The sequence below is a fragment of the Mesoplodon bidens genome, assembly GCF_964165515.1.
Source record: "Mesoplodon bidens genome assembly, chromosome: 6".
NCBI classification, from domain to species: domain Eukaryota; kingdom Metazoa; phylum Chordata; class Mammalia; order Artiodactyla; family Ziphiidae; genus Mesoplodon; species Mesoplodon bidens.
This window is the reverse complement of record NC_138162.1, coordinates 56089767-56233945: the sequence shown is the minus strand read 5'-3', so window position 1 is coordinate 56233945 and position 144179 is coordinate 56089767. Positions and strand designations below refer to the sequence as shown.

The 144179-nt window shown below is 39.3% G+C and overlaps 1 protein-coding gene across 6 annotated transcripts; it reads right to left on the bottom strand.

The window, feature by feature from the left end:
• Nucleotides 1-43702: 43702 nt before the first annotated feature.
• On the bottom strand, nt 43703-115896 carry ELAVL2 (ELAV like RNA binding protein 2; the record flags this gene model as incomplete). Of its 6 annotated transcripts, none has more annotated exons than XM_081237525.1 (7): nt 43703-44033; nt 44636-44674; nt 52029-52254; nt 55455-55608; nt 80649-80752; nt 112781-113024; nt 115810-115896. In XM_081237525.1, 7 exons carry the CDS (start codon nt 115879-115881, stop codon nt 43703-43705), a joined length of 1170 nt encoding a protein of 389 aa, XP_081093651.1. The 6 variants fall into 6 exon arrangements, with proteins under 6 accessions (XP_081093651.1, XP_081093652.1, XP_081093653.1 ...); XM_081237526.1 differs by having other exon boundaries at nt 43703-44030; nt 115810-115881; XM_081237527.1 differs by having other exon boundaries at nt 112781-113021; nt 115810-115881.
• Nucleotides 115897-144179: the final 28283 nt, after the last annotated feature.

Here is a 144179-nt window from a genome sequence, read left to right as displayed (position 1 = left end):
CTCTACCATATTCTTCCTGTTCATTTTGACTATTTTAGCAAAAGCATGTGTTAAATTCAATTTCTATGTATATACGTATGCATACACAGTTTTTAATTAGTTCTTTAAAAAGCAGTTCTAACAACCAAATTTATGTGGATTAGAAGTTTAATTAGGGTTCATTTTATTTAACTCTGCAATTGTAATGATAAAGAAGTCATCTGAAATCCACTGAGTGTTGAAAGAGTGTTTATCTGATTCACTTTGCTGTACATCTGAAACTAACATAACATTGTAAATCAACTATACTCCAATAAAAAATTTTTTAAAAAGAGTGCTTATAAGAGTGAAAAGTAGAAGCCTCTTAAATACCCAATTTTCCAAGAAATGAGGGGATGAGTTATATAAATTGTGGTATATCCATTCAGTGGAATTCCACACTGCCATTACAACAGTGATTAGATGTGCATTTCCTCATATGGACACAATGTGGTATTAAGTGAGAAAAGCTAGTCACAGTACAAGATGAATCTCGGGATCCCATTTTAGTTTAAATAATACATCTATGTGCATATATGGGCATTGAAAAGACTGGAAGGATATACATCAGAAAGTTAAAATTTATGTATTAAAAGAATACAGTGTTTCTCTCCTTTTGCTTCTCTGTACTTTTAAAATTTTCAACGGTGAACATGGATTCCCTCTCATTATTGAAAAGTAAGAAATATTTTAAAGATTATAGAGTGAGTAGAAGGGAGTACAAGGTGAAGCTTCTGGGATACTGGGCATGTTCTGCTCCTGATCTGGGGATCTGTAACACACAAATTTTCAATATGTAAAAACTTATCAAGCTGTATAGTTATGTGTACTTTTTGAGGTATATATATTATACTTCAATAAGACACTTAAAAAAAAATATTATAGAGCCCCAAAGGGAGAAAAAAGGCATGAATACACCATCCCTTATAGAATTTCACTCATTCAGTTGGCATTTATCAACTACCTCTCAAAGACTGGACTCCATGCTAGGTATTAGAATAAAGATACACAGAATGTACATTTACAGAGCTTGGTGGAATACACAGGCACTATAAATAAAATCACACAAATAAGTACATACTTATGTGTATCTAAGTAGTAGGATTCAATTACACGTTCCAAAATAACTAAACTAGCTTAAGCAAAAAGGAACTTCACTGGCTCATCAGAGAATCTAAAGAAGCAAGAAGCACTGAAAAGCAAACTAAGAAAAGAGGCGCATCTAGGCCAGCGGTTCTCATGGGAGATGATTCTGTCCCACCCCCAACCCCATGGCATCTGACAAAGTCTGAAGACTCTTCCGGTTGTCACACTGGGAGAATGCTAATGGCATCTAGTTGGGAGAGGCCAGGGACGGTGCTAGACATTCCACAAGGCACATGACAGGCCCCCACAACAAAGAATAACTTGGTCCAAAATGTCAATACTGCTAAGGTTGAGAAACACTGACCTTTGTTACTATACATGTGGTCTGTTGACCAGTAGCTCTCAGTGGCACCTAAAAGCAGGTCAGAAATTCAGAACTGTAATCCCAGCCCAAATTACTTAAATCAGAACCTGCACAAGATCCCAAGTGTCTCTTAAGCACACCAAGACTTGAGAAGCACTACCTACCGCTCCAGTAACAACTGGAGTCAGGCGATGCTTTCACCAGGCAAGTCTCTCCTTACATTATTTCCCTCCTCCCGCTGAGGATGAGGTTCTGTCTCACGCAGGAATCCTGGCCGCTGTTGGTTCCTGAGGCTCACACCTCCTTCCACAGGAGAGGCAATGGGTCTTTTTCTCAGATGCTGGGCTTACCAAATAATAGGTAGCTCTTGTAGCTACAAAGGAATAAGGACAGCCACCTTTATTTGACAAATAATGGCATTTCTCAAATATTGACTAAGCACCTATTATGTTCGACACTGTTCTGGCCCTGAGAATTCATCAATGAAAAGAACTTTGTCCTGACTTTGCCCTTAAGGAAAGGCTTACGTCCTACTGGGCAGAAGCAGATAAACCTGGAAACAGAGACAACACAATTACAGAATGTGATGAATGCTAAGAAGTAGGGGAAAGGAAGGAAAGAATCTGAAGGTAAAGGATGATGTGACAGAATGCCTGGAGCACCAGGATGAGTATTTGAAGTAGGATTCTCCAAATGAGGTAACATTCGAACTGAAACCTGAGGGATAAAGAGCCCGACAAGCACCCAGGGGCAGGGCATTCCATAAAGAGAGATCTGTGGTGAAAAGGTCCCAAGGATGACAAGAGCTTGGCGGGTTGAAGGATGAGGGGAGGGTTGAGGGGGAGGAAGGGGGTGCGGGTGGCAGAGAAAGGGACAGAGCTGAGGGGACAGATGAGGGAAATGTGGTCCTGGTGGTTACACTGACTGGAAGGACTGACCTCCAGGCAGGAGAGAGGGTGATGCAGACTGGGGTGGCCCTGGCTCTGGCTGCCTTGGTGTGCATCGGGCCTCCACCATTTATTAGAAGTGTGACGACCTCACAGGGTCGCAAAGATAACAATATGGGAAGACACCTTAACAGGCCCACTGCCTGTTTTGATAGGACTGTGACATTTTAAACGGTTATGTAAGTACCTGCATTATATCCTTGATTTTGCCCTTAGTCCGCAAAGCCTAAAATATTTCCCATGTGACCCTTTATAATGAAAGTTCATTATAAAGACCTGAGCCAGGTCTGCAAGTAGCAGGTGCTCAGGAGGTGAGAACCACTGCTGCCCTCTGCCATCACATGGACTAGGTGGACCCCCAGCCAGCAGTACCTGAGGCTCTTCATGCAACACCTCCCAAAATAACCATTTGCCTAATTTACAGTTAAAATGCAGACAAGTGACTTTCCAAAAACATACAATTAACTCTAATTCTTGAATTCAAATCCATATTTCTATGTCCCTAAAACCCATGGTCTTTCTATCATGTAAACTCCATAAAATTAATCTGTTCTCCGAGCCAGATATTTTGTTCCCTGCATATCTGACACATACAGACAGTTAAGATGGAACTGAATGAATCTGTATCATGTTGCTCATTGTACGTCCAAAAAAAAAAAAAAAAAAGGGTTGGGGGATAAGAAAGAGGAGGTGGTTGTTTTTGAGGGCCATACTTAAACCAATTCATTGTCCCTCTGTTTACTTTTCTCCTTTTCCCAATTTTCTATAATAAATGTTACTTTTACAATAAGGAAAAAATACTTTTTTTTATAAAGAAAGCAAGCAGATATAATCAGCCTTACCCAGAGTATCTACATTGCACTTTTTAAAGACAGCACTATTTTGACAGCCAAAAAAGACACTTAGGAATACAGCATTACAAATTCAAGATCATGTCTATGAACTTGGCTTGAAAAAAACTCTCCGCAAAAATACAACCTGCCATCTGTACAACGTATTCGAAAATGATTAGCATAGTATGAAAAAATAATGCTGGAACAGCAGAATATTTTTCTACTTTTTTAAAGAATGCTTCCTGTTCAGTATTCATTTCAGATTTCTCCAGGAGGTATAAGCAAAGGTGAGATGGAACAACAGGTCAAGAAGATAGAAACAGAAAGTAAACAAAGATGAGAAAGGAACACTAAATACTCTTTACTGAAGAGTATTTACATGGCACCGTGCTGTAAATTTCACCAAGCCTGAGCATCTTCGTCTGCATGGACCAGCATCAAGAGCTGTACGGGGAAGCCCACCTTCTCTGGCTTCAGTGTTAAGCCTGAGTCCTACTTAGACGACCTCAGCCATCGAAAGCTATAATGCCATTTCTCTGACAGCAGTACTCTCCCTCTCATGTCACTGAAAGTGAACCAGCAGAGCTTGCAGACATGGAGCCCAGAAAACTGCCCCTCAGATGACTGTGCAGAGAGCACAAGGGCAGTGTGGATGGAGTCCGCCGACGGCCTCAGGGAGCGGCCTGTGGCCCCGGGCTGGGCTTCCTCACTGACCACAGTGCAGCCTTGCAAACCCCCTCAACCCCCTGGAGCCTTAGTAAAAAGGATTAGGGCAAGACCCCACCTCCAACCAAAGAGCCATTCTATGCTTCTGTGATGGCAAATCATGAGGTCACACTCACATTTATAGAAATACACTCTGCTAATGTAAATTTTGAACATCAGTTTCAGGAAACTGCGTCCCAACCATAAATGTTCAGATATTTTCCCCCAAATGAAGAAAACTTTAAATGCATCAAATTCATACAAATGAAAGGATATTTACCACGCAGGTGCAGTACCTACCCCCAAGGAACTCAGGAATACCGCTTTTGTATCTGAAAAGCAGGCTGGGTGGGTTTTGCTTTTATCTTGACAGGGGGCACTGAAGGATCCCTGTTGAGAAGCTTCTATTTGTATAAAACTCAGCAAGAGCTGATCAAGAGAAGGACCTCTGGCCCTATATGGAGGCGGAAGCTGGATGCCTAACACACAACTTCACATCTCAAGGGGCCAGAACAACTGAATGATGCCAAAACCAATCTCTGCAGAATTTAAATTTAAAAATGAAAAGGGTTAGGTCTGAGCTACTGCCAGGCACCTTTCCTCCTTTACCTCTGACAGCTGGTCCCTCCATCCTCAAGGCAGCCAATGCCTTTTGGTCTGTTTTCCCTGGGACACTGGCCAGCTGGTCCCTTCCAAGACAGAGGAGGCTGTGTTCCTGATCCTAGATCTTTGTTCACCACCTCTATAATCTCTTCAATTTCAGAAGCTTCCTTAACTGGCAGTTGGAATAGGTCAAGGCATTAAGGCTGGTGAACAAAATGCCTCTTTAATGCTGGCTTTCTTCAGTCCACAGACAGCAAAGACAGAAAAATGCACACTTCTGACAATGCCCCTGCCAAGACGTATCTCAGGGTTAGATAAGATGGACGAATGAACACCAACATGTTTTTCCAGAGACCGCTAGCACAGGATCAGTAAACTTTCTGTAAGAGGCCAGATAATAAATAGTTTAGGTTTTGCAGGCCATGGTCTCTGTTGTAGCTACTCAGCTCTGCCGTTCTAGGGCAAAGGCATCTACAGACACTATGCAAACGTTCCCATAAGACCACTTATGGGCACCGAAATTTGAATTTCATGTAATTATTAACAGGTCACAAAATACATAGTTATATGGGGATTTTTTGACTGTGTGCAGGGTTAGCGCCCCTCACCTCCGCCTTGTTCAAGGGTCAACTGTATTCTTTGTTTGACCTTTATTTCAACCACATAAAAATGTAAAGAGCACTCTTAACTTGCAGGCCATACAAAAAGAAGTGGGCTGTAGTTGGCTGATACCTGACTGAGAATGAGACAACTGTCATATTCAGCATCCTACCCCAGAGAATGCAAAGCACAGAGCCTTGCTTCAGAGGCTTGGTCACACCCGGTTTATCCCTTTCCTTCCCCAAACTCCATTCTTCCAAATATTCCTCCAGTGGGTCCACGTGTCTCCCCACCTCCCATCACCCTGCCTCATCTTGCACAACTCATACCTTCAGAGCAGCCTCCACCCAAGCATGAAACGTGAGTGATGGGCTCGGAAAGGAGATGGGGCCAAGTCATTTCCTGTGTAATAAGCACCTTCAATAGCCCTCAAGTACTTTCAGAATAAACTCCAAACTTCTTACCAGGACCTGCATAAGCCCGTGCCATTCTCTCCAACCTCTTTTGTACTCCTCTCCTTGTCTTCGACCCTGTGTGATGTTTAAATTTTATGTGTCAACTTGACTGGGCCACAGGGTACCCGGACAGTTGGCCAAATATTTTTCTGGGTGTGTCCATGAGGGTGTTTTTAGATGAGATTAACAATTCAACCAGCAGACTGAGGAAAACAGACTGCACTCTGTATTAGGCAGGGGGCTCCAAAGAAACAGAACCAGTAAGAGACTGGCTAGCGGGATTATGAAGGCTGGGGAATCGCAAGATCTAAGTCCAGTCCAAGGGCAGAAGAATGATGTCCCAGCTCGTACCCTTTAATTTTCTCCCCCGCCAATCTGATTCAGCAAAATGCACCAAGTGAATGAGGAAATCAAATAGGTAAGTTGATTCATTCAGCAAACTTTTAAGTACCTGCCATGTGCTGGGAACTGAGGTACCTAAGACCTTCAGCAGTGCATACAGCCCAAGAGTAGGAGAGCCTTTGCCTTGAAAAGTAGAATTTGAGCACCCATTGGCTTAACATCATCTTCTACTAACAAAAATTGTTTTTTCCTTATGACTTACAGCTACCTTTGGCGGGTTCCACCCATTCAGTGCTTGCTTCCTACTCCCCACACTGGCCTGTGAGGAGATCTCAAACTTCCACAGTGTGCAGAAAGCAAAGTGAAAGTAGGACGGGTATGCACTGATTTGTTTGTGGTTGGTTAGTGATGAAGCTGATGAGCTTCTACCCGCTGTGGTCCAACTCATCCTCTGAGCCCCTCCCCTGCTTCACAAACTGCAATACAAAGAACATCTTTAAGTAGAACAATCTGATCTCAGGGCATGCTACAACTTAACTGAAGATAAAATAACCTGTCAACACTAGTTATGTGAGTTTGTCTCCCTACACCTGAGAGTCCCCCAGTGAGGCCAGATACAGTTATCTGAAACCTGCCAGCAACTCTGGGAACTGGGCCCTGGGAAATCTTCCTTTGCTAGAGCTGCTTCTATCACAGGGAAATTCAGATCCTAAAAGATCTTTGGGTCTGTGTGTGCCTGGGATAGCATCCTGCTCACCTAGTTCTTTAATGTAGAACATGGATGGGATTGGACTGTGAAATGTGTTCACTTCCTGTACAATTTTCCTTCCAAGTAAGAAGACCCCTGTACTTGCTCTACGGAAAAAGGCTTAATCCTTTCACTTTTCCAGTGTGAATTTCATGCTGCAAAGGGGCTAAGTTTTGGGAAAACGAGGCAGTTATTGTTATACCTGCCCAACTTTCTGTTCATATAGGCAAACAGGAATATCAGTGGTGATGCTTCCCCAAGATCTCTTGAAAAAGATCCTTGATTTAATTGTGACTTACATCTGGGCACTTCCCCTTTGAATTTGATTTTCTTCACAAAGCAGTACCTTGAGGTGCAAACTTCAAAACAGCAACCAGAGCAAAACTGCAGGCATTATTCTTTCCTAGCTCTAGACATTACTATGCAGGCTGTTTATTTTTCAGCTCTCTGATATAATGTTGGGGTGCTATATCTGTCATGTGACAGTAAGAAAACCAATTATGTGGGTCACACTCTAAAGTGATTAAGTGCTGGCCAGTGAAGCCGGAGCTCCTTTTGATTCACTAGAAATACATTTTCCAGCCCTGCAGTTTTACAAGGCAATGCAGTTCAGTTTGTACTGCAGTTCTTTTTATACAGTACTTCTTTATTTGACTCAAAGTACGTATTTGTGAGCTATCGCTGAAAGTCACAAAGGGAAGGAGGGCATTAATTGATCGTACATCTCCTAAAGCTTTATTTCCACAGTACACCGGTAACTGCTAGAAATGAAGGAATGTCTCAATTTGCCTGAAAACCTCCTACATGGCTTTCTAATAAGTAAGACTACAGGGTAAAAGCATTCCTCAGCATTTGACTCGTGAAGCCTCCCACAGCTGCTAAGATTAGGTTTCTAGGAAGACGTGTCCCTCTCTCTCCTCAACTGCATGAGTGAGAAATACAATGGTCTCACAGCTTGATTCCAACTATACTTTATTCCCTGAACTTACACTTTGGTTTTCTTTAGGATAGAGCTATTTAAAGTCAATTGCAGTGGTAAAATAAATAAATAAATAAATAACGGCAATGTCATGAATATTCTTGCTGAAAAATTGCTGTGCTTCGCTTAGACTTCTGAACATACTACTGGTCTACTCAAGAATGCAGGGCCACAAAAGCCGATTCATGTGACAAGAAATGTCTATCTAGCCTGACAATCAGAACAGGTTGGCATTTTCAAAAGTGTAATTTATGAAGTAGGGACTAAGAAGCCTTCGCTGATCAAACAAGTACAGGAATAAGTACAAGAAATTCAGAGTGAGATAAAAGTTAACCGGGATGCTTTTCTGCAGAATTTCTCTGAGCCTTTAATATTCAGACATGTATTCTAAATCTTAACATTTTACCACTGAATTCTTTTTCATAAAGTGCCACGTTTTGTAGGGCTAGTGTTCCATGGGACAAACTTCTGGAATCTCTGGAACTGGTCACTTAAAAGTGTTAGGAATCTTCTACTATCTTTTCTATCACACACACACTCTTCACTATTTCCCACTTTTCTATGATGATATTTTGCATAGTGCAATCTAATATGTAGTATATCACAACATAGAAAAGACAATAGGACGATGAATGTGCTTCAAAATGCTCCCTGGCATTATTACTCATATTTCCTACTTGGCTAAGATTTCCGGCAATTCTGGTATGGGTCTTTTCTCCAAAGCACACGGGGGTTTGAAGAAAGCATGAATGAACAAAATGAGGGGCTGCACAGTGTGACTGCCACATCTGTTAGCAGTGCATTTGGTAAGCTTTCTCCTGTCACTATATATATTCAGAAATAATGACAAAGAAATGTAGTTCCTCCGGGCAAATGAAATGGAGGTGCAAATGAGAATCACACCTCCAGTCTCATTTTGGTATCACTTCTTATCTGGATAAACAACACTTACTCTCACTTTCCTACTCATGGCAAGTAGCCACTGTCAACACTTGCATTAGGGATCAGTCACAACACATTACAGTTAAGTTTCACACTGCACTGCAGGAGACAGCCCGGGCCCCAGGGGAACACCAAGTTAAGCTAGGCCCATTACCAATTTTGAGGTAACTAGCATTGGCGCTGAAAAGGCCTCTGTGCCTCAGCCACATGAAGTGGTTAAAATTCTAATACTCTAAGTGGTATCTCAATATTTCTGTGTATGGTAGTTTATTATTCTCTGTGGAGGGCAGCTGTGGGTAGCTGCTTGCAAAAAGGGTGATTTTAATCACCAATCATTTTCAAGAACACAAGAGATCAGCAGTACTCAACTGTGAAAGAAAGCTGTATTATAATGGGAAACTGCCTGTGTGGATTAAAAACATAAACAGCGTTCACGTCAAGATAATTGTGTTAGAAGCCAAACTTTCAGGATATGGAGAATATCTACAGACCGTGAGCCACCCAAAAAAGTCCATGGGGAGGGGCTTCCCTGGTGGCGCAGTGGTTGGAAATCCGCCTGCCGATGCAGGGGATGTGGGTTCGTGCCCCGGTCCAGGAAGATCCCACGTGCCGCGGAGCTGCTGGGCCCGTGAGCCATGGCCACTGAGCCTGTGCGTCTGGAGCCTATGCTCCGCAGTGGGAGAGGCCACAACAGTGAGAGGCCCACATAACGCAAAAAAAAAAAAAAAAAAAAAAAAAAGTCCATGGGGAGGGATGGGGAAGAGACAACGCGTAGACTCACAACACCCAGGAATTTGCCCTGTCTATTGGATGAACTAAGGAAAACAGAGTTTTGTAACCCGAATCCTAAAACAGCCAATTTATTAGTTACTCGAGTACAGCAAGATCTACCTGTCCTAATGAACCACAGGTGAGACCTAAAAGAAAGTCTATAGAATTCACACAATCAACTCTTCTAAGAAAACATAAAGAAAAATAAACTCTTAAAAAACCTTTAAGAATCGGCAATGCTGTGTATAAATGTGAGAAATAAGCTGCTAGATGTTCTTCAAATGAAACAAATTCAGATGAGCCCATTGATCATCAGACTTACTACATTTTTAAGCATATTACTTACCTAGGGCACCTCTAAGAAGTTCCCGGAGTGTTCTTGACTTTCCAAAATGGGAGGGAGGAATCAAGGCCCTTTGTGATACAGAATCAGATTTTTCCAGATCTGGGAACGAGATTCGTTCTATAATTTAGTAGACTAAAAGGTGGGGGGGGTTGGGTGGGGATATTTTGGATATGCTTTAATCCCAAGTAGAACACAATGGGTTTATGCTGGTTGCAGATTTCTTTTCCACAAGACTCCTGTTAGTTAAGTTTCAGGTATCTGCTAGTTCTTTGAGAAGTACAGGAAAATGATTAGAATCCATCATTTGGACAAGCCTCATCATTACACCTTGGGACATCCATTAGTACAGGTGTCCTCTCTTAGTTACAAGAAATCATTATGTGAAGTGCCCCTCATAAACCAATATCCACATAGCTATTAGTAGCAGCACTCAATAATGCCAGCTGTCATGCACTGGATGCCACGCTATGTACAGGATATGCATGACCTAACTTACCCTTCACAACAAATCTGTTTTACATTGGAAGAAGTTGAGGCTCAAAGGATGAAATAAACTGCTCCAGGTAACAGAACCAATAAGTGATATGGTACAGATTCAATCCCAGAATGACCCCAGTAAGCACGCACAGACCTTCACTGAGAAACTACTAGGTACATTAGAACGAACACAGGCCTGAGTAAGTCAAGACACATGCTGTCAATGAGGTTAAAGCTTAGTGGAACCAGATGTGAGAACCAGTTACCATGAAACCCTACAACAGATTTCAGGCCAAGGCAGGAGGATGAGGGAAGGTGGCTTTTGAAGTGAAGCCTGAGAAGAGTAAAAAGTTCCCTTTTCTTACTGAAGTCCTACTCTTTCTTTCAGGCTCATCGGTGTTTGGTAAGTGGGACAAGGGCATTTAAGGTAAAGGAAAAATGTAGGGGGAAAAATACAAAAAACAATGAAGCTCACATGTTCATGAAATTGCAACTATCAAGGTTGGCTAAGATGTAAAGGCAGGAAAGGAAGTATAAGGTAAGACTGGGAAAGTAAAACTGGGCCAGCTGTGCAAATGAGATATGCTTCAGAATTATGTTGAACTCTTCCGTATCACTGCTACATTCCAACATCTATCCTTGCCTTTTCTTGCAAGCCTCTTTTTCCATTTCCATGGACACTTTCCCTTCCCTCACTTGGCCTAAAGCAAAGGCCACTTAGTCTCCTAGTCCTTTTCCATCTCTCTTGAGTTCTCCTTCACACAGAGCTCAAATTCTGTCACCACTCCTTATCTGCAAATCTGGCTTCACATAGAGCATTCACAGACCACCCCCCCAAACTTGGTCCCAAGCCTCATCTCTTGCTCCACCTCTCAACGTTCTTTTACACCTGTTCAGTTTAGGCCTCTTCCCAAGCAGCTGTAATGGCTTTGATAATAAACCATTAACTCATCTCCTCCCTTCCCAACGCTGTTTCTCCCCCATTGCTCCCCATCTCAACAAATGAGCAACTGAATACATGGCAAAATCAAGTTAGATATCTCACCATCAACCAAAACTCCTACCTTTCCCTTGCTCTGATTTTGAATATAATTTTTCAAAAAATTCTATAGCCACTAATTCCCTGACTAGTCAGATTTTAGAAATGGATACCACCATCTCTCATTTGCTTTACAGCAATGGTCTAACCAATCTCCTTGCTTCCAGTCTTATCTTCCTCCCAACGCTTCATCCATATTTTCCATAGTCATCAAATTTAATCGAATCACTCCTCTGCTTAAAACTCCTCAAGGCATCCCACTGGCCCTGTGGGGGTTAAAAAAATTTTTTTTAACTCATCTTTTTGGGGCTTCCCTGGTGGCGCAGTGGTTGAGAGTCCACCTGCTGATGCAGGGGACACGGGTTCGTGCCCTGGTCCGGGAAGATCCCACATGCCGCGGAGCGGCTGGGCCCGTGAGCCATTGCTGCTGAGCCTGCGCGTCAGGAGCCTGTGCTCCGCAACAGGAGAGGCCACAACAGTGAGAGGCCCGCGTACCGCAAAACAAACAAACAAACAAACAAAAAACTCATCTTTTTGACACGGTGTGTAAGACCTATCAAGATCTGACCCCTCTTCATATCTGCAAGCCTTGCCTCTCACCCACTGTTCTCTCCCTTGTCCCTATACTCTAGTTAACATGAACTACTGGAGAGTTCCTGAACTCACATATATTCTTTCTCATCTCTGAGCAGGCCAGGCCCTGCATACGGCATGCATCTCCCTGCTTTCTCCTTGCTCCCTAACTCCCCTCATCTTTCAGTGTCTCAGCTTGCACATTACTTCTACCAGAAAGACAGATCTATCTCTTCAAGTCTCAGTTAGGAGCTATTCTTCTCCTCCACAGCACCCTCACATTCTGCATTGCAATTGCCTTTTTGTCTTTCTCACTCATTATCTTAAGAAGCTGTGGAAGATCTCATCAAATCCCTGCAATCTCACAAATGAAAAAGTGAACTATTTTCCACAGTAAGTCAATACTACTATATTTACTGATACTTATGTATTACTCATCTTTCACAGCTCTCCCTCCAATTCTGAGGAAAATAGTATAGGAAAAAAACCTATATATTCACATGTACCATTTTTCATGACACTACTATATAAATTCCATTAACATCAATTAATGGTGCCTAGAAGCTTATAGTTCACTGGACTAAGATGGGAGAAAATACACCAGTATTCATCCCTCTGTCTCACTACAGTTCCTTACTTTCTTCATTTCTCATTCATTCTTCTCTGTTGTTTGACAGTGAATTTTCCTGGTAAAAATAAGCTCAAGTGCACGTAAGGCCTACTACGTGCATTTGAGGTTTCCATGTATCTCCAAGAACAAGATATTTAAGTGAGAAACAAGTCATTGCCCAGTTGTTCAACTTATCCAATCAAAGAAAATTAAGTCTTAAAACCAATGCTTAAATATAAATATTGCTTTTCAGTCACCTAGCAAAGAGGTTGGTACCTCTCCCTACTGCATATTCCTGATCACAAATAAAAAAGCAAACATTGCACGTGTCTAACAAGGCATTGTCTCTTTAAATTGGGCAGGAAAAGCAGAATGTTCAGATGAGCGCAATTACCATCCCTCCCCTTGGAGAATGAAGAGAAAGGAAATGATACAAAATAATGTGGGAATATTTGACTGGTATTCACATTCTAGCTTGTAAACAATTTCTAATTCATTTGCCTAGATAGTTAGCTATCAGTCTGGATGTAAAGAATTTAAGCCCAACCAAGAAACAGGAAGCATCAGTTTTGTCACAAGTGCATTTATTTTGGTGGCTCACATCTGCAGCTTTTTCCCTTCAGTGTATCCTTTCAGAGCCAAAACGGGGAAGGGAACATAGTTACTGGGCCTAAATCCATCACTGTAATTGTGATAAGCTGTACCACCCACAGCATCTTTAGAAGAAGTTATTAGTTTCCTGATGAAGAACTCCAACCCATATGGAGGCAAAATCTAGAAGCAAAGGAACAGTCTATTCGAGATGACTGACTTTATTCAGTATACCCAACGACGTCAGGACTGAGCTGGTCACACAGTTTAGAAGCAGCATATTTAAGTGGATGTGTTCAGACTGACATTCAAAAGCATCTGGTGTTCTTCTGGGAGTCCAACATCAGCACAGAATCTTCTTGGTGTCATCTTGTGTTGACGATGAAATTAATTCCAAATAATCAGAACTGTGACTAAACAGTGAACACCGTGGAAGTGGAGGGCAAAACTGCCTTAAGAAAACTGCAACTCCAGAAGCATAGATTTCACAGCATCAGCCTTGACAACTACACTGCATGAATCCAAATCCTTCAATGGAAAAATCCCCCATATATACTGAATTCTTGCAGTCTAGAACAGGGTCATAAACTATGGCCTGCAGGCCAAATCTTGCTGGCCGTTTCTTTTTGTAAATAAAGTTTTATTGGGACACGGCCATGATAACCCTTTTACGAATTATCTATGGCTGCATTTGTGCTACAAAGGAAAGGCTGAATAGCTGTGACAGAGACTGTATGGCCTGCAAAGCCATATCACCTGGCTCTCTATGGAAAAAGTTTGCTGACCCCCTGGTCTAGAGTGATGGGTCGGTCATCCACCAATCCTTGCTCTACAAAACTAGGTTCTGGATCAAAATTATTTTGTCTTCATTCTATAATTCCTCACTGAAGAACCACTAATTTGGGTTGGCCCAAAGACAGCCCAACCCTCCACTTGGAAGCACTATAGGAACAGGTCCAGGTGGCAACCCCGCAGATCTGAACAGATGCCTATTTTTCTTCTGCCCATGAGACAGATGGTCCTTAGAGAGGGAAGAAGAATTAGTCCATGAGAGAGAATTCTCTGTGCAGCACTAATTTTGGAAATGTATCCCTGGTCCATCTGGCCAAAAAGGATTCCTTAGGAGTACCTTTGCTATTTGAATTTGTTCAGCATTCAGGAGGGAAACCCTAGGTACAAGGCTAGAACCTCAGATATTTGCTCTCTGACAAAATGTCAGTAATGCATTCCAACTCTGCCCTTGAGACAAGATATCTCAAAAAATTGTAAGGTCAGAAGACGACTGTAAGGTTGAAGATAAGAACAGCTAACACTCATTTAGGGGCCCCATTTCAAAGGGTTTGTTCACTCCTCTTACAGTAAATAATCCCTCAGAGGAGGAAGATAACACCCAGATATTTGTGCCATGTGCAGAAAGTAGGAGGAGCAGTATTTACCTTCAGACCTGTTACCAGCTGCTCTCCCCTAGACACAGCAATGCTTCTCCTCTCATTAACTGCCCTAACTCGCTTCTGAGACTGACCTTGTTCTAAAGAGTTTTTCTCCCAGGGTAACAAACCATACATTTGTAAAGTTAATTAACCCAGAAAAACTGATGTTTTCCTCCATTTTGCTCCTAATTCTACTCCACAGTGTAGCATATACGTTTCTGTTTTGTCTTTAAGTGAGGAAGAGACAAAATTAAGAACTAACAAAGAAGAAACAAGAGCATTAAGGACAGTAAGTCCAAACAAATTCTTTCCATCCAGTCTCAGTTGACAGGCTTTTGAAGCCTGATGGACTTGAGTTCAAGTCCCAGTTCTACCATTTACTATTTGGATAATATCAGGGTCCTCTTCTATAAAACAAAATAATAACCAAGTTACCTGTGGAGTTATCTCTAGAAGAATTGAATGAAAATGCATATAAATCATTAACAGTGTCTGGGTCATAGTAAGTTCTTAATATGTACTTAAGTCCTTAATATATACCTAAGAACCATTACTGAGCAAAGTTCCTGCTAAGAACACAGTGGTTGTTATGAACAGAAACACAGATGGGCTAGGGAAGAAGTCACAAGGGGAAGATATCCTTCTTGACTTTCTTCTAAGCCATTCACTTGGAGACAAAGGCAAATTCTCAGTAGAAAAGATGGTTTTAAATTCTACCTCTGCTATTCCTATCATGAGCAATACTAAAGCAACTCCCACCTTTGAAGTGCTTTTGGGGACTTTCCTGGTGGTCCAGTGGTTAAGAAACCGCCTTCCAACGCAGGGGACGTGGGTTCGATCCCTGGTCAGGGAACTAAGATCCCACATGCCGCCGGGCAACTAAGCCCATGCGTCACAACTACTGAGCCCGCATGCCCTGGAGCGCGTGTGCCGCAACTAGAGAGAAGCCCACTCGTCGCAACGAAAGATCCTGAGTGCTGCAATTAAGAACCAACATATCCACAAATAAATAAATAAATATTCTTAAAAATAAAAAAGTAAAGTGCTTTTGATCCCAAAGCCCTCTGTGGGGTTACTGATGCAGCCGTCCAACACTACCTCACCCAGGTGCAACATCAAGAGGAAAGATGTCATCTCAAATAACCACGGGTCCCTGCAGATGATGCTAGGCCACATAAATTCATCAAGAAATAGTTACCTAGCCAGTATGAATTAGGCAGAATGGGTTGTGAAAGAAAGAGTTCCTTTGACAAAGAAAGTGTAAGTAGCTGTAACATTAGCAAAATACGATCACTGACCCTGATGCAGTAAATCACTTAGTCCTACAAGATTTTCTTAACAACATACTATTTGTTTACAAAATTAAACTCAGTGTTTTTCTAAAATTATCACCTTCTACATGAGATCCCCAGACATATGTACAAAACACAGGAACAGAGACAATGAACAAATAATCAACCCAGGAGCGAGGGTCAATTTTTCAAGAAAACCAGGCTGGGGATGAAAATGACAAAGGGCTTTATACATGAAAATCAATACTTGAATTGTATCTGGAAGGAAATGGGTAGCCAGGACAGACTCCAGGACACAGCTGCAATGACTTCTGGCTGCCATTAACCTCACAGAGCTCATCTCTGAGGGAACTCCCTGAAAGCAAAGGGAGATGATCCTTCTCCTCTCACCAGATGCTTCTCTTTTTCCAAGCTCCCCCGGGTTTGGGTTACATCTGAGCTCACTTTCACCCATGTTGGAAGCTAATTACAAAGAATCCAGAAATGTGGGAATGAACTGGGAATACTGTAGGCTGCTTTAACAAACCTCATCACCATCTGCTGAAATATTAAGATGCTTGTTTTCAAAGTTGGCTGCCAGGGAAGGAGGAGGTCATGGCACTGACAGTGGGGGAGTTCTCTTTAATAATTACTTTTTACTTCTCTTTCCTCTATACAAGTGGGCACTGAGCCAAAGGTGAACAGTCCAGAGATGAAAGACTGTCTCTGCTTACCTTCTTCTCCTGCTCCAGGCACCAGCAAGACAGAACCCAGAGAGCCTTGGTCATCGAAGGAGGAGAGATCCAGTCAAAAGACTGCCGTGTTTGTGTATTTCAGTGAACAACAGCTATTTGGGAAAATATATAGGGATGTTATTAAAATCCATTTCTCTTCTACAACTGGTTGGCAGAGAGACAGTTAAAGTGCACATATACTTAAGAAAGACACCATATGATTTTATCCTGGTATGATAATCCTTCAGTAGTCTGCAACTCTTGGGATTTGGGGCCCCCTTTGTATGCTACATGTTTCTTTCTAAAAACAGAACAGGAGAAAAAAGCCTCAGGTTTGTTGACAAAGATCAGGCCAACAGAGTTCCAAGGGGCTTAGGGAAAGGAAGGGAAAGCCTTGTATAATTTACTATCACTGTTATAAGGCCCCAACACAATCAGTCACATCAGTGGTCAAGAAATGGACAATGATAATCTTGGGATTTTGTAAACTCTCAGAAAAGGGAAGTATATTCCTATGATCCCCCACTTTGAGTGATGATAATAATAATAACAACAAACAACAATAATAGTAACGGAAGAAGCTAACATCTTTTGAGCACATACCATGTACCAGACACTATGTTAGGGGAGGCATCTGTTATATATTAATTCTTCCAACATTCTGAGGCAGGTACTGTTATCTCATTGTACCAGGGAAGAAAACTGATGCTTACAGGGGGTAAGCATCCAGGAACTCATCAGCTAGGAATGGGTGGAGCTGGCACTGAAGCCAAGCTGTCTGACTGCGCTCATAACTACTGCACTACTGTGTCCGTGGACAGGCCTCACATAGCCCAGCTTAAATAAGGAAGTGTCATCATAAGGGTATACTGGTACTGAGGAAGACAGAAATCTTACAAGAATCCAATGCCATGCTTTGGGGAGCCTAAGTAACTAGAGGGACTGCAGGCAGCCCAAGTTCAAGAGTCTTCCCTACGAAGAGTAACCCCTGCCATGATTATTGGGATTCAGGTACTCTGCCTGCCTGCTTCTCTGTTTTCAACTAACTTGTTTCCACTCTGTAACTAACCCAAGTCACTCACTGGCTAGCCTACAACCTGGCTGTCCTTGAGTCAGGTGCCAGAGGTCTGATTACTGGAGGCCAGTTACAGAAGCCTGGGGCGCAGGGGCTGAAGAGGACCATAACTTCAGCACGAGTTACAGGAGAGGCAGACAACCATGGAAGGGGCCGTGAGCACGAGCCCCATGCTGCTTCCATCGTATACAGAAAGCAACTCTGCACCCTCATTTGGATCCTGCCTCATATTTTTTGGCATTTACAGAGATTATTTATAGCCAAAGGGGCACAAAGGATAAATTCTCAGTCCCAGTAGTCTATGTGTAGTGACTATACAGTTAAAACAGCATGTACATGAAGTTTTCTACTAATCAGTGCAAGAAGTACCAATGAAGACAGACTGGTAACTTATGAAAGGTCTTCCTCCCCTTCTTCCCTTTGTTTGTTTCAATGTCCTGTTTATCAGAATTAAAAGGTGCATGGGGGGCTTCCCTGGTGGCGCAGTGGTTAAGAATCTGCCTGCCAATGCAAGGGACACGGGTTCGAGCCCTGGCCCGGGAAGATCCCACATGCCGTGGAGCAACTAAGCCCGTGTGCCACAACTACTGAGCCTGCACTCTATAGCCCGTGAGCCGCAACTACTAAGCCCATGCACCACAACTACTGAGTCCGCGCTCTAGAGCCCGCAAGCCACAACTACTGAGCCCACGTGCCACAACTACTGAAGCCTGCGTGCCTAGAGCCCATGCTCCACAACAAGAGAAGCCACCGCAGTGAGAAGCCCATGCACCGCGACGAAGAGTAACCCCTGCTCACCACAACTAGAGAAAGCTGGCGCGCAGCAACGACAATCCAACACAGCCAAAAATAAAAACAAACAAATAAATTAAAAAAAAAAAAAAGGTGCATGGGTTCTGACTTCCACTTACCAGGAGGCTGGTCATTTTTCATCATTACGTAGAGGGGTGGCTCTGGGTTTAGCTCGACCATCTGTCGTCCCTCACAAGCCTGAGGGATTCACAGCATGACCAGGAGAGTCTGCCAAGCCTCGCAAGCAGGCTCTCGGGGCTGTCACGTTCTAAGCCTGGGCTGACCAGACAGAAAGAACAGACCCCCACACATGACTAGATAGAGCCAGACACGCGGGCCTGACTGGTCAGAACAAACACAAAGTAACCCTGCAGGAATTAGAAACCCACCCCTGCCACATTCCCGACCAAAGTCCCAAGTGTTCACACTGGACACTACCTTCTAACTCCAAATGTCTCTTGAGAAGCAAAAGGCTAAAAATGTTCTCATGGTAAGTAAAACCTCCTTTTATGCAAATAACAAGTAATGATGTGAACATTAAGCTGCAACAGAAGCCTAAAGATGAATAAACTTTTATAGTAGTGTGATCAATCCACTGGATAGAATATTTTTAAAGGGCACCAGCACATTTAAAAACTTTTTTCCTAAGAAAATTAAGCTCTGCAGACATGGGTATTAAATATGATTAGATTAGACCCCAACTATTAACACATTTCATCCAGCTGGCCGTGGGCAGCACACAGCTTCCTGCTAGAATCAATTTATAAAGGATGCTGTGGTGGGGAAGGCATGGATGGAAAGGTGTTTTTTTAAAAGCCTTTTTTAGGAAATGTTACAATCCTGAGATACTCTTGCTTAACAACTCCTCCAGCCTCTTTGAAATACACTTTTAGCAAAGAGGGAGGGCAGGCATGAGAAAGCTCCTGAGGTTTGGAGTCAACATAAAGATCTGATCAGAGCCTCTGCCACTTCCTAGCTTTGTTCAATTCAGGAAGTCCTTCAACCTGAGTTTCAGATCCTTAACTACCCCCACTCCCTCCTACCTGTACATGAGCACATTAGCACCTGTCCTGTCTATATCACAAGATTTTGAGGATCAAATTAAAATATATATTTAAAACTCTGAAATCCTGAGGTAGACATTAGATTTTTTTTCCCCATGAATGCATAGACTCAAATCTCTCTTACCTAGCTTTCAACAAAGTAAGGCACATGTTGACAACAGGCTCCAGAGTCCATGTGCAAAACTGAATTTAAATCTCAGCTCTGCATATAAATCTTGGGAATTGATTTAAGCCTCTGTTTCCTCAGCTGTAAGAACATACAACTTGCTTTACAGAATTGTGAGGGGCCTCACACTGTGCTAGGCTAACAGAAGCCACTCCAGGAAACCCTGGTTTTCTTCTTCTAATCCCATGAGCTCTTCCATATAAAACTTCTGGACTTATCAGCTTTGTGATACCATAATATCTCAGGACATATGATATATATCTCATATATATGACATAGTATAGTAAGTACATATACATGCCATGCCCAAAATGAATGCTAAACGCTTTTTTTTCTAGGACATATTTTCTAGAAAATATGCATCCAACTTTTTCAACTCTTATACTGTTTCAAAAGCAAAAAAAAAAAAAAAGCTGAAACAAAAGAAATTTACAGGGCGAGCAGCTTTTAAAATCCGGACATCTGTCATGTAGTAATTTCCCCCTCTTAATAGTTACTTTATGTATGAATAAGTTACTTAGTATAATTAAAGGAGTTAGTTAAAAATTAAGGGCAAATGAATAAAACATCACATACCTAAAGCTTTACCTGCAAACTTAAAAGAAGCAGAGTTTGCTGAATATCTCACCCACCACCAGTAGTAAAGCAACCTTTTTCCTTTAAGACATATCAAATACTTAATGCTAACCACTGAAAATAAACAATGGTTTAAACGTTGCAGAAAAAAAGTCCTCAAGAAAAACGTACTTTTGGGGTGTGTATGAATTTTCCAGTGCCTCTACTGTTTTAAAATTTCATAATACAGGGCTTCCCTGGTGGCGCAGTGGTTGAGAGTCCGCCTGCCGATGCAGGGGACACGGGTTCATGCCCTGGTCCAGGATGATCCCACATGCCGTGGAGCAACTGGGCCCATGAGCCTGTGTGTCCGGAGCCTGTGCTCCGCAACGGGAGAGGCCACAACAGTGAGAGGCCCGCATACCACAAAAAAAAAAAAAAAAAAAAAAAAAAAAAAAAAAAAATTTCATAATACAAACAAGAGTACACTTGAACACCAAGAGTTTATATTCAATACCTTGTAATAATAATGGAAAAGAATCTGTAAAAGAATATATAAATATATATGTATAACAATCATTTTGCTGTATACCAGAAACTAACACAACATTGTAAACCAATTATACTTCAATTAAAAAAAAAATCCAATATCTACTTCCCTGCAGACTTAGCAGTCATACAAGGTTGGGGGAGTTCAGTACTTCCTGGCCGCTTGGATCAACAGAATTGTTTGCAATCCTCAAAGGTACCCATGCTCTCAATGGATAAACACATAAAAAAATGCCTTAAGTCAAAGTCATAGGTAGCCAACCCTCATCTGTACAAGAACTGCCCTAAATCAATACAAAAGGGGAGGCAGGATGGTCATGTCGGCTACTAAGTTCTGATCTGTGTTTGCTATACTTGGCAAGGGAAGCAATCAGAATTCTTAGAAGGTAGTGGGATCTTAGAAAAGCTGAAAAGTGCAATTTTTCCTTTTTGATGGATAAAGAGGGCAATGCTTCTGGTCAACCCATTAAATGGTTTACTGGAACTTGTTCAGACATTATTCTCCTGTTCTATTTACCTCTCTCTATATATATAGATTTTCCCTTCTCCTAGTGACCACAGAACAGTTTTCCATCGACCTTAGTCCGCTGCAAGGTAACTTTTCAATAAATAAATGTGGAATTGGTGTGGACTCCATCTTCGGCCCTTGGTAAAAGTTCCCAGAATTGGTTGCACAGGATCTTAAGGTCATTGAGTTCAACGACCCAAATTATACTTGGAACATCCCAGCACCAGGGGCCATCCAACCAATGCTGCAACATGTCCAAAGACAGGACAACTCCCAGTGCATAGTCCCCAGACCTACCAAGTTAATCTGTGGGCTCAGGAATCTGTGTTTTAACAAGCTCTCCCAGGTCAATCTTAAGCATGCTCAAATTGGAGAAACCGATTTAGAGCACTTCATCTTAAACTTTAATAGTTTAATATGCATATGGATGAACCCAGGAATTCTGCTAAAATGCAGATTATAGTGGAATAAGCTGGGGGTTGCAGATACACTGAGTCTGCATTTCTAACCGGTTCCCAGATGCTGTTAATACTGCTGATCCATGGACCATACCTAGAAGAGCGAGGTCTTAGAGAGCAGAATCCAATACTCTTATTCTGTGTACCGTAATAATTTATTAGCCGTCAAATCTGGGAACCAGGATTGCTAATAAATTGCATGATGCTGAGTGGGGAGAGGTAATAATGGTAGGTAAGAGGACAACTCCCTGAAAGGTTGTGCATTTTATTTTAGAAAAGCCCATACCTTCCACTTGTATGCACTTCCGTCTAGACAGTGAGTGCTACTGCCAAATGTGTTTCCAGGTACCATTTCATATGATACTGCTCAGTTTCTAAATCACAGCCTGGTACCCGAGGGGCTGCAGTTCTAATTATACAGAGACTGTACATCAGTCAAGTCACCTGCTTCTCCTTTATCGGACTTTCTCACCTGTCAAATGAAGGCATTTACAACTAATCCACAGACTTATATTCGCCTTACAGGGACAATAACATGCATGACCAATAGGAAACAGTAAAAACAGAAATAGCCACAACTGCTACTGAGATAAAAAGCAGTAAGATAACTGAGTATCTTACCACTGAAAATAACACATGCTCTCTTGTCTCTGAAGTCAGAAAAATAAAGATTTAATTTAAACTAGGTTCCATTAAAGCTTGCAAGATTTCTGATACCTTGGAGGTGCATGTACCACAAGACACAAAGGGAGTAATCTGAGTTCCAGCCCCAAAATGTATCCCCCTGACCACACTTTAATTACTAAATACATCATTTATCATTAACTTACCTGGAAATGGAGAACTGTCTTTTCCATTTTACTGAGCAATGATGAAAGAAGCTAAAATGTTTTTATTCCATCAGAGGTCTCTCCAAGCCTCAGGTTGTCCTATCTGTAAAATGGGAATATTATTACGTACTTCGCAGCATCATCAGGAGAAGTAACAACAGCCCATGTGAAATGAACAGTCTTATGACTGGGTCAATAGAAGAAAGCCATTATGACAAGAACAGTTTTATATGATGAGAGTCTCACACTGCGTCAGAGACATGTCTGCCCAAATATACCTTAGAACTCCACACTGTATGTTATGGACTGAATGTCTGTGTCCCCACCAAAATTCATATACTAAAATCTAATCTCTTGGGATTAACAGATGCAAACCATTACATACTGGATGGATAAACAACAAGATGCTACTGTAGAGCACAGGGAACTATATTCAATATCCTATGACAAACCATAATGGAAAAGAATATGAAAAAGAACATATACATATAAAACTGAGTCACTTTGCTGTTCAGAAGAAATTAACACAACACTGTAAAACAACTATACTTTGGAGGACCTTCAAGATGGCAGAGGAGTAGGACGGGGAGATCACCTTCCTCCCCAAAAATACATCAGAGATACATCTACATGTGGAACAACTCCTACAGAATACCTACTGAACACTGGCAGAAGACCTCGGACTTCCCAAAAGGCAAGAAACTCCCCACGTACCTGAGCAGGGCAAAAGAAAAAAGAAAAAAGAGACAAAAGAATAGGAACGGGACCTGCACCTCTGGGAGGGAGCTGTGAAGGAGGAAAAGTTTCCACACACTAGAAGCCCCTTCACTGGTGGAGACGGGGAGTGGGCAGGGGGGAAGCTTCAGAGCCACGGAGGAGAGCGCAGCAAAAGGGGTGCGGAGGGCAAAGCGGAGAGATTCCTGCACAGAGGATCGGTGCCGACCAGCACTCACCAGCCTGAGAGGCTTGTCTGCTCACCCGCCGGGACGGGTGGGGGCTGGGAGCTGAGGCTCGGGCTTCGGTTGGATCGCAGGGAGAAGACTCGGGCTGGCTGCGTGAACACAGCCTGAAGGGGGCTACTGCGCCACAGCTAGCCGGGAGGGAGTCCGGGAAAAAGTATGGACCTGCCTAAGAGGCAAGAGATCATTATTTTGGGGAGTGCGAGGAGAGGGGATTCAGAGCACCGCCTAAACGGGCTCCAGAGATGGCTGTGAGCCGCGGCTATCAGTGCGGACCCCAGAGATGGGCATGAGACGATAAGGCTGTTGCTGCCACCACCAAGAAGCCTGTGTGCAAGCACAGGTCACTATCCACACCTCCCCTCCCGGGAGCCTGTGCCGCCCGCCACTGCCAGGGTCCCGTGATTCAGGGACAACTTACCTGGGAGAACACATGGCGCGCCTCAGGCTGTTGCAACGTCACGCCAGCCTCTGACACCACAGGCTCACCCTGCATTCCGTACCCCTCCCTCCCCCCACCCTGAGTGAGCCAGAGCCCCGAATCAGCTGCTCCTTTAACCCTGTCCTGTCTGAGCACGAACAGACACCCTCAGGCGACCTACATGCAGAGGCGGGGCCAAATCCAAAGGTGAACCCCGAGAGCTCTGTGAACAAAGAAGAGAAAGGGAAATCTCCCCAGCAGCCTCAGAAGCAGCGGATTAAATCTCCACAATCAACTCGATATCCCTGCATCTGTGGAACACCTGAATAGAAAACAAATCATCCCAAATTGAGGAGATGGACTTTGGGAGTAATGATATATGTATTTTTTCCCTTTTTCTCTTTTTGTGAGTGTGTATGTGCATGCCTCTTTGTATGATTCTGTCTGTATAGCTTTGCTTTTACCATCTGTCCTAGGGTTTTGTCTGCCTGTTTGTTTTTTTTTAATACAGTTTTTAGCACTTGTTATCATTTGTGGGTTTGTTTTTTCATTTGGTTGCTCTCTTCTTCCTTTCTTTTTTTATTACTTTTTAAATTTTTTATTTTTAATAATATTTTTTATTTTAGTAACTTTATTATTTTCCTCCTTCCTTCCTCCCTCCCTCCCTCATTTCCTTCCTTATTTTTTTCTCCCTTTTCTTCTAAACCGTGTGGCTGACAGGGTCTTGGTGCTCCAGCTGAGTGTCAGAGCTGAGCCTCTGAGGTAGGAGAGCCGAGTTCAGGACGTTGATCCACCGGAGAAATCCAGGCCTCACGTGATATCAAACGGCGAAAGCTCTCCCAGAGATCTCCATCTCAATGCTAAGACCCAGCTCCCCTCAATGACCAGTAAGCTACAGTGCTGGACACGCTATACCAAACAACTAGCAAGATAGGAACGCAACCCCACCCATTAGCAGACAGCCTGCCTAAAAACATAATAAGGTCACAGACACCCCAAAACACACCACCGGACATGGTCCTGCCCACCATAAACACAAGATCCAGCCTCATCCACCAGAACACAGGCACTAGTCCCCTCCACCAGGAAGCCTACACAACCCACTGAACCAACCTTACCCACTGGGGGCAGACACCAAAAATAACGGGAATTACGAACCAGCAGACTGAGAAAAGGAAACCCCAAACACAGTAAGTCAAGCAAAATGAGAAGACAGAGAAATACACAGCAGATGAAGGAGCAAGGTAAAAACCCACCAGACCAAACAAATGAAGAGGAAATAGGCAGGCTACCTGCAAAAGAATTCAGAATAATGATAGTAAAGATGATCCAAAATCTTGGAAAAAGAATAGAGAAAATACATGACACGTTTAACAAGGACCTCAAAGAACTAAAGAGCAAACAAACAATGATGAACAACACAATAAATGAAATTAAAAATTCTCTAGAAGGAATCAATAGCAGAATAACTGAGGTAGAAGAACGGATAAGTGACCTGGAAGATAAAATAGTAGAAATAACTACCACAGAGCAGAATAAAGAAAAAAGAATGAAAAGAATTGAGGACAGTCTCAGAGACCTCTGGGACAACATTAAATGCACCAACATTCGAATTATAGGGGTCCCAGAAGAAGAGAAAAAATAAGGGATTGAGAAAATATTTGAAGAGATTATAGTTGAAAACTTCCGTAATATGGGAAAGGAAATAGTTAATCAAGTCCAGGAAGCACAGAGAGTCCCATACAGGATAAAACCTAGGAGAAGCATGCCACGACACATATTTATCAAACTATCAAAAATTAAACACAAAGAAAAAATATTAAAAGCAGCAAAGGAAAAGCAACAAATAACATACAAGGGAATCCCCATAAGGTTAGCAGCTGATCTTTCAGCAGAAACTATACAGGCCAGAAGGGAGAGGCATGACATATTTAAAGTGATGAAAGGGAAAAACCTACAAGCAAGATTACTCTACCCAGCAAGGATCTGACTCAGATTCGATGGAGAAATTTAAACCTTTACAGACAAGCAAAAGCTAAGAGAATTCAGCACCACCAAACCAGCTTTACAACAAATGCTAAAGGAACTTCTCTAGGCAGGAAACACAAGAGAAGGAAAAGACCTACAATAACAAACCTAAAACAATTAAGAAAATGATAACAGAACATACATATCGGTAACTTCCTTAAATGTAAATGGATTAAATGCTCCCACCAAAAGACATAAAGTGGCTGAATGGATACAAAAACAAGACCCATATGTATGCTGTCTACAAGAAACCCACTTCAGACCTAGGGACATATACAAACTGAAAGTGAGGGGATGGAAAAAGATATTCCATGCAAATGGAAATCAAAAGAAAGCTGGAGTAGCAATTCTCATATCAGACAAGATAGACTTTAAAATAAAGACTATTACAACAGACAAAGAAGGAGACTACATAATGATCAAGGGATCAATCCAAGAGGAAGATACAACAATTGTAACTCTTTATGCACCCAACATAGGTGCACCTCCATACATAAGGCAAATGCTAACAGCCATAAAAGGGGAAACTGATAGTAACACAATAATAGTAGGGGACTTTTAACAATGGACAGATCATCCAAAATGAAAATAAATAAGGAAACACAAGCTTTAAATGATACATTAAACAAGATGGACTTAATTGATATTTATACGACATTCCATCCAAACACAACAGAATACACTTTCTTCTCAAGTGCTCATGGAACATTCTCCAGGATAGATCATATCTTGGGTCACAAATCAAGCCTTGGTAAATTTCAGAAAATTGAAATCGTATCAAGTGTCTTTTCCTACCACAATGCTATGAGACTAGATATCAATTACAGGAAAGAAAACTGTAAAAAATACAAACACATGGAGGCTAAACAATACGCTACTAAATAACCAAGAGATCACTGAAGAAATCAAAGAGGAAATCATAAAATACCTAGAAAGAAATGACAATGAAAACAGGAAGGCCCAAAACATATGGGGGGCAGCAAAAGCAGTTTAAGAGGGAAGTTTAAGGCAATACAATCCTACCTCAAGAAACAAGAAACGTCCTAAATAAACAACCTAACCTTACACCTAAAGCAATTTAGAGAACAAAAAAACCCCCAAAGTTAGCAGAAGGAAAGAAATCATAAAGATCAGATCAAAAATAAATGAAAAATGAAGGAAATGATAGCAAAGATCAATAAAACTAAAAGTTGGTTCTCTGAGACGATAAACAAAATTGATAAACCATTAGCCAGACTCATCAAGAAAAAAAGGGAGAAGACTCAAATCAACAGAATTAGAAATGAAAAAGGAGAAGTAACAACTGACACCACAGAAATACAAAGGATCATGAGAGATTACTACAAGCAACTATATGCCAATAAAATGGACAACCTGGAAGAAATGGACAATTCTTAGAAAAGCACAATCTTCCAAGACTGAACCAGGAAGAAATAGAAAATATAAACAGACCAATAACAAGCACTGAAATTGAAACCGTGATCAAAAATATTCCAGGGCTTCCCTGGTAGCGCAGTGGTTGAGAGTCCGCCTGCCAATGCAGAGGACGCGGGTTCGTGCCCCAGTCCAGGAAGATCCCACATGCTGCAGAGCGGCTAGGCCCCATGAGCCATGGCCGCTGAGCCTGCACATCCAGAGCCTGTGCCCCGCAAAAGGAGAGGCCACACAGTGAGCAGCCGTCGTACCGCAGAAAAAAAAAAAAATTCCAACAAACAAAAGCCCACGACCAGATGGTTTCACAAAATTCTGTCATTCAGACAAGAGCTAACACCTATCGTTCTCAGACTCTTCCAAAATATAGCAGAGGGAGGAACACTCCCAAACTCATTGTATTAGGCCACAATCAATCACCCAAATACCAAAACCAGACACAAATGTCACACAAAAAGAAAACTACAGGCCAATAACACTGATGAACATAGATGCAAAAATCCTCAACAAAATACTAGCAAACAGGATCCAACAGCACATTAAAAAGATCATACACCATGAACAAGTGGGGTCTATCCCAGGCATGCAAAGTTTCTTCAATAAACGCAAATCAACCAATGTGATAAACCATATTAACAAATTGAAGGAGAAAAACCATATGATCATCTCAAGAGATGCAGAAAAAGCTTTTGACAAAATTCAACACCCATTTATGATTAAAAACTCTCCAGAAAGTAGGCATAAAGGGAACTTACCTTAACATAATAAAGGCCATATATGACCAACACAGAGCCAACATCATTATCAATGGTGAAAAACTGAAACCATTTCTATTAAGATCAGCAACAAGACAAGGTTGCCCACTCTCACCACTATTATTCAACTTAGTTTTGGAAGTTTTAGCCACAGCAATCAGAGATGAAAAAGAAATAAAAGGAATCCAAATTGGAAAAGAAGAAGTAAAACTGTTACTGTTTGCATATGACATGATACTCTACATAGAGAATCCTAAAGATGCTACCAGAAAACTACTAGAGCTGATCAATGAATTTGGTAAAGTAGCAGGCTACATAATTAATGCACAAAAATCTCTTGCATTCCTATACACTAATGATGAAAAATATGAAAGTGAAATTAAGGAAACACTCCCATTTACCATTGCAACAAAAAGAATAAAATAACTAGGAATAAACCTACCTAAAGAGACAAAAGACCTGTATGCAGAAAACTGTAAGACAGTGATGAAAGAAATTAAAGATGATACAAATAGATGGAGAGATGTACTATGTTCTTGGATTGGAAGAATCAACATTGTGAAAATGACTATACTACCCAAAGCAATCTGCAGATTCAATGCAATCCCTATCAAACTACCAATGGCATTTTTCACAGAACTAGAACAAAAAATTTCACAATTTGTATGGAAAAACAAAAGACCCCGAATAGCCAAAGCAATCTTGAGAAAGAAAAATGGAGCTGGAGGAATCAGCTGAACTCCCTGACTTCAGATTGCACTACAAAGCTACAGTAATCAAGACAGTATGGTACTGGCACAAAAACAGAAATATAGATCAGTGGAATGGGATAGAAAGCCAAGAGATAAACCCACACACATATGGTCACCTTATCTTTGACAAAGGAGGCAAGAATATACAATGCAGGGCTTCCCTGGTGGTGCAGTGGTTGAGAGTCCGCCTGCTGATGCAGGGGACACGGGTTTGTGCCCTGGTCCGGGAAGATCCCACGTGCCGTGGAGCGGCTGGGCCCATGAGCCATGGCCGCTGAGCCTGCGCATCTGGAGCCTGTGCTCCGCAACGGGAGAGGCCACAACAGTGAGAGGCCCATGTACCGCAAAAAAAAAAAAAGAATATACAATGGAGAAAGACAGCCTCTTCAATAGGTGGTGCTGGGAAAACTGGACAGCTACATGTAAAAGAATAAAATTAGAACACTCCATAACACCATACACAAAAATAAACTCAAAATGGATTAAAGACCTAAATGTAAGGCCAGACACCATCAAACTCTTAGAGGACAACATAGGCAGAACACCTTATGACATACATCACAGCAAGATCCTTTTTAACCAACCTCCTAGAGAAATGGAAATAAAAACAAAAATAAACAAATGGGACCTAATGAAACTTCAAAACTTTTGCACAGCAAAGGAAACCATAAACAAGACAAAAAAACAACCCTCAGAATGGGAGAAAATATTTGCAAATGAAGCAACTGACAAAGGATTAATGTCCAAAATATACAAGCAGCTCATGCAGCTTCATATCCAAAAAACAAACAACCCAATCCAAAAATGGGCAGAAGACCTAAACAGACATTTCTCCAAAGAACATATACAGATTGCCAACAAACACATGAAAGGATGCTCAACATCATTAATCATTAGAGAAATGCAAATCAAAACTACAATGAGGTATTACCTCACACCAGTCAGAATAGCCATCATCAAAAAATCTACAAACAATAAATGTTGGAGAGGGTGTGGAGAAAAGGGAACCCTCTTGCACTGTTGGTAGGAATGTAAAGTGATACAGCCACTATGGAGAACAGTATGGAGGTTCCTCAAAAAACGAAAAATAGAACTACCATACGACCCAGCAATCCCACTACTGGGCATATACCCTGAGAAAACCGTAATTCAAACAGAGTCATGTACCACAATGTTCACTGCAGTTCTATTTACAATAACCAGGACATGGAATCAACCTAAGTGTCCATCAACAGATGAATGGATAAAGAAGATGTGGCACATATATACAATGGAATATTACTCAGCCATAAAAAGAAACAAAATTGAGTTATTTGTAGTGAGGTGGATGGACCTAGAGTCTGTCATACAGAGTGAAGTAAGTCAAAATACCATATTCTAACACATATATATGGAATCTAAGGAAAACAAAAAAGGTTCTGAAGAACCTAGGGGCAGGACAGGAATAAAGATGCAGGAGTAGAGAATGGACTTGAGGACACGGGGAGGGGGAGGAGGAAGGGTAAGCTGGGACGAAGTGAAAGAGTGGCATGGCCTTATATACACTACCAAATGTAAAACAGCTAGTGGGAAGCAGCTGCATAGTACAGGGAGATCAGCTCGGTGCTTTGTGACCATCTAGAGGGGTGGGATAGGGAGGGAGGGAGGGTGGCGCAAGAGGGAAGCGATATGGGGATATATGTATACATATAGCTGATTCACTTTGTTATACAGCAGAATCTAGCACAGCACCGTAAAGCAGTTATACTCCAATAAAGACGTTTAAAAAAAAAAACTATACTTCATAAAATTAGAAAAAAAAAAAAGGCACACTGCGAAAAAAAAAAAATGTAGTCTCCAATGTGATGTTATTTGGATGTGGAGCCTCTGGGAGGTAACTGGGTTGTGAGGGCAGACTCATGAATGGGATGAGGGTCTTATACGAAGAGGTCAGAGAGCTGATGCACTCTCTTTCTACCCTGTGCGGTCACAATGAGAAGTTGGCAGTTTGCAACCTGGAGGAGGACCCTCACCAGAACCCTACCATACTGGCCCCCTGATCTCAGACATACAACTATGGGAAATAAATTTCTGTTGTTTATAAGCCTCCAGTCTATGGGAATCTGTTACAGCAGCCTGAACTAACACACTGTACTTAACATCCTGATATTCTTGTATGACTTTCACTAAGTACTTCGATTTGGTCAAGAAATGGCATTAGTCAAGCTATAAACTCTAAGCAGAGGATATTCTATCACTCAGAGTAAATCTGAAAAGGATAGTTACTTTCTGGCTATTAACACCATAATATCTTCATTAAAAAAAATGAAAGAGCTATGAAATCTTTTATTTAAAAATGTACACCAAACACCGGGCTCACCCGAGTCTCCTGAGCAATAGAATCGAAGACATTTCAACTTTTGTTTACATTTCTGTCTCATACCCTATTCAGACATAGGACCAGCTTAAACATTGTCCAAGACTAAAGAAATTAACTGTTCATATCCCTAATATTACACTTAGAAGACTTTTTTACCCGAAGAGAATAGAAACCAGAATGTATAGCATAAATCCCTGGGTGTATAGACTTGCACTTTCTCCTGGAGCACAGTAATTCCTTTTCTATACTTTTCCTGGAGTCATCATTTTACAATTTGGTATACTGTCAACCCTGACTCATCGGCAAAACAAGCAAGCAACCTAAAACGTTCAAGAAACATGGAACAGCATCAGCACTAATTTCCCAATGGAGAAAATAAATGTAAGGATACACTAGGTCTCACACCAGCCCTAATTTTGAGTAGGTAGCAGCTCCTCAAACTTCGTTCTTCCATTTTATGTATTCTACAACCCTCTGAGCACTCATGATGTATGTGCAAGGGACCATGGTACACATAAGGGGAAAGAAACACCAAGATGAATCACAGAAAGATCCTACCCTAAGGAATTTCCCAGTCTAGAAAGTGAGCTAAAACACAAACAAACCTATCTTTATATTATAAACTACACACACAACAACAACAAACATCTGGAACTCTTTTCCAAGAGTAGATGTATTTGTAGCAGTAAAACCAAACTAGCTCATGTTAGGGTAAAATCAAGTATTTCCACCACGGTCGCCCACTGTTAACCACTAGAGCAGACTGTGTCGTTAAGACCACAGCTCTCGAGTCAGACAGTGAGCTGCAGCTCCAGTTCAACAGCCGATTAGCTAAAGTCCTTGGACAAGTTTCTCAACTTCTTTAAGTCTCATTTTATTCCTCTGTAAAGTAGAGATTATTAGAGTACCTCTCTCATGATATTAAGATTGAGATACTGCAAATAGAGTGCTTATTAGCATGTTGTTTGACCCAAATTATCACTCAGCTTTCTAGGTGAAAAGTGGGGTAGGAATAGATAACCACAGGCTTCCTGGAAACTGAAGAGAATACAACAGAGAAGGAAGAGGAAACAGGAAACAGGCAGAGTAGGAACACTTCGAACTCCTATACTCTTGATAGCTCATTTCAATATACACTAGACCAGTATGTCTGTACCTTGGCTGAAAAGCCCCCTCTATTTTGGAGCCTATCTGGGACTCGCTCTAGAGCCCCTGAATCAGAATCTGAGGTGAGCTTCAAGCATCTATATTAGTAAGCCTCAAAGCTGAGTATCATGCATACCTAAGTCTGAGAATGACTGTGGAAGACAAAATATTTTGTGTTTCAGTATTTGTTTTAGTCATAATTCAGCTAAGATCTGATGCTTTACTTTGAGGCTAACAGAGCTTCCAGGCTTCAAAATTTCAGGATCACTGTCCAAAGTTCTATCCAGAAGTCTTCCTAACAGGGTTCTTGCTGATCCATCAGCACCTCACCCCAGGCTTCCATTCACTGTGATGGAAAGGAGAGCATCACACAGAGATGCCCTCACTCTTCCATTCAGATGTTCTGGCCAACCCATCTATCCTCTTGTTTCCACATCCTTCTCATCTCACTTACCTGCATCACCAGTGAATCCTTAACTAATTTATCCAAGATGATGTTGCCACATTGCTTTCAAATATATTTATAGTCAACTCTGAGCATTAAAAAACTTTGTCTAATAGACATATGTCAATTCTAATGTTTGTGGTGTCCTAGTAGATACTGCCTAGGTTTCCAAAAGATTTTAAAACATTAATTATTTTTAAAAGTTTGAGGGAGCAAGAAAGCCATCAATAATTCATATTATTATAATTATTTTAATCTTCAAGAAGGGAAGAGAAAAGAAAGTCTTGCATTTTGCTTGAAATTTTTGTGTGTTCAATTCAAATCATGATACTTCAGGAGACTATAGTATCATTTAAAATATGAGAGAGGGCCTCCCTGGTGGCGCAGTGGTTGAGAGTCCGCCTGCCGATGCAGGGGATGCGGGTTCGTGCCCTGGTCTGGGAGGATCCCATGTGCCGCGGAGCGGCTGGGCCCGTGAGCCATGGCCGCTGGGCCTGCGCGTCCGGAGCCTGTGCTCCGCAACGGGAGAGGCCACAACGGTGAGAGGCCCGCATACCGCAAAAAGAAAAAAAAAAAAAATATGAGAGAGATAAAATATTTACAGAAAATTTTCATTAAAATTACTAAATTAATTTTTAATTTACCAGTGCTCATACCTCTTCAATTATATGAAAATTTTTATTGGAAGGGGGCATGATTAAAGAAGAACTACCCACCTGACTTAGTAATAGATCCAAGCTGGCTGATCAAGCAACTGCCATCTGGTCAATCAACTGCCATTTGAAAGGCTGTTCTAAAAATACCTTCATATAAGTACCTAAATCTCATCAAAATGTAATGACTTCTAATTTAATTTATGTTAGCTAGCAGGAAACAAACTTTCACTGCACATTTTAGATTCCTACTTGTAATATGATTACCAAACCTCTCCAAGATTCCCAAATAATTTCCCTTAAAGAAAGACAAAGTAACATATCCTGATTCTATACCACTTTACTGAGTTGTCAGTCTAGCCTTGTACATTAGAGCAATCTCTAGCAGCCTTTCAAGTAAAGCTAAGTCCGTCCACCTGCTTTTGCTCAATACACTAGCAGTGAAATATACAAAACATGTTATTTACACAAAGTAAATGGCCGCAGTACAGAAAACCAAGCAGGTGGTTGGCTATCCACCAACTGTGAGACTATTTACTCTTCCGTAAAATAGGGACAACACAGAATTCCCTGCCTCACAGGTTACTGTGATATTCAAATTAGAAAAGCATACTGCGAACCTTAAAGCAGTATGACTATTAAATATGTACACACATAAATACTTTTCTATCAAAACTATATTCGAAGGCAAAAGTACAGACACTATAAAAATAGTGAAACAATCCTTTCATTTGAGTTTCTGTTTCTGAAGTGTCAGGCATTCAACTGGAGCCAAGATTTTCTAAGAAGCCAGTCTTTCCTAAAGATGTAAGTCACTGGGCACCAGATTGTATCCATGAATCTCCTTCTCACATTTGCACAGGCAGATTATCCCACAAAAGCCTTAACAAGTTAAGAGCAACAAACAAGGAGTAAACACCCAAGGACAAATTCCTGAGAAAACGCAGTGTTTTGGGCATAGTGTTTGGGGACAAGCCATACCCAGGTTTGCATGGTAAAGATACAGAGAAAAGGAATAGGACAGGTTCCTTCCACACACAGCAGCCACTGCCACCCCGGCTTCTACGAAGCTAGTGGTTTAGGTGACTCTGATCAACACAGCAGGCTCAGGATCCCATTGTACATTCGACTTGGCTCGGGATCACCCAACTGAATTTGCTAACACAGTGACTCCAGAAGAATCACCCATTAAAAACAATCCAAATACAGACTCTAAATGTGCAGAAAGCCTTTTGTGATCTCCGCTGGAGCTTAGAGTATCTAACAGCTGCAACTGTGACTGTTCTAGCTAATTGCTCTCAGCAACAAAAATAAACAATCACTCCAGGAAGAAGACTGTAACCCGCCAAATATTAATGAATTTTTTAACAGTCAGAAATCTCAAATCTTGGTTTAAAAGCCTTGCTACTGGTAAAAATAAAAAGTCTCAAAGAACAAACATAGGGTTGAGGAGGCCCAGAAAGAAAAGTCCTTATTTTGTATTTAATCCTCCCCCGTCCCCTTCCTCCCCCCCAAAAAAAGAAAAAAAGGAAAGTGCCTTGTGTCTGGAAGAATTTAAGCAATCTGAGTTAAAATTTATTTTAACTCATAACTTTTTAACATATGGGGGAAAAGAGTCGCACTGATTGGAGCTATTTTTAAAGTGCAGCTCTACTGTAAAAATAGACATTTACTCATAAGGATGCTTGAATAGAGAACAAGCCCAATCTACGTCTCATTGTTAAGAAAGGGGTGAAAAAAGACTGTCGTATTTTCTGGAGAGCCGTTTATGGTCCGCCTGTGATGTCACAGCAGCATCCAGGTGCACTCTAACAAGCGTCTTTCAGTCTCCTCCATCCTTTTACAAGTACTCTCCTACCATCAGCTTTTTCTCCCAGAACATGCAATAAGGAGCCAGTATTTACACAGACCCTCGCTGGAAAGAAGATCACGGCAATCAGAGACCCATGGAAAGAGGAAAATTTACTCACCCACACTTGGGTTCATCGTCCTCCTCTCCTCAGAGCCCCTATTCAGGAAGGGAGCATTTCCTTTTTCTAAGGAAAGAAAGGAGAGAAGCAGTTGAGTTATCAGTATGGTAGGGTATCTGCGTGTCCCCTGTCCAGACGGAGAAGAAGTAGCTTCACACTTCTCCCTTCCCATTCAGGCCCCTGATGCTTAGCTGAAGTCTGCAACCAAACTGCCCACCTTAGAGAGTGGCAAGTAGACATTTAGGCACATCCCCACGCTGAGACTTGGAGATATTGCCGCAGTTTCTATACTTCAATTGGTCTTCAGTCTTTATTAAAACCTGGAGGAATGGAGTTGTAATGGGAAACCATGTAGAATTCCTGATTTCTATACCTCCCTGACATGTAAGCAGCAATCAATACAAACAAAACTAAATAACAGCTTTCATGTGCCTTATCTTAAACCAAAATCAAAATGCATTATTTTACGTCTGTTAAAAAATTTCTCCATACACTCATGAACAAAATCAAAAGGAAGGAAAACAGTTTTATCAAGAAAAAAACAAATTTGAATGTTTAAAATCTTTATGAAGAAGGTGAGATATATAATCACAGCTTCAAGCAAAAAAGTGTCAGAGGAAAAAAGGTATCTTTTTCAGGAAAGGATTGAGTAATTTTTGACTTCTTACTTTTTGTACTGTATAAATTTTCTACAGTGACCATATTTTTACTGCTTAAAATTATCCACAAGGATGTAAATTATACTGAGTGTACCACAATAAAATACTACATGCACTTACCTATATTCAATTTCTAGATACCCTACATATCCTGCAGGAATCAAGAAATCTCATCCCTCAAAAGGACACAGTTTATGAAAGTTAATTCAGTGTGTGTTTTGGTACTTGAATGATAGCAAAGGGTAGAATTCCAAGAGTTAGGAGAACTGGGTTCAAGTGCCAGGTCTCGTGTTAGCAAAAGAAACTTGGAGAACCTTAACTTCTCTGGGCCTGACTCACATCTGAAGAATTAAGGTGCTAAAAGATGCCTGAGGTGTCTTCCAGCTCAAAGCCAGAGCGAAAATAGACACAAATTAAATCTTCAGCCCTGAAACAGCAAAGCAACTGGTATAGAGTAGATGCTTAATATACATTTAATGAAAGAGTTAACAGAAGGGAAGTTTTCAAAAAATAATGTATTTAAAAGAGAGCTTCCCAACCTGTGTGCCATGGCATGCTGCCTTATCATAGAAGGATTATGGGTGTGTAGAGATATTGATCTCCTCAGGACTGGAGCCAAGAGCATGAAAAAGTTTGAGAAGCACAACTTAATACTACCATCACACCAAAAAACAAATCATCTGTATTAGGATAAGTTCAGATAAACTTCTAAGAAGTTCTCACCACCCTTCACTTAGAAAACACAGAATGTCTGCCTTATCATTTGGTACTCAGGCCATTTAATCCTAAAACAGAAAACACGAGGAGCAATTTACTTGAAGAAGCAAAGAGGCTTTCCTTACGTTATGTACAGGTGCAAAACAGGTACTTCTTAAAGAGTAACTCCTGAAAAGCAGAATCCTCTCAACATATACTTGAATTCAAATGGAGAACACACAGCAGCAACCATTCTCAAGAGATGAAATTCTGCTAAACATTTAAGTAATATGGTAACAACTGCAATTTCTGCTTCCACATATACAGCAATAGCTACTTATCCTTTTGGATAAGTACTCAGGGATTTTTTGGTGTGAGAATCTGCATTATTTCTTGTAATTATTACTACTTGCAACTTCACAAAAGCTACGTTTTGATAAAGGAAAAGACCTAGAACATGCCTGTAAACATATAAGGGTTTACTCTCAACACGCTGCTCAACATGGTACTTCCGGGTCTGAGAACTAAAAGCTGTGCATCTTCTGGATGTCTGACCCCCTGCATTTGTGCATTGCAGCCTCCCTCCCCCCATTCTCACCGCAGCTGCCACACCTTTGTCACAATCCAGCCCAATCCAGAGAACAAAGCTACCTCGCCAGCTGTGCTTCATTCCACAGGGTGGGTCACCCTGAAGATGGCTGCCAGTTTCTTCACATCTGCAAGGAGGTCCACAGTAGGGTTGGCTGCTTCCGAAACTGGACAAGGAGGATTCTCGGAAGGAGTGCACAATGAAAATCAGAGTTAGAGATAGCACTGGGCTATAGACAATCTGTAGGTCAAAGGGCCCTTCAGGACAAACAAAAGCCTTCCCCTGAAGGGCTATTTAAAGGGGCTGCCTTTCCTGTGGTTCTTCACTGAAATGCAAGGTATGGCTATTAACCGAGCTTCCCAAACAACAACAGAAAGGTAAAAAGCTGTCAAACTAAAACCTCATCTTGGAAATATCTGAGAAATATTTCAATTTTATAACTTTCCCCTCACCTTCCATGCAGGTGATACCTGAGTGATAGGTAAGAAAAGTATGAAATGTAAATCCAACATTTAAGAGTAAACCAGGTACCATGGCACTAGAAGTAGCATAACCACTAAAGAAGGATCACTTTGTCATCTTAAATTATTGAGTTTGAAAAGTATACATTGTGAGAAAGAGATTGATCCACTATTCTCTTACTAGGGAGATCTAGTTTCATGTGGTCTTTTTGCATACACTGAACAACATGCTCCAAATATCAATGACTTCTTATAAAAGAAGTCAATGTCCTTACCAGCAAGTTCTCTGCAACTCCAAAAATCACATATAATCTATCATAGCAAACACTTCTAGTGTTACAATAGAAATGGGCAAGGTAACAAGAACAAAATTTCAATGTTTAGATACTTTGTATTTCATTATGGACTCAATTTTCTGACTAATCTGAGATTTAACTAGTCACGAACACAAAAATGTTTAATGAGCTCATAGGTCTGTACTGAATATGACTTAATAGCCCAGAAACTGTTACAAGTAGACAGAAGCTTACCTACATGTCTTTGATCAGTGTTCTCTTGGTGGATTCCCTCCCCCAATCTCTTTTAAATCCCACCTACCCTTAGTGATGCAGCTCAACTGCTACCACTTTTGTGTGGCTGCCCATTCCCACCCCACCAACTATCCTCAGCCAATACACACACACGCAGACATGTATGAGTCACTCCCATCTTCCTTTTCTTTTTAATGTACTCTATTCACAGCATTCTTGTCTTTCTTTGTACTGTATAGTTACTTGTGGATGTGGACAAATCTTCTGGAGGATAAGACAGGCTATGTTAAGGAGAGGCATATGGCTTCCAAAGAGGGGTTCATGTTTGACTGCTATAAGGTATTTGAAAATGTAACATCCATGAGTATTTCTGGGGGTTAGTATCTATTACATCTTAATCTACATCTTTAGTTTTTTAAGCTAAAAGTAGTATTAATAATGAGTTTGAGACCCTAAGATTGTGACATGCTTTCATCCAAAGAATAAAGCTAGTCAGCATACTTTTAATATTCAGGATATTTTACCATGAGTGCTTTGCAAATTGTAACTCCATATATTATATGTTTAGAGAGAGCAAGACCATCCAGCCAATTCCTCCATCAACCTAACTATTCACACAGGCAATGTCTTTACTGTGTATGATAACGTTTATTTTGCTTCAGAAAGGATATGGACAACTTAATGAACAGGAGAGCATCTCAAGATTGACTAAACTAAATGATACTGATGTCAGATTGAAAATTACACAAATGTGGGACTTCCCTGGCAGTCCAGAGGTTAAGACTCCACACTTCCACTGGAGGGGGCGCGGGTTCAATCCCTGGTCAGGGGAACTAAGATCCCACATGCCCGAGGGGCGCAGTCAAAAATAAATAAATAAATAAAATTACACAAATGAGCTAATAATCAATCCAAGAAAGGAAAAGCAGAATCTATAAGAAGAACAGAGCAGGTTCACTCTTATGAGTTGTAAAGGGGTTTGTAACAACTACAGCAAGTTCGCTGGACACCTGCTTCCAGGTGGCATGGCAGGGTGGCTTGTCTGTTCTCACTTCTAAGTAACAGTTTCCAAGAAGGTAAGAGCCACATCTTGCTCATTTTTACAGACCCAGGACACAGCATAGATAACCAATAAACCTGTGCTGAATAACCAAAAAATACTTCTGTTTATTTCTATGAACCAGAACACTGGAAAGGTTCATTTCAGTAACCCCATGTCAACAGGCTACCTGTATTAATGTGTAGATGTTTTAGTCCTCCCAACTTGAAGGGAATTGAGCCCACTTTTGAAAATTTTCAGAGAAAGAATACAAACAACAGTAGAGAAAAAAATGAACCACTTGCTGAAATAACTGAGGCTATAAATGCTCTTCAAATAATAATCAATTCTGTTATGATTCTAGCAATATTTTTGTTTTCTTCCAGTTTGAGGATCCAATATGGTAATACAGGCATAAAGGATCAAAACCACTGCCTCTTTTTTTTTTTTTGTATTTTCTACCTACAAGGTATACACATACTGTTCTGGAAGTATATTAAAATGTCAACATACTTCTTACTAAAGTATATATGCATTTTCTTATTTCTAGGTACCCCTTTGAGTGGGAAATTATAAGTTTCCACTACATTTTTTTGATCATCGCATAAAATAAGGCTAGGGCACTTGCAATCTGTTTATTTTTTAAAAACATTAAGGTTAAATTGCTAACACCTTTCCTCAAATCAGATTATAATAATGTAAAATGATGTTAAGATTCAAAATTTATACTGGCTAATCTAACACTGAATTGTGATAACCTGGATGATTTGCAAGCATAAGGTGAGAAGGAATTCTGAGGAAAAAAACTTTTTTCCTCAAGCACACCAATAGTGTCGCAAACCTTTACTGAGAATTTTCCCCTTATCTGTTCAAATATAAAAGAACTGCTGACATGCAAACCAGTCAAAATACTGATAAGCATACAAGAGGAGAGAGGTGAGGGGAGGATGTTCCAAAATCACAAAATTAGAGTATTGAATTCCTATAATAAAAAAAAGGAGCATGGAGGTTTGAGATTAATTGCATGTTGGAAGAAAAGGAATTGTCTTGTCACTCAGCTGAGCTCTTGACTACTAAACTGTGAATTCAGGACAATTACTTTTAGAATGGCTTTTTACCAAAAAAGCTGACAGACACAATCAAATTAAAAGAAGCCATTTAGTATACTTTGCTTAAAAAAAAAAAAGAAAAAAAGCACTTCATTATCGTATCAAGTTTTCTTAAGTTCTACAGAAGTAGAACCTTTGTATAAAAGATGAGCAAGAAATATTTTCCTTCCTCCACAGATGTTAAGGATGCTTACCAGGGTTGAATATATATGTGAAACACAGCGTTGGCAGAGTTCAGGATTTGTACACGTGTACTACATACATCAACCCTAACCTAATGGAAACTGAGTTTCTGATTTTAGAGAAGAGTCTCTTGATAATCTGGCATTGGCAACAAAAGTTACACTCAACAACAGTTGATTCTATGGGTGAATTAAATCTTGCCAGTGGCAGCAGAGTAAGTTACCTTCCTTCTATTTGGTTTTTCTTTAGCTCAAGTAAATGTGTGAGGACAATTTCCATTTGTTTAAAAAAAAAAGAGTTAATGGTTATTCAATCAGAGGTATAGAATGATGTCATCATCCAATTACCCAAACTGTACAACTAGCCGATGAAAGCACGTATCCCTATAAAAATTACCCATCAGGTTAATGTTCGAAAGCTAAGTTATCAGAAGGTGTCATTCAAAAAAATTTTTTTGCACATTCTACTTCAATTAACATGCCTTTTGGAATACTTTAGATAACACTGCTTTCAACTAAAGCTCTGAGGGAACCTCTTAACTCAAGAGAGCAAGCTTATTAGACTGAGCACAGGAGCCCCCAAAAATGTATAAAGACCTACTCACCACACTGTTCTTTCCCTTCAACTTTGTTTATTGATGTACTGAACATGAAAAAGTACAAAGAATCCAAACACAAAAGAAAACATGTACAGCCTCTTAAATACTCAACAGAATATATTTTCTATTCCAACAGATGTGAATTAAGTCATACTGTACAACTTCAAATAAATACCAGCCTTACATTTTATTAAGTGCTCTGATAAACACTGTAAAGTGAAGCACAATTTGCATGCCCTCTCATCAATGCCTTGGTTTGCTACAGTAGTATAGGAAAGAAGCATGTAGCTGCTGTTTTCCCGTGAGGGAAACCTTATTTTTTTTTTTAAGTATATACATGTATTTTGTTTTTTAGTTTTTTTTTTTTTAATGCAGGTTAACTCTGACAATCTAAATGCACCTAAGGATATGAGAAAGTGCTAAGCCAATTGATTTCTGAATAGCATTGAGTGGGTCAGCATGAAAACTCGCTTATTCACTTTAGCACGCGCCTCACAGTATATGTACTGTACTATACTGAAAATTTTTATAACTACAATTTTAAATAATAAAAATAAAACTCAACGCAACCGCAAAGATAATGTACAACTATGTTATGCATAGCACATTGCCTGTTCTAAGGGGAAGCATGTGAGCATCTCAGTTTATACAAAAAGCAGGACGTAACTATATAGTTCTCAGTGCATCCTGATGAAGGCATTTTTGCCTTCAGCTTTTTTGAAAATTTATTATAAGCTAGATGCTAATCAGAAAATATTTTGTATTTTTTAAAATTTCTTTCATACATGGTAAAGACTTATTTTATTATTTCCCCAAATAGTGGTTTAAGCATCATACAAAGTTAAATTTCAATAGCATACAGATATTTATGATTTTTGTATGAAAAATGTAAGGAAATTTGTTCAAAACCTATGGTTATACTCATTTTTTTTTTACCACAAACATATTTATAAACGAAAATGTAGCATCACCATAAACAGCTGAAGCTAGACTATCTACAGACAAAATTAGCAACAAATCTGATGCACTGTAAATTCAAGTCCTCAGGACAACAAAAGTGATTAAGCAAGACCTCAAGTAACAATGTTAATGCCATTTACAAAGGAAAAAACTGATACAAAAACATTCAAAACCTGAACATCACTTGGCATGTAAGGAAAAAAAAAATCAAATTAGCTGAAAGGTTCATAACACAAGGTCTTATTTACATTACACAAAGCTCAGGTGTTAGCCTTGAACATAACTTTCAAAATGCCTTCAAATATATCCAACTCAGATCACTTTTGCCGATCTGCTGCAGTACAAATCATGTGCAACATCTTTTTTCCTTAAGACAAAACAATTCTTCAAACAATACTGCAAGTACATCACTAAACACCATGAGCTCTATCTGAAGGGATTTCTTTAGGAAGAACAGATTTTTTTTTCCCCCATCTCGTGGTAATTTAAACTTCTTGCCTGCTCTTATATATTCTTTTGTAAATTTTTTTTATTTGTTTCAAAATCACAAATCAATGTGAGCCACCTATCACATAATAACCAGGATGATCAGACGCTCCACTGGTGATTACAAAAACGAAACCAGCAGTGTTTCCCCCATTGATTCTACTCCTTTCATACAAAGATCTCAAAAGTATTTTCTACATCATAAATCTTTCTAAATTTTCCAACCGCTGCAAATTTCCTGGTAAATTTTAAAAGCTCACTAGGTGTCATATGAAGAGATTTCTCAAAGTATTCAAGTCAAAATATTTGTTCCAGGACCAGTAAAAAGTTTCTCCAAATTTTCTTTTTTATAAAAATAGATGCTTTTTTTAAACCCACATCAAAGAGGCTCTTATCTCTTTGGCAAGGTACTGCTTTACGAAAAGTTCTCCAGTATTCTTACAATAAGCGTTTATAATGTAGCCCCCCTTCCCCAACCCAAATCATAATTACAAAATAAATACTGTTTTTAACTTCATAAATAAAAATGTAAACTTCAAAATACTTTTCTCAGACATAACAGCAATGCTTTAAATGTAAACCAAACACAAAGCTAATCAGAAAAAGGAAAAAAAGGGGGGGGGGGGAAGACACAACCAACTAAAGAATTACAACACAAAGCCTCAATATTTACTCACAGGTTCAAGGCAGTTATGTAAAAAAAAAAAAGAAATGTCTTCCCTTAGCTGAAACACTTTAAAAGGTCCACCTTCTTCAAAGAAGGCAATAGAATGCAATGTGACAGGTAAAAACCCTGTACCTCTTGTCCATATTCAAACATAAAAGATATTTAAGAAGTTTTAATTCAAATACTAGCAATAAAAAATCTCACATATTTCTTAGGATGCTAAGTAGTCGTTTTATCCCCACCTCAACACTGACTTACAAAGACATTTACTAATGTATAAAGTTTCTCTTAACTTGCCTTTGTTGTATAGTTTTCATATATAAATGGACTGAGGACAAGAGCTCATTAGGCTTTGTGCGTTTTGTTTGTCTTAAAGGAGACCTGCAGTACTCTGTCTCCCAGACGGTATCCATTGAGGCTAGCTATCGCCATGGCAGCCTCATCATAGTTTGTCATAGTCACAAATCCAAAACCTTTGCATTTATTGGTGTTAAAGTCACGGATGACCTTCACGTTGGTGACAGCTCCAAAAGGCCCAAACATTTGCCACAGGATGCTCTCATCTGCGTCAGGAGCCAGGTTGTACACAAAAATACACCACCCTGTTCCTGGGTGCCCAGGGATATTAATTCCAGCCAAACTGGTCATTCCATCAATGGTCATTGGAGAAAACCTACTAAACAAAATAGGAGAAACACACACACACATGCGCACACACACGCACACACACGCACGCACACACACGCACAAATAGAAACAGAGGTTGGTTACAGCAGTGGACTTAATTCTTTCCCCTTTCCCATCCCAAGAGTTTCGGTAACTCCCCTCCCCACAACAGATACATACAACTATTTGAAGTTTCAACCAAAGTCGGTGTGTGGCTTGCAGTGGCATGCTATAGTATCATGGTATTAATAAGTTATGAAATGGCCACATATACTGTATTGAAAAATATTACTCACAATAGCAAAGAAATAAATTTGGAACTGGCTTCATGAACTTAAGCAGGATTGGGGGCAAGAAGGACCAACACAGACAGAAACATGCTATAACGTCGCAATGCAAGAGAAAACAAATAATGGGGTTTTTAAAGGCCAGGTGGCATCCAGTGGTATGACAATATTCCTTGAGTCAACCGTGCTTCAAAAACAGCTTCTCACTAGGTTGTACATGCAAAAGAAAACCCAACACAAACTTATGAAGGGTGTCACTCCCCAAATCAAAGAAACTAGTCAATTATGGGAAGGGATTATGATTATCATGAACCTCTATCATTACCTCTTTACTCCATAAGCCATATTGAGCAGATTGTCCAACCTGCAAAACACACATTTAGCAAACTTCAGTTTTTAATTTTTCCCCTTGATGTCCAAGAAAGCTGGGCTCGTTACTGCCATCTTCCAAGGGGATGTTTGTATATTAATTGTATGTGAAGTCTCAAAACAGTGGGTCTTCTTACATTTCTGAGAGGATGGTACCCACTGCCATAAAACAGTAGCTCTTCCAATGGATGCAGTTTATCTCTACAAGGGTCAGCGAAATCATTGGTGGTCATCTGAGGAAACCCTTTCAAGAGGAAATGTGGAGGCTCTGGAATACTTAACATTTGGGTTCTCACCTTTTGCAGGCAAGTTCTAAGCACTCCACATGCACCTACATGTCCTTATATTATTTTTAATTTTCAGAGCGATTAGTTCCTGAGTATCATAAGGCACTCAGATTAAGGGACTTGCTCAAGGCCAAAGAGTTAGTAAATGGTGGCATCGGTATTCAAATTCTGCAGTTTACACAGAATTCCATAAATTTCCCTTCAACCCCCCGAATACAAAGGACTTTCATTTCTTAAAATCAAAGTGGTGTTAGTATAGGTACAAAGAACCTTATAGACAACCTCAGCTAAACCTCCCATTGCTCAATGTATTCAGCTGAGGTCCACAGAACCTAAGACGACAGACTCACTGAGCAACAAAGCAAGGACTTCAGACTGCAGTCTGATGCTTATTTTGATTGTTCTACAAGAAGTATAGTCCCACTACTCAAGGTGTAAGAAGCAGGTAGATAGAAACAAACTTAAGTGAGCTTCTCTTAACAATTTCTTTTTTATGAAGTAGATGGCGGTGGGTGGGTACTCTTTAAAACTCTCTACCCTTTTCCTGTTTCAAAAATTAAATTGATGTTTTAAGCACTTGATTCTTCTAGCTTTATCAGTTTCAAAGAGACCATTCCGATGTTCCACATTTGTGCAATGAGTGCCAATCAATGATGTGTGTTTAGAGGAGGGAGGCATAACTGAATACCTCAACTGCCACAATGTTCAACACTAAGACCCTGGGTCAGAGGAACATTATTTTCTTTAACAGCCATGAACAGTTAAGGGTTTTTTTGTTTGTTTGTTTTTTGTTGTTTGTTTGTTTGTTTGCAGTACACAGGCCTCTCACTGTTGTGGCCTCTCCTGTTGTGGAGCACAGGCTCCGGACGTGCAGGCTCAGCGGCCATGGCTCACGGGCCCAGCCGCTCCACGGCATGTGGAATCTTCCTGGACCGGGCACGAACCCGTGTCTCCTGCATCGGCAGGCAGACTCTCAACCACTGCGCCACCAGGGAAGTCCCAAACGGTTAAGTCTGAAAAATGTTTCAACCTTATTGTCTAACCTGTGGCCTCAAGTGAGGCTAGAGCACACATGAGAAAGCAACTCCTCCTAGTTTTATAAAAGCCCCAAGACACCTCCTTCTGGTCTTTCAGAATTGGACAAAGAATCTTCACAGGTTCCTATTCCCAATTACCTCTGCACATCTGTGTGTTTCGTAAAATTGAAAAGAACCGAGCTGATTGTAATGCAAAGTACTACAAAAAAAAAAAAAAAGGAACAAATCACAGTGACAAAGGAGCCTCATCTGTGTGTGGTGTGTGCCTTGTCCCTCTACCCTCTCAGGAGCAGGGACAAGTTCATTACTCATTGTACCACTAATCATGGAGCACAGACGGATTGGGTCACTACAAGTTTACAATTAGCATCTGTTGACTGAATCAAAGCATTGAGGTTACTAACATTACCCTTAACTACTTAATCCAGAGTAAGAACTATCAGGAGGGCAGGCTGGGGAGCCTGTTTGCACATGCAAGGGAGAGAGCACATATATGGGAAAAGTACACAGGTGGGAGGAGGATTTTGTTTTGTGCAGAGGTAATGAGTATAGTCAAAGATGCCATACCCTTATACTCCAAAGTAGAGGCCACAAATACCAGAAATAAGGATGCAAACAAATTAGTATCATCAACAATAAAGTAATCTGATACAGATAATTTCATAGAATTGCTGAATGATCAATACAGAATGCATTTGGCATATGACACCAGTAGAACAGAATAGCATATTGAGGTCTGCTTCCAAAGTACTCAAAGGCTCAGATGCAGAAACACCAAAACAGAGTCACATCATCTCTGCCCATTAATTGTGCAGACTCTATCACCACCAGCTTAGGACACTAACCAAAAGTCCAGAGACAGAATCTCCTAAGCAAGTTTTCAGTATTTTCTAAGTAGGGTAGAAACCAAAACTGCCCCAGAAGTGGATTACATGTGTTAAAAGGAGAGATATCTCATTTCTCACTCTCCACCCCAGGATTCTCCAGGCAGGAGGCCTAGGACTTTTATACTAGGATCTCTGAGGACCCTCTCAATGAGCCTCATATTTGCCCTACCTGTGAAATCCTGTGTGATACCATGATCCTGCCCATTGGTATCTTCACTCAATATTCACTTTAGAAAAAATTCAGTCCTATGGAATTCAAGCCAAGTTATCTGCCTCTCCCTCTCCCTCTTTGCTCTCCTTGCCCCTCCCTCCTCTCCCATCAACAAGGAGGAACATGGCACCTAAGAAACAGGACCCCAGGCAACACTGAAAACCCCCGCCGGCCACAGCTGGACCTAGCAGTTTACCCTGCTCTCAGTGCCACACACCCACAGGAGCTGGGAGAAGGCAGTGTGTGCTCCACTAGGGCACCATGTACCCCAAGCCTTGTAGAAGTTGGAAAACTGTCACTTAGGCAGTTAGCTCAGACACAAGGACCACTATTACTCTCCAGAATTACACATTTTTTCTGGGTCTGTCCAGAGTTCAGGGACAGCCATCTTTTGCATGTGATCATTTAATGACAGAAGCCAATTTTTAACTGAGACCAAGTTAATAGCCTCCAGAATGACCTAGGAGGGGTGTGTGTGACGATATACAGCTGTATGGCAAATAAATATTAAAGTGTCCAATAAAAATTTTTTCTAATTTAAAAATAAAGTATTCTTTACTCATATTGAATAAATGCACTGCATCCAAAGCCCTCACTCAGTCCCCATGCATCACACAGTTTCCTGAGGGAAGACTGAGCAGTCCTCAAAGGGAAAGTGACACAGTCACCTGTTCTTTAGCATGGGCATAATCCACTTTACAAATAACACGTTAAGTGGATTTGAAGGATTAGATTGGAAAACCTAGATTTAATTAAAACAACCCTCAGAGAAGAGGTAGTTTTAAAAAGATTCCTGCAAACAACAAATCATCATCACCATCATCAGAGGGAGGATGACACCAGTAAGGAAAGCCCAAGTAAATAAGAAAAGGGAGAGTTGATTCCCTCTCCTACTCCTAGTACACGCTACACTATGAGGTTAAACAAAATAATCTAACATGTCTCACATGAACTCAGACAAGAAATTCCAAATTATCAAGATCATAATTTTATGACTCTTGCTTTAAAGGTATATTATTTACTAAGATATTATGTAAGTGAAAAATGAGCCAGTTAGCATGATTAGCAAAACACTGATATATTGTTTATTTCATCCTTATTTTTGTTTTCTGTGTATGATTAGGGTTTATGAATTAATGAATATAATAGCACAAGCCCCCATGTGCATATAGTTTATGACTACATGCCTAGTTTCTGATTATAAGTGGGCAATATTTTGAATAGAATATTCCCATTTCAAAGCTAGATGCTTATAAGTAGAGAGTGAAAAGAAGGTACCTGCCCAGTTTCCAAGAAATTTAGCTGACAGACTATGGGAGGGCCTACACGCAGGTAGAAGGGGAGATGTCAGTCAAAGTGAGAAATAAAAATATACAGAGAGATTACTAATGGGTAAGAAAATAAAACTCTGAACTCTACAAATAATGGTTCTCAAAACCTCACTAAAGATCACCGACCAAGATCTGCTTTGAAGTTAACCCACAACAAGATCATCAACTCATCTCCTTATCTAATTCCTCTAAACAGAGGAAAAAAATTATTCGGGAGGATTGATACCAGTTTCTTCCCAAAGTAAATTGTGATCGTGCAACCAGTACATGCCTTAAATGAAACTCAAGTGCTGATTTAAAAGGCTCCTTTAAAAATGCATAAAGGCTTATTATAGAAGCAGGCACACAAGCCATTAGACTAGACCACATTTAATAAAATTAAGGCTGCTCCACAAGAAGAGAGATGAAAAAAATTTGGCTGTAAGTTTAATTCAGATACCATGTCCCAAGAACATACTTAGGGGCTTGAATTACACTATCCATCCAAATAAACAAGGCCGGTCTTATTTTGAAAACTGTAGTCAATTAAATAAGCATATTAGTGCTCATGTTAAAATAATTCTCTTTCTAATTATTCATATGGGTTGACTGAGCCATAAACCTCACAAGTCCACTTTTAAACTTAACTCTTATTACATGGATTTTAATTTTTTTAACCTTAAAAGATAAGGTACATTTCATAAATATTAAAAACATCCTTGGCTATTAATATTTATAACTTGTATTCGCCAATCTCTCTCAACTCCCGAGGCACTATGACAACATAAAAACACACAGTGCAAAATTTTTTAAGTGTCCGCAGGAAGGTGACAAACTCAAGGCTGAGAGCATTAGAACACAGATACTAGAGACAAAAGATCTAGGTAATGACCTAGGCCTGAACTACAGAAGAGCAAAATACCAACAAAGCAAGCCAGTCCTTCAATTCAAGAGTCTTTCTGAGATGAAAGAAGATTCAACCTTAATTCAATAAAATAAGGGGGAAAAAATCAAGGTAATGACAGACCAGGTTCAAAGATATTAAAGAAAAGCAACCAAACACACAACAGGCTAAACTTAAAATCTAGGAATAAAGGTTCTCAATTTCTTGTAACACTGAATCTAAACCAAACACCTTCATTGAGCTCAAAGACTAGTTCATAATTTACTATCTGAAGATGGATTATGAGAAGTGGGGTGACGGAGACAAGAGTTAAGAATCTGAAAGTACAATAAACTTCTTCCCCATTTTCTGAAACCAAGTTTCCCTTAAAACAGACAACTCTTATTCCCTTTTTCCAAAATTTCTTTTTATAGGAGATAAGGAAAGGAAGAATCGCTAAGTTAATTACATACGGAACTAAAAGATAAAAGCACAGAATGGGCAGAAGATAATTTTTTAAATATTAAATCTGATCATCAGAACATCCTGTAAAGCTTTACCCAATTAAAAAAAAAAGCATGCAGGGAGGGGGCTAGATGAAGTTGAGAGCAGATAAAATAGCTATCAACAACCTAGTATTTGAGTCACCTACATGCCTTGCCATTTCAATAATCAGGCATTCTCCTGGAGATCCTATCATTTCAGTCCTCTTGCTCAATCTTTCTCAGAATTCAATCTTGATTTTAAGAGCACAGTTTTACTCAATAACTACCATAAAACAAAAACCAGAGGTTAAATTGGGAAACACCAAAAATAACAATTTAAACTAATACAGCTTTCTACTAACATCAAACATCTTGTGTTTTCACAGTATTAAAATCAACCAGTAAGTTTCAAAGAACTTTCCTCTACCTAAGCTCAAAATTCTTTTCTAGGCTCCAAAGAGCTCTGAAGTTAACTGGATAGGCTGCCTAGGAAACGCCTCTAAAATTCCTTCATGCATGTCTGTGCTAAATTTGCAAAAAAATATTACTCACTTAAGATGCCACACAGGAAACCTACAGGCAGAGCTAAGAAATGGCTTTGTGAAATTTCTTTCTCCGCAATGGCAAGCAGCAAGCAGCCCCATGCATGTCTTCCTCCAGCCCAATCACCAACCACCACAGTCAAAAGTAGCAGTGTTTCCTTTCTACCAATGCTTTTTTTAAACCTTACAAAGTTAAAGCAGAGAGTGAAGTGAACACAAGGCTTAGTCAACTGGGTACCAAGTCAAACAGTTCCAAATGGAGCCTCTGACAGTAAACCCTCTTCTCCCAAGGCAAAAGCCACCCTAAGTAGGAAATGAACACGGTGTTTATGGAAAATCTTTCTCATACCTCAGGTGACATAATTTTTTTTAAAGGAGATATTTTACTAATTTTATCTTTACTCTCTTCAGCACTCTAAAACACCTGAATCAAAAAATGCACATGATTTAAGCTAGAAAACATATAACTCTTTATTAAGCTAAATTTGTGATTATATTTTTGGTAATTAACTATTCTGCTCCAGCAAGGAAATAAAATTGATATTCACTGGTGATAAAAAACAAAACAAAAAAATACTAGCATGGAGGTTACACGGCATTATGGCTGCAGTATACCATATGGCCAAAGAGGATATTAAAAATGTTACGGAAAATAAAAAATGTTTATGTCTCTGTGTTTTGTTTAACATCTAAAAGTCACCATTCTTCTCACATGCAGATTAGGGATTTTTTTTAAGTGACTTAATGACTTAATCTGGTTGTTGCCCCAGTATTAGAATAAAATTTGAAAAATTAGAATATTTATACCCGTCTATGAGATAGAATATCCTCTTTGGGCTAAAAATGCATGGTCATTCTATGGACTATACAGAGGTTAGAAAACTACCACCCACGGGCCAAATCCAGACTGCCATCTGTTTCTCTACAGCCCAGGAGCTAAGAATGGTTTTTACATTTTTAAAGAGTTGTTTAAAAAAAAAAAAAAAGACATGCATCAGAGACCATGACCCACAAAGCCTAGAATATTTACTATCTGGGCCTTTACAGGGGTTTGCCAACCTCTAAACTGCAAGGAATAAAAATTTAAAAAGGGAAGAAGAACCTATTTATAAAAACGTAATGTCATCACATAAGTTAGGTACCCTTAGTGGTGCACATATTATAAAACAAAGTAACTGAAAGAGCTTGACCTAAAAATTAAAACTCAAGAATAAGATCTTATCAAGAAAAAAACTAAAAAGGGGAATTTGAAAGCACTGGAAACAGTTAAGACCCCAGCATTCTGCAGGTCAGGGTTTCTCAACCTCAGTACTACTGCTGTTTGGGGCCAGATAATCTGTTGTTGTTGGGGGCTATAACTGTACATGCAAGGTGATGAGTAGCATCCCTGGCCTCTCCCACTAGATGCTAGTGGCACGCCCCACTCAAGCTGTGCCCACATAAACGTCTCCAGACACTGTCAATGCCCCCAGAGGGGCAAAACTACTCCTGGCTGAGAACCACTGCTGTAGGTTATTGTCCTTTTGTCCCCACCCTGGATATTTGCAACAGACACTATTCCCCAAGTAGGTTTTCTCTGTGCCCATAAGAAAAAGAAAGAAAACAACAATAATAGCAAACCAGAGACCCTGTCGGTAAAAGTACTGGACAGTGAACCTGAGAGTTCTGAGTTGAGTAGCTGGGCATTAAGAACCAGACCAGACTTACCTAAAACGCTGTGCCTGCTGAGCTAGTGGTCCTGGATACCTTCTGTTTGGAGACTGGTACAGCTGGGAAAGGATGGCCTGATTTGTTTTTTGGCTTGGATTATTAGCAAACTTTACAGTGATTGGCTCTGTGGCACCAGGAGGTTTCTGGCCATTTAGGCCTTTGATAGCTTCTTCTGCCTCAATCCGCTTGTCAAATCGAATAAACCCTACACCCCTTGATATGCCTATGGTAGATGTGGGTAAGGATTTGGGAAAGAGGGAGTGGAAGGAGACAGGAGGGAGAGAAGAAAGGATAAATTAATTTTTCCTTCTCAAGAACATGTTTTCACCCACATATAACATCTGCCACAAAATCACATGAGGAGAAAAGTTTTACCTTGACTTAGTAGCAATTCAGTATAGCATTACAATTTTGTATTTTTTTAAATACATGAAATGCATTAAATTAAATTAACGCATTTTAAAGTCCATTACCACATGCTACCAATAAGCCAAGAAGAAGAAGAAAGCACACAAGCATATCCATGTTTCCTTTCCCCACCTTCTTCTCTCCCTCTCATGCACTCACACTCTTTAATAAAGTCAACAGTATGCCTGACTTGTACTTTTCAAATTATGCTACTGGACAAACAGTTCAGAAATGATGGGCACAGTAGCTCTTTTTCTTGTAACAAGGAGAACAGAAACAGACATTTGCTAAAAATGCTAAAAAGCTATGCTAAAAATATATGCACAGTGGTAGAAAAATATATTTCAGCTACATTTTTAAACAATATAATTCTACTTAATCATATTATATAGGAAACCGACCCTTTAAGAAAAATGTCTGAAGAGGCTTTTCTGGTTCCCTGAAGTTCCCCCACTGTTTTTAACTGGCTGTTCTTTATTAGAGAAATAACATTACATGGAGAAAAAGAGGTGAAAGAGGAGGTAGAGTTTAAAAATAAATAAGATAGAAGTAAAGCCTCAAAGCTTTCTTTCTTTGGCAGCATTTACTTCTGACTACAGAATGTCATTCCCTGGCTCCCGCTCTCCCCACCCTAAGAGACAAGAATGGAGGAAGGCAGAGGGATGGCCAAATACCTGTCCAGCTTTTGAGAAATGGTAGCAGGAAACCCAACTCATTCCATTTAATTAGCTTAACAGGCTATTTGGGGTGGCCATAGCTGGCCATCATGAGAGCAGTAGTTGTAGGGAAAGACTTTCTTGGCAAGCAAATTGGTAGTAGCAGTACCAGCTTGAGACTAGCAGTGAGAAAAGCCTAGATGATTCAGAGTATGTCACTGAAGAAAAGACTGAGAGGTTATTAAGAAAGATAGGCTAAGAAAATGCACTAGACCATTATGATTTATAGGAACTTTAAAAAAGAATAAAGGTCTGCTTGCTTTACAATTAATACTGTGTAAGCTGAATGGCTTAGAATTTTACTCTAAGGTAGATGAGGCATTTTTTCCATATACACTTACCTCAGACAGCCCCTATCACTTCACCTTTCCTATTTAAGCTATACCTGCTGCACATTATTACCACCTGATGGCTGAATAACAAAATTGCAGGATTTTTCATTTTAGGTAAAGTGGATAATTTCACTCTGTAAGTCTTAAGTATAAAGATGAAATGGTGAAATGACAGCAAATCTATCCTTTCAGTTATCTATTAAGAATGAATAACCCCTAGGACTTGACTTAAGGAAAGCATTAGATAAGCAACGAAATGGCCTCTATATAGGATGAGTCATCTAAACCTATGGTCCTCAAACCTGAGCATGCATCACTATAACCCAAAGGGCTTGGTAAAATGCCCACTCTGAGAGTTTTATTCATTAGGTTTGGGTGGAGCCCAAGACTGCATTTCTAAGGAGGTTCCAGGAGGATGCTGATGCTCCAGGTGCAGAATCACACATGAGAACCACTGACTAAACCAAGAGGTGGCGAGATAAATCCACCTGTGAGCCTACATACTCAGGATGGACTTGCAGTTAAGAGATGGGCTTTCTGTATCACAGGTGAAAGAAATCTACTTTTGATTCATAAGTCCTCACTGAGAATGAATGAATGAAAAAGCATGAATAATATGAACAAAATATCAGGCCATTTTTGTTGCTCTAAACAAATATATCTAGATTGCTAGGCCTGGATTTCTATTTGACCCCATTAGCAGTCTGTGTTGTACAACACACTGTGATAGAATGTATGATAATTACAAAATGCAGCTAAGAAGAAAAGACCACATTTTTATATACCCTCACTGGACTAAATTTTCTCCATACAGCAAAACCTACAGGCCATTCTCCCAAGTATGTGAATGATGGTAGATATCACTTTACTCAGAACTCAGAAGTATGGTATTCAGACTCTGTAAGAGGTTAACTAACAGCACAGAGGGGCATAACATAAGCTGCTTCTGATCAAATTCAGATCAACTAAATTGATCGTCACTTGAAGAATTTAAAACTTGGCCTGATTTTACTCTGTGGTCCATTGTTTCTTTAAAAAGAAAAAAAATCACACATTGTAATGTACAACTATCTCCACTGGTACAATAATTATGAGAGAGAGAGAGATGGGAAAGGAGAGAGAGAAAATAGGGAGAGTGAAGGAGGGGAGAAAGAAGAAACACACAGAAAAAAGAAAAACCTAACTACTTGAGTATATGGCACTATAGGTTATTTTTTCCCCTCCTTATCATGTTTCCCTAATTTCATTATGTTTTAAAAAGAATATTGTTTTTACAATAGAAAAATGCCGGTGCCTTATTTTTAAGATCCATAGTCAAATCTATATTGCTAGTTTTTCTTTAACTAAAATCTTTAGCAGAAGAGCTAGCTCCCTTACATACAAAATTTTTAATAAACATATTAGTCTTCTTATTTTGGATTGGTTAAAAGTAATACAAGGGATAAAATAAATTTTTAACATTCAAAATTTTAAACTCTTACACATGCCTATACAACACAGCATGGACCTGAAAAATAGCCTTAACAGCAATTACCAGTGTAGATGTAGTGTAATCTACTCCTGGAGAATCAGCTGCATTAAACTATGTTTTTCACAAAAATAAGATTGTTTACTAGTACTTTATAAGGAGGATGGGAGCTTTTTTCATGCAGCAGCTTGGAAATGAAGATTAATTTGTAATAATTATTTGTAATAACTTACCTGTAATAATTATACTTATAAATTTATTATAAGCCACAAAACATACTCCAAACCTGCACCTTTGCGGAGGAAATGACTCAAGCTTGCTCACTACACTCCACAATCTATTCTTATCCATGCATATCTATGAACAGTCCCAGCAGAAAACTGCATTTTCTGGCCCACATATACCTTTGATGTGTTCCAGAGGTAAGACTTCTGTATGGGAAGGCAAAATATTTCAGTCGGAGAGCAGAAAAGATTGTCCAGAGCAGCTGCCTACTTACCAGTGACCTGGTCAACCAGAATACGAGAAGTAATAATGCGTCCGTATTGTGAAAAAAGTTGTTCCAACTCCTTCTGTGTCATTGTTTTCGGAAGTCCACTGACGTACAAATTTGCATCTCTGATAGAAGCTGAACTTGGGCGAGCATAGGAAACCTGGAAAAGAGCAATGAAACGTATATGCACACTCAGTGACCTCCCTTTCAAAACCCAAAAACTGCCTCAAGTTAGTTAGCAGCTTTTGCATTAGAAGTACACAACAAGCACTGAAGTTCAAGCAAGTCCAGAGTGAACTGTTTCATTTCTGGAGAAATTCTCGACAAATGAGAAACGCCATTCCCTTGCATGGAGAGAAGACAGTATTTACCCCTAGCTTTGTAAGTGTTCAAAACAGACCAATAGTGCACATAGCACAGTACGACTCATGGTAGTAAGTTATCCTTGAGGGGGGAAATCCCCCTAAACTAGGGATTTAGGCTCAATCAGAAGACCAAGCTTAAAGATTCTAAATTCACCTGACACATCTGTGTGAACTTTTTTTGCGCTTCTCCCATCTCAGGGGTTGGGGGTGATGGTATAAAGTTTCTGAAGAATTTATTATAAGTACATCCTTTTGATTTATTCGAAAATAGCTATCGCCCTTAAACTGCAAGAAGTTGAAGTATGAATGAACTGTACCTGCCCTTATCCTTTGCCTACTGTCTTCTTGTCCACATATCTCTTTAATCTTGATTTTCAAAAGGTCTTAAGTCCGTCTATTGGTTTATTGACTTTACCTGCCATTTTAGGTACCCTTTCAAAAAGCTTCCCATCTTTGAGATATAGTGTCCAAACTTCTACCAGGATGGAAGAGACAACAAGTCCATGTGTATTTATCATCAACACTCTTTACATGAACTCCAGGAGGAAAGGAGCTGTATCTGTCTCTCTTATCACTGTATCTTAGCACATCACACATGCTAGAATATCTGCTGAGTTAAGCCAGGATAGTACCCCATTGATGCCGTAGGTCCACAACAGTTTGCAAGGCACACAGCATTCAAGGAGAGTTCATCAAGTCATCTAGATCTTGCCCAAACTGTGACCGATAGCTCTGTGCCTATAACCTATCTCTGCCAATTTTAAGTTAGCGCTGAGTCTCATGTGCTATTTTGACCTCATTTCCTTTAGTTTAACTGTAAGCTCTTCTGGACTGACTACTAGGACAGGAACTTCACAGTATACCCCATCTGCCAGACCATTCATAAAAATGGCCAATGAGTCTACTCCTGGGCTTGATTTGGTGGAGTACCATGATAGGATAACTTCTGCCTGTTCATTGTAGCCATTAGTATCCACCTTTAATCTGGCTCACTGCTTACTGCAGAACAAAATTAAAAAATACCTTTTCAATTTAAACAGTTTTTGATATTTGGTATGAAACACCAAATATTTTCTCCATGATTTCAATTATGTCCACAGTTCTCTGTTTATCACTATTTTTTCCTTTCCAGAAAAAAAAGACAGGTTTTATAAAGGTCTTGCTCTCTTTCACCCCAATCCCCATAGTGTTAACATTTAATACTCTTGCCCTTTATTCAACAAGTTTGCTCAATAACAAGTGAAACTACACCTGCTGTTCCAAAAGCTGTATTTGGAAGTCACATTAGCACTGTCTTATACTACAGACACAGGTAATTTGGAATAGTGGTGGAGAAAAGATAGATAACTATTCACATACTACTCCTTTTTTCTTTATGCCTAAATACTTAAGAACAATGAAGATTGGGGAACTTAAATATAAGTGAAAATTAAGAAATGAAAGAAATTTCCAAGTGCTCAAAATAATTCAAATGGAGTCTAATCTTGGGACTGCTAAAAACTGATAAAAACAAAGCAAATTAACTATATGTGCATTCAGTGACGTGAATACATGAACACCCAATTTCTTTTCTAAAATACAATCCTTCATTACCTGGTTAAGCTAAAAATCCCACCACTCAGACACCCTTAGAATCTAGGACTCTAAGGCTTTATTTCAGTGGCAGGGAGCTCTCACCAAGTCAGCTGTTAGTCTGCTCCAGATTGTGTGACTGAAGTGTTCCCCTTATAAAGAGCCACTCCCCATGGGCAACAGAATAGGCATCTACACATGCTCAGAGTTAGGAGGTTTACTTCCAATGACTGATGAAGCAAGCAGCCTCAACACAAGCTCAAACAAAGGTGACACCTCTCTAACCAATATGCCTGGGCTCAAAACCAGGTTTAATTCATTAAGGGCTCTTGAATTTGAACAAATTTTACCTTCTTTGGTTAATAGGAATAATAAAATAATCTCTAATCCACCTAAATTGCTATTAGCACAGAGCCTAAAGACCTAGGTGACTACACTATATTTACCTCTACATGCATCTGAGAATGTAGGTAAAGACCTCGACCATTACAGTTGAGAGTAACCTGAGTCCCTTACTGTGTTCCAGAATAATTTACTCACGCAGTGACATTCACTGCTTTGTGCATTTCAGAGGAGTGTGGGTGGAGTGTTTTAAAAGTTATCCTAAAATATATTTAGGAAAACGGGTTTATATTTAGTGCTTATGTAAAAGCCTTGAAAACATACTTGGGTCAGTTATGTTATCTGCATTTTTTTTTTTCTTTCAGTGTCTGGTCTTCAATTCACATTGCTTCTTTAATTCCCAACCTGTATTGACTATATTTTCTTATTTTCTGTATTCTCGATGCTCTGGCATTTGTGGCCTTGATCCTGGAGAGACTGCCCCTCCCAGGAATAGCTAAATCTAGAGATAGTAAATGACTCCCTGGTGAGGTACCTTTGATACACAAACCAGTCAATCCAGAGACCACACCCCTAACTCCTTTATCAAATCCTCACATCAAGCCAATATTCCTCCTGCTCTAAATCAGCTTGGGGCCAGGTACCTTACAATCAGAGACCAACCCTATAGACCAGAGCCCTCCAAAACTATTCAAACTACCCAACACTCAGTGTACCTGTCCTGCCTTGTCCTTAGCTTTCCACTAGGACCCAACAAAAGCTCTGAGCCATGCTCTGCCCTCTCCCCTCTGCCTCCTAGCCATCCCTGTTGCTTGCCCATGTGGCCCTGCATGGAACGTTGTGCCTCCTGTTTCTAGAGATCTGTTAAGTATAAACTTCTTCCTTCATAACAATCATTTATGTGTCTGTATGTAAGGTAAGACACCTGATTAAAACAAATCCCAGGTACATTTTTAGAACATAGCTACATTAAAAGGGCTCCAAGAACCAATAACAAACCTTCTCAAAATATTGTTTTTCAGTAACTTTGTCAAAGAACTGGTTCCTATCACCAGAGGCAGACTGGGTGATTGACTGTATAGAAGCTCATGGTGGTAACAATATTTCCATTTAACCTACACTTAGGGGCTTATGGGACTTCACCATTTGCAAAGCATTTTCAGATACAGTATTTTGTTTGTGCCTCACCACAACCCTGTGAGGGCACACATTAGTATTTTATAGCTGGGGAAACAGATATAGACAAGGTAAGTAAAATTCCTAAGGTTATACACAAGTGTTGAACTCTGGCTTAAAATTCTGATCTTCTGAACCCATGTCCTTGTCTCCTTGTGCGGTTTTCATGCCAGAATACCACATTACAGTAACTAGCTCGTCAGTGCACTTGTTCTGAGAGTTTGAAAAATTAAATTAATCTTGATTGTTTCTTAAACACACACACACACACAGTGAAACTGAGGAGGGAAGACAGTAGAATAGGATGGCACCAACAATTACGGTTAAGTCAAGTTATTTTATTTTCCCATTAATATTATTTTAAAGAAACTTTTCCCAAGAAACAATGAGTGGCCACTAATTGCAATTAACTGGAAAAACTACACATCATAATAAGAATTCTGAAATTAGTTTTATTACTTTCTAAGTTTTAGAATTCCATTAAATGAGCATCGTACCACCACTCCCCCTTGCCCACTTCCAGGAAATAAAGATGAAGGAAGGGCAACTTCTCTCCTCCCAGATCAATGTGCTATGTCTCCCCTCTATACGTTTATTGTTTCTTGGGATTAAAGCAGCCACCCCTCTCCTCTCTATCAAGGATATCACTGTCAGCAACATCCTCCCTTCCAGGAAACAGAAAGTATTTCTTCCTCTTCTTCTACCTCAACGGATTATAAACAGAAAACATACTTAGACCAAAGTAGGCAGAAGACTTGCAATGGGATATGGACTTGTATTTTACTCTGGAGATTCAAATCAGTTTCCAGACCAAATTTTCTATCTGGCAATTATCAGCAATTCTTGACTCTGATTTTTCTGTGGGTCTGGAGCTCAAACTGGTGCCTGGCTTTAATACTTACCTAGAGAACCACTCTTGGGCTACCTGAAACCTCAAAGTGTTAAGTCTATCTTTGTGGTTCTTCAAGACTAAAATAAAACCCCGTGGAGAAGACCCAAGACATGGTTTTGTTCTATGGCAACTTCTTTATCAGAAATACTTCAATAAAATTGAGTTATTTGTAGTGAGGTGGATGGACCCAGGGTTTGTCATACTGAGTGAAGTAAGTCAGAAAGAGAAAAACAAATACCGTTTGCTAACACATATATATGGAATCTAAAAAAAAATAAATGGTTCTAATGAACCTAGGGGCTGGACAGGAATAAAGATGCAGACGTAGAGAATAGGCTTGAGGACAGGGGGAGGGGGAAGGGTAATCTAGGACGAAGTGAGAGAGTGGCACTGACATATACACACTACCAAATGTAAAATAAGATAGCTAGCAGGAAGCAGCTACATAGCACAGGGAGATCAGCTAGATGCTTTGTGACCACCTAGAGGGGTGGGATAGGGAGGGTGGGAGGGAGACGCAAGAGGGAGGGGATATGGGAATATGTCTACATATAGCTGATTCACTTTGTTATACAGCAGAGACAAACAGATCATTGTAAAGCAATTATACCCCAATAAAGATGTTAAAAAAAAAAAAAAAGAAATACTTCGATACAATGAACCTCCAGCATATGTTCCAGTGGGGTCAAAATAGCTTCTTCTTTCACCAAGTGCGAGCTGTTCTCCAATCTACATTCACTGGATTAATAGATAGGTTTGGATTTTACATTTTCACTGCCATTTAAACAGGTAAATATTCAATGCCTGAGGAGCAAGGTTATGAAATATCAAAACTACTAAGTGAAGGATCTAATTTAAGAGGCAGCCAGAGAGTCTGCAATTTAAATATTTAAAGATGATACAGAAAGTACAACACTGAACACCAATCTACTCCAAAGATAGCAATTTAAAACTCAGGTTTATTCTGGAATTCCTTACAACCCTACAAGTGATATAATAAACAAAGACAAGCAGGGCTGAGATTACTTGAAGGGAAAAAGATGGGAGACAATCAGAAGTACCAGACAAATAAATGCTCTAGCCAATGGCTTCTCAAACTGTTCTTCACAAATGAGATCAGACTGGACAAAACGGAGATAAAAACAGAGTAATCAAAGTAATTAGGTCTTGAAAATGGAATAGTTTGAGACACAGTATGTTCCTTGCAATTAAAACCTCATTTCTTCATCAGCAACTAAAACTAATTATACATTAAACATTCAAGGACAAGTAACACATATACTAAGAATGGGCTATCAAAACACAAGTTAATCAAAATACACAGAACTAAAAGAAATGAAAATATCTTATGGAAAGAATTGGTACTTTATTACATGTACATAGTAAAGTTTAAAATCCCTGCATATCCCTTTATCAGCAGTCCATCTAAATGCTTTTGTCCAAAAATACAACTGCTCTCAATTCTCTCTGCTTCATCAATGATCAGTGACAGTGGACATTAATACCAACAGATTAAAGTGATAAGGACTATAAATGAACAAAGCAATCTCTTCTTTATTAAACTAAGGACATCTGAAAAATCTCCCACTGGCAAGATCACCATTGAACAACTTCTATCACTTGTCAATTACTGACCCAGGACTACAAACATTAAACCTGAAAATTAGATACTTGCCACTTCAGACTTTTTTTTTGAAAAGCTCCATTCAATCTCTTCAGCTGAAAGAAGTGGACAAGGTCATAGTTATGCCTATTTAAACTGAGAGTTAATTGCTGCTCATATCAAAAAACGGAGTCTTGATGGGACTGAGGAAAATGATACTATCGCTAAATAAAAATTAGCTCCAGCTCTGGCAGGCAGTAGCAAAGGTCTTGTGAAAGCATCAAGGCTTTACAGGCAGGGAGCTATATTGGACCCTCCAAGAGAGCTCAGAAACACACAGAAAGATGTGACCTCTAACCACAATTCAGGCCACAGACCTCAAAACCCACCAAAAGGAAGCAATGTCCTTTGATCTACTTCTAAACGCAAAACCCTATCAGGAACAGGTCTCAAACACACACCAAGACATACACATATCCGTCCAAGATTAGGTTTTGTACAGGACAAGCATGTTTCACAGAGGGTTGCAAATGAGTAAACTTGAGAGAACAAAGCATACAGAAATAAGTCCATAAGAAATTAAAGATTCCCTCTAGCAAAGGTGCTGGAGATAAAAGGAATAATCACACCTAACAAGAAGACTTAGTAAAGGTATTGTAGATTAGAGCAGTTGCCTTTAAGAGGTATTCCAAGAATACAGAATACTGCATCCATGGAAAACACACACAGAACCTCAAATTTTACTGAGACTGGGTTGGTTGAATGCTTTCAGTCTATATAAAGATTGTTTTGATTCAAACAAGAAGTTCAGAGATATCACAAAATACATTTGATTGGGTTATTCTCTGCTTAAAACCTCTCAGGGACTCCCTAATGCTTTAAGATTAATTTCAAGTTTCTTAGTCCATTATACTCAGGGTACTGACTAGCTTCTCTATATAAACACATACAACCTTCCGTAGTTCCCAGAGCTTCCTGCTCTCACTTCCCTGTGTTAGTGTAAGCTGCTCTTTCCAGTCATCTAAATTTTCATCACTTGAGACTCTGCATGGGCATCACCTAGTTTCTAAAGTCAACTCTCATCCATCCTCTCCACTCTAGTCTGAGCTGGGTACCCCTTACCTGTGCCCACACTGCATTATATGCCTTGTTCTCTTAAATACTGAGGAAACCAAGATGTACTCATCTGTTACTGTGTCTTGTGACTGGCTTAACTGCTTGAAATATGAAACCTTGTCTTTATCCTCTTTGTTCACCCTAGTACCTACCAAACATATATTGTAATGAGGATGATTTATCATCACACACTTATTGAGGAGACTTTATTTTTGAAATCTTGTCTAGAAAGTTAGGAGAGGCCACAATCTGCTAATATACCAAAAATCCTATGTGATGGTACTTTCTGAATATACTTGACTGTAGATTCCACTAAACATTAAAAAAAAAATGAAGTCTCATTTTGTAAACTGGGGATTCAAATCTCAAGAGGCAATGAAATCTTAAACACAGTTATATGCTGCAGGGGTGGGGGTATCGTAATTTTGGAGCAAAAATACAGATATCATTCAGTCCAAACTCTTTGTATTTAGAAAAAAGGGGAAACTTCATACTTGTCCAAAGACACAGAGCAAAAGAGTTGGGTGTAGAATACCAGAGTCTTGACTCTTTGTCAACGGGTTTTCCATTACACCACTGGCTGCAACATACAGTCTGAAATCATGCAAATTTCTAGAGAAATGATCAGACATTTATAAGGAGATACTAGACAAGATATGCAAGAAGGAAAGAACCTTAATTTTGCTAAATGTTTTCTTATACATAAGGAAATCTGAAATACATCAAATGAGTTTTTCCCTTAGGACAGTTACTGTATCTCTCCTACTAGTAGTGCCTGAGAATTATTCAGGAGAATTATTTATGAGATATTTGAGAAAAATCTAATAGGGGTGAGGGGAGTTGAAGAGAAAAAAATAAATCAAACTAAGAATCCTGAGACTGGGACTTCCCTGGCAGTCCAGTGGTTAAGAATCCGCACTTTCACAGCAGGGGGCGTGGATTCAATCCCTGGTCAGGGAACTAAGATCTCATGCAGTGCACTTCATGGCCACATCCTGAGGCTAACACGCTTTACCTTCTTTTTTAAAAGAATCACGTACCATTTAAGATAAAGGGAAAACAGCAACTGGATGTTTTACACCAGAGAGACTTTCCCAGTTTCACATCATTTCCAAGTTTTAGTGCAACATCATTAAATAAAATTCAAGGCAGGTGATTCTTATATCCAACTTAAAGATGAAGCTAAGAATAAGTAACGTCATAAGAATAAGTGATCATATATGACACTGTTAAAAACAATACTAAAACTAAAGAGCCACAGGAAAACAAAAGTATGCTGGTTGTGAAATCTGTATGACACAACTAATCATAAATGGAGGACTTGACAGATTAAATTTCCCTTTTCACACATCTTAAACACCCTCTGAAAAATTACCTTAAGCAGAGTTTATTAAATGTTACCCAAAACAGTTTCATCCATGTGCATCAATTAAATGAGGGTCCAAATAGGTTGTCATGACAGGCATCTTTATTTTTTATTAAACTATCATAGTTGGCAGGTATCTGTCCTTTTATTGTTGCTTCTGCTTTGGCTGTAGTACACAGTTGGTTCAGCAAGGACTCTCATGCTGGTAAAAGCAAACAGGAAGTCCATGGTAAAGATATTCTTGAAATGCAACTTGGAGAGCCCACAAATTCCTCAAGATCTTTGCACGCAAAGAATTTACCAAAAAATAAAACACAAGTAGAGCAATGGTAGTGGATATGACATCTGAATGCGGGTGCGTGGTTAAATCATATCCACTACTGCAGTGGTGGTGGATTAGTCATTCCAAGGTCTAAGCAGGAATCTGTCAGTTAAAATGTTCCGTATTCCATTTCCAATCCCATACCTTCACTTAGCTCATTAAAATTTTAGAAAGTGATTACAGTAAAGTGGCATGGAAAAAAAAATAGATGGGAGTTTCAGCTGTAACCACCAAAGAATCCATTCCTGCTTTGTCTATATTAAGTTGTTTTCAATAGTGGTTAAGAAAGCAGATTCCCTTACTTTTAATATCGAAAATGAGAAATGAGCCTGTTTCTTTGGCCACATAATCTTTAGAAACGTCAAGTAACATGAATAATGAATAGGCTGGAATTGAGGCAAACACGAGTTAGTTTAGTACTAGGTCAAAAAGCTTATGGCAAAAGAGAATGCACTATTACTGGTGAAATTTGGGCCACAAGAGATCATATTTTGAACTAGTGGCCTGAACCTGGTGCTTGTACTAGAACTCTCCAAAGTTACAAAGGAGTAAGATCATAGGGCATGGAGTCTCACAGAGCTAAGTTCAGGTCTTGGCTTTGACACTTACCAGTTATATAACTTGGGAATAATTTCCTTAGGTCCTTTGAAGCGTGTATTTCTTTATTTGTAATTTGATGTTAATGACAGTCCTTACCTCACAGTGACTTTACAATGATTAAACAGAATGATAAAACTAAGAGCATAGAGCTGGAGAACAATAATAATGTTTTCATCATAATATAATGATTTCACATACATAAAATCATGTAACAATACAGATGATGATAGCTCCTAGTATTTATTAAGTGCTTACCATGTGCCAGGTACTGTCCTGGGTATGTTACATTTATTAATTCAATTGATCCTCATAACCAGGGTATTAATTGGTTATTATTATCAGAGGCCCCAATTTATGGAAGAAAAAAACTCAAATATTACCAGTATCTCTGAGATTTGGCACAAGGAAGACGTATGTACTTTAACAGAAAAACGGTTCAAAGATTAAGTAAAGCTTCTTCCAAATCTATTGCAGTTATTATCAAAATTCTCATTACAATAAAGTTTGTAATTACAATATTACAAAACAAGTATTTTTTAAGAGAACAGCAGATGAGTAGGTTGGAAAGCCTGAAGCCTGGCTGAAACAAAGCATGATGGAAAGGCCATCTTAGAAACAAAGCATGATGGAAAGACCATCCTACTGTCATACAGAGGGTCAACATCCAACATCTTTTTTTTTTTTGGCTGCACCGTGATGCTTGTGGGATCTTAGTTCCCCGACCGGAGGGATCGAACCCAGGCCCTCGGCAGTGAAAGTGTGGAGTCCTAACCACTGGACTGCCGGGAAATTCTCATCCAGCATATTTAAATGCACTGATAAGAAAAGCCAACTTAATTTCTCCAAAGAAACTGCCACATATCAAATCCTCCTACTTCTTCACTGCCTCTCAGAGGTCTCTTAGAGCTTAATGTGAAATGCAGAATGAGAAACAGGATACTTTTTTGGTAGACAGTAGTAGACACAATAAATGGACTTCATGAAATACAGCCTAACATCAAGTTAGATTAGGGTTACGTGAATGTTTCTGAATATGGGATGGTTACAAGAGTCACCAAGAAACCAGGGCCTAATGACTCAATGTGAATTCACACTATGAAAAAACACTAAGACTCCTACACTAGCAGGGAGAATTGTAAATTTTTCATTTTAGACACTTTCACTAAATATACTATGAGGACGTTAGAGAGATTTAGAGAAGGGAAATTTCAGTACTTAGGACTCAATACCCAGATGTGCTTGGGCTTCTCCAACACTACCAGAGCAGCAGACTGCCTCAGAGCCTCCCTGCTGCCCCCAAGTAACTGGGAGCACTGCAATTCACTTACAACGCTTTTACAGTATTAGGCTTTAAGCTCCTAGAGGGTTGAAACTTATTCTTATACGTACAGTCATCCCTCAGTATCCAAAGAGCCCCTGTGGGTACCAAAATCCACAGATGCTCAAGGTCCTCATATAAAACAGCGTAGTACAACAAATAGAGTCAGCCCTCCATATCCGCAGATGTGAACCCGAGGGCTGACTATATGTGTGTATGTATGGATAGCCCCATCTACCAAGTAAGCACTCCAATACCTGCTGAGTAAATCTATTCCACGGCCTCCTGCAGGGGCTATTTCTGAAGTACCTCTCAGACAAGATGACTAGAAGGTGTGATGCTTGTCCAAACAATCTGGCTTTTTGTGCTTCATTGGAAACAATACAAGTTAAATTGGCTTATAGAAAAATAGCCGTACTCACCCAATTCTTAGAAAGCTATTCTGCAGTAAAAGCTCTTAAGGGTTCTTTCAAGATTCTGAAACTTGATCAGATGCAATCTCCAACAAAAACCATACTATCAGGATACCTGTCACAAATTTACCCCCCAAAATAAACTTAAAATATAATTTATGTAGTATTTGAGCATCTAGCGTGTCTAAGGCACTGTCAACAGATTAAACAGCTGAGTTAGAAAGTTAAACCTAAAGAAGGGACTACATGCTACATGTGATATAAGTAAACTGGAGCTGTTTAAGAATAAAAGCTAATTAGTTTTTTTTTTTTACTGGTTGGTAACATGTGGAAAAAGAAGAAGGTTCTCAACAGGCCAATTTTGGTAGGTTACACATTCTAGGACTTTCACATACTCCATCTAAGGTTTGAGAGAGAAAGAATATACAGGAGAGACACAGATGATAGACAACAACACAGGCTCATGTGCATTATGTAGAAAATCTCACGTAAAAAAATAACAGCTAAATCTTCATTTATTGTAGAAAAGAAAAAAAAGCTGGTAAGTCCCTTATACACACATCATTTGACCGTATCTTCACTGAATCCTAACACCTAACAGGAAGCCACAGTTTCACTTTTAATTTCACTTAAATTGTGAATTTTCCCATCTTTGCGTATATAGAGCAGGTCTCCCACTCTTTCTTGTGAACAATAAATAGAAACTTCCTCATTCAGAAATTACAGACAAAAACATAAGTTTTCTGTGAGGTGCTCTGAAGATGAAGATGCCTGCCCTCAGAGAGCAGACCACCGAATAGGAGAGAAAGGTAACGTGCAGCGAAAAATAAGTGCTTTGTTGGCCAAATAAAACTTGGTAAGTAATGATGGTGGTATAAGGCAGTATAGGCAGGGATGACCCAAGCAAGGCAGGAGGTAAGAATCAGACTTGCATCTTCAAGGGTAAAGAACCCAGATGTGACAGGATAAAAATTTCTATAGGACAATGACAACACTGGAATAGTAATGGTAGACCCTAAATGTCAAGGTGAAGCTTTTATAAGCAGGGGAGTAACAGGTTACAGAAATGTATATGTGTTTGTCATATACATATACAATACTGAGATAGTTTTTCCATCATAAGCTAGGTGAGGAGAATAGTCAAAAATCAGTGTGGCAATTTAAAAAAAAGTTAATTTGAATACCATCCACAATAAGTTTCCTTTTGTTCTATAACTAGAAGAAAAAAACTGCTTCACTGCAATGTTACCTCAGATATCCGAGTCTTCTTTGACCTACTTATACATACTGTAATGAAATTATAATGATTCTATCTCTGTGTGTACACTAAATACTCCACAGAGAAATTTCTTCTTGGTACCATCTGTAAATATCTTAAATGAGTCTCAAAGGTCACAGTGGATCTTTTCAAAACAAGGCAGATATGTCTATGAACAAATGAATTAATCTGCCCCACATTCATTCCTATAGTTCCTCTTATAAATTAGGTCTCCACTTAAAAAGGATAAATGTAAAATATGGGGCTAGGATGGATCAAATTTTTCTACCAATCATTTTTGTAGAAGGTTATTACTTGATACAACAAGCACACTTACAGTTTTTAGATGCAAGTGTCCTCCAAAAAAGTACATGTCACATAAAGGCCTCTGTGTCTTTGGATGAGACATTCCTTCATGTACAATATCTTTCTTCTTTCTCTCCCTGATAAATCCTATTTTGTAAAACCCTATCATCTCTGAAACCATTACAGAGGCCTCTCAACAGCTGGTGACATATCCTTTTCCATTGCACTCTGCATTCACTTACCATACATCCAAATAATGGTCACATAAAGCAAGTGCTGTCTCCCCTGCTACACAATGACATCAAGGACAAGACTACACCTTGTCACATTTTAGCACTGTTCCAACATTTTAGCAAAGCTGACTGGTACATACTAACCACTCAAAATGCCTCCAGAATTAATTAATTACTCACAGGTATTCCCTATCCAAGATTCTATAACCATGATTGTACAGTCTTACAACAATTTGCAATTAATTATTTTTTAATATTATGGTTGATATCTTTGCCTTTGGGGTGGGGGAGAAGGAGGGGAGAAAGCACATGTATAATGAACATAATAACTTTTAAAGCACATGATCTTCCCTACAAACTTGGGGACTGACCACTGGTCTTGTTATAGTTCCATATAATGTAATAAGGCTGTAATAGGATGAGACTCTTTTACTAAACCTTTAATGTATGTTAAAAAATTATTCCTCAAACTTCTGAAGGAAAATTTCTAACAATCTTCCTTTTTTAAACAAAGGATAAGATAGTTTATTTCAACAATCCCCCTTCAAACACCTGTTAGAAATATAAACAGTCTGCAACCCATACCTGTATTACAAGTATACTACAATAGCCAAGATTTATTGTTTTAGGGCTTGTTTTGACCCATTTGCCAGGGATCTGGTGTGTGTGTATATGCACTTATACTCTCAAAAAAAAAAAATTAGGAAACCAAAATCTCTTTCAAGGGTAGACTGTCTTTGGTAAATAAGCCTTGATCATCATAAGCTATACATCGATTAAAAAAAAAAAAAGAGGCAGTAACAGAAAACATTTTGGATTAGCTATGGCATTTCTTACCTCTCAAATAGGCCTAGATGGAGATTTGTGTAACAGATACATATGTGTGTGTGTGTGTGTGTATAACATACAATAAAAGGATAATAGAAATGTTATTAAAAGCCTTCCCCAGAGCCAAAGAAAGTTTTACCTACATATATTTTGTAGACCTGACCTAAGTTATACAACTATGAAAAATGTGTTCAATAGATAATTTAAAAGGAATAACCCCTGAAATATTACTGAATGTTTTATAACTTCAAACCTACCAAGGTATTTTTCTCTCAACATGATTAGACATTAGAGAATAATCATGGGGAAAGCTTTTTTTTTTTTTTTTTTTAATGTGGTACGCGGGCCTCTCACTGTCGTGGCCTCTCCCGTTGCGGAGCACAGGCTCCGGACGCGCAGGCTCAGTGGCCAAGGCTCACGGGACCAGCCGCTCCGCGGCATGCGGGATCCTCCTGGTCCGGGGCACAAACCCGTGTCCCCTGCATCGGCAGGCGGACTCTCAACCACTGCGCCACCAGGGAAGCCCCGGGGAAAGCTTTTTTAAATGAGCTGATTTGCGGGACTAATAGTCTCATTCAAAGACAATCTCTGATTCTCCAAATATCTATTAGACACCTGAGCTATATATTCCCCCAAACAGCTTTAACAGAAAGTAATTATTGTACTCCTAAAGCCTTTTGTATGACAGTTGTGAAGATTTTACAAGAGAGAGGGTTTTTAAGGAAAACACCAACAACCTTAACTGTACACAAAGAAGAGACTGTATCATTCATTGCCATTCATAGAACTCCTCCAGAAATGTAAAGAGGGGCAGCAAGGAGGAGATAACCACCTTTACCTTTGTTGCAAGACAAAGTGTTCCCCTGCTTCAGATGACCTCACTTTACCTTGAGAATCCAGTTCTACGGTATTTAATTACACTGTTGGGAGCACAGAATGGTCTGGCACCATGCCCTTTCCCTGGGTCTCACTGATTGATAGCATCAATAACATTCACTAGCTGTAATTAAACCGCCAAATAGTATCCCCTTTGACACTTGGCAGATCAATGTTCTTTAATACTCAAAGAACAAAGTACAAAGGTGAAAGAGGTGTTTTTAGCCCTCACCTTCACAGTTCATTTGACTTTGTGCTTCAGAGTAGTTTGCAGACAATGCATATTTCACAATTCCCCCAAGAACACTGGTTAATGAAGAAGAACACTAAGGAAAATCCTGCAAGTTGGTGACAAGTACTTATTAACCCATTTTTGCAAATCTGAGCAGAACAGAGACATACTAAGCCTTTGGGCAACAGTATGCACACACTGCTTTCCCACAGCTTTGGGACAAAATACAGTTTATAGGTCAAAAGGTTTATAAATTAAGATAGCATACAGTAAATTTTTTTTCTTTAAATATTTTCAAGATGCTATGTGGAAGAGTCCTTTATGATAAGAGCAAATTCCCATTTATTCAGACCCTGACTAGAAAGTTCAAATATCCAGATACTAGGGAGGGTGGGTCAGGAGTATTGCTAGGAGTTTATAAAAACGAGACAAACTTTTATTGTATTGTAAAAGCAACCTCCATAATCTAAGGATTCACAACCATCTTAGATCATAAAATTCAAGTCCTAAACTCTATACTATGAAATACCCATTGTAAATGAATGAGCCCCAGAAGAACCATGCGGCAAATTCCCCACTCTCAGAATCAAACATTAAATGATGTTTATGTACTTGTAATGCTAGAAGTATTTAATGACATTCAAATGCTCTGAAAATGAGCATGCGCATCTGTGTGTATGAGAGACAGAGAGAATGAATGTGTGTGAGAGAAAGGGTAAGTATGGCATTATATTCATTAAAATTACACCTGTTAATCACAAGCATTCCAGATAGCTTATGAGAGGACCCACAAATGAAAATCTTACTTACATATATCAATAGATTTGTTTTGAAACAAGCACCAGAGACCTATCCAAGTGTAAACTATTAAGGTCCACTAAACAATGGTTCTCAGGTCAGGCCACCACCGGCCAAGAATCACCTGTGGTGCTTGTTAAACTACAATTTCCTTGGTCTCACTCTGTAGATAATCATATTCAGTTAAGTCTTGACTGGGGTCCAGAAATCTGCATTTTATCAACCAGACCACTCCAGTGATTCTGATGAACATTAAAGTTTTAGCAGTCTCTTATGTTGAGGGATTTTAAATAGGTAAAATTCTCAAACTCTGGGGTGTGTTTGGTTTCCTGGAGAGCTCATAAAAATTACAGATGTCAAGCCCTTCTCTTCACCATCCACCAGTGTTGGTTTCTGAATAAGACAAACTCCCAGGTAGCTTGAATGTATATGTGACTATAAATCACCAACAAATACAAAAATGCAAAAGTAAAACAAAGCCCATAAAACCCATCCAAAGGTATTTCTAAGAACCGGACCTGCTGCAAGTGGCTCAGCTGGGTTGGGGAGACCATCAGTATAGCCATTCTCTGCAAAAGGCTGCTGTGCTTGATTCTATGAGGTCAGAGCCTCTCTCAATGACTCTGGAATCTTTCTAGGAAGGTGAACAGGGTCGTTTGGGTAAAGCAAGCAGAAGTGGTCAAATTTCTGAAGAGTCATTTAACAAAATTTGTGGAAACTAAAGCATTTTCTGAATTATAAGTTTCCAGGGCCAGGCAGGCACTCTGCTTGCCCTTCCTTCGGCTCACCTGTGGGTCATTTCAAGACTCATTAGCAAGCCCAGAACCTATGCAGGAAGGATTAAACTTCTCATTCCCCCGGGAGGAGGTAACCTGGTACTAATGACCCAAAAGAAAGCCTATTAGCATGATTTATTTTTTTCAAAATCTACTTCTCTATAACACAAGGTAACTAGAGCCATTTTTAAAATATCCAACAAAACTGAACCAAAGAATTAAACATTGTGACTACTTTCTTCAGAGTAAAAGTAGCTTTTTAATTCCTCCCCAACTAGACTTCTAAAATACCACTGTAACATAGAAAATGCAGACTGAAAAACAATGGAATATTCTTGATATTCTGTCTCTGAAAACAACAGGTCAACACAAGTATTTTCTACCTCTAGATGTCAAGCCAAACGTTTCACTGGAACTATGTAACTTGGGACCATCTCTACCATTTTATAAATGAGCGAATTAGGCCAACAGAGCAAGAGCAGAACACGAACCCAGGACTTGTGACTCCACGTCCTAATGCAGCATTCAGAGGAGTTCTTCAAAGGTGGGGTGGGAGGGACAGGGGTAAGTAACCGATTTCCTGTATTGTTTTCAAAATATAGCCGCCTCTCTTGCTTGCTCATAAACAGCATGCCAAGAAACTTCCCGAAGCAAAAGCTCCACCAGGAATTGTGATGTAGTACTTACAGCTGAGAACTGATGCTAAAGGCAATTATAGGAAAACCTGGCAGAGGTGGGAATGAAAGAAAATGGACTACACATACTTTTGTAAAGAGCCCACACAAATTTAAAGAGAGACAAATGCACTTTTCTGTGATTTTTAAATTAGCATCTAGGACTCAAAGGAACCTACCAGAAAAACATTCTTGAAGAATGAGTGGTTTCCTATAAAACAGAGATTCAAAAAGTTACTATAATGTTTCTTTTACTGTCCAATTACCATTGAAATACTTAAATCGATGTTAACTCACCTATCTTCTAAATAGGACCTCCAGATACCAGTTTTCTTCTCAAACCAGAGGTTTGGCTGTCTCACGTGCTCAGCCTGGAAGAGTTTTTCTACCACCAAGCACAGCTCCACTCCCTCGCACCTAACAGAGGCATGGTTCAGAAAATCCCAGGACGCTAAAAGCCCCAAATCAAGGTCCTCAAGAGAATATTCAGTTTGTTTATAGTGTATGGACACTTGAACATCAATAATGTGAAACAGAAAGAAAACCATAAAAGGTGCCGGCATCAGCCAATGTGGCCTATTTCTGGTCCTAGCAGTACTATTATTAGCTATATCGTTTTTTAACAAGTCCCTTAACCTGAGCTTCCTTTCACTGGCCAAAGGGAGTATTTGGCTACAAGAGACTATTGTTTTGGCATGAATCCAGACAAGCAAAAGGATAAAAGTCCTATGAAAATACTACACAAAGCAGATACAACAAGGAATTAAGAGACTTTTTCAGAAGGTAGCACACGTATCTTAACCTCTCCAGCTAGCTCTGGAAGAACAGACTGAAGCCACCAAACTGACCCAGTACTACCTCTCCTGAGTTATATGTGAACAACAAGTCCTACCCTACCCTTAAAGAACACTAGAAAAGTTAAGCAGACAAGTGCTAACAGTGCCTTGCAGAAACGCCTTTGCTGATGTACGTTTATGAAACAGGCAGGCAATGTAGGGCCATGCTTGGGTAATAAAGTGATCTTTAAAATCCCTCCTAAGGAAGATGGGTTAGTTCAGCTGCTAAGACTCTCCCACCACCACCCTCCATGGCTCACAAGCAGGGATGGACAGGAAGTAAGCTAGGACACTGCCCCCAGGAACCCTCCTCCTCACCCTTCCCTCTGTACAGTCTCAGCCTCTGCTCCAACAACTGTGGAAAAGTATCTGCAGAAAAGCTGTTCAGAGAATGCCAAGTTATTGCCCTCTGGGAACTTTCAAATGTCTAATTCCCAATATGGACAAAGCTTGTAAGGAGCAGAAGTAACACAACAGGCCTGAAGTCAGAACAAACAAATTCTGAACCCTGCTAGGTCCCTGAGATAAGTAAAAATCTCTGGGGCTTTTTATGTTTTAAAAAATCAAAGCTGAAAATAAATCATTCCACAAAACACATGATGTGCATTACACAAATAACACATTACTCAAAAAAACCTGTTATTCCTCATTTCATATAAGGACTATGTAAACTGGACTCAATATAGATACAAGAATTTTATTTAAATGCACTGAAGAGTTTCTGATAATCAGATATGGCAATACACTTAAAATTTGGCACATGGCTCTAGTAAGTTCCAGACCATGGGTTAAAAATGAAGTTAGAAAAACATGCACTCAGTCTGTATTTTTTAAAAGGCAAAGAAATCATTTACTCAAAGTTTCCATTTTTGCCTCCACATTTTCAACTTTTTTGTCTCTCCACAGAGATCTGACCAGCAAAATAACAATTTAGGATAACGTCTCAAAAGTTGCCAGTTAATCTAAGGCCTGTCCTTCAGATTATTACTTTCAAAATTTCCAAATCTGGTCAAGGTAAAAGGTGAATGATGATCTGTACTCAAGTGTTGAACTGATGGGTACTTTATAGAAGATGCTTTATAAATTTGTGAAGCCCACACTTCTACGAGCATCTACGCTTTGTACATTCAAGGGAAATATCAACTACATAAGCCACAAGAACACTAGGGTGGCTTGAGATGCTCAGAGAAATGTGGAGTTAAATGCAAAGCAGATCTTCCCCTCCTAATAAACACTCAAGTCCAATTCCATCACTACTCTGCTCAAAACTCTTTGGTGGTTCTCCCTCACATACAGTATAAAACCACACGTACCATACCTTTTCGGATCCCTAACTGCTCTCAGGGTCATTTCTGCATCACTCCCCCACCCAGCTTTCTCCTCTAGCTAATCTATGTGATTTCCCTAACACCCGCTTTCAAACTTCCGACAGAAGAATGAACTCTCAGCTTTCTTACTATTATAAAACCCACACCCCAGAATGGTGCTGCAGATATTTTAAACAGAGCACCCACCAAGAGGCAAGCCTGTAGCCAAGCTTCACTCTCCCACTCCTGCTTCCATGCTCTTTCTTCCCTACAGTGGGGAGCGGATTTATGCAGTATCTACAAGATATTTCCTCATGTTCAGAACATTTATAAATGAACAACTTAAATGATGAATAAAAACCAACCCCATCCCAGATAATCCTGAACCAAAAAGAAGGTTGAGCCAGAAAAGTGTTTGCAGTATGAATTTTACCATGGCTGCTACACATTCAACAGTGGTAAAGGGAAACAGTTAAAATTGTTACCTCCTCAGGACAGGGTGCTGCATTTCATTCTAAATGCATTCTCAACTAAACCATTCTATATAATAACCATGAGTTCATTAAAAACAGTTACACCTTTTCTTAATATGCAATTTGGCAGACTATGGAAAGTTAAGAGAGTCAGGTAATAAACATACTCAGTAATAAGGTAATTCATTAATTTTAAAGATTTTACAGATATAGATAAAAACTTAAATGGTTAAAAGATAAGTCCAAGATTACGGAGCCAGTTAAATCACTTAAGCAATGCCAGGGAGGGTAAGATTTCAGAAATGTAGTTCTATATTCCTCCTAGATTAAGGATATAGTTCATGCTAAACAGCAAAAGAGTCTGCAAACATGACATTTACTAACTGAGAAAAGGATAAGCTAGTTAGGAAATGGTATAAATTTAACAAAAAATTAAAAGCAATATAGTAGCTTAGAACAAAGGTTTATTAAGCTTTACTTAATTGCTCTCTAATAAACTGAACACTTTAAGGAATAGATATTACTATTTGTAATTAATATTCCAATTTTTTATAACCGTTTTTCCATACAGACTGAAATGGCAATTTAATTAATTTAATATGAGAAATTCCAAATTAATGTACGTCAATTAATAATTTTTAAGCCAAGGTAAGATTTAATCTGACTTACATCTGAATGATTAAGAAAAATCGATTTAATCAAAACCAAATTTAGGCAGTTTTTCTATGCTGGTAGCATTTCTAGACGGGGTTTCTTCTGTTGCAAGACAGAAGACATGGATTTCTAGGGGTAGTACCTAGCAATAATGCTGAAAAGTGCTCTATTCCTTGAGATAATAGCTCCTACTACTTTCAGATGAAGCAAGCCCACTTTGTGGAATAAAGCTTCCTAGGCCCGTTATAGAAGGGGGAGGAGTTGGAAGAGATGCTGGGAGTCAAGATATCCATTTTACTATGTATGTGATATTCTCTTATTCACAGTACTTGATGTGGGGGGAAAGTCTAAGTATTTTCAGAAATGAATGCTTTTACTCTGCTAATTATGAATTTAAGACTGATGCCATTAACCTAGGCAAAAAAAAAAAATACATTTTCCTTTAGGAGTGGAAAGAATTGTGCCTATACTCCCTTTTTACTACCCGCCCTAATATCAAAAGTTAAAAACATCTTGTAATATCCACTTTATTTACCAGCTGATTATTAGGGACAATGCGGGTAGGCTTAACCCATCATGACTGTCTCCTGTGCAGTTCAAGGATGGTGTGATGTCACCAGCAATGTAAGCTGCTGGGACATTAACCCAACCAGGAAAAAAAAGTGATCCTTTAGAGAATCGTCATCTTGAACCTTTAACCTATGAATGCTGCTATTCATAATAAATAAACCTCTCTCTAACATAAGGTGAACATATTAAGTTTTTCTAATTTCTAAGCCACACCTTTTAAAAAGTGAAAACTGCATGAACTGCTTTTTACTCCGAATACTAAACTAGCATTCAGCATGCTCAAAAAAAAAGCATGGTTAATATTCCAGTTAAGTGAATTATCCAGAAAAAGATTATCAAGGTAAAAGATGAAGACAAACAAAACTTTGCATGCAAAAATACCAAGTGTTTAGAGAAACCATCTATTCAAAAAAACATACATTTTGGTAGGTCCTAAGTGCTAGGTCTTAGACTCACTGTCACAAATTACCTAGGAAGCATATTAAAAACAGATTCCTGCATCTCACCTCTGAACACTGACTGAGTAGGTCTGAAGTGGGTCCCAGAGCCTATACTTCTAAGTCACTCTCCTTGTGATTTTGATGCAACCAAGTTTGGGAATAACTGCTTTAGGATTTCACAGTGCCTGAGGGACTTTGCTTTACTCACTGCAGAAATACTGAATATTTGTCATTTATTCAACATACCATCCATCTATTGCACAAAACCCTACTGGGCTAATGCTACTAGGAAGCCCCAGGAGAAACTGCTAAATAAACCACCTTTCACAGCACCTGATTCACTGTTTTAATATTCCAATCTATAAAATGCAATAAATGCTAGGTGGCCTGGAAGACATAAGAGAAACCTGAACTCAAGGGTGCACAAACACTTGTACACTTGTACATAATGTATACATGAATTAATCTACTGCAGCTTTCTAACGGAAAGCATGGTGTCACGGCAAGAGTTTTAGTGTAGATATCAAAAGACAAGGATTTGAGTCACAGCTCTGTCTTCAACTGCCTGGTCTAAGCTAAACTCTATGACCACTACCTAGGTCTCAACTCTTTTACTGGGGGCAGAGGTTAGTGCTTACGTCTAAATCATATATGGGTCCCTTAGACCCCAAAACTTCTGTGATTCCTCATGGGTAAAGAGAACATATTTCAAAGAAGGGGGGAACCCAACACGAGTTAGAACAACCCAGGAAGGCAGCAGCTGAAGAAAGAACTTCAGACAGGCTCTAAAAGATGAGATGGTTGTTGTTAAACTGAGTGAGAGGGACTTCCCTGGTGGTGCAGTGGTTAAGAATCCACCTACCAATGCAGGGGACATGGGTTTGAGCCCTGGTCTGGGAAGATTCCACATGCCGCAGAACAACTAAGCCTGTGCGCCACAACTACTGAGCCTGCACTCTAGAGCCTACGAGCCACAACCACTGAGCCCATGCACCACAACTACTGAAGCTTACGTGCCTAGAGCCTGTGCTCCGCAACAAGAGAAGCCACTGCAATGAGAAGCCCGCCAGCAACAAAGAGTAGCCCCCACTCACCGCAACTTGCGAACGCCTGTGCACAGCAATGAAGACCCAATGCAGCCAAAAATAAATAAATAAATTTATTTATTTATTTTAAAAAATAAATAAAAAATAAACTGAGTGAGAAAGAGTATGCCAGGAAGTGGGAGCTGTACGAGCATATAAGCAGAGGCTGGGAATAAGATCTGCTTGCAAGAGAAAAGCCAGTCTGACTACCATAGAGAACAGTAATAACACTGGGTCACTCCAAAGTTAAGCCAAATCATATGGTAAAACAGTAGGGGAATATGAGAGAATTTTGAGTGAGAAGCAATATGAGGAAAGTGGTGTTTTTTGATGGCCCCCACCAGGACCGACTGGAGAAAGGAAAAAGAGACTAATTTACAGAATAGGGACCGGAAAGGCTTAAATACAACTTCCAAAGGGTACTTAGAGCAGTGAACACTAGGAAAAACCTGGCTCAGATGTTGTATAAGAACACAAGACACATCTAACTGAAAATAAGGGGGAAAAAAACACACACATTGAAAGAACAAATAGACAAAAATGGTGCTATGTAGTTTTGGAAAATGGTCTGCTTTGCCTCAGAGAAATGTGGGCCAAACTGAGGACACCAGCTGTTATCTGGTATCTTTGCAGGAACTGAATGGGGGTGGGGAAAGAAGTAGCCTGCTGCTTACCCACCACCTCCACCCCCATCTCAGAAAATCCAAAGAAAAGTAGCAGATGCCACATGTGGTGTAAAAGCCACAAGGCATTACTGTCCTTTCTTCCACGTATTCTGCCTGAGCAGCTGGGCCCTGAAGAGAAGGCCGGGTGATGGACAGTGAGGAAGCAGCTGTCACCAATGGTCTCTTGGCAGGCCATGGGTATTTCTTCTATGGAGACCTGTTTCCCCTGCATTTCTACCTTCTCTGGACCTTACTGCAAAAGAACTGATTTAGAGCAAAAGAACTGACTCAGTAGAATGAAATGAGGGTGGTACTTCTGGAATGGAGAAAAGGGTATGTCAATACAACCATCTATTCCATTTTCTTCTTAACCACAACTCAGGACCTCAAAACTACGCTAAATTAGCAGCAATCCTGAAGTCAATTTAAGTTGGGAGCCTCACAAAAATCTGCAGTAGGATACAGCATTCACAAAACAATCTGAAGGTAACTGGACATTGGATGTCTTCTTTTTAAGAACACTTGATCATTACACTTAACAGTACTATTAAAAGGTTAATCTCTGTGACACAAACAGAGAGCATGCAGAGAAGTGTGGACAATTAGAAAAAATTGTCCAGATTGAAAAACCAAGGTCAAAATAAACAAGTGTTTGCAATCTTAGAACGTATTAGAAATCTAATAATCAGACGTTTTGTACGTAGGACATTTTCTTGACCAAGAAACATGTAGAATCTCGGACATCTTACATCCAAGTATATTTGGGGGCCACTGCATACAGTTTCCTTTAGATGAGACAGTGGTGGGAGGCATTTTTTCTCTGGGCCAAAAAATATAAAGAACAAGATGTCAAAACTACCCAGGGCTAGTGAATTACCTTAACTGACAACTCTGAGAGAAGCAACTTTTAAGCACAAAGATGACACTGCATTTCCAGATACCTGAGAAAGTGAGCAGAAATCTTCTAGACACGTCTCTAAGCAAGATGGATACCACAGTCAGCTGTGACTAACTTCCCCTTACCACTCCAGACGATGGTCTGAGCTGAGTTCTTAAATCAAGGGTGGAAAATAGGTTCCAACTTGAGTCAATTGACAGAGGTTGTCTGGAACACTATTTTGAAAAAATCCTTGGGAGCCTCATCCAGACGCAGTGAGAAAGTCTGCCATGATTGGCAATGTCTGCACTGGGCAGGAGAGGGAAAATTGATGGCACATGTACTAAGCATCTGCCAGAGGCAACGTCCCTTTCATATTCTAAAGGAAAAGAAATCTACACAGCAAACTGGATTAACTTCTTATCCAGAGAGAATTTACATCAGAATTTCAAAAATTCAAAAAAGGAGGAAAAACATCCATAAAATTATTTACCATTTGTCTTGAAAAGAAAACTGTAACAGAAAAAATAACCTTTGTAGCATGTACACTCTCCTAGTCAGTCTCCTCAAAGTAAACTGAACCTGCCAGAACAGAGTCAATCTACAGCTCAAGGACATGTTTTTCTATGACCCAAGAACTAAGAATGATTTTTACATTTTTTAATGATTGGGACAAAATTAAAAGACTATTTTGTGACACATGAAGATTACATGAAATTCAAGTTTCAGTGCTCATAAATATAGTTTTATAGGATCACAGCCACATCTACTCGTTCATGTGGAGGCTGTATCTTCTTTCAAGCTATGAGGGCAAAATTGAGAAGTTGTGACAGAGACTGCAGGGCCGGCAAAGTTTAACATATTTACTACCTGGCCCTTCACAGAACAAGAATGCCAACCCCTGTGCTAGAAGAAAAGGTATAAGGTTTCTTCAAGTTATAGGCAAGTAATTCTCTATCAAAGAAGGAAATTTAATTCAGTAAGTTTCATAAAGTATTTATCTGAGAAAGTTACTGCTCTGACCCTTTGTTAACACATAAGTAATTACATGTAGTACTCATGAATAAAGTTTCCCTCATCATGCAACAAACCAAAAAAGTCTGCTATGCCTCCCAGAGAAGTGTCCATATGGGCACAAAATGAATAAAGGAAAGAACTACAAGTAGACCTTAATTCTTTTAACCTCTGTTCTGCAAGTAGATATTAAAAAAAAAAACATAAACTTACTTTTATTGTTTTGGTTTGAAGTCTCAATCCATTCAGGGTGTTGATAGCTTTCTCTGCATCCTTAGGGTCAATGTAGTTCACAAAGCCATATCCCAAGCTCTGCCCTAATGAAAGGGAAAGGAAAAAAAGCATACGTTAGCTCTACACCACTGATGACAGACATCCACTTTCATTCTGGCATATGGTATTGTCATTAACGCCAGCACATTCTCTCAATAGAAAAAAAGTCTACATTAATTCTTCTAGAAATATACATGTGGCCTTTTTTCATCTCCTGTCTATTACAGTTGCAAGTTTAAACATCAGTTAGAACTCAGCAAGCTGTGCTGTTTAAAAAACACACATATCCAAAGTGTTCCATCATACATGCCCTGCCTGAGCCAGAGCGCCCAGCAGCAAGGCAACATTGAGCTTCGGAAACTGTGGGTGCAAGTCTCCGCTGAGCTGCTGTGTGGGCTTCATGGGCACGACTTTTTCAGCTTCTGTTTCCTTACCCATAAAATTGGAAAGCGAAAAGCATCAACCAAGAATCTGTGAGTGTTCTGTACACATTACCCTGACAAATTTACAGCCTTTACCAAGTACAATTATTTCAGATTCTAAAACGGTGGAGAATCGTGAGTATGTGTGTGTGTACATGTAATATATGTGTGTATATGCATAAATACATTAATTTTAGAGGAGCTTATTCAAATAAACTGAATCCAATTTTCTAAAAGGGGTCTGAAGACCTAGCTAAGGAATACAGGGAAATATGAACACAAAGATTTACACTTGAGGACATCCAAGCCCATGAGAACATGTGGAAAAGAAAGAAAAGCATAAACAGAGATAAAAAACAGAATAATTTTGGAGTAAGAGTTGCTTCCAAATGAGTCTGTTGTTGCTTTTATCCATCATCTGAGCCCTCTCGCCCCTGGCTCACTGATGTGTCCCGACTCCATAGGAAGTAATAAGAGATCGGAATCAATGGAACGCACAGACAAGTAAAGCCAATCTTAAAGGTCTCCATTTTTCAACTAAGGGAAAGTTTCTCAGTTTGAAAAGGCGAGAAACACTATATGGGTGGTGACAAAAATGGACATTAAAAAGATTTAGTCTACTAAAAGTCAAACCAAACCAATTGAGGGTTTCCTGGAAGATTCCCAGTAAAGGTCCAAATACTTCTTATTAATTACCATTTTTGGATCAATTTCATAGCAAAAAAAAGGGGGGGATTTTTTTTTTCTTTTAAGCAGCACCTTTGGTCCAAGTGGTTATGAATACAGATATTTAGAATAGGCTAACCAGAGTGGCCAATGTGGTTCTTTATAAGTATACAAAAAGAGAGAGAGAGAGAGAAGGCTAAACACAATGCCTAATAACCATGAAAACTTGGGATTGTATTTTGGGGACCACAATCATTTTGAGGGGATAATCATTGCTAGCTTATACCCTTTTATCAAATTATATTTTTTTCTGTTTTTAAAAAAGGGGGTTAGGAGAGAGCTAAAACTAATTCATTTCATTTTTTTTCTCACACTACTCATATAGATTGTGTTTTACTCGAGGCTCTGTTTTTTAAAAGTTGCATGTGAAACCATTGCATTTTTAAGCATTCAGTTTTTTCCTAATTTGACATTTATCATGTGTCTATTGCATGCATAGTGCCCTCTTATGAAATGTGTTGCAGTTCTGTTGTCACTGAGCAGGATTCAAATAGGCTGAACATTAAAAAATCTGCTCAAAGAAGCTGTTTATGATGAAAAGAATACAGGCTTTGGAGATAAACACACAGAAGTTCTAATCCTGGCTCTGCTGTTTACCAGCTGTGTGACTTTGAAGAAACTACTTAACCTCTCTGAGTCATTAACTTTCTTATTTCTAGAATGAGGATAATTCCTACCCAGTGAGGTTGCTAAGGCAGTGATGAGAACATTCACTGTTGATGGAGGTAGACCACTCCAGTCAAAAAATAAAGTGAGGAAAAATAACATATATCTACTACATGTTAAGGAGTTTACATGTATTCATTTAAAATTAAACCAGAAAGGTGTTACCAATATAACAGGGGAAGGAAAGGCAAAGTGAACACTGGGTGGTTTTGTCACACTGCTATCCTATAACAAAATTAATCAAATTATCAATTGTACTAGCATTGAGTCCATTTCTCCTACCTACCCTCTCCACCACCCTCACACCTGTATTTTGGCAGCTTCTAATCAAAGTCCTTTCTTAATCTTGGTACACACCGGAATCATCTACAGAGCTTAAAAAACAAAAACAAGAACAAAAACAAAAACTGATGCCTGAGTCCCTTTCCTCAAGTTTTTCTTTTTTAATTGGTCTATTATGAAGCATTGATACTAGGTTTTTTAAAGCCTGGTGACTCTAACACATGCAGCCAAGGCTGAGAATCACAGTTTTAATAGTGAGAGATACTCTGAGGCAGCAAATAAGGCTTCTGGGAGCTCTTAGAGGGGCCAGATGCTGATGGTCTGGGCATGCGAAGTGACTCTGCAAGGAACACTACCATTTTACAGATGCATTTTTTAAAAACCAGTAGATGTCTTTCTTCCAAAATCTTCAAGTTATCCATCACTTCAGAGAAACGAGTTTACTGTCTACCGAGGTCACTCTCTAGCAGAGCAGTGCCTGCTGGAGTTGGGTCACTGGGTAAAGTAAAAAATCCTAACCTGCTTAGCTGTCTCTCGCCCTGTCCTCTGAGCTCTTACTCCTAGCACACTGTAGGCACTCAAGAAGTTTGCTAAATGCACGAATGAGAAGTGCAGTGGTGTTATTAATTTAACCAAAGGTATTATCATCAATGTCACCATCAGATGGTCTAGCCATTGAATGAATGGGTCTTTGACCTGACCCCCTCAAGCAGCCACGGCTAGTTTTAATGAGGAGTCAACCAAATTTCAACTATTGGAAATTGAGTAAAATCAGTATTTATCCTCAGATGAGCTCTCTGCCACAAAGTTTCTAATTTGCTTAGTGGTAGTATTAGGAAGAGCAACACCTGCCAATTAGTATTTAAGGTAAGCAAAATGTTATTACTACCCTAAGTAAAATAATATGAAAGGAGATATTTGCTGCTAAACGGCTGCATTCCCAAATCCACTGTAGTAGATGCATTAACATGTTGGCATTGGAACTACAAGGGAGTTAGTAACTTCACAGATTTTCATTTTAAAGTGAGTTAATCAAGTCGGCAAATATGTGTTGGATGCTTAAAATACATAGAGGCATCACAAATGATACAAAGATAGGCAAGACTCTCCCCATTCTCATCTTTAAGCTGTGTGGTGTTTTAGTGTTTAATTTTAGCCTCACACTGATCTTGTGAGATACTCATATTCTTCCCCTGTAAGGAAGAAATGGTATCTGAAGCTGGGCAAGGTCAATCAGCTTCCTTAAAGGAAAAAACAGGCAGCAAGTAGTGGTCAGGTCTTGAATCCAGGACTCTGAAATGCTATGTTCTTCTCCCCTCAATTCACAACTAGTTTATATCTGAACCTGGGTCACCTTCAGTATGCCTGAAATATAATGTAACCACACATTTCCTAACAGAGCTCTACCACAAAAACTTGTTTTGAGGCAGTTGCCTACTGTCTCAAATTCCAGTACTTCTTGTGCAAATATCAATTTCAGTATATATGAATTCCTATGCTGTTATTCATTCCTATGACAATGTAAAGGCACCTTATTTATACAGTGCCTGTTTCAGGTTATTATGAGTACAGATTTTTAAAAAATAGAAGCAGTAGCAAGTCAAACATCAAGAAAAAATATTTAGCCTGGACCCACTTTTTCCCACTTTTGTATGCATCAGCTAGTAACAGTCATAAATTACCAAGGAAGGCTTGGAAACCAAGCATCATTTAACCATATCCTCCAAATCTATTTTTCACGTCATTCTGAAGTTAGAATGTGCATATTGACAATCTCAAAACCAAGAATCACTTCTTTAAAAAACCTATAAAGCTCTACATTTAAATTCCAAGTATAACAATTATGGAAACCAACATGATCAAAAGAAACTTCTGAACAAAATGACAAAGCTAAGGCTCACCCAAAAAAGCCTTCAAGACAAATAAATTCTGTCTTTAGAAGCCAAAAAATTCCTCTGGTAGCTGAACATCAAGAATAAGGTCAATGCCACTCGTCCCCAGATATCCTCACAAGCTACTCGTGGTCCCATGCTCTTAGGGATTTTGGAAGCATTAATCTAAGTCTTGGTGCTAATAGTCACAGCTGGGATTCTAAAACTTCACTGTGGAGGAAGCTACCTCTACAGTCATAGGACTAAGACCTTCAAAAGCAGGTACTGAAAGCTCCAGGTCAATACCGCACTTCCGCGCATGGTATTCTGTAAACGGTGTCTGTGTGAATGTCTTCTGTTTTGCACCCTTCTTTTTAATCTAAATATATGCCACAGAGAAGGATCACTTCTTCACAAGAAGACAGAACAATTACTTATAAACTGTTCCTTGGCGTAAGGAAAACAGTTATAAACAGGCTGCTTAAAGCCATGGTCAAGTGATCTAAAGCACAGAGCTGAAACACTCCAAGGCCTCTGAATGGGACTGAGGCACACTGAGAGCTGCGTGGGGGTCAGAGCAGGAGGAGAATCTGTTTAGTGACAAAAGTGCTAGTGGGAAACACAGTAAACTCCAATTTATCCCAAATGGTGCATAATTCAAAGCAGCAGCCGTTCCCTTGCCACCTACATTGCTTTTAATAGCATACTTTAATTACAAATTTAATTGCATATTTTAATTAAAAATACACAATCTTCCGGACCCATTTAATTCAAAGGTCACTTTATTTAGTCTTTTCTATTTCACATGACTACCAATATCTACTACTAAATATCAAATTACTCCCTCAGGTTTAAAGGTAAAAGCAATAGATCACCACAATTCTTGACTACAAACCTGGTACATAAATTTAATTTTATCCAACCAATATTAAGTGAGACCCTTCTCAACGTGGAATTGTGGAAAATAAAATTCTGTATTTAAAAGTCATCCTAGGGCTTCCCTGGTGGCGCAGTGGTTTAGAATCTGCCTGCCAATGCAGGGGACACGGGTTTGAGCCCTGGTCCAGGAAGATCCCACATGCCGCAGAGCAACTAAGCCCGTGCACCAAAACTACTGAGCCTGCGTTCTAGACCCAGCGAGTCACAACTACTGAAGCCCACACGCCTAGAGCCTGTGCTCTGCAACAAGAGAAGCCACCGCAATGAGAAGCCCGCGCACCACAGTGAAGAGTAGCCCCCGCTCACCGCAACTAGAGAAAGCCCACGCGCAGCAACGAAGACCCAACGCAGCCAAAAATAGATAAATAAAATAAATTTTAAAAAAGTCATCCTACATATTTCTCACCAACATTCAGCATTCATTTGTTCAATGATTATAGAAAATCTACTTTTTGCTAATCCCTGAGGATAAGCAAAGAGACAAAAAATTCCTCTTCATAAAACTTACATTCTGGTAGAAGGAAACAAAAGAACAAGCTCTACAGTATATATTACAAGAGACTAAGGGCTAAGGAGAAAAAAAGCAGAGAGAGGAGAGTTTGGAGTGCAGGGTCAGGGCTGCTGACCTAAATATAGTGGTGAGAGCAGGCCCCACCCTGAAGATAAAATTTGATCCAACACTTCAAGGAAGTAGCTCATAGTTTACTACGGAAGCTGTGCAAGCAGATTCATTTCAGTGCAAGTTCTACCATAGGGGTATCACATCCCGTCTGTTCTACCAGCGAAATCTGCCCCCACCCCCATCCCCAGCCCCTCGGCATTAGCACAGGTCCTCATGTATTATTCTAATTTGGATTATTGCTACAATATCCTAACCCATCATCCCTTCCCTAGACTCCTGTTAACTCCAAAACCAGTCATTCTCAACTGTAATGTTGTCTGGGTTATCTTTCTAGAAGAAAATTCCAAGCACACTCTGGTTTCCAAGGTCACCATCAGCTTCTTGCTTACTTCTACTACTCCTATATGGACGTATACCCTGAAACGCATAATCAGTTCCCTGTGCCTGGAATACACATCTCCAACTGACCAGCCCTGACAAATCCTTTAGGACTTTCTCTGAGACCATTTCCTGCCACAATTTGTCCCACTCCCAATGCACACTGTTCAGTGCCCCTCCCTAGTCCTTCCACAGCCTTTACATTATACACCTTTATCTTAATACGTATGGGTATTGAGTCAATTTGGATGTTGCCTCCCTTAGACTGTTGAGCAAGGGCAAGCTGAGCATAGTTCCTGATATAAAAGACCCTAGCATAGATTATTAACATGCTCATTGAAACAATGAATGAACGAACAAGCTAATAAAAAGAGAATGAACAAACGAAGAAACAGCCATCTGCCTTCCAGGAACTTACGGTTTAGAAGAGAGATGCCCTTATAAACATGCTCCCCATGTCCCTACATCATACCAGATGGTTACAGAACAAAAGGAGACAAGATGCTCAAATGTTACAGTATTCTGTCTTTATAAGGGAGTGATGTAAGATACATTTTTTCAAACAGTTCATGTAAAATTTTTCATATGAAAATTTTCTACGAATACCATTTAAATAAAATCTCAATTTAAAAAAATAATGTCACCTAGAGTAATTTGATAGATTTACATAAATCTGTTTCACAAATCTGTAAGTATAAATTATGGGATGTCAGCATATAATTTTGTTGAAAGTGCTTTTTCACTAATATAATTAAGTCTGCCGAGACTATTCATGTACAAGTCAAATAAAATGCAGAGTGAATTCTGTAAAAACCTAGTAGTTGAACCAACAATAAAAGGTGACTATGCTGATTGATGTGTATCTATTATTTTATTTAGAGCATTAGTAATGCTTTATGAAATAAAAAGGACAAAAGCAGCATGACTCTTTTCTAAATCCCCCAGTAAGCAGAAACAGGTCACTATGGTTCTCTCTGACAAGCAAGACTATTTGCAAGCTGAGGTTTAATAATGTAACACTTAACAACAACAACAACAAAGCAAATTGGGAAGATACACTGTCTCTAAACGTGGTCCCTATATAAAACTGCATCCCTTAACAAAAAAAGCAAATAATTTGATTTAGGAAAACAAGTTTTCACTCCAAGGGGGTACAATTTTGTTTTTAAAGACAGACACACTCCTTTCCCTCATTCTAACACCATTCTTCCCTCCTCCCCCAAACACAAAATGAAGTTGCAAATGTGCTGTGTTTCTTCAGATGGACTTTCTGTTCTTGGGCACTGGTTTTGTGTGTCTGTTCAGACAGGCTGTGCACTGCAGCTCTGGCACCACAACAACATGCACCAGACTTTACAAAGGAGCTTTCTCAACATCTCAGATCTGATGTGTAACAAAACCATGCGGGTACCACACATCAGGGGAAAGCTTTGAGAGAATCTTAGAAGAACAGGGGGATGTAATCTTCTCCAGTCTCTCCAAATTTTAATTCCTGACTTAGCCTGAGTCTCCTCAGATGCCAGATGCAGGAGGTCCTTCCATTTAAATATTCAACTAACTCAGGTCAAATTAAACAGGTCCTCCTCACCGCCCTCTCATGGGAAAGATCAAATTGTGAGGCAGAGAACTGGTGAGATACTATTACTATAGACCAAGCCTGACTCCCTTGAAAGCTCGGAGCATTTTTACCAGCTTCCCAAAGGATATTACCAGGGATTATCACCAGGATGGAGAATTCAACCTAGACACTCACATAATACAGAAAACAGATGGCTCACTAGAAGACTCATTTTCTACCCAACTGCTAATAAAGCTGGCCTGAAACTAAAGAGCCCAATATTTTAAAATGGTTTTCAGGACTTTACAGATATATTGAGATAACAAAGAAGTTTAAATCGTAACTTTTCTGATGAAATCCAAGTTGTAAATAGTCATCACTTGGTAAATATTACCTAAGTAGTCTAATTCGAGAGGGAGCAGTTAATGACCTCAAGCACCGGAGCATCTTCCTACTGAGTTAATTTTAATGGCCATATCTGTCCTCCGATTATACAACTGGTAGAGCTCCATTTTCCTATAGTTTCAGTCCCAGTAATTATGAATCTGCTGGCAATGCAGCATGACCTTGCTTAAGTTGGCAAAAGTGTGGGTTCTTAATACATCACCATTTCAGACATTAAGAACTCCCACACAATTCAGTCTTAGGCTTCTGAGAACAGCATATTAAATCCTCTAAATTCTCAAATAGTGCATATGGGTACTAAGATATCTTGCATCGGAGACCAGGAAGATTAGGAAAAATGATCTTTATTTAAAGTGGGAAAATAAACTAGTTCTTCTAGTACACCCATCTTAGGAGAAGACTTTAACTTGGACCAGGTTCTCTAGCTTGAGAAAAGGTGAATAAGAGATTACAGCATCTCAACACCACTGTTAAAAACAAACAAACAAAAAACAAAAAACCAGTTCTCATTACTCTCTGATTTAGGTAGTTGCTCTAAAAGAAAACTCAGCAGGCCTACCTTCAAACACTGGAGCTATCCCCATGGTGAGAGCAAAAGCCAGAAAACTGTTAGTTGGCCAGAAAGTCAGACCTTACCGTTCAAAATAAGTTAGGATATTAACATACCCTGAGCTAGGGCAAAATCAACTCTCAGTTAAAGATCTGAGTCTGCTACAATAGTCTCACTTCTTTGTTTCTTATAATTAACTCTATACAGATTTCCCCTGCCACACACACACAAAATGGGGCTTGTGTGGAATTCCTTGGCAGTCCAGTGGTTAAGACTCTCTGCACTTTCACTGCTGAGAGTGCAGATTCAATCCCTGGCTGGGGAACTAAGATCCCGCAAGCTGCAGGGCACGGCCAAAAGTACCCCAAAAAACAGAAAGGGGCTTGTGTTATCTGCTTTATTTTGTGCTTACTTAAAAAGCAGTAGAGTTGTTCAAATAAATATCATTTGAGATGAAGGCCAGGGAACTATACTCCTCAAAATATTACTGTGGTAAAGAGGGAAACCAGTTAACAACTGCAGTAGTAAAAAGGGCATCTACTGTTGCTTGCACTACCAGCTGGTGTCAATCTACACACACACGGAAATCGGTAAGCAGTCCATCAAAAAGCAGTACAGCTTCTTAATGTGCTTCTCTCTTTGTAAGAGATTTTTTTAATTTAGATATTGCAAGAAAAAAAAAAAGTAAAGGCCCTAAACACTATAATTAGCCCAGTGCCCTTTCTGAGCTGTATAAGAGAGTTTTGCCAACCACTGTGGTGTGGTGTTTTGTCCACAAGAATGGGAAACATTAGTCAGACCATGCAAATCCCACCAGGTCCACATGATTTAAAAAAATTGTTACAGAGGGCAAGTTTTCTTCTTGAACACATAATGGTTTTTTTTTTTAAAGTCTCTCACTCGCCCCAAAGTTAAAGGTTCACCAGCCAAAACCTTCCAATAGGAAAAGCTCGGTAAGTCTGGGAGAGACGTCTGTTCCCACTGCCCCATAAATGCTTTTATCTAGCTTTCTGGAAGCAAACAGTACCACTACCTAATTACTGACTGCTATCAAGCATCTTATGAGTCTTATATTACATACAGCCAACATATTTAATTCTCACAACAAAGCTCTCTGTAACCCATTTTACAGTAAAAATATGGAGGTCCTGAGACATTAACTAACTTGCTCAAAAGGCACAGAGGTAGCTGGTAAGTGGTAGAGTAGTTTCCGAAACCGTAACTGACTTATCCAAACTCGGTCTTTTCAGCATACATTTCACTGCCTTTGGCCAAGCTTGGGAATTATTTTGAGGCAGAGTCCTGTGCGTCCGAAGTACACAACTTTTCAACCAGGATATTCATAATCTCCAAATACACCTGCATTGTTTTTCTTGTTGTTTGTCATGTAACTGATTGACTGGAACTTCACCATTCTTTCTCAATCCATCAAGACACTATGTATTAAAAGAAAAAACCATGAAAAGGTTTATCACCCCACAGGTACACAAACCACTTCAACCCTCAAAAACAAATCCATCACTACAAAACACACAGATTAGAGATCTCTGCATTATAAAAATATTCATTTAAAACAGGACTTGCTTTACATACTCCTTTTCCAGAAACTCAGAAAGCAATTCTTATGGCTAAAGCCAAATGTGTTTGCTACTGCCAAAATCGTCTCCCACACAAGACACTTCCCTCATCAGCAGATTGCACTGAAATGCTTTCACACGCATAGCATGGCTTTCTAGCTGTAGAAGAGCAGGTGGGATCAGTACCACATGGTCTCTGCCCTCTAAGATCTTAGCTCAAAAATTTAAAGCAAGACAATAACCAAGAGAGATGCAGGTACTTATTGAACACAGAACACCTATATTTAATCACTGGCATTTCAAGCTTAACCAGGATGAACTTGAAGAGAAGGCTTTAGTTGGTTCAAACAGAGGAGGTGAAATTTAGGAGATTCTTGTCAGAGAAACTGTGGAAACAGGCATATGGAGAAGAGCTAATTGGTGGAGAAGTACAGAGGAGTTGGTTAGACCAAAGGCACACTGAACAACAAGTAGTCTGTGCAGAGGTAAGAAGCAGACCCTCCATCTTGAGAACACGGGCACCCCACGTAAAGGCTTGTAGTGGTCATAGTGTAGGATGCACCAAGCAGGAAGTGACGATGAAACACATGAGAGAAACCTGCGGAGGTTAACTTTGGCGGCTTGAACAATCACTAAGGAGATGCTGATCTAGCATCAAGGAGACTCCTGGGGAAGAAGCCGTGACAACCCAGAAAGGGGATCTGACCCCAAATCCCTTCCAATAAAGTCCCCAGAGATCTCTAAAAGGACAAAAATGAGAGGATGAAAACCCATCATATCTTTCACAAGTCCCTACAAATCGCCCCAATCCTAAATCGCTGGACAAATCCCAGCCCAAACCTTCTATTCCTAATTCTCCTATTCCACAAAAACTTTTGTTCATGCTACAGTTCTCTGAGCCCCTGCCAAGTACACTCGTATCTGAAAATGAGCCTGATTAACTCAATCCAAGTGGACTTTTCCCCCAAAACTGAACTTTCGGAACAAGTACTCTTTTCCTTCAGAGGGCCTTCCAGATTTAGGGCCAGGATTGGAATCGAGAGCAACCCCTCAAACCCCAGGAGGGTCTGTATTTCCTTGGCACTATAACATCTCACCTTCGTAAGAGTAACAAGACACAAGGAACCTTTAGAACCTTATGTTAATACCCTGACATGAATACAGAACCACCCACACAATGACCTCTCAAATATTTATTCACTATGAATCTAACAGGGTGTAGATAACCCCCAGCCAACAAAGAGCAGCACTCAAGCGGCACTCAAGATGACTGCCCCCAGGGAAGGCTTATGATTTCTGAGATCTCTTTTACAAACCTATAAAAACATATGTACCTGAATGCTCCCCAACTCCCAGTTAAGCTGCTATTATGAGTGAAAGTGTTCATAACCACCCTAAGTGGGCACGAAGTGTTAACAAATCTCACTTTGACATTTTGTGTAGCAATCACGAAGTTATACACGACTTCTGAATTCACACACATATCTAAGGCCTTTACATATAATATGATAATACCAAGTCAAAAAATAAAGGGGGGGGGGGGCTTCCCTGGTGGCGCAGTGGTTGAGAGTCCGCCTGCCGATGCAGGGGACACGGGTTCGTGCCCCGGTCCTGGAAGATCCCACATGCCACGGAGCGGCTGGGCCCATGAGCCATGGCCGCTGAGCCTGCGCATCCGGAGCCTGTGCTCCGCAACCGGAGAGGCCACAACAGTGAGAGGCCCGCGTACCACAAAAAAAATAAATAAATAAATAAAGAGGGGGAGGGAGGAAGGCCAGGTCATTTAAGGAGGAAACACTGGATAGCACTGTATCATCAAGAAAAGAAAGTTTCAAATAAAGTAAAAAGCATATATCATTTCACCTTCTTATCTGCATCACTGATAAAGTATCCTCCATACAGGTAACAAGGCTTCCATCTGGGGACAACTCTCCGCTTTAGTTCATTTTATTTTAAAAAGACAGACCAGAATGAAATTACTGATATTTTTAGCAACAACAAAGGAAGTAAAATTCCAGAGGAATCCATTGTCCCCAATCTACACAAAGATTTAGGTATAAATAACATAAGATTTTCCTTCTCTCTGTACAGGACATTTTGTTTAGTCTATATTTAATAAAGAAAGGCAGTTACATTTCCAAGACGATGTGAGGAGCAGGGTTTTTTTCCTCCCCCTCAATTTAAAATAGTCACACAAAAGCACTGATTTTTATACTTAGGAGAAATCCCCAAACAGACCAATTGTGTTTTGGCAGGTTAGGGTATAAATGCTGACTATAAAGGAAACCTATTTAAATACTGCAGATACAGCTTCAAGGACCTCAAAAAAGCCGTCTCTGAAGCAGTAAAGAGGAAAGAATCCCAATGGAACAAAATCTATAGAGGAAGCTGAGCAGGACACAGTAAAAGTGGTAAAGGCTGCAAGTCAGGTGGGAGCCATGGCTACAATTAAGTCAAAGAGGTGCCCTGACAAAAATAAATATCCACTTTGTTTCTTGCTAAGGGACAGCTATGTTACAGCAAACCACTCTGAGACCCCAGTGCAATTTCTCCACCAATTAACAGATGGCTTCTAAACAGAAATACAAAAGGGGCTAGCTCTTGCAACTGCCACATTCACATCACACAGAAGCATCTCTTCCACAATCACCTAGCTTAAAAGTTGAAAGAATTAGGTCCTGTAATACTCTAAATTAAAAATTCACAAAAACACAAGGACAAAAAAGCAAATGCTTAAAAGATTTGGCCTAGACAATCATTCAGCACACAAAGGTGATGCAGCACTGTCCACATCAGCATCACAGCAAAAGCACCATCACATGGAACTAGAGAGGTGTGTCTTTTACCACTGACTAAAAGTATATTAAAAATGAAATACTCACATCATATAGTCCACAACTTAGTATACTTGATCACTGCTGCTAACTCCTGGATACACTATCCCTGTGAGACAGGAAAAACCTAAACACGAAAATAATCTTTTTAACTTATTACCATTTTATTGTCTCATGTACCCACGAATCTATCTACAAGCAGGGTGCAGGTAAAAAATTTTATTCAAGAAGAGCATCTCAACTAATTCAACTTAGGAACTTTTAAAATGTTTTCTTTCATCTGCTATTACTAAAGTTACTGGACTACTTGCTTATTCTCATATCTGAGGTTCACTCTTGGGGAAAGTGCTGTGTTTTTATGGCACCAGATTAGTATTAAGGACCCTCTGGATGTGGGAAAGTAACTTCTACAGACAGAGCTTCTAGGTTTATGGGGCCATATTACATAATTCTACAAACACATTTCAAGATTAGGGCAAAGACAGGTAACAAAAGAGCTCTCATTCATACTAATTCATCTTTTTGCCACCAAGTGTCCCCTAAAAAAAAGGGGTCAAGGAGTTTATGGCCTCCTGCTAAGTCTAAGACCTAGATCCATTAAATGATACCTCATCAGTGACAAAATCTACCTTGCTCTTGTCAAGTAAGTTTCACAAATAATTTCAGACCTGTGCATTAGAATCCGTCACATTAAAGAGCATCCTACTCAGGAGAATGCTATACACAACACTAGGTATTCGACTACAAGTACATCACTCAAATAAAGATTTCACTAAACATTAGTCTTTAGTTCATTCTAGTATGCAATAACCTTTAGTGTGAGGAGTTTTCCTATTTTGTTGCTGACAATTGCTTACTTGCTATTTTATAAAGCAACAGAACACTAAATAGTTATATATTACAAACTAATCTCCTTTATTTGGGGAAAAACTTGAAAACCTTATGTATGCTGCCAGATCACTTACTAGTTAAGTCCTATTCCCAAATATAATATAATGCTTATTCTAGTTCTCTTAATAAACACTAACATTATTAAGGTATTCCATATATACCTAAATTACCAATCTTACTTTCCTCAAGGAAGAATATTTCCTAGCAAGAAACCACACACATATATACTCTGAATTGCATTTCGTTATCCCAAAAGCCTTCTGTACTTTATTTGGGTTCTTGATCCTCTGCTCCTCCCTAAAAAACATACACCTAAAACTAAAGGAAGTAAAACTTGTATTATGGTTTAAAAAGCTTTATCATCTTACAGTTGTGACTTGTGTATGTGTAAAAACCTCAGACATCTCTGAGATTTAGTTAAGATTCAGATAAAGATTGACTGGTTCTAAACAGCATTCTTTTGAAGCAAGGAAGAGGGGCAAATTATTTTTCATAAGCCTCCAGAATATGAAAGATTACATTAAACATATAATTTAAAAATTCAATTAAGTATTCTATGCTACTTGGCCATCTTAATTATAGTCCTTCCACTCTTAAAACATGGGAATTAACCCATAATTTCTTCTCTTTCCTAGCAATTCAAGACTTCTGGTTGAATATCCAGAAAAAAAAACCTAAAGGTTAACCATAGTGGTAACTATATTAGTTACCAAATTTCGTCAAATAATTGTCCTTGGTCAAATTTTAAATCTTACCATAAGATATAATTACTTCCCAATCTTGACTGCTGCCTAAGCCTTTGATTCCATCATTCCCTACAAAGCTAAGGTGCTCCTTCATTATAATTTTCTATCACTTTCATCTAGGATAAAAAAAAAAAAAAGTGAAGCAAAATTTCTAAGGAAATTCAAATCAAGTGACCAGGAGCTAGGTGAGATTTTTACAATCCCCACAGGATTTTGTTTTCTGAATGCAGAATCTACAGCCTAATTAAGGTGTTATTCAAAGATTTTCTGTATCATTTCCTAAAACCTGGTAATATCTTGGCCAGGCCATCCTTCTTCCCACCCCCATGCTGTGTTTTTACTTAAAGTTACTTGAACAGAAATCCCATTCTAATCGTCTAAAGCTTACATAAATATCTTAACAGGTTGCATGGTAAGAACATAAAATTGATCATATTTCAAATAAAGTTAAGATTCTGCATCAATGATTAGAAATAAAAATACTAAAAATAAAGATAAAACTAGAATTTGTTATTTTCAAAAGAACTGAAGACTGTTCAAAAAAAATTGATACTGATGATGTATACCACTGACTCTATGGAACACAGAAATTTAATGCCTCTAAGCATACCTATGTCCTCACATGGCTAGAAACCAAGGGGTTTTAATTAAATGATGACTAAGTAAGCAGAGGGAATAAACGAAGGTTAATCACAAGCAAACTTGTTTTTCTACAAGGTATATGCCTCTCATCAGCTGCTATAAACAGCAGGAGCCACCAAACATTACTGACCTCTGAAGATTAACCAGCTGAGTGACCACAGAGAATGCCATTACTACTGGTGATCTCACTCAAGGAGGAAAGTAGTGACCACAAAACATAATGAAATGGGGGAGAAGTCACAAGATGTTATTTAGGACAGAATATCAATTATCTTCATTGCAGCTATGACTTTTGCATAATTATATCCGAACTTCGGTTTCCTCCACCAATGACAATGTGAATCAAATATGAATCAACTCTTTGAAAGATAGAGCCAAGTGACTTTATAAAATACACATACGTATATACCTCGCAAAACAGAGACAGACATCTTTACCAATAGCTTTTGTTTTCCTCAAAGCTAAAAGTCTCAGGGCAAGTAGGCAGTCAGCTTGGGCAGTTCATCTATTATAGCTACGACAAATTTAACAGGTTCAAAGGAGGGAAAACTGTGACCCTACAGACACTGGGGAAATGGTCAGGATGCGAACCCTGGAGGGTTACTGGCAATAAAGAGTACCATACAAAAAGGGGTAATTGTTTTGTTAGAAGTGAAAGATAGTCCTTAAACAACAACCCTCAGACTCCATCAGAGGTAAGAGCTGTTCCAAACAAACCAAAATAAAAATAAAAATCACAACACCTTTATCCCTACGAAGCAGTAATATGTCTGAGTATGTGATGACTCTAGACTGCAGCTTAACTTCTTCCATATCATAGATGCTTTAGAGAATCTAGTTGAACATACATGGTATGTTAAAGAACTAAAAGTTCAGGTTAGAATGATATAGGTGTGAAAGGTATCCAACTAACTGGAAATATGACCTGAGCCAAAAAAGGGCTCAATCTCCCATTTCGATTCAAATAACTTCCTAATGGAAAACTTTCTGGTCTGAACAAGATGTTATCTAGAAAGTGAGGCCTGGAACCTGCACCTTCTTTGACAGCCCTGTGTGGAAAGACCAGGTGAGTTCAAAACAGGGACTGCTAAGCAATTTCAAAAGTTACTTTCTTATGGGTCAATGTGATGTCAACCGAAAAAAAAAAAAAAAAAGAAATCAGTAAGCTTAATTTTGGGTGTGTAGAAAAGTAAACTGTGACACACAGAGACAGAAATATGAATTAAGCAAGAATTGTTTCACTAGAGTTCTATATTATAAGTTACATAAACTGACTCTAGCTAACTAGCAAAAGGGAATTTATTGGAAGAGGCACAGAAATTTTCAGAATCAACAGGGCTTGGGAACCAGGCTCCAGTGGGCTAAGTAGTGAAAAGAACAGCCATCATCTCAGATCTAAAACACACAGTCTGATGAGATGGGTCACCATCACCATTTCATCCTTCCATCACTTCCTTGAGGTCTTGGGAGAAAATACCTAATTGATTTTACTTGGGTCCCATACTGGCCCCTTGTCTATACTAAGGCAAGGACAGAGAGAACCTGTCTCTTGGCTTCTGGAACTATACTCCCACCAACTGTACACCACTGAAGAGAATACCTCAACATGGAATGGTCTTATGAAATCAGAGAGACAATCTTCTCTTGCATCCATGAAGGGTCTTACAAATTTCTCCATACAAACTGAAAAGAAATACCTCTCTTATTTCTGATCAAATAAAAGACTGCTTCAAAGATTGACCATCAAATGGAATAATCAACAAATCACTAGTGGACCAGACCATCCCCTGCATATAGAAAGCATTGCTTCTAACTCCTAGCTCAAAAACAAAAGAAAGTCACCAGTTTAGAACATTCTGCATCCCCCTCTGCAAACTATGACCAGTTCCCTCCACCTCTACCACACCTTAAAAATAAGGTGCAAAAAATGTAAGAAATTACATTATCAGAGTATGTTGTGACTCAGGATCTCTTTAACAGATAGTCACTACCCTAAATCAAGTACCCAACACTGGCTGATATTCTTCAGCATGCCAAGATTCTTAGTTAGACAAAGGCTGCTAACCTGAGTCACTTTCACCACTAATACCTGTCAAGAACTTACAGCTCCAGAGGAACATCTTCCCTATCCCAATAAGAGGTCTTTGGTAACTCGCCACAAAGAACGCAGCTCGGAGAACTCTGCATGAAGCCTGAATTAAGACCTTAAACTATAAAAAGTATTAACTTTTTAAAATTATTTTATTAAAGCCTCTACCGGGAGAGCCTTTCTGCTAAGTCTCAACTCATGGAATTGCTCTTGTCAATAGCCAGCACTGAAAATAAATACAGTCACTTAGCATGGAATGATGTTCCTGTAGCCAGCAGGCATCTGGCAGATGCCAACAGAGAAGGCAGGAAGCTAAGATATGAGACCGAAAATTTTAAAGGAAGACTGCTCTACTCAGTAGCATAGAATCTGAAATAATGTAAAGGCAGAAACAGGCCACCACCTGCCTCTAAATTCAACCTACATTAGCATCTGTCTCCCAAAGTTGCTGCAGGAAGATGCTTAAAGCTTTCTTTACTACAGTAATTGTTCCTGTGGTCTAAAAAGGAATGTCCCTGGCTGGGGTTTTGTTTTTTGTTTGTTCGTTTTTTTTTTTTTTTTTTTTGGTTGGTTGGTTAATTGGTTTTTTTGGTGGGGTTTTTTTTTTTTTTAGGGGAGGTGGGATTGGGTGGGGTGGGGTGGGTAGAAGGAGTGCTGGGGAAGGAAGAAAAATGGAAGGAAAAGCTAAAACTATAGAAGAGAATTTCTATTTTTCCCTCTTTGGCTCCTTCTACTGAGCAACAGCTTTCTGCCAAGATTTCCTTCAGGTTCTCAGTGGAGGAGAGGACGAAGTGAGATAAAGAGAAAGAAGTCTGGAGCCATCGCCCTGTGTCCCAGGACACCCCACAGGCGGTCATCCCTGGATGCTGTGACTCTCTGGGAGAAGAGGAAGTAGAAAAAAAGTGTGAAGGCAGAGAAAACTGCTGGAGAGCAAAGCTGCTTTAGTTCTTTTCTGAATCTACCGCGTGTGCCACTGCCTCTTCTTCCAGGTGGCCTGCCATTATGCCATGGAGATTGCAGGCAACTTCCAAAAGAAGAAAACAAGACTGAACCAGGCTGGACCACTGCAAAGGGGCGAGATGAAATCCCTGCAAGTAGTGAGCAATCTGATTAAATACTGCACAAATTCACTGTTTTACCTGGATATTCCTTTTATGGGGAAACTGGCAAGAACTAAGTTTGAAAACAAAGAAATTATTTCAAAGGGAGGGGTTGATTCCTAAAGGCAAGTTGAAATGAAATAAAATACACAGAAAAGCCCATGGTCCAAAGAAAGAAATTTAGTATCTCCTAAAACAGTTACTATATATACAATACATATGTTATAAATATTATATATATACTTTTTTAAAGTATTTTAGAATTATATGTGTGTGTGTGTGTGTATGTATGTGTGTGTGTATATATATATATATATATATATATATATATATATATATATATATATATATATAAAATTTACTTTTAAAGTACTTTGGTAGGGCTTCCCTGGTGGCACAGTGGTTAAGAATCCGCCTGTCAATGCAGGGGACACGGGTTTGAGCACCGGTCCTGGAAGATCCCACATGCCGCGGAGCAACTAAGCTCGTGTGCCACAACTACTGAGCCTGTGCTCTAGAGCCCACAAGCCACAACTACTGAGCCCACGTGCTGCAACCACTGAAGCCCATGCACCCTAGAGCCCGTGCTCCGCAACAAGAGAAGCCACTGCAATGAGAAGGCCATGCACTGCAACGAAGAGTAGCTCCTGCTCGCCACAACTGGAGAGAGCCTGGGCACAGCAACGAAGACCCAACACAGCCAAAAATAAGTAAACAAAATAAATAAATTTATAAAAAATAAATAAATAAAGTACTTTGGTATAACAAATACTGTACAATTTCACTTTTTACTTATATGAGGTACCCAGAATAGGCAAATTTATAGAGATAAAAAGTACAATGGTGGTTGCCAATGGCTTGGGGGAAACAGGGTGGGGAGTTACTGTTTAATGGGTACAGAGTTTCTGTTTGGCATGATGAACTGGTTCTACAAATAGTGGTGATAGTTGCACAACACTGTGAATATACTTAATGCCATGGAGCTATACACTTAAAATGGTTAAAATGGTAAACTTTATGTTATATATATATATATTTTACCACAATTAAATTTTTTTTTAATTTGTCATGAATCAGTGTGATGTTATTTATGTGCCAGTAGCTTTAATTCTAGGAGTGGTCATCTAACACACTATCCTGAATGCACACACAGTCCAGGAATAATTAACTAGCAAAACACAAGTAAGGGCCAACCTCCAAAAGTGACTAGTTAACAAGACTATCTACTATCCATATCTAAATCAACAACCATTTCTCTGCTAATTAGTATAATGAATGTCAAAATGGGTTTTTGTTCCTTAAGCTACTTATTGTTAATTAGTGTAATGAGAGTTAGAAATGGGGTCTCATTGGTAAAATCAAAGGTATTCAAGATATGCAGATGTGCTAAAGTAGTTTAGAGACACTACCCACCCCTGTATAAACAGGACACAAGAATCCAAGGTGGCTTTAACTTGTACCCTTATGGATAGGACCCCTAAATATGAAATGGTCCTGGGTTCAGCCTTTGTTCAGAAGGATTTCTTTTTGCATGATGCAAACAGAGGGCACAGATCCCCACCTCTGGAATGCTGTCAGCCTCAAGTGAACATTTCATAGAAGGTGTGTTCGAAGCACCTAAAAAGGAACAGAGAACTGGGACTTCATTAAGCTTGCAAAGTAACTATATCAGTCACTTAGGGCCAGCTTGCTAGATGTCTGTACATGTGGCAGAATTTGGTTGAGAAACAGCTAAGCCTCACTCCTCCCTCTTTGATGTTTACTTTCACCTACCCCAAATCACCTAAGAACTGTATACACTAAATTAAGTTCATTTGCAATATCTCACCACCACCACCACCCTCAAAAAAGGTGGGAGAGACTCTTTAAAGTCTGCTGTCCAGCTCTAGAAACCAGGAAAGAATATTAGATGCCCTCCTTACATGATGGCTATGTCCACATATGTTGTTTTCCATAAACACTCAGAGAACTAAAATCTCAAAAAAAAAATCAAGGAACCCTAAGCTCAGAAGATTCCATATTCTGATTTTTAATAGCTCATTAGGTCTGGTTTTAATGTTCCCAAATATGGAATTGGGGAATATAATGCAGTGAACAACCTTATCATGCCTTTTTGGAAAGGCTTCCAATTTCCAGCACTTACAAAAGGAAATGTATTGATAAAAAAACACAGTAACAAATCAGTTTTGACAATTCTGTATTTTAACCTGATTACAACATGAATGAAGGGAATTTACCCCTGAAATAAAGGCCCAGAAATACCAAGACTATAAGGGTCTAAAAACAACCCTGGTTAATATCTTGAGGTTAAATGTTAGATCCCAAATCATTCTGCTTGAAAAGGTAATATGTTGTCTGCACGATACATGTCAGAATCCCTAAGCACTATGCTTAAGAAGAACTAACTTAGCAGTTATGTTCACAAGAGAAAAGTCACAGAATTCTAGGGCTAGATATGATTTCAGATCATTTAGCAAAGTGCCTTTATTTTATAGAAGAGATATCAATTGATTTGACACACCATAACCAGCCTATTTAGATACATTTTAAAGTGGACTAAAAGCAACTATAATTTATTTTAGTGGTATGAAAAAAGTTCTCAGAGAAAAGTATCAGGGTTAGGAAGAAGGATTCAGAACATAGTATCTTGGAGGCCAGTGTTCATGACCCTGTGACTCCTTAAGATTGGATTTAAAGCATCAAAAGGTGAAGAAATAAAGTTGCTCCCTCAGGCTCCAGTGACCTTGAATACAATGAAATGATTCTGGCTTACCTGTTTACATGCAGATATGGCTCCTTTAAACCTTACTTTAAAGGGAGAATCTGACTTTCTCAGGATAAATCCCGAAGGTCAAACAGGTTGTGAAGAGTCAAGGGCATCACCACATCTACTCTACAAGGTAACATAACCAGATCTATTGCCTCAAATGAAAAAAATGCAAATTCTAGTTGAGTTGGAGTGGGGATTGGGGATGGATACAAGACTTGTGAGCCATATACACTCCCCCTTCAAAATCAAAGCATTATGTAGAAAACAGAGTTCCAACAAAAAGTACAATGATGAGAAAAGAACTCATTAAGAGCTAAAAATAAACTCTAATTCACAATATGCATAAGGATTTAACAAAAAAAGGAAAACAAGATGTAAAATTGCATCTGCTAAGTTAACCATGCCCTCATGGAAATCGCCAACCCCCCCTTACACAAACTAGAATCTGTAAAATCTGTGATGACTGAATAAAGCAATGCTTTAAATGCTTTCAATGAATATTTCAACAGAAAGAAAACAAAGGGATAGCAATTTTTTTTCTAAGTCCTCTGATCTGCTAACACTACAGGAATACTGGGCTTCTTAACATCCACACACACGATCTCTATTTCTCTCCTTGAAAACCTTACTTTATGAAATTAGAATATTTAGTGCTGGTATTTACAATTTATATTAAAGGGGTATTAATCTTAAGGAAGAAGCAAGCTGTCAGTGACAGTGAAAACAAGCCTCAGTTAGTTTTCATCTATCTGATACCTCATGGCTCAATTTAACAACTTGCGGACCTTCCAGATCAGTAACACTCCGCTGGGGAAGCTTGGCTTAGAGTACGTCCATATTTTAAGTCAAGCTAATTCATTCTGAATAACATTCACACAATACCACACAGAGCAATAACTCCATACTCCAGTGCTCTAGTTCAGAGAGGCTGGTGTAATATCATTAATCATCTTTCTGGGCTCACAAGTCCTGCCTTGTATTTCCTAGTCCCACTTTGTCTCACCCCTAGAAAATCAATTTTGTTCGTCAAATCACCTAGAAAGCAAAGAACAGGAAATTAGCTTTGCAAACTTCCCACATCATGAGAAAATCTAAGAATTCTAAGACAACAGATTTATCTGGAGATTTTTTTCAAAAATCAGTTTACCCAAAGAAAAAAACATCTGCAACTGCCTTCTAACCAAATGAATATTAACTGGGAAGAAGGGGCTGGGGAGAGAGAGAGTACCCCAACGTGCTAGGCACTTTATGGACGAAAACTCAAGTTGGGAGTCAAATAGCTCATATAAAGTAAGTGCCTAGGCTGGGATTTTAACTTACGTGTAATGCGTTCTTTCTAGGCTAAAACCTCTAAGAGTAGTGCTCATGAGCCCACCTCCCTAGCAGGGGAGTTGAAGATAGCAGGCATTTTGTTTCAATGTTAATCCCAAGAACTTGATGCCAAGCTAAGCTAATAACATAATAACAACCCTAGTGTACATAGGGGTTTGGTAAATACTATTAACCCTGAATTCAAAGTCCATTTCACATGGAAAGATGGGAAGAAACGCTTATGAACACAATTTAAACTGAATATTGTCTTCTTCTTCTTCTTCTTCTTAAATGGTCAGACAGTCTCCTGGGCCGCAAGAGGTAGAGATGGTTGTCTCCCCTCCTCCCACTCAGCCCCACCCAGAGGCTCTAGGCTTCAGGGAACCCTGTGCAACTTTTGCTCTTTGAATTCCAAAGAAATGAACTTCTTCAGCACAGGCATAGCACGCTATAAGTGGATGACAGGCTCATCTGAAAGACAGGAAAGGCCTCCTGGTTCTTCTGGTTGAACACACTTACCCTGTGCTCTGGCTCAGGGTAGGGCTGGGCCAGCCAAGGGAGGCTGTGTCTAAGACCCTCTGGGATGGGCAGGGGTCCTCCAACAGGGAGGACAGCAGATCTTAGACCGTGGCCTCTGCCATCACCCCTCAATTACCTATGGTGATGTATGATGTAAGAGACTACTGAGTAGTTAGATCACAAGAAATATAGTTTTAAATGAGGCTCCATTTCTTCACAATACTTGGAAGAGCTGCCAATGCTGCTTTACAGCTTGAAGTCTCTCAAAAAATGTATGACAGATACCATAACCAACAAAAGGGATATCCAATGGTGTCAAAAACTGACATTCTGATGCTTTAAGAAGCAAAACCAGATACATTAAGAAGTAAAACATGCTAGGGAATTCCCTGGCAGTCCAGTGATTAGGACTTGATGCTTTCACTGCCACGGCCCGGGTTCAATCCCTGAGTCAGGGAACTAAGATCCCGCAAGCTGCGTGGCACGGCCAAAAAATAAGTAAATTAATTAATTAAATTAAAAAAAAAGAAGTAAAACATGCTAAATGAGTCACTGTATAGGCCTGACAGATCAAAAGACACTCACAAGTAAAATGACAGAAAATATTTTTTAAAGTTAGTGTTTTTAGCTGGAAAGGACACTCTGATGGTTTCCCCAGCTCTCAAAATTCAGTAGCAGCAGTGGACTTGAAAGTCAAGTAACTTAGAACAAGCTCAAAAGAAGGTGGCAAATTCTGAAGCACAGATTTAGTTTCAATGATCAACTATTCTGTTCAAGTAATATTTAAAAGGAAATGTTCCAATAGGTGCAAAAGAAAAACACTTTGCTCTACTCATAATTTAGAAAGTTAAGAAAGCAAAGGCTGGTGCTAAGGTAGTATAACAGACAAGGCAGTAAAATAGAGTAAAATCCACCAAAAGAAAAGCAGATTGATAAATCAATTGCATACCTGAGAAACAGAATTTTAGCATTCTATAGATTTTAAAAAGAAGAAGGATTCCTGGATCAGAATTTGTTCTTTATGTTCTTCCATTTAGTTCATCTTTTTTCTCATCTACATTTTTCCATCATTATGATGACAGCCACTAAGTAATAAATTGAAAATGGTTTCTATTCTATACCACCTGATGTATAGATGTATGTATGTATGTATGTATACTTTTTCTGATGTAAAAGTAAACAAAAACCAGAAGAAACACTGTGGAAAGGTCTGGAATAGCAAAGAGCACACACGCATTCATATCTTGCTAAATTTCACGGGGTGAATACTTACGAAAGAACTTCAACTGTATTCTGTTTTCTATGAATTTGCATACATTAACAAAGTTTATGTTTTGTATCAAACTAATAACGCAATAAGGTCAAGGGCACTAAAACACTATGCTCCTAATCTATTGGCAAAACAGGTATGGTCATCCTAGAAGTCCCAGTGACAACAAGAGCCAAAAAAGCACAGAATCAAAACTCCTAAACTTCATTTAACCAACAGGTTCAACCTCATTTTCACAGTAAATATTCTTCAAAAGCTGCTGAAGAACTGTGTGACCTGCTCTTGAGAGTTACAATACTTTTCTTCATTTCCTTCTAATGGAATAAAACAAATTAATACAAAGATCACCATCAAGAAATCAGAGAAACAAAAATCCAGATGATTTACAAATTAATCAGGAATGGTTCTCTTTCAAGCTTTTCCATATCCTCACAATAGATGTTTTTCTTCCCAGAAACTAGTCATTTAAGGTTTCATTACCACAGGCTATCAGAAGAAGAAACTTTTCTGTCTAAGTCTGCTAACTGAGAGTTAAACTTATTTCATGGTGAAGAGAGTCAGAATATGCCTTGCCACCCCTCAAATATGCCAGTTATAAGCATTAAGGAATATTCTGAGTTAAAGGCAATTAAGAATCAACAGAGGGGCTTCCCTGGTGGCGCAGTGGTTGAGAGTCCGCCTGCCGGTGCAGGGGACGCGGGTTCGTGCCCCGGTCTGGGAGGATCCCGCATGCCGTGGAGCGGCTGGGCCCGTGAGCCATGGCTGCTGAGCCTGCGCATCCGGAGCCTGTGCTCTGCAAGGGGAGAGGCCACAGCAGTGAGAGGCCCGCCTACCGCAAAAAAAAAAAAAAAAAAAAAAAAAAAAAAAGAATCAACAGATACAGGAAGAGTACTCTTCTCTGCCCTACCCTTTTCTGCCTAAAAGCAGGTTATAAATTTCCCTTGTGAAGGTGTTCCCCTCTCTTATACTGGGAAGAGGAGAGCAACTCTTACCACTGGGGATGGAGAGTCAGCACCAAGATGAATCTGCATAGATAAACCTTGCTAAAATAGCTCTCATCTTCCATTAGTTCCCCCTATATATTTTCTTGGTCACTCCCCTACAATTTACCCACCCTCAGAACCCAAACCCCCTTTGCTTCTTTGTTAAAATGGTATATAAGCCCCAGAGTCTAACAACTTCTTTGCTTCACTTTTTTTCTGTGAACTCCAAGGCATGTGAAATATTACTAAAAACTGTGCTGCCTCTTCTCTTGTGAATCCCTTTTTCCCCCAGTTTCACTGAGATACAATGGACATATAACATTGTATAACCTATCTTTTGTTAGGTTCAGTAATTGGGGGCTTGCAAATTAAACTAAGAGGGTGGAGGAAAGTTTTTCCTCCCTGACAATGATTTTTTTTTCAAAAGAAAAAAAAAAAAAACCCGTACTTGGTTTCTTAAATCTTATAAACTTCTAATTTCATCATCCTGAAATCCTTCATCTAAATTAATCAAGACTGACACTTTGAAAATTGTTCTATAAAACACCCAAGTTAGGTCTGAGTGGAGAAAAATAAACCTGAAAGAATAAATTTTAAAGTTTTTCCCTGAAGCTTTATAAAAACCAGTAACATCAAGTAGTAACATCAAATTTTTGAAATGACTGATTAGTCATGACGTCTGGAAGAAACAAGAGTACATGGAAAAATAATATGGTTTAAAGATATATTGATAAATAGACAAATAGTTTCTTCAATACCACAAAAAAGTAAATTTCATCTCATATTATATAAATTTCATTTTATATAAATTTAGCCACTAAAATCTAAAGACAGCCAATTCAAATGTATATTCCACAGTTAATACTCTAGGCATCAAGGCATTTACCCTGTGCTGCCAAGTTACCTTGTTTTGTGAATACCTGGGCATACACCCAGCCTTTCTGCCAAATTTCTAATTAAATAGCACCCAGAGTCAGCAAAATGAGGTATTTATTAAGCTACCACCACCCACCTACCCACCCACCCAACCACCCAGATCTTTTCAAGTACCTGTCTGCAAGAATCAGAATTATTAATCTCTTGATACTATGGATACCTACAACTAACAGCTGACCTTAAGACTGTAACTGATGCACACAACCACATTTTCAAATTAGTGTTCATCACAGCCTTGGGCTCACTGTGACTGACTGACTTCATCACAGTAAATAAATGCTATTAAATTTGAAGGTATGCATTAGACTTATAAAATACCACTTATCTGTTTCAATCCTGAGGAGCTAAGAGTATATTTGTTAAAAAGAGGAGGGGAAAATATCATGCCATCAAAATAAAGTTTGAAAATCACATTATCCTCATAAAATAAACCAGCATTAAAATTAACTTTGAAGTTCTCAGGAAGCAACAGGGATGTAAGTTAAGAACCCTCACATTTTATATGAGATTTTTACCCCATGGGCTCTCAGGAAGGAGGGGGAAAAAAAAAAAAGAGGTCTGTGTTACCATCCAAGGCACTGCCTGTCCACAGATAATCTACATCTGCAAAGCCCCTCCCCTCCTCTGGGCCCCTGTAATTTGTATTTTTATATGTTTGTTTTGGCCTTTGTTTTTCCGTTTTGTCTGAAAGCTTCTAATTGGCAGCTTATGGGGTCAGCATAGGACCCACCTCAAGCAATTCCTAGGGTAAGAATGAAGCTATCACATCAAAATTAAAAAGAGCAACACTCATTACCTGAGGTCTTCAACTATAATTCTCTTATCTCCTCTTTTTGAAGGAAAAGTAACAGCTACAGAACAAGCTATCCTGGAGTTGTGAAAACTAATTACACACTTACAGACACATACGTGCGTACGTACATACCTACATACGCACACACTCTTTTAGGGACAGGTCAGGCATTCAGTAAAGACACAGCCCAGTGACTTTTACATTTCTAGTCCTGACCCCCAGGAGATCAAAAGCTGGGGAGGGAACAGCATCTGAAACTTAGTTTGCCATACAATTAGGCACTGCAGTTACACCCACCTGTCCCACCCACCTCCAGCCAGAATTCAGATAAACCTGGAAATCCCTGGTTCTATCTCCCTGCAAAATGTTCAGGAAAAGAAGTCAGTAACTCCCAGGTAATTGGCACATTCCAGGCCCTACCTACAGAGACTGATTCCATAGGAAGATCTGGGCAGGGCCCAGGAACTTGCATTTCTGACAGTCATCCCAAGCGATTCCAATGCAGGTACTCTACTGACCATAAAGACTATGATTCCCCAAACTGCTCACTTGCCCATCAAATCACCTAGGGAGCTTTCCTGACAACAGATTCCCAGGGCCTCTTAAATCTTTATTATTTTTTTTTATTTTTTATAAGATGTTGGGGGTAGGAGCTTATTAATTTATTTACTTATTTATTTTTGCTGTGTTGGGTCTTCATTTCTGTGCAAGGGCTTTCTCTAGTTGTGGCAAGTGGGGGCCACTCTTCATTGCGGTGCGCGGGCCTCTCACTATCGCAGCCTCTCCCGTTGCGGAACACAGGCTCCAGACGCGCAGGCTCAGTAGTTGTGGCTCACGGGCCCAGTTGCTCCGCGGCATGTGGGATCCTCCCAGACCAGGGCTCGAACCCGTGTCCCCTGCATTAGCAGGCAGATTCTCAACCACTGCGCCACCAGGGAAGCCCTGAAATCTTTATTTTTTAAAACTCCCTCAGGTAAGGATGTGCAGCCAGACTTGGGAACCACAGGGCTAGACTATCTGAACTGACAACCATAGATTTAAAGTTTCTAGAGAAGCATGGATGCTCTCATTAGTTTTACGTATCCCTCACTCCTTGACCCTCAAAAATCTTCCACTCTCCTCCTGTGGAAGACTCACCACTCACCAGAAGATGCTCCTTCGTCACCCCTGTACAAGTTATATGTCTCACTAGAAATTCATCAGCTGGTCCTGTGCTTAGTTTTTAAAGAGTGAGTTCTGGCCCTCCAACAAAGGCAAGGAGGAAACATGCTAGGGAAGAATGAGAAAACCAGAATTAGGGTCCCTGCTCTGCCATTGAATAGATGTGTAGTCTTGGACTCGACACGTCAACAAAGCTGGGCCTCTCCTCACCTGTCAGTGAGGGAGTTGGCTAAGGTCACCTCAAGGGTTTTTCTGACTCTCAACACTCTATTATTCATTCCCTGCTTCATAAAATCCATTTCACTCCTGCAGCATCAGCAGGTGTCAAGAACTCTGAAGTGCATTTGAGAGCTCAAAGGGACAGACCGACATCAGCTAAGCTGTACAAACAGCATTAGCTTCTCATAATTAATGCCTACAGATAGGAAACAGGGTGAAGCATAAAGCTGGCATAAGCCCAAAGTGAGACCCTGATGAACAACATAATAAACAGAATTTCGACTAGAGAGAAGATAATTGTATTTGAAACTGAACACATTTCTTAACGTATTTCCCTAATCCTCATTCTATCAAAATAGTGACATTAATTCGCTAACACTGACACAATCTAAAAATGATATACTCTCTTTTAGGACTTAGGAAAGAGGCACATACTTTCCTAACTAGGTATTTTGTGCCTGAAATACAGTTTCTTAATTTTAGCATTATTTAAGTAAGGAAAGACTTAAGAAAAGTGAAAAGGAGGGATTTAAATTTTCTTCCCACAGAATGATCCCAGTTTTCTTACAACCCAATCAATTAATGCTCCCGCTCCTACAAAATCAGATACCAGGAGCTGGCCTGGTAGCTCCCCAGGAGGTAGAATAAGTTGGATAATTAGAGAGGGACTGAGAAACTCTGCCCTGATCCTAAAAACATATACTGAAAAACTGCTCAAGATGACTAACGCTAAACGCCACAGGGCAGGCAGGGTCCAAATCCCCACAGATTCTTTCAAAACCTTTTTAGAGATATGTTAATAGTAGCTTCTTCAGAAGACATGCCCACTTTGCCAAGTGCAACAATTCAAAACCCAGTTTTAGAAATCTATGTACTAGACTATTTTGTTCAATACAAGTATTTACTAAGAAACTCGGAATAACAAAAAAAAATCTAAGGTAATTTTATGTTTGAAGCTAAACAATTCAGACCCGTCTAAATACAGATTTAACACATACCAAGAATAAGACGTTAGTGGGCCAACTCAAAACAGGGTTACTAGAAGAGGTCCTTAGTATTCCGATTTAACTACTCAACTTCTTAATTTATAGTTCATTATCATGGATGTTCATTTTATGAAACATGCTCATATTTTATTGACGTGAACAGGTTTTATGGAAGAATTACAGATTTTCTGATAACCAGTTAACAAATGACTTCCAAAGCAACAGGTTCGATGGAAATCTATTGTCAAGGAGGTATTTCCACACACCCGCCCCCCCCATGAGTTCTGTGATTAAATAAGACTGGGGAACTGTAAATCAAACTGGTTTCTTTACTGCAGGATTTTAATATAGTTTTTATTATGTTAATGATCTGCAATATGGTTCTTAAAAACTACGGAGTACAGATTTTTCTCAAACTTGTCTGTCAGTGGAACAGTTATTATTTTTTTTTTTTCTTTTTTTTTTTTCTTTTTGCGGTATGCGGGCCTCTCACTGTTGTGGCCTCTCCCGTTGCGGAGCACAGGCTCCGGACGCGCAGGCCCAGAGGCCATGGCTCACGGGCCCAGCCGCTCCGCGGCATATGGGATCCTCCCAGACCGGGGCACGAACTCGTATCCCCTGCATCGGCAGGCGGACTCTCAACCACTGCGCCACCAGGGAGGCCCTGGAACAGTTATTTTGAGGAATATTTATGACTAAATCTCATGGAACTAAGCTTAGAAAAAACATCTTTTGACCTTGGTGCTCACTGTTCATTTTCTTGGGTACTCAGCTTATGAGAGATTTTAAACAGAAATTTCACTATGGTGGAAACCTCCATTATCCAGCTCTCCCTGAAAAGGCAATTGGGTGAGGGAGTGAAAGAAATGGACAACAAATGTTAACACACTTTGCCAGTATCTAAGTATCTAATCAGGCACTCTTTCAGATTACCCATGCGCTGTGGTTCTAGTACTACCATCCTCCACGTAAAGCCAGAGAAGCAAAGGGTCTGAAGATACAGAAGTCAAATTTATCCAATTTTGCCGCATAATAGCTCTAGTAAAAGGTTTACAGAAGAGTAAGATAATTCAAGACTGACCAGAGGTAAGAGATGAAAATCTGTGCGATGTTTCCTGTGGAAAATGCCTAATACAAAGGATGTATGATTGGTTTACTGTTTTCATCTACCATAACAAAAAATGCGACCTTTATGCCAGTTCAAGCAACATTTTTTTAAATAATAAGAATAACTACTAAGCAATCAAACCAGAAATCTCATAATTTATGTCAAAACCTTCAAACCATTTATCACATTTATGTCAAAGAGACTGCAAAATTCACATATAAAAGGATGCTGTTTTACTAAAAACATAAAATAAAATTCAGTACCAGGACAGACACATGTAATAAAAAGCCTTTGTTCTCTACCTTTCCCAACTTTTCAAAAACTGTTTCTTTAATAAATTTCACATATAAATCTTACATATGCTGCTCACACTGATTTTGGAAAAAGAAATTGAAAAATCTCATCCATTCAATTATCAATATTCAAAAACAAAAAAGAAACCTTCCTGATAATCATGATGAACATCTAAGTAACATAACTAGTTACAATATAATTATGTATGGATTGATGACAACCAGGTTTTACTTAGTTTTTACTTGGTTTACTTGATTTTAATGAATAAATTCTCTCTGTGAACCTCAATCTGTATCTCAAGTAAATACGACTATGAGGCCAAGCCCAGGTGACAGCTCTAAGTCACCCTGGAGACAATAAGCCCTGCTGTCTTGATAAAAGAACAGCTAAAGGTACCGTCTCAGAAAAAGTCAGAATTGGCCTCAGAAATTAGCTAGGGACCCCTTCCTCTGCCTTCTACCTCATTTTACCAAGGGAAACCTAAAGCTGAAGCCAAGGGTTGACGTGACCAACGTCATATGACCAGTCAAAGTTCAGACTCCTGGTCCAACTCCTCAAACTGCCTTTAAGTATCCTTTCCTCATCTGAAATATTTAGCTTAATATTTTGGTTATAAGCCATTTATTACACACCATCACTCAAATTTAACAGTAACATGAAAAAGCTAGAGTCTGTCTATACTTCATTCATTTTCAGTGTTTAAAAACAACTCCCGCAGGAAGCATTAACCCTTCTCTGCCAAGAACACTCTTCTTAATTAGGTTTTGTCTTACTCTAAAAATTTAGTCAAATCTTACAAAATACTAAGGAGATTTTCCACCACCCAATATTCAAAATATACCATCATTAAAGGCCAAATACTCATCTTTTCATTCTTTATAAGAGGAGCACCCATACACCACTTTTTTCCAGAAGCTAAGATCTTACCAAACTCAAATTGTATCAGTACAAATATTTACGTACTGACAATGTCAATATTACCATTTACTTGGTCATACAAAAGGAGGACTATAGAGACTTAAGAAAAAGGACATTTTAAGAGGTTTCTTCCTCTCCTAAAAAACAATTCTCCTTGTATTTCACTGTTGAAATGCTAAATCATGTAAGCTCAAAGATCTCAAAACTAAAGGTTAACATGACACTTGCTGCTCCAGACACACACACACCTTTAAAGCATTTTTCAAAGATGTTATTGTATAGTTCAGATTATAAAAAAGTCTAGTTATTATATTATTTTATGCTTTAAAAGGAAAACTTAAAACTCTCTAAAACTAAGTTTCATACTGTTGATGTAGCCAGGAACAGAGAGAAAATCTAGATGTGTAAAACTCTACCACTGAATGATTTACAAGCAGTAAACTTATTTTCCCATACCTTAAAACACAATCCTTTACATGTGAGGAACCTTACATAAAACTGCATACCTGTTATTTTGTCCCTTACAAGCTTACAGGACTCTATCTCACCGATGCTCCCAAAAAGACTCTTTAGTTCCTCCTGTGTCATATTCTGAGGAAGATAGTTGACTATTAAGTTGGTCTTGCTGTCCTCTGTGTTCCCGGAGTCCACTGGTGACGAGCAGTTGTTGTTTATGGTGGTCGGACCGTTGGCTGTGTTATTGCAAGTTGGCCCATTAGACAGTTGTGTTTCCATGGCAGCAATTACCTGCTAAAAACAGAAGATAAGAAATATCAGAATTCATATTTCACACACAAACTATTAGAGATTCCATCGAAGAATTTAAACACTTGTCACTAAACACAAGTCGTTCTGCTGAAATTACAACAAAGCTTCAAAAAATGCAACACCTATGCTAATTCTTACTTCATATTAAGCTATTTGATTTAAGATCACAATTGTACTTTTCATATACATATTCCATACATGCACATAGCACAATTTAAATCTTTAACATTCTCTAGAACCGCATTCTGGGTCTACTCACATACCCTTACTCACCTGCTGTGTGTCTACAGACTTGAGGAAATTTAGTACCAAAGAGCATAGAATTAAACCCTGACTAAAAATACCAGAAAATAAAAGTGCTTAACATGCTGCCAAAAACAAGCCCCCAAAAATGGTCTACCTAACTTTGCAGAGATATTCAGTTAGCCTAGAAGTTCAAATATTCTAAAACTAACACATCCATTAACTTAAAATCAAGGAGCAAGAGTACTTTAAAAAAATATAAATTTGTCAACATGTACTGTTTTGGTTACATATTGAAAATGTTTTTAATTGACAATATCTTATACCTCTATCGTTGGTAAGAAATAAGAAAATAGCAAATGTTATATGTTAGGGTGTCAAAAGGGTTTGTAGGGTAACTTGGGGGATAAACTGAGTACTTAGTGTACCTTGTAGAATCTAACAAGCCATTCTTGTCAACCTTGGCAGCTAAAGATCACCAACAAGGTAGCTGACCTACAGCATCAAAATAAAATCCCCAAACAATTCAAAATGGTATTTTGCCTTGACTCTGACTTTAAAGGAAAAATAAAAATTAAAAAATCCCTATCCAGTCCACCAAAACAACAATGTAAATATATCAACTTTTGCAAACAGACGAGCCCAAGGAATTTTCATTTGAGCATGTAAGCCTGTTGAAAATGCAAGTGATAAGGTATCTATAAACTCCAGATACAGAATAAATAGTAGAGTTAGGGGAAATGGCCTCAAACTGTTCAGGCTACTCTAAAAATCACTTAGTATAAGCAAATTTGGATCTAGTTCCCTAAAAACCAATCCTATGCTCTTTGAGCAAAAGAGTTACAAACCACAGCCCCAAATTCTCTAAAACCATCCTCCAATAGCTATCTACTTTGGACAGCCAAGCTTGTAGGGGAATCCAAAAAATCAAAGCATCACTGAAAGGATTATCCTTCATATTTCATCCACCTCTCAGCTCCACAAAGAATTACTTCTCAAAATTGACAATTTTGAATAGATGGGATGCTAGTTTTAGGGAAGTTTTAACATATAAAAGGCAAAGAATTTGAGGTAAAATAAAAAAAGCAAAGTAGAGGCAAAGACTGTTACAAGAAAAGAGAAAAAAAGTCTTTTAAAAAGCATATTGCCTAAAAAAAAGTAAAAGGGCACAACCATGGATAAGCAATAGGAAGAAATCTCTACTGCCAAGAGACATTTATAAAAGAAGCCAGCATAGGACAGATTGAGACTGGTCAGACTGGACAAGAATCAGTGTTATCAGGATAAAAAACAGGAGACAAAAATCCAGGCTATCTATGAAATACCAAACCACCTATAACCCTTCCATAACTTCATTTCCTTTTCAAAGAAATGGGTTGTTTACTCTGCAAACTGCAAGCTACCTCTCTTGAGCAAGTACTTTCAGAGAATACTTTGGGGGGGGGGGTAAAGGAAAATAAAGGAACCTTTGGAAATCTATATTAAAAAAAAACGGAAACAATTCAAGATATGCATTTTATTATAATTAACAAATTTATCTGAAACTGAGAAAGGAGGTTTCAGATTTCCTAATAAACCGTAACTGTTTCACTTTATAGAATATTAGCCATGGGTCACTCTTTCCACAGCAAAATGCCTGTGGGATTAACCTCTGCCCAGCAATTAGGAAAACAATGAGCTACAAGATGAGAGTGGCCAAGGCCAATTAAAACAAATCACTATTCAAACCTTAGGGTATATGTGGAGACTATATGAGACCCAAATAAGAGATTCGGACTAAAGCTCACTGGGATGGCATTTGAAATATATAAGCGTTCATTGACAGAAATTAGCAGGATTTAGCAAGGACAACAAACACTCCTCACTTAATTGCACATTTATTTCCATGTTCAGGTGGCAAGAATGAGCTCCTAAGCCAACATTCAAGTGAACAGCTGCAGTAGGCTGTGTGCGCTGAAAATTACAGCATCTCTCAGCTATAGGACCATCTGCTCAGAATAAAATGATACTAATGTGCTATATTTTACAAATAATGCATATTCCATTGATAGGCTCAACACAACTGTTCACAGAATGCAAACTCTTTCAACAGTTACTGGGCAAATAATTTTCAGCCAGATTTACAATTTCGACATTTTTTTTAAACATCAGGAATTATAAATAACTTCAAAATTTAGTAACCAAAAAAATACATAGTAAACAGAATGTAAAGAATTACGGTAACTTAGTATTCAGACCATACCAAAACTTTTTTTTTTTAAAAAAAAGCTTGTCACTCTTTTGAGGCTGTACTAAATCCTAAATAAGATAATAAAAAGTTACATACAAAAGCAGGTTCTGATGCTACATGTACCACTGAAATTGCCATGTGCTTTACATCCTAATGATGGCCATACCACAATAGGTTAAATGTAAGAATAATTAGTACGCCAAATGAAAAGTTCAAGTGTTTGGTATGGCCTCAGCACTCCTGCAACATGCTAAAAAAAAGTAGCCTACAGAATTTAAGAAAAATCCCACAGACCCCGGTCCAAGGCTCTGCTGCCCACGAACCACTTCTAAGCAGAGAAGCCACATCACACAGTCTGACTGCCATGTTAGTTTGGAGTTGCCGTCTGCAATATGGACACAAAAAGTACCGTATGTTAGATGAGCAAGATAATGCAACAAATCAGTTTGTACAAAATTTACAGTGATTGTATTGATATTCCCAGCACGTCCATGCAGTGTGGCTTAATTGAATTTGAGGCAATTCCAATCTAATCTTTCCAAATTCATTTTAACATGTAGTTTTCTTGCACAAATTAAGCATTTTTAATTAAGAGCCTGATTTTAAAACAGTATTAACTAGTTACCTTGGCATCTATCCTAAAGAACTACCTTAAACCACATCTTAAAAAGAATTTTTTTAAATAATAAAATGAAGCAAAACGCTGCATGCTGTCCTATCTCTTAAGGAGGTGGGAGAAGGGAGGAAATGTGAATGAAATTATATTTAGAGTGAGAAAAGGCAGTCATTAGTGAATGCTTTGCATAAAAGCACTCTTTCCCCAAAATATCAGAAGGGCATTAAGAGAAGCTATATTTGCCCACACTGTCACATTATACTATAAATAAATGATCCTTAATCCTGGGACTTAAAATTAAAAGTGAATCAAAACCCTGTGAGATTTTTCTGCCACTATAGTCAAAGGATCTCTAACATGTTAGTGTTGCTGAGAATTGTTCACATATACTAAGAGGCAGTAAACCAGCATCTTTCAATTGAAATAATTGGACCAATAAATAGGATCGTTTGAAGCAATGTTTATATAGGATGTCAGCTTTGTCCCTGAACGAAATCAAGTGAACATTTTTTAATATGTAAATTGTAAACCCAGCACAATTTGAAATGAGTGTTGCTGTGAGGCCTCCAATATAGTTAATGGGCCATTTACCACTTATTACAACTTGCCCAAATACTAAACAGAGCCACAATACTGGCACAAAAGCCAAAGTTTACATTTTAGCCATACATGCAGATGCTTTAAATGGTCAACATAATATTCAGAAAAACTCGGTCTGTGAAAATAAATGAGTAACAAAGGAGGGCTGAAAATGTCTTTTACGTGCATATTTATGATTATAAAAATTTCATCCTTAGAGTTAAACCTGGCTGTATGTTATTTACTCTTGATGCAAGTGCGATGAAATTTGTAACATGTGACAACAGATTCCATTTTCTGGCATCTATCTAAAGGGTTTAACATACTCTTTATGGGATGCCATGAAAATGTTTTACTCTTCTTCCCTTCTCCCACTGTTACCAGGGAATTCAGTCTGATTCTATGTCCTTTATTTAAAAAAAAAAAAAAAAAAAAAAAACACAGTTGAACTGAACCTGTGAAAAAGTAAAGTGCTTTCATAGCCATGAAGTATTTTGACAAGAACCTAACTGTGGTTAGACTACATGGGTAGAACAGTTAGGAGGACCACACCTAACAGGTTAAACCAAGCTTAAATTTATGTCCTCCATACCCTCAGGAGTTAATATCTAAACATTCTTCACTACGTAAAACCATAGATTCGAATTTAATGGCCTCATCCCTTCCATTCCACACGAAGCGGACGCTAATGAGCTAATCTATTGACACCCCTCTTTCTGAAAGCCCCAGGGATGCGAACAATCACTTTATTGCACCAACTAGCTAGGAAGGCTGTGTATGGAAAATGATTCTACTGCACTTTTGCATTTCAAGCACCCCAGACAGTTTCTCTGCTTGAGGCAGACACATACCTTTATGGGAAGTTATAAATAAGTTGCTCACATGGCCCTTACCTTTATGCTGGCCAACAATTCAGTTACTAAAAATGTAAAGCTACTTCCCCTTCACTTAAGGACAGGCAATTCTGCTCTACTCAATCTACCACAGACAACCAGGCTGTGCACTATTTATAGATTCTACTGGCTCTGAAACTCTTTGGAAGGAAAATAAAAGGCCATATTCCAGCAACAAAGAACCATTAATTTTAAAGCTTAAAAAAAATAATGTCTCAATATATGTTCGCCTCTCAATTTAGACATCAATTGTGTCAACTGAGACTACTTTTTCTCGTTATTCTCCATGAAATAATTTATGAAAAGACACTTGAGCACAGATCAGTCTAGAATATTCTAAACTTTCCCTGGGTTCCGAGAGATAATAATGAGGTGCTAGTTTGGTGGCAGCATGGATTTTGAAGGGAGTGGAGGACAGGCGAGGAAGTGGCCTTTATGTTTTCACTCATAGTTTACTTCCAAATTTCTATAAAGACTTTTTAAATGGAATTCTTTTCCTTTTTTACTTAAATGGCCCTCTATGTACTTTCATATCTTAAGTTTCTTACAATAATGGATTTTAGGAAACCAGTGCTATTGCTTGACTGCTTATAGCTGGGACTAACAGTTTCCTGGTCACATGCAGAGAAAAAGAAAAGTCTCTATTTTCCAAACTTCCTAATAAAAAATTCTGAAAACTAAAGTAATCAGCTTCTTGCCTATTTTCAAACCTCCTTCAGACAGCCACCAAACAAGACAGATGGCTAATCAAAAACATACTAAATATAGTCTGAGAATTCTCATTAAGTACACTGTCTGCAAGGGGAAAAAAAGGTTTCCAAGACCTAGAATCCACCTGATTCAGGGATTAGATCTCTGGTTTAAAGTCACAGCAGGACTGCTGAAAGGGTCACTGCACATACCCTGAGGCCTGCCTATCTGCACCAGCCTGTCCACTGTGACGTATACCATCCTGATCTGGGCCCTCATCTCTTACCTGGACCACCAAATTACAGCCTCCCAAAAGGTCCCTCCATCATCCTAATCCCCACTTAACACTCTTCCCAGATAGATTTTCCTCAACTCTCAATAGCTCTCTGCTGCCTATCAAATAAAGTACAAACTACTTATATTATTAAGAGTATAAACATCTGAGATCCTCTACAACTGCTTTTACCAGCCCACTTATTCAAGCATCTGAAAATCTGAACTGCTCCTTGTCCTTCATACAGTCACAGTGCATTGAAAACCATACATTCTTCTGGCTTTGCTCATGCAGTTCCAGCTGCCTGGAAGGCCCTCAGTCATACCTATCCCACTTCCATTTCAGGGGTTTGTACAGACTAAGCATTCAAAAACAGATGTAAGGACAAGAGTAGTTCCTTTTTTAAAAAACTGGAGCATGAAAGGGCAATCACCTTTCTAAATAACATGCAAACTTGGTAGCTTGTTCTTCTATCTCACTTCAAGTACTTCAAACCATCGATAATTATGAAAGCATATTTTCATTTTTTGGAACACTCCATCAGCCACCCTTACCCACTGAAATCCAAATTATTGTTCAATGGCACGACAAAGGAAACTATCTTTTGAGTGATCAGTTGTGGAATGTTATTTCAAGAGCCCATTATGACCATCTGCCCACGACAAAAAAGCCGGAAGCCAAGACAAATCCAAAAACAGGGTAACCCTCTGGCCAGCAGGGTTATGGAGCTGTGGCATCTGGAATCTGGGTCTAACTTGAAGAAAACAGCAGAAGTACAGGTAAATGTGAAAAAATTAAATTTTAACTCAAAGTTATTTAAAAACACATCATAATTAAGCTATGGATCTCAAATGGTTTTAATTTGATAGAAACTAGAAAATGTAATAAGCAAACACAAAAGGTAACATCTCTAAAAAGAATCATAGCTAGGGGAAAGGGCAAGCATCTCTCACACTCAAAAGGTCTGGCCTGGATAAAGTGACCTTGGTCTGGATACTTATTTACAGCTAGAGGGTTCTCAATGCCTCGAGCAACACAGAACCAGGGCAGAATCAGTATAGTGCAAAGCCTTCCCTCAGATGACATCAAACCTCTCTAAAGGCCAAGTCACAAGATGAAAGGAAGCAATTTGTCTTAAAGTTTAAGAGCAGAACCCACTGAGATAAAGACAGCAGCCTTGGCCAAAAGGCATCTTCCCTTGAGGAACTCAAGGCAAGTAGCTAAAGCTCTCAAAATACTCAGTGAAGTGAGTAATGAGAGCTCACAAATGAGAGCTGGGTAAGCAGCAGGTGGGGTCATCTGTCTAGCAGACACCATTCCCACAGAATGTTTTATCTTTCCCATTCAAATCACTAAAGTGGCATTTTCAGGATACATTTTGGCTTTACTGAATTAAAACAACAGAAGAGTCAACCAAGCACTCATGGGGCTGATATGTCAGCTCTAAGAATAAGCCATTAGTTTGTTTTCTTTAAGCCTCTTCACTTTGCTTTGTCATTCCTAAAGTAATAAATGTTTGTGGCTTTAAACTTCAAGAGAGCTCCTCAATCCTGGAATCCCTGTCAACTCCCCACCCTACCCCCATACCATTTTAGCTGCCTCACCAGTTCCAAGGATTCCTCAGCCTTGTCAAGCTCAGATTTTTGGCCTTGGGGCTAACAAGGGTCCAAGAGCTGCCAGAGACACTGCACCAAACAGCTGCAGAAGTCACAGGGAGAATGTTCTCTGGCAGTGAATGCTAACATTTCTCTGTCTCTTAGCCCTTTATGGCTCCTACAGACAAACTGCAGTCTTTCTGACGCCAGTCTTTCTGAGGTTTTGTAGTTCTAGAGCTGGCAGAATTAAAAGCTTTGCAGTTAGAGAGTAAAACAAGTGAGTTTAGGGGGTCGGTCCCAAGTCCTTTCCTTCATTCTAGGTCTGTATCTGGCTTCTATGCTGGGCAACAGGAAAAACAAAGATCCAGTGAAGAAGACTGGCTTAATCTTCACACTCTGTTCACTCATCCATTCATCCACCAAACATCTGTTCACAACTCCCATGAACTAAGGACTGTCCTAGGTACTTGATACAGCAATGAAGAAATATCCTGGAGTGTACATCTGCAATAGGAGGTGTACACATGTATAAAACAGTGCATTAGCTAGAAATAAGTGTGCTTTGGAATAAAGGAAAATGTAGAGCAGAGTAAGAGTGCTGAAAATGTGGAGATGGAGGATGGATACTTTCCAGTATTAAACAGCAGTTCTCACTGAGAAGGTGAGCTTTCGGCCAAGATTTAAAGGACAGTTAAGCCAGCCCTTGTGGTAGGCAGAAAAACGTCTCACCTTAGATACCCACATCCTAAACTCTGAAATCTGTGAACATGTTACATTACATGACAAGGGAATTAAGATACAGATGGAATTAAGGTTGCTCATCAGATGACCCTGAGATGGGAAGATTATCCTGGATTATCCAGGTGGGCTCAGTGTAATCAGAAGAGTCCACATAAATGGAAGAGGGAGGCTGGAGAGTCAGTGTCAGAGTGGTACAACCTGAAAAAGACTCAACCCACAGTCACCAGCTTTGAAGATGGAAGGGAGCCATCAACCAAAGAATGTGGGCAGCCTCCAGAAGCTGAAAAATGCAAGGAAACAGATTCTCCCCTAGCATCTCCAGAAGGAATGCAGCCCTGCCAATACCTTGATGACAGCCCAGGAGACCCACATCAGGGGACTCTGCCCTTCAGAACTGTAAGATAATAAATCTGTGTTGTTTTAAGCACCAAGTTCATGGTTATTTGTTACAGATTTAAAAGTAAATAAATACATCCCCATAGGGATATCTAGAAGAGAAGCATTCCAGGCAGAGACCAGCTAGGGTGAAGCTAGGAGGAGGCCAGAGGGAGATGAGTCTAAGAGGTATAAGGCCAGACCACATAGGATCTTGGAGGTGCAGGGGAGGAAAAAGTTTTCTTCAACACTCTTAGGGTTCTGGCTGGGTCTGCAAATTAAACTGACAAACTAACAGGAGAAAAGCATACAAATTTTATCGAATGTTTACATGTATATGGGAATCTTCACAAGAGAATGAAGATCCAAAGAAGTGATCTGAGCAGGAAGTTTATACCTTTTAGATAAATAAACAATAAAGTTGTGAAGAACTGACAAGACTAAGGGGTTTGGGCTGGGGGTCATAAGTGATAAGGATTAAACTAAAAAGATAAGGGTTAGTTTAACAAGGTTTGCTCATATACAGATTTCCAGGCCCCAAATCCCTGTACGGGTGATTAGAATGTTTTCCTTCCTCCTGGTACAGGGAGGGTACCTTCCACGTGGGGATTTTATTACCTGTTTCAGGGAAGAAGAGAGAGGGAGACGGTCAGAATAACCTTTCTGCTTCTGCAGTTTTCTCAAACTTCTTCAGCTTAAGATATTCAATACGCCAAGGTACCATACTTTGGGGTAGTGTGTCCTAAACCCCATCAGAGGTCACCATAAAAAGAAAGGAAACCACAGAAAGGTTTTGAGCAAAAACAGCAGCACGTGGCTATTGTGAAAATAAACTGGATATGGTTGTGTGGAAGAACTAAGCAACTGTGGAAACAAGAAGACCAATCAAGAAATAATTGCAGTAACCAAGATGTAGAATGACAATGACCCCGATCAGGGTGAGAAGTGGACTTAGGCAGGAGGAAACATATTACTTACTATAGTACTTACTATAATGACATCAGTAAACTATTTAAATTCATTATCAAGAAACTGGTTTAGATTCTAACTGCTCACATTCAAACAAACCAATTCATTTATTACTTTCTGGGCACTAGAAATACATGACGATTAAGAAAGGGATTAAACTTCTATAGAAAGTTGTGTCTTATTTTGGGGGTGGGGGGGATCTCCTTAAGGAAACCCAACATATGAAAATCTGAGTGTATAATATGAAATCAAGAGTTATTCACTTTATCTATGGATTCTTTAAAGAATTAAGCAAGTGATTCATTTAATAGAAAATGCAAAATTTTTTAAAAATCAGAATAACTTAAAAGATGAAACTACTTACTAAGAGTATAGCATGTCAGAAATTGGCTTATAACCTATGACAGCCCCTTAAAGCTGTCAGAATTTAAAATAAAAAGAAATCTCAAAGTTCACCCCAATAGGTGAAAGACAAAGTAGATGAAGATAACGAGAATAAGTTACATTTTTGTGAAATGTAATTAAACTTTAAAATCTATATTCTTCAACAGGGTCATTTATACACCTCCACCATAGTCAAGGTTAAGCCAGGGGTTAACTCAATCATGGTTACAGGCTAGAATACACTACCATCTAGTGATGAATCATTCCAACCTCAGTGGGCGTTATTAATTGCCATGCCATTATTTGGCTGTAGAACCTAAAATAGGTTATGAGCATAATAAGAATAAAATCAACTACTCCCACAGTTTTGTAGCAGAGTTCTTGTTTGGTATAGGCAGATAAATTTGAATTGCTAAATTAAGACAGTTAACATAGTAATCAACATAGAAATTGGATTAACTTCACATTCTTCTACAAAAATCACAGCTAACAGGAACCCCCTCAGGGTAGTACCAATTGTGAAAGGCTGATTGGAAATCCTCAAATTAATCCCACTAGTTGAGTGTTTTCATTAGGTAGGTTAAAAACATAGCTCCTCTGTAGGATACAGACAGTAGAATACTGTCATATTTGAGCTCCAAAACAGCAAGTATGCCTAGTCTTAAAGGGAGTATAAAAGACAAGGAAGTAAATTTTTGGTCACGAATATTGTTTTTTTTTTTTTTAACTCAGAAGTGTTATAAAGGGCCACAATACTCCATCTGGCCACTAAGGTTATTTTACTCTTAACTGTCATCACACAGAAAACTAAAAACTATAGTTAGTGTTTAACCCCAAGTAGTTTATACCAAAATAAAGTGAACAAAATAAAATGTCAACAGAAGAAGGGATATTTCCTTAATAATGCTGAGGGGCTACAAATATTTCTACTGAACTTCAAAGAAACTGAAATTAAGAGGTGCTACCCTAGGACATATAAAATCTTGTAGTTCATTAACGCATTGTGGAGCATAGAACAAGGGGTTCTCCCACATCCACGGTAGGACTATGAGAGTGTAAACCTTGATCAAAACAGAGGGCCAGCTCCTTTCCTCTCTGAAATGTGGAACATTTCACTGGTATTCACCTATGAAATGTATTTTTCTTTTCAGTTGATGTTTAAAGTCCTGAGACTCCCAAAAGATAACTACCTTTGATTTAGAAACACGACTACGAATTATTTAGTACAGAAAGTTGGAGCATCTTAAAAAACATGATTCACACTAAGAAAGATACTTTATTTCCTTTGGTCCATCTCTTCCCCTCCTCCCCAAAAGATGGCTTTCTTTAAAAGCTACATGGCAGCTAGAAAAAACAAGCTACATACATCTGTGACTTCTTATAGTAATTAAGCTTATGGTTATTTACTACATTTCAAGAGGGGGCAAGGATTGGCAATCAAAGTGTTATTTTAACTTCTAGTGATTCGAATTGGGGGAGGGGGCCTAAAGGAGAGAATCACAAGGAAATTTCTGGTTAATCTGCTGCCTAGAAATGTGTATAAGAGTTAATGTTTATATATACACTACTAGGTACAAAATAGATAACTAATGAGAACCTACTGCATAGCATAGGGAATTCTACTCAATGATCTATATGACCTAATGATTTAGTGACCTACGTGGGAAGGTAATCTAAAAAGTGTATATATGTATACGTATAGCTGATTCACTTTCCTGTACAGCAGAAACTAACACAACATTGTAAAGCAACTATACTCCAATAAAAATTAATTTAAAAAAAAAGAAAAAGATTCTCAGCATATGGATTCACCCCTTTCCAGGGATCAGCATTCTAAAGTGTTGGGAAGTATGCATTTTAAGACACAGAAAACAAGACTCTTAAAGTTCTTTTCACATGGCCATGGTGCATACTTGTGTTACCTTCACAAAATAAATGAACCTAACTCAAGTGATACTTTTCATTACAAAAAAAAAAAAAAAAAGAAAGGAAAACTAAGAAAAAAATAAGAGTTAACGTTTAAAAAAGAAAAAGAAAGAAAGAAAATTAATGTGATACACTACAGATGAGGGTAAGGTCTTTCTTAGCCTCAGACCTTGCCTGCTTATATCCATAGTGGGCACACACACCCAATCCCAGATCTTGGATACCTCTCTAACAGGAAAAAAGGAGTTAAGGTGCTTGGGTTCCCTGCCAATGACTGTCACTTCAACTTCTTTCAGACTTCCCACTTTGCAAATTACCTTCTTATCACTAAGGTAAAGCATATTTTAAGTAAACAGTTAAGGATCTCTGAAAGTGCATTGAGGCAAGTTCCCCCATTGTATAAATGAACAATGAAGCAAGGGTGTGAGCATATATATGTATACAGAACCTATTTGTGTACGTACATGTATAGTTCCAAAAGTTGAGGAGAAGCAATCTCTATGTCCCATAGGTTGAAGTTGGGAAAGGGGGCACGTGTAACCACAGGCTATATATATATATATATATATATATTTTTTTTTTTTTTTTTTTTTTTTTTTTGGCGGTACGCGGGCCTCTCACTGTTGTAGCCTCTCCCGTTGCGGAGCACAGGCTCCAGAACCGCAGGCTCAGCAGCCATGGCTCACGGGCCCAGCCGCTCTGCGGCATGTGGGATCTTCCCGGACCGGGGCACAAACCCGTGTCCCCTGCATCAGCAGGCGGACTCTCAACCACTGCACCACCAGGGAAGCCCAAGGCTATATTTTAACAAGGAAAAAACCCCACACATCTAGCCTTTGAATTATTTCCACTCTGGTAAGAGGGAGAGGGGGTAAAGGGGCCTGTTCTCTATAAAGGCTTCAATTATTTGCATATAATTTAGACAGATATGTCAAAGCACTTTACAAATTCTGAAGTGCTATTATCATTATTGCTGGGCAAAGGAAGATGCACCTTAAAGTGCTGGCATAGAGAACTTGCTCATCTGTCTTTTAGGTTAAGGCATAGTTGTTTTGTTTTGTTTTGTTTCCATGTCTCAATAGGCAACAGGGTGCAGAGCTGTGTTGGGAGCTTCTTAACTTAAAAAGGGAACACTGGACAGAAGGTGAAGTGTGCAGACTGACCAATCATGACTGTCAACTCGTGTGTAGGGCCCCTGAAGCACACGCTATGTTAAACTACATTTAGCACATGGTCACAAATGGTGACTAAGGAGGATTAGAATTTTTACTTAAAATGCTGCAATTTTCGACCCCTGACCTCCAAATACTATATTTAAGTACAAAGGATGCCAATAGCCTAAATGTTCCACATCGGAATTACAGCCTTGTCTATTTTAATTTACCTTACTTTAAAGAGTAAAACCCCCCACCCAACGCACAGAAGAGTACACATGACTTCCATCCTCCCCAGCTCAATCTTCTCATCATCAGCTGCTCAGCCTCTTGGAATTTTAGTATTTAAGATTAGAAACTGCTACCTCACTGTTCCTTTTGCTGAGAACTCCAAGGATGACAAAAGCATCTTCTATTTAAATTCAGATTTATTATTTACAGTACAAGGCAGAAAAAGAATGCAGAAGTCTCAGCCATGATTGTAGCCTAGATCGATAATCTGCACACTAAGATGTACTGCATAGTGTCACAGTTTCTACAATTCACAAATCAGGGCAACGATCCATATACATCCACACACAACTGTATGGCCTCCTACCATCTTTCTCCTATCATGATTTTCAAAATGACCTGAATTTAAACATTTTCTAAGACTGCACTAATGTTGGTTTTAAGATCATGTTTAATTAAAATAAAAATAAATAAGGCATCCTCCTGAACTCTCCAAAAGATCTGGGTATCTTTTGCTACAGGAAAGATGATCTGACTGCCTCTTGTAGTAGAATTTAATGAATCCTATGACTGAAAGAGAGTAGGGAAAAGTGAGGAAGGAAAAGTAGCATTCCTTGATTCCTTATTCTGGGCAAGGCCTGAAGCTACATATTTTACAGACAAAATCCCATTTAATCACCTTGTGCACTATGAGCTATATACATTAGCTTCCATTTACAAATGAGGATTTCAAAACTTCAAGAGTCTATACAGTTATTAAATAGAGAAACTGGGATTTGTAACCAGTGCTGAGACTCCATCTGAAGCCTCCTACCTGATCTCTGCTTCCAGGCTTGTCCCTTCTCCAATCCATCCTTCATTCCACTGCTACAGTGATCTACCTAAAAGCAGTCAGCATCCCAGGACCATTTCTCTTTTTCAGGCCTTCACTGACCTCACATTGCATACAGAGTAACATCTCAGCCTGCAGTGAGGCATCATCGGACTTGACCTGGTTCCCACCTCCCCCTCCACGGGCATGCCCACCGCTCCATGCCCACCCCTCAACGTTGCACATATGAGGCTCTAACAATCTCCCAGCGGTTCCTCCCACACCCAGGCTGCTTGCCACTGTTACTCACGGTCTTTTCTCCACCCGCAAGAGCCTCACTACCTTTCTTCTCCTGGTAATGGAAACATCCTCAGCACATGAAAAGGAGGCACAACGCCTCCAGGAAGCCTTCTGTGAACCGCTGAGTTGAGCCAGACACTCCTCCTCTGTGCTCCTATTAGCCCACACTCACCTTTGTCTCTTCAGCAATAAATGTGTACAGAGATCCATAAAAGAAAGAGCATCAATGCCGTGAAGTGCAACTCAAGGTGACAAGTAAAAAAAAAAAAAAAAATCCCATTTATTTATGGGATTTTTCACGTGGTTTTATATTCCCTGCCACGCAAGAAACCTTCCATTGCAACTGTATATACCTGGGGGAGCCAAAGTCACCACAGGTTGTTAATGAAGGGGAAGAAAGGCAGACGTATAGTATGCTGTCATTCCCCACCACTAACATATGCACACATCCCTTTCCAGACACACCTTTCCAGATACACCTACTAATTCTTATATTTTGAGCTCAAGCGTTAAGTTGAATCGGCTTAAAAAAAAAAAAAAATCCTAGCTACAAGCCTTTGTTTAAAACAACACAAGCCTCAGGAAGGAAGAGAGGAGAATATAGGAGTGGTCCATTGTCATCACATCACAGTTTAAAAAAGCAAACTTCACCACCAATGTGAAAAACCAAGACCACTTGGGGAGTTAACACCTCTCTTCCAGCCCAGCCAAGGTCTCAGGAAGCTGGGAGTACAGAAGAAACCACCAAGGAGAGAGAAGCAACATCCCTGATTCACTGGATATGACAGGCATACTGTGCAAGATGCTAAGAAAACAAGGGTATACAAAACAGACTCACATTCCACCTCTCAGGGAGCTTCTCTGGAACACACCTGTACCCAGAGAAGTCAAAGGCTCCCAAAGAAGTCTTTAAGAACACAAAGCCAGGAATAATAATCCCTCTGGACAACCTATGCTAAATATTGAGCTGTCGAAGAAAAAGATAAAAGGGCAAAGTCACTGCTGCCATGGAAACTACCACTGCTAACTTAAACATCTGAGCCTGAACATATATTTGAGCAGAAATGAAGCATCTTGCTTCCCAATGTTTAAAATGCTAGAGGGTAACAGGAGATTGTACACAGCTTTCCCATTTCAACATTAAACTGGATTTCTGCATTATGAAAATTTGAAATTACAAACAATCACAAGCTGAAAAGTTTTCCTGATTTAGGACTGCTAGGAGTTTCTTGGTACCCACTTCCTGCTATACTTTTATCCCATATAAAGAGCAAGTTTCTTTAAAAGAATTATCTCAGTACAGTAGATTTAACACAAATTGCTTGGCAGTAAATGCACTGTATTTTACCACTGACAAGACTTTCAGAAAATACCTACTATGTAACAAGTAACATACTAGTCCAGAGCAGTTATGACTCCAATCTCTTTCAGATCAACCTAAAAGGAAAGAAATTTTTACCATCATCTACTACTTTAATCTCAGATAGATTAAAAAAAACAACAAAAAAAGAGAGATCCTCAAGCCATCCTTGAGCCTATGGCCCAAGACCCAAATTTTTCACTCTTTCTGTAAAGAGAGTGGAAATCTACTCGAGTACACTCTAAGACATATTTTAAAGAGTTTCTTGATTTGATTTTGATTGCCAATCTCTGCTTGAGAATCATCAATATAAGGGAAGTAGAATGGTTTAAAAATGTGATTTTCTATACCCTTAGCCCTGCTCAAGCATGCTTTTTAAAGCCATCTTGTCTCAGGCTAAAACCCAAGATTCACAACAAAGGTCAGGGGACTGCAGGCCTTGGAAGTAAGTTGAGGAAACAGGATACTATTCTTCATTCTGTATTTCAAGAAGAGCAAGAACAGAGGAAGGGAATCATTGAGGTAGAAGCAGGAGTAGTAAATTAAGACTGGACAAAACTTTCACTGCATTGGAACACTCATTAGAGTGAATTTCACTGCCATCAGATCAAGAAAGAACCATCACTATGCATCACTGGCCAAGACAAAGCAGTATTTCACCAAAGTAACTTCTTGTTCTAATTGAAAATGACCCATATCTTGACTTGCTGAGACTAAAAACGATTGGTTTCCTACATTTAAGAACTGACCAAAATGCAAACAAATGAATCCTCTTATTTATCTGTCAAGGTTGGCTACACATTAACTAAGACCTACTCAACATGGCCAACAGAAATGACAACAGCCAGGTGGCCACTTCTGACATTCTTCGTGGTATACAGTTCATCATATACCAATGGCATGGTGAATAATACCCAACAGTGGCTCTGACCAGAAGGAAGAAAATCTGGGGTAGGGAGTCAGAAGTCTTTCTAATTAAGGTATAACGCATTCAAGTAAATGGCTAAGTCAGATGATCAGAGTAAATAACACCAAGAATAAAGACAACAATGGACTTCACTTAATTCATGCACAAAGTCATTAAGAGGTTACAGGATCACATCTAAAAGAAGTAAGGAGTGGTGCCAAAAATATAGTCATTAGTAACCACATATGATCATGCATATGCCTCTTGGAGGAAAGCCAAGAGATAGAAGGAAACAAGCAGTCAGGCAATGAATGCTCAAGATCTTAAGGCCAGAGTCACAACTGGATGCCAGAGGGGGTATTTATTCTGCAAATATGTGTTATTTGGTGTATTCCATGTCCTTTTTTTTTTTAACTAGTAGTGTTCAACATATAAAATTTTACCAATTTAGCGATTTCACATTTATTAAAAAAAATTCCCAGCTTCTCTTTAAAAAAATAAACAAAAAGATTGGCAACAGAGGCCATATTCCCCCAGAGCTATGAGCCAGCAGGCTGCCCTTCAAATGGAGCATGTTCTCTGCTGTTCTCCCAGTACCAGCTTTTCTCTTCGGCCTGACTGTCCTAGTCCCTGCAAGGGCTGGATCTCAAGTAAAACATCACAGCCTAAAGATCAAACATGCTGAAGGGTGCACAACTTTTCTACTATGGTGATGGAAAGTTTCAGAAGACTAGAATATTGGCAAGTGGGTGGGGGAATAGAAAAGACAAGAATGCCTAGTGTAAAATGTGTGAAAATGTCACTGTACTGTAGGTACAGTACAGAGATACACTAAGGATGGCCTGGAGTGGAGTGACTTAATCTTAACTACTTTTGACATACCAAGTTCATCTAAACTCAAGTTCTTTAATTTTAGAGCTAATTATCTATGAACTATTCCAAGGACTAAGCATAATAAAGAAGCAAAAAAAGGCATCGGGACTTCCCTGGCAGTCCAGTGGTTAGGACTCCATACTTCCAAATACAAGGGGTGCGGGTTCGACCCCTGGTTGGACAACTAAGATCCCGCATGCCACACGGCGTGGCCAAAAACAAACAAACAAAAAGTATCAATTCTGTGTTACTATACATCCTAATAACACTCGTGGCCAAAAACAAACAAAAAGTATCAATTCTGTGTTACTATACATCCAAATAAGTCTTCCACATACATTCAAAGCACTGTTAAAAGGAGATCTATTTTGGCATGTTATACTACTCTGGATTAGGACTAACTAAAAGCTATCTTGTCCATACAGAATTAAGTATATCCTGTCCCTTCCAGAGACTGAGGAGAAAGCTAACTCAGACCTAATTAAATATTTTGAGACCATAAAGAAGGGAAGGGACATATTAAGTGCTTTATCCCCAGGATTTGGGGCAGGCGGCAAGTAATCCATATACAAAAAGATAAAAATTACCTTGCATTATACCAGAAGCCCTTGAATTAATATAAACAAATTTCAAGGTCATCATCTCTAAACACTGTCTCATGACATACCACGAATTATATTTGGAGATAGAATAGAGGGTAAGTAGGGACAGAACAGAGGCGTAAAGAGGTCTTACTTCGCACTTTCCCTGCTGCCTTCAGTGTACCCAAATAGATTCCCATGAAAACCTACTTCAAACCTGCAGAGTGGGCAGGCAGTGGGACAAAGGTGATCCCTGAGCCTGCGAAAGCCCTGCCTAAAGACTGGCTGCTTTCCAGTGGGGTGAATGCCCCGGTTGGGAGGTGGTTAAAGGAATGAACCACTAGAGGGCAGGCTGAATGTATTCTTCCATGGCCCCAAAGCTGCCATTTTGTTTCCACTGTAAGTCTTCAAAGAACTGCAAAACTGTCCCTAGGTCCATTTGGCAACATCACAGAAACTGCAATTTGTTTAAAATCCTAAAATAATTAACTCACCATTCTTTCCAATTCTCCAGAAATAAAGAATTCTCTAGAAATAGAGGTCTGAACAAAGCAGAAGATACCACCACCCAATGCCAAATAATGGTCTCCCCCGAGGATCTCCTGAACTGTCTCAGCACTGAAAGTTTAAGTAATTTCAGAGACTAAGAGAAAATTATAGTTTTCACCTCTTCTGGTTAACTAAAAGCCACAGCTAAAAAATAAAAAGCCAGGGGAACTAAAAGATTGAGGGTTTTATAGGGCACATTAAATTATGCTTTATCAACTGCCAATCTTTAGGCTGCAGAGTATTACTTTAATGCTATTGATTTCCCCCCACCCCAAAATCCATGGTAACTTTCCTTAAAAACAAAACTCCTCATGAACTTCGAGTCCAATCTTTATAATAAGGTCAAGGGGCATGAGTTCCTAAATGTGCAGGATATACTGCCCACTGTGCTAAACCTCGGATGTAACCTAGGTCAATTCTCCCTTCTTCCAGGGCTGTATTATAAAACATGAACTGGGAACAGACCAACACTTGGCATTAAATTTTTTTTATTTGTTTACTAATCCAGTATGAGATTCCAAAACAAGAAAGTAGTCAAACAATAGAGAACTTACTGAACAGAATCTGAAATTCTCAGGTTTAAACACTGTCAATTATTTACATTCTCCCCTTGACGCCTGGTTGTTATAAACTCTTAAGGTATGCTTTCAGCCTAATAAACCTGGGGAAATGGTTTTCCACATACTAAATACCTCCAACTTGACAAAAGTTTTTAAGCACTGACTCCTTATGGGTTTTGTATAATCACTTTCTCATTATATTTTTGGTCAGTTTACTATAACCTTATAAAAGCTAAACTCTAGAATATGTGAATTTCAGATAAGAGGTACACCTCTTAGCTCACATTAACTATGTTGGCCCATGTCAAGATTCTTATTATATTCTTCATTAAGGGCCAAGGTTACAGAAATGAGTGCACTGGATCAGTCTGTACTCAAATCAAAATTATCATTACAACACACAGCAATTCCCAAGTATGGCTACTATTTACCATACCTAAAATATCAGAATATCCTAAAATGGATACAAATTGCATCCACCTGTATTAAAATGAAGGCTTCAGTTTAGTTCTTCAGAAGAGTTAAGAGATGGCCAGGTAAACCAAGGTCAAGAAAAGACAAGTCTCAGCTCTATGTAGCATGTGAGGGAAATCTGGAGTTTAAGCTTTTGCCATCGAACAAAGTTAGGGCTAGGAATTGATTGGGGGCAGGGGGCAAATATCATAGTTTGTGATCTTTGACAAATTTTTAACCTTAGTAACTTCCCTCATCTATAAAGTATAGATTTTTCCCACTTCGCCTAGCAAACAGGGCTTTTATAAGAAATAAGTTAATGGGTAACAACAGCTTACACATTCAAATTTAAATCTCCCTCCCAAATCTTCCTCTAAAACCACCCCTCCTGCCCCACGTGACATAGAGATAACAGCTTGATATATATTATTCCATTGTTTTCATCATACTTTTAATATACTTATATACAGGTTGTTTTTTAAATAAATTCTTTGATTAAGATGAAAAAAGAATAGCTTATAAAAATTGTAAAATACTATGTACAGTATTGCTCTTAAGACACTAACCTTCTATAGAACTGTTTTCTGCCCTCCTCTTCTCTCTTCTAACGGCACATTTCTAATTTGTGCTAAGGTCAAGCTATCACAATCACTGTAACTTGGGCAATTCAGATAAACAAAAGTCCTGCATATGGGCCAGGCTGTGCTTTCTTTACTTGGTCCAAATAACAATAATAATAATAATAAGGCCAGTATCTGCCTTAAACTGACCTGCAAGCAGACCAAAAACTCTCGTATACTAAGTTCCAAGTTCCAAATATTTAAACCACCAACAGCAGATGTAATAGACTGAGTAAAGTTTAACATAAAAATGTTTAAACACATACCAAGTCAAAACACTTTCTTGCTAAACAGTTGACAGTGATGTTCAGATGCCGATTTAAGAACCATGCACTACAGATATCCTGCCATAATTAATAATTAAAGCACATGGGAGGCATCTGCTCGGAGCCTAGCATATAACATAGGGTCTTATTAGCATGGTCAACATATTGACAGTTACCTGTAATTAATGTTAAATGTTTAGCATTCTTTAAAACATGTAAGAGATTAGGCCATTTTAGAGAGCTACAACTACGAACTACAATTAAGCCTAAGGATGATTAGTATGTACCATACCACACCAAGAAAACCACTTTACACAGCCAAATACTTTCTGGTATCATCTGCTGATGAGGCAATCCTACCTGAACATACTGATAAAGAAACTACTTACAAGCCTACCAAACAGACTTGAGCACAAGGGTAAAGCATAACTGAAGATGGAAATCCCAGAGCACTGAAAAATGGGGGGTGAAGTGGGGGGAATCGGAAGAAAAGCAGGGAGGCCAAACTTCTTTGACAGACTTGTACTTATCTTACCAACCCTTTTTTCCCTCCTAGCTTCTCATCTCTGCTGCTCAATGAGCCCTCATCCCCTCTCCCATGTGAGAGTTCAGCTGGGTCCCCAAATAATACCCCAAGACACTAACTGGTAAATATCTGGCTTGAAAGAAGAAGCCCATCTCATATTCTATGCATGCAACAAACTCATGCTTCAAAAGGCAAGAAATACCTCTAAATGTATTCCAATACTTATGAAAGATAGCCAAACATCTACTCTCCGGAGGATGCAGTCATCCCATTCCCAGAGGAACCACTGGGCAGAACAATCCTTACCTCATCTGTTAACCTTTACTGTTCAAAAGAAAATAGCTAAAGTGAACATGAAAGGAAATGCTCAAAGGGCTAAGGATGGAAAACGGCAAGATCTCAGCTTACAATCCAGAAGCCACTTAAATGGAGTGATTGCAAGCAAAACCAAAGTTCAACTCAAGAGACACACATCACTGCGGACAGCATGACAAACCTGTGTGATTTGGACAACTATAAAGTGGCCATCTACCAGCCTGCAAACAAGGAGGGTCATTACATAAGAAAAGGCATCAGGAATCCTTTGAGATGGAGCTTTCGAATGAGGCTTGAGTCACAACTAAAAGGACACAGAAAAAAATAGATGCGCCTCAAATAAACATGTGTTAAGGACAAAGACATTCACATTCATTCTAATATGCAAATCCTGTAACATGCAGGGCTCTGTGCTGGATACTCAAGATGGCTCAGATGGCTCAGATAAGGAGTTCCCACTTAGTGTCTAGCAAAGAAGGGAACACATGCAGAACCACAACACAGGACACAATCTGCTACCTGTGGGGAGGAGGGATTATTTCTCGATGACAGAGGGAAAAAAATCAGAAAGGTTCAGAAAACAGAGAAAGGACATATGTACTAAGCTATCTGTTGTCATATGTTCACATAGGGGATGAGACATGCATGGATTCAGACATTTAATAAATGCCTACTATGAGAGTCCACAAAACAGGCACTTGGGGAGCTTAGTGGCAGAGAGATTAAACAAACAAAAGGATAAAACTACTGTTTAAAACTGTAACCCGTGCCATGGGGAAAAGAAAAAAAGCATCCATGTGAATAAAATAGGGACGGTGATCAGGAAAGGCGTCTCTAGAGACGTGACATTTAAACTGAGACCTAAAGATAAGGAACATGTTTAGCTGTATTAATACTTGTCTCTTTGGAGGGAGGGGATGGTGCCATGTCACATGGTAGGTGCTGTGGGTATGGAGGACCAGGAGGTAATGGTGAGTAAGATACAACCTACGGGGCTTCCCTGGTGGCGCAGTGGTTGAGAATCTGCCTGCCAATGCAGGGGACACGGGTTCGAGCCCTGGTCTGGGAAGATCCCACATGCCGCAGAGCAACTGGGCCCGTGAGCCACACTACTGAGGCTGCGCGTCTGGAGCCTGTGCTCCGCAACGGGAGGCCGTGACAGTGAGAGGCCCGCGCACCGCGACGAAGAGTGGCCCCCGCTCGCCACAACTAGAGAAAGCCCTCGCACAGAAACGAAGACCCAACACAGCCATAAATAAATAAATTAATTTTTTAAAAAAAGAAAAAAACATTAAATTTTAATCACTTATTTTTCAATTCTTACATTATACTTTAAGGATCATGTGGAAACAAAAGTAACATGGGGGGAAATACCTTTCAAATTGGAGCCATTACAACTCAGCCCTCACTGCCTCATGTCTGGTTAACCCAAAACTCCCACCACAAACACAATCAGCCCTAAAACAGAAACCTGGACCTATTTTGCCCATTAACTGCTGCTCAAGGTCCAGGTCAACCTGCAAACAGGCATTTCTAAAGCGAATGACCAGGTTCAGCCTGAGCAGAGTAACAGGTTAAAAGTGGAGAGAGAAGAAATGGGAAAAACAGTTAATCCGTTTAACAGAATTCTGCATAGAGCTGGCAAGACACTGGGTCCCACGTGAAGGAGGCTTCTCTCAACCTTTTCACTTTAATTTACAGTCCCAATGGAAAAAATAGTGACCTAAGTAAGAATTCTAGACCTTTGTGCCCTGAAGGTCACCAGATAAGGTCACCCTGAAGAGGAATTCTCCCAGAATGTGGGTTAATCTAGTGGAAGGACAGCCTGGCTGGTCTTCACTGATGCCACGCTCTATTTTGGACACTGTCTCAAGCTACCTGAACTTAAGAGATTTCTAAATCTTTCAAGGACATCAGAAACATTTTTGCACCAGAGCATTTATCTCTGTTATTGAAGAAAAGTCACCTTCCAGAAGAATTGCCATGAAAGCCCACATCACGTGCACTAATAAAAAGGAGCACAGAAGAGGAGAAGTAGTTTAAAAACGCTCTTCCATTATATATAAGGAAAGTCAAGGTGAACTTTAAGAAAATTAAAACCTTGATATCTAATTTTATCAAAATAATGTAAGCAATAAAGATATAATTTATATCACAACAAACTAATACATAGCTCAGACTATTCTAAGCAAGGAAATTGGATGGATCCTTATTTCATACTGAGATTTATAAGACATGATTTAGAAATATACATGGACTCTGAGCTACTAAAATGGTGGACAACCCAAAGGTGATTACTGACATATCAGAAAATCAATGGGAGTTTTGAAGAAGAATGTTTTACTCTCAAAAAAAAAAAAAAAAAAAAAGGCAGTTCAACAAAAACCCACCTTTAAAAAAAATAGCAAGAGTTATCCCTTTCAACTGGTGTTGATCTGCCCTTTATCACTGGAAATAGAATATATCACCCATGGGGCTCCCCTGGTGGCGCAGTGGTTGAGTCCGCCTGCCGATGCAGGGGACGCGGGTTCGTGCCCCGGTCTGGGAGGATCCCACACGCCACGGAGCGGCTGGGCCCGTGAGCCATGGCCGCTGAGCCTGCGCATCCGGAGACTGTGCTCTGCAACGGGAGAGGCCACAACAGTGAGAGGCCCGCGTACCGCCAAAAAAAAAGAATATATCACTCAGAAAGTCACCCTGAAGCTATAAAGAAGCTTAGGGGGGGAAAAAATAAACTTCTGGTAAGGATAGGACTAGGAGCCTATTAAGACAAAAAACTAAGACATAAGTGTTCAAAAGCATAGTAGCAGGAAACTTGCAGTGGATTCAGTAACAGTCTTTAGTGGCAAGAGAAAAAAAGAAAAGAAAAGAAAGCCTTTTAAAAACCCAAGCCACTGAAATTTTAAAATGATACCTACATGACCCAGTACTTTTCTATTCAAAGAATTCTGATGCTATATATCTATTTTTCTTTGGAAGCTTTTCATGTCTAATATATTTTAAGAGGTAAAAGGTATGGTTTTACTTAAGCACACAATGGAATAAAACATCACTGAGGACAACCTTGGACCTGTAAACAAATTTTAATGGGAAAGAAAAATACAAACATGGGGGAAAAGGCAATATATAAATGGCAAATGTGACAAAAAAAATCTGGGCATTTTGAAAAGAAAGACAGCATTGTTAGATGGGGTGAGAAAGACACTAGGTAGTATTGGTTTAATTTAGAGTGTGTCAGGCAGTGCACTAAACCCTTTTCAGGGGCACCATCTCCATGCAATCCTAACAACCTAAGGAAATGGGTCATTTTATCCCTATTTTTCAGATGAGGAAATGGGCCTAGAAAAGATTAACTTGCCCTGAACTACAAAACTTGCAAATCCAGGTCTATCGGACTGTAAAGCACATGCTCTTTGCACCACTTCAGTAAAGCAGTTGAAACAACCAATGCCTGGCTTCACTCCAGACCAATTAAATAAGAATCTCTCTCGAAAGGGCCCATGGCACTGGGATTTTTAAAAGCACCTCATTTGATTCTAATGTGCAGCCAAGGTTGAGAGCCACTGCAAAGACCTTCATAAAACAAGTGGAGTATCAGCTGGGATGTGCAGAACAGACAAGAGCCAAATAATCAGAGAAAGGAAAGGCATCCAGCTTTTAGGGGGAAACAGGACTGAGCATCAGTGAAGCTGTGGAGGCAGAGCCAGGCCAGAGGTCATCCAGGGAGTCTCACCAGAGCAGTGACTAAAAGGCAGAGAAAGTCAACTGGAATGTTTTTTGCTGACAACACAAGCAAGGTACAGGCTGGGAAATTTGTACTTAGAAGACTATAGTAAGAAAGGGGCACAAAATGATTTTTATAGCTAATGTGACAAAAGGGCTATGAATGTTAGCAAGATAAGAAATAATAATTGACTAATCTAAAGCAAATGGGCAGAGATACAAAATATAGGAAGGGACAGATAATGAGCAGGGCTTGCTGAGCAATCAGATGTAGCTCAGTAGTTATAACAAGCTCTGCAGTGATCCTTTCTAACATTCACCATTCTAAGCCTCGATTTCCTCATTTAGAACATGGAGAAAATAATCACGCCATCTTGCCCACTTACTGGAAGGAATAAATGAGAAGATAATCCAAATAAAAGAAAATAGACTTGGAACGTCTGTATTCCAGAAGTATATAAGAAAATAGTACCCCAATTTTTTTCCTTCTTAGCAGTACATCTTTAGATGGCCTTGATAGCTTTAAAGACTTAGTAATGTAGAACAGAAGCATGATCTGCCTATTTAGTTTCTATTTTCAATTACTCTCTACATCAGTCCAGGCCAGTACCCAAGGAGCTAAGATGCAGCCATTTAAAAATGGTAATTTTTCCTAAATGGTAAGGTGGAATGTACCCTACCGCCCACAAGTGACTGTCATTTTACAGATGGTTAGTGAATTTATATATTAAGCAATATACTAATTTAAAGATATACTCTGTATGTCCTCAACTGAATTCTTGGAGACAAATATTATTTAGGAAACAAATCTAGTAATAGGATTGGTTAAACTGTCAATTATTCATCAAAATAACCCACACAAAATAAAGCTTGGTAGTCTGCAAGATTTCCCATTTAACTTTCACTTTCATATACCTTATTTTGTCTTCAGATGATTTCCCACACACTTAGTGGATAATCCTTTAGCTAAGTGACCTTTAAACCCACATTCTGAATGGCAAAAAATTGCTTCCTTAATAATTTGTTATATTACAATATATTGATATAAGCTACAATATATTGATATAAGCTACCATGTCTGGTCATTATGATGGAAACCTGATTTGGTAACTAGAAAAGAACTTGGGTTCCTTCTCTAAGAAAATAAATATTCTTTTAAAAAAAAGGGGAGGGGAGGGCTTCCCTGGTGGCGCAGTGGTTGAGAGTCCACCTGCCGATGCAGGGGACACGGGTTTGTGCCCCGGTCCGGGAAGATCCCACATGCCACAGAGCGGCTGGGCCCGTGAGCCATGGCCGCTGAGTCTGCGCGTCCGGAGCCTGTGCTCCACAGCGGGAGAGACCACAACCGTGAGAGGCCCGCGTACCGCAAAAAAAAAAAAAAGGGGGGGGGAGCCAACATGGGGAAAAAATAAGAATATAGATATAAAAAGAGTTAATTTCTTCTACTGTCCAAGTCTTTAAGTATAGCTTACAAATTAGAAAAAAGATATTTGAAGGTGTTTTTAAAAGAGCTGTGTTCTTTTAACCCTCTCTTGACTGTAGAAAGGTAGGGCAACTCAGAAGAACTCATGTTCCTACAGTGAAGTAATTACATTAATTTCCAATCCCTGAAACCAGTTCTCACAGGGAAACACTATAATGGTTTGGGTAACTCTTTAAGACACAAATGAAATGGTAGTTGCTGGAAGAAGGAAAAAAAGCCTTTCAGCAAGTGAGAAGTTTTCTCCTAAATCATCCTTTTGCTAAAGAACCACTCTAAAAGAAGTGAAGTGTCCTACTACTGTTCTCCTGTTTTGTACTGGAAACAAAGTATATCTAACAGGTAGAGATCAGAGAGGGAATCCTGAAATTGACAACATTTTTTTTGGTGAAAAGGGTAGAAGAGGACACAAAAATATACTGAAATGCCTGCTTGGATGAAAGGGCAGTGGATATTTTCACCAAACCATTTGAATCCACATTCTCAGAGACCCACACATGTCCTTTCCCATTCTGTGCCTGCACAAGTAAAGCAAAAATATAGTTTTGGCTTTGGAATGGATTTTCTACTTAGGATTAATTACAGACATATTGGCTGCCCTGGGAGTTTACTTTCAAATAAAATGAGGCCACGTAAAAACTTGACTGAAGGAAATGGATAATATCCATCTCAGGCTCCATTCCGTTCTCACAACTCAATCTCACTAACACCTATAAACTTGAGCCCAAAGAAAGCTAGAAATCCTGCTGCATTCCCACAAGAGAAAAAAGTTAAATGTTTGGATCTCTCATAGCTACCCTGAAGAGATAGATAGGAAAGCAACAGTTAAGCAAGGTCAGGGCCAATAACCACAAACTGACTAGCTAATAACTTAACTAGGTGTTGGTCATTTATCCCAGAGCTTTGATTTTAGTTTCTGTATTAGAGTTCCACTGCTCATTTTCTCTTTAAGTTTGAAAACCAGGGCCTCATTAAGAAGTTGTGACTTGCAGATGTGCGCTCGGCGTAAGTACACAAAGCAAAAGAAACAGAAGGCACCCCAAACCTCACAACTTTTAACATTTCCAACACAAATACCACGAGTTCCATGAACACTTGACCTCTTAACGTTCTCCAAGTAAAGGGGGCCCAGAGGATCTCAGAGCTGCATTGACACTTCAGCAGACATTCAGGGAAATCACTGCCAAGACTGTCTTGACACCTGTAGCAAAAGCATCATGTCTTTTAAATACATGTTCTGTTTAAGTGGCTTTTAAAGCATAAGCACCATGCCTTTAAAAGCAGTTTATAAGCGGTCAGACTGTAAAATTGAAGAGACAAGAAATCAATTGTGTATCAATTGTCAAAAAGCAACTTTAAAAGGTAGAGTTGGTCAGAAACTGTTGTACAGGGTGAAAGCCCGGAGAAACTCTCCATATCGGAAATGCCCAATCCCTAGGGTAGGAGCAAGAAAAGAAGTTTTTAACCAGTTGTAAGGATCAGAAAGCATTTCTCTTCTGCACTGAAAAAAGGAAAGGTATAGATCAGAAATGCAGGAAAAAGATAATTTCTCTTCGTCCTTGGAGGAATTAAAATACCTTTACCCCTGTCATGGACTGAATGTCTCTCCTAAAATTCATAAATCGAAGTCCTAACCCCCAATGTGACTGACTGTATATGGAGAGACAGAGCCTTTAAGTAGGTAATTAAGGTTAATGCAGTCATAAGGGTGGGTTGTAAACCAACAGGACTAGTGCCCACATAAGAGGAGGAAGATTCACCAGGAGTGTGCACAAGTTAACACCACGTGAGGGTACATTCAGAAGGCGGCCCTCTACAGGCTAAGAAACAAGGCCTTATCAGAAACCAACCCTGCCATCACCTTCATCTTGGACTTCCTGCCTCCAGAACTATAAGAAAATACACTTCTTTAGTTTTAGCAACCAGTCTGCAGTATTCTGTTATGGCAGCCCAAGTAGACTGATATAACCCCCAAACTAATTCTTCCTCTCGATTATCTTTTCTTCCTAATGCTGCCACCCAACCTTCACAGGATCCTGGCATCTAACCTTGGCATCGAAACAATACCTCCTTACTTTTGAATTCACAACCATTAATTTTCCTCTCACTACTGGCATCCACCCTTCCATCTTACAATTTCCAAAACACAAGGGCAAACCTTTATCACCATATACATTGCTCCCTGTTTGTATCCCCCCATCACCTACATTTCATCCTTATCTGGCTAGCTTCAATTTCTCAAAAACATCTCACTCTATCACCTGCTCAAATACCATCAATTACATCCATACAGGCCTGCATTCAAGGGCGTTTTCAACTTTATAACAGCTTACCTGCCCTAATGTTTTCTTCCAACTTCTCATGCAAAAACCCTGCACAAGGTCAAAATGACCCACAGCCATCCGTTGAATACCTCTCAATTTCTCCTATCTTTGCTTTTTTTTCCTCATTGTTACAACTTAGAATGTCCTCTCTGCTCTACTTCCTCTTTCTAAATGGTGGCTGGAAGAGAAGTTACTGAAGAACATTATACAAGAGGCTGTGGCAAAATCTTCTACTCCAAAATGCTGCCTGCCAATTTATTTTTATTCAAATAGGCTTTTAGCCCCACCAAGGCATCATGCCAAGGTCTTACACAAGATCTGAAAGATGGTACCATCCAGTAAAAGAGAAGTAGGCAGCATGACACCACAAATTCCACATCAGGTCCATGCATTTCATAATACATCCCAACTATTTCTGGTTTGGGAGTAGAGAGGAGAAAATCCATGAGTTTTCAACTGGCCCTTGAAAACAGGCATTTGAAAACAGACTACATGCTTTACTTAGTCAATGATGTTTAACTTTCACAACACATAAAAATTTCAGCTCCATATAAATAGGAAATGGGGAGATCACACATAGTTAAATTCAGAAAGTTTCCAAAGACTCTTATCTCCCCCTAAATCTTACCATCCTAGTAAGCATCACATAAGGTCTAGAGACACCATGAGGCACCCAAGAACTTGATCTCCAAGTTCAACCAGTTCCCCTCTCAAACACACTACTTTATTTCCAAAGCCACCACTTAAATCCCAGCAATGAAAGTTCTAAACAGAGTCTCTCTTGGATTCCCCCAATTTTCAATGATCCCTTCCCCTATCAATTCTCCAAAGAACTTCCCAAGCCTCATCAACCCTCTTTTCCTGAGGACATAACTGAGCTTCATAACCTACATTATATCCTTATTGATTTTTATCATGTGAGTGACAAAAAAAAACCAGTAACATGCCAAGATCTCCACAAAGTGAATGCCTGGCTCTTAATTTTTTATGCACTAAAATAGCCTCTGTCCCACTCACTGGGTCTTCTCTTCCATACTTTCATAACTGTTGTTTTCTTCACTTGGCATCTTCCCTCCCCTAGTTCCAATTCACACACATACAAGTTCATCACTATAAAAACTTCACGCGCCTTCAAATCCCTCGTTTCTTTAAAAGTTATCCTCCAAGAGATTTTTCCTGTTAACTTAGCATGTACTGTATGATACAGACACTTTTAACACCCCACCAATAACTTCACTTCTAAGTAGTAGTTTTTACGTATTGAATAGAAACCTAACCAGAGTAGAAACTTGTATCAGAAGAGGCTTAGCTCTATTGCTCCAACCCAAATCAAAGTACCCTATAGTCAGCAGCACCCAGAGATACTCCAATGTCATTGATTAGCACCCTAAGAGCACTCAAACTGCTTGATGAGCTTATCTTAACCATTCTAACTTAGGAGTGAAAGGACAGAGAAATGATACCAAGCAGATCTACAATCTGGGTCCAGAATCAGAAGCAAATTGACAGTATAACATTCGGGGACTTCAGTGACCGTTTCACATTTTCTCATTTCCTGGGACACCAAGTGCCCAACAGGGCTGGGCCATCAGCTTCCTATCAAAAGGGGGAAAGAACCACCCACTTTCTAAGACAGATTGACTGTTAAACACAGGTACAGCAGGTCTCAAAGGGGAAAAGGCAAGCTGTCCTGCCAGAGTTCTCAAAAGCTTCTGAGAACAGCAATTTTTAAGAGGTGCAAAGATATATATTAACCCATATTTGATAGACAGCACCCTTTCTCAAATTCAGGACTTAATAAAATACCTTTCTGTTTTAAAAATTCCTACAATTTGAGAATTTCAAAACACCGACCCTTTTCAGATCAAATAATTACATTTGTCAAACCAGACTAATTATTAAAATTCCACAAAGCTTGTACAATCAATCCCTAGTGTTTAGGGAAATCATTTTAAAATTCATGTGGTTAAAGGTTACCTAATCTTTTCAGTGCCAGTACACCAACCACTTGGCATTGCTTTCTAAAATCTGGGGAGATTTCCTGACCAATGAAATACAGATAAAATATGGCAAAGTAAGTATTAATATTTCTACCCTCTATTGTTACAGTGCTAAACAGAGTGCCAGGAGCATATTGGTTGGTATATATAGCTCTTAGAAAAATAATATTTAATGAAAGCTAAAATGATTAACATTCCTCCTTAATCAAATTTTCCCTCTTATTTTGTTCTACACACACAGAAAACACATGTACGTGCACACACATACATAAAACACACACACTCTACGTATCAACAGCTATCAAAATAAACTGCAGGAGTAAAATAACATTATTGCTCTTTAGACATTTAAAAACACATTTTAAAACAATATTTTCAAAGTCAACAACCTTGAAAATTAAATTAAGCCCCTACCTTCATAGACCATAGGAGTAATAGGCTCATGATTAAGTGGGTAATTTATTTGTTTACATTTTATATAGATTCCCAAAGAGTCCAAGATCCTACCAGTGACTATTTAAGACACTGAGAAGACAGAATTTTAAGTATGGAACAATAATAAGTTCATAACCATTAACAGCATATAAAA